We start from the raw sequence: 140,339 nt of genomic DNA, 5'->3' as shown, positions 1-140,339 counted from the left end.
TAGCCTCCAATGAAAATAAATAAATTAAAAAAATAAAAGCAAGTTATTGAAAAAAAAAAGAAAGCGTGATGAAAATAAGAAGTAAAGGTTTAAACTCTTCCAGCTGGTCTCAAAGATATTCTGCTGGTCAGTTCTGTCACCACCTGAAGTGAAATTATGCAAGGTAAAATGCAGAAGGAAGGATAGATAAAACTGTCTCTGCCATGGTCTTTGCATGGGCTGGAAAAAAATTTCCAGACACGAGACAGACTGAGAGGAGAATAGAGTTTATTAAGATGGTAGACACTCTTGGAACTGCGGGCCGGCTCAAGGGAGAGCTGACACTTTCCTGGGCTAGTAGCCAATTTTTACAGCCTCAAGGCAAAGAAAATTCCTGTGGAAGGATGTTATTAGGTGACTGGTTAGTATTTTTTACCTAATATGCTATCAGGGAGCTGGCCAGTTTAGATTAGGGGGGTTAATGGCAACAGTTGCTATGGGGTTCAGTAAGTTCTGGAGATGACCTTGGTGCCAGGCTCCTTGTCTGTGTGTGGCCTTGGTACAGGGCTTCTCACGTGTGACCTTGGTATAGGATTCCACAGTTTCCATTTGGGGATAGAAAGAAGACAGAAAGTTTGAGGGAAAATGAACATATTCTACTTGTGCCATCACCAAAGCATTCTATCCATAGGACTATTAGGAACACATACAAAGTACAGACACACTTTATATTTTTGTGCTTTTTGAATACTGCATTTTTTACAGGTTGAAGGTTTGTACCAACACTGTGTCAGAGATGGTGAGCATTTTTCAGCAAAAAAATATTTAAAAATTAAGCTATGTACATTTTTTCGATATAACTATTTCACACTTAGTAGGCTATAGTATCATATAAATATAAAGTTTATATGCACTGGAAAATCAAAACATTTGTGTGACTTGCTTTATGGAAATCTTAACTTTATTGTGGTGGTCTGAAACCAAAACCACAATATCATGGTTGAGTGAAATTTACTTTTGTTCCAAAGGAAGGTCAAGATATAAAATTTGACTCAAAATATAAAACATTTTCATTTCTTCAAAATGTCCCTTGATGTATCTTTGCAATTCATTTCCAACCCTGTGAAAGCATGCTAACCTCTTATTAATGGAGATAAATTTTGCTGGTTTTAGAATTTTGTATAAACGGAAACACACAGTATGCACTCTTTGTGAGTCTAGTGTCTTTTGCTTAGCATAAGGCTTTTGAGTTTCATCCATATGGTTGCATAGACAAATGGTTCATTCTTTATTATTGCTACATGGTATTTCATTGTGTGGATTTATAAAGCTTTGCTTATCATTAGCCCATTGAGTTGTTTCTGACTTTTTGCTACTATATGTAAAACTGGCATCAACATTTCTGTTAAAGTCTTTTTGTGAACATTTATTTTCTTATCTTTTGAGGAAGTACCTGGGAGTAGAACTGCCTGTTCAGATAGAAAATATGTATTTTTGTCTTTTCCCTCTCTTTTGTGATAAGAACACTCCAATTGTGATCTGGAAGGTGATGGGTATGTCTACCATCTTAGTTGTGCTGAAGTTATCATTGGCTTATGTCCACACTCTTCAGATTGCATGCATTAAATACAAACCTTTTGGTTATAAATTTTACCTCAAGCTGTTTTCTTGTTAGATGAAAATATGTTTAAAACAGCTTATAAACATATAACATTTTCCAAAGAAATTGTACTATGCCCATCATTAATGTAAAATGGTTCCAGTGACTTTACATCAATGGCGACTTTTGATATGGTCAGTCTTTTTAATTGCAATAATTCAGTGGTTTCTGTGATGCAATATGCCCAGTGTGGCTGACTGCAAGCTACCTTTGTGACATTACTGAATACCAGAATTTAATAGAGATGTGCAGTAGCAGATCTGTGTATAAATACACAGTATTTCTATTATATAGATATAATAGATATAAATAGCTTCATACTACTACTAATAATAAAAAAAACTGGTGACTTCTATGTTTTTATTCAGTTCAGTTCAGTCACTCAGTCATGTCTGACTCTTTGCGACCCCGTGGACTGTAGCACGCCAGGCTTCCCTGTCCATTATCAACTCCTGGAGCTTGCTCAAACTCATGTCCTTTGAATCAATGATGCCATCCAACCATCGCATCATCTGCCTTCCCCTTCTTCTTCTGCCTCCAAACTTTTCCAGCATCAGGATATTTCCTAATAAGTCAGTTCTTTGCATCAGGTGGCCAAAGTTTGGAGCTTCAGCATCAGTTCTTCCAATGAATCTTCAGGACTGATTTCCTTTATGATTGACAGGTTTGATCTCCTTGCAGTCCAAGGGACTCTCACGAGTATTCTCCAACACCACAGTTCTAAAGCATCAATTCTTTGGTGTTCAGCTTTCTTCATGGTCCAATTCTCACATCCATACATGACTGCTAGAAAAACCATAACTTTGAATTTTTATGCGTTTTTATTATCTTTGTTTTTTTTAAAAGAAGTTTATTGGAGCATAGTTAATTTACAACTTTGTGCTAATTCCTGTTGGAAACCAAAGTGAGTCAGCTATACATAAACACATAACCCCTCTTTTATGGATTTCCTTTCTATTTAGGTCACAACAGAACATTGAGTAGGGTTCCCTGGGCTATACAGTAGGTTCTCATTAGTTATTTATTTTATACATAGTAGTGTATATACTTTGCATTTAATATGAGTTATTTAAGTTTAGATAATGTAATTTTCAATAATGATTCTATTTAATGATTGGACTTCAATTATTGAAAGAGAAAGCAGGTTCTCAGAAGGAAGATCTCTTTAATACCATGACTCGTATAAATCCTAATAAATGTCCAGTATGCCCTCAAAGTGACTTTTGTTATGGCAACTTCTCAGACCACCATAAAAAATATGTGGTGGCTTAAACAATAGAAATTTATTTTCTCACAGTTCTGGAGACTGAAAATTCAAGATCAAGGTGCCAGAAGGTAAATGGCTGCTAAGATCTTTCTTCCTGGTTTACAGATAAATGGCACTGCGTCCTCATGTTACCTTTATTATTTTTTTCAGTGTGCAAGAAAAGAGAGCACTCTCTGGTGTCTCATCCCTTTTTAACAAGGGCACCAGTGTTATCAGATTAGGGTTCCACCCAGTGTCTTCATTCGACCTTAATTATCTCGATCAAGGCTCTATTTCCAAATACAGTCACATTTGAAGTTAGGGAGTCAATGTCTGAACTTTGAGGGACAAAACTTAGCCCATAATTTTCCATCTTCTGGCTCCCAAAAGTCATGTCTTTTTAACATGTTAAATACATCCAACCGAACAGCCTCAAGAGTCTCAACCCATCCATCAATTCCAAGTCCACAATCTCATCTAAATCAGAGATGGTGAGACTCCAGATATGATTCATCCCAAGGCAAAATGCCTCTGTAGCTGTGAAACCATCCAAGTTATGTGATTCTGTAATACAGGATCAGGCAGGCTCAAAGCAGATTCTTCCCCTCCAAAAGGGAGAAATCAGAAAGAATAAAGTAGTCATGGTTTCCATGCCAGTCCAAATCCTGGAGAGGCAAATTCCATTGGCCCTGAAGTTTCAAGAATTATCCTTTTTGACTGGATGTTCTGCTTTCTGGATTTACTGGAGCAGCAGTGTCAAGTCCAGGGTCTTAGGTGGAGGCCCTGCCTCCTCTGATCTGAGTGATGGTCTTGTCCCTGAGGTTCTGAATGGGGCAGCCTTGTCTGCTGAAGCTGAGGAGGTGGTCCCACATTCAGAAATCCAGGAGGAAACAGTCTTGTCACCATTCCTCACCCCACTTATTTCTGCATGCTCTAGGCTTATGTTGGGAGTGGTAACCCTGATGATCTCCAAATGGTCTTCAGGACCATCCTTCTCGAAGGATAAAGCATGCTCACAGCTGGATAGCTCCAGAAGTCTGAAAACTGTCTTTTATGTTAGCTTACCTCTGCCCCATTTATTTCAAACTTGCAATGTCTCTGCTGGTATATTTCTACCTTTATTCATGGCTTCTGATGATGGTGATGATGTGTGTTTGTGTGTGTGTGCTCAGTCATTCAGTTGTGTTTGACTCTTTTCTATCCCATGGACTCTAGCCCACAAGTCTCCTCTGTCCATGGAATTTCCCAGGCAAGAATGTTGGTGCAGGTTGACACTTCCTACTCCAGGGCATCTACCCATCCAGAATGGAACCCACGTCTCTTGCATTGGCAGGCAGATTCTTTACCACTGCGACCCCTAGTGGGCTGATGATATGGTTAATTAAAATTAGGCATAGTCTCTTTATGGAATGATTGTCTGACCACACTTTTGGTCTTTTCTTCAGAGCATGCCTTTTTACTTCCTCTATAGGGGTAGGCTGAGAATTTTCCAAATCTTCCATTTCTGGTTTATTTTTTTTCTTAATGATTCCTTAATTTATCTCTCTCCTCTCACATATTACTATAAATAGTCAGGACACCCTGGCAGAACCTTCAACACTTTGCTTAGACATCTCCTTAGCAAAATATTCAATTTTACTTTTCACAATTTTTACCTTCCACACACCAGAACATAATTCAGCCAAGTTATTTGTCTATTTATAACAAGGTAGTCGAAAAGAGTCAAACAAAATAGCCACTCTTACCTTCCAAATACAGAATTTTATCTAGAAATCAACATGTCTTTTCATTTTCATTCACCAACATATCCTGTGTGGTTTTAGATAGTCCTGCCAGAGTGAATTTTGATTATTTTTGGACTTCCTTTTAGCTTTTGGTATATCATGCTTAGGAGAAATATTCAAGGCTGAGGCTATTCTCTATTTTATTTTTCTTATTTTATGGGTAATATTATATGAAAACGTTTGAGGAAATGGAGAATGAAGATGGCTATATGATGCTGAAATTCAAGAATCGCTTTAAGTCAAGGAAAAAATCTAAAGGTAGGAATATTATTCCCCTTCATTTAGGCTCCAGTTTAAGATTGCATTATTCTCTTAGGAGCAAAATTATCCCTAATGTTTTAAAATTAACCATACTCTGGGATTTTCAAAGATGATCATGAATCATCTAAGATAAATTGTTCAGACTTCTATAAGCATCAACCATAAAAAGATGATTTTTGCAGCCATGGGTACAGAGAAATGCTAATAGGATAATGTACAATCCCTTCAAAGTAGCAATATGAGAATAAGAATGCAACTTTCAACTAAAAGGTCAAAAACAGTATTTTTACATAAATTATTTCTTTTACAAAACATAAGAAAGAGACACAATGATTTGGTTGTGTTATGTACATGAAGACATCTATTATACTTCAAAAGTAAAGAACTAGTAATGACGGTGGGAGTAGCAGTGGTATATAGTGTTTTACAGCCTTAAAGTCGTTTTTATACATACCTATTTTCAATGTTCACAAAAGATCCATGGAATTGGCAGAATAATCCATTGGGAATGAGAGTCAAATTGAGTCAAATTGACTGAATTAGACCCTAAGCCCCACAAAGTGCCTGACCTTTGACAATTTCGTTTTTTCTTTTAAATCTCAATCCTTTTATTTATACTAAAGCAAATATATATATTGTGATTTTTTTCTCTCTCTTTATAATGTTTATTTAAATATGTACTTTCATTTTATGCTCCCCTCTTTTTTATGGACATTTCTTCCTGTTATTTTATTTTATTTTTAATTTATTTTTTAGGCTGTGCCATGCAGCATGCAGGATATTAGTTCCCCAACCAGGGATCAAATCTGTTCCCCCTGAATTGGGAGTGTGAACCTCTGAACTGCCAGGGAAGTTTCTTTATTGTGATTTTTTTAATGTAGACATTACAGTAAATGAAACTAAATTATTAGCTATTTCTTCTCTAGTGTATAAACCACCTTATAATAGACAAGGGAGTAGAGACATATGAAATCTTAGTGTAGATACATAGAATATAAGATAGCATCCATTTAAATTATGAGTGAAAGATGAAAAGGACTGGCAACATATATTAAGTTTGTAATTCAGCAGAAATTACATATTAAGCATGTTTGTGTTTGATAAATTGGATTTTAAGCTTGCTTATTATTGATGAGTGAAAAGAAAACCTACCCATTGTTGACTCATACTGTAAAATAAAGTTACACTTATTGCATAAGTAAGTAAGTAAGCTAGTAAGCGTTAGCTGCTCAGCCGTGACCGATTCTTTGAGACTCCATGGACTGTAGCCCACCAGGCAAGGAAAATTTCCCAACATAAAGGAGATATGGTTAACACAACTAATAATCTTTCAGGAGTGATAATAATGGAATTCAAAGACCAGTTTCTAAATATTGAACCACTTAGGCTAATGGGAACCAGTTAAGTGGGTATAGAATGGACCAGTACAATGCACTTCAGGTACCTGGCTTGATACAGTATGTAAATTGTGGCTTATGCAAAAGAACATTGGCTTTCAATTGATACCTATAATAGTATTTGGCATTAAGCTTAAAATTTTCCTCTCTGGCAAGTATGGAACCTATTAACTGCAGATCTACGTGATCATAAAATTGAGAAAATGTATTATGAGGATTTTTGGTGAAGTAGAGGTCTTTGGGGCTTCGCTGGTAGCTCAGCTGGTAAAGAATCTGCCTGTAATGCAGGAGACCCCGGTTCAACTCCCGGATCAGGAAGATCCTCTGGAGAAGGGATAGGCTTCAGTATTCTTGGGCTTCCCTGGCGGGTCAGCTGGTAAAGAATCCACCTGCAATGCAGGAGACCTGGTTTCAATCCCTGGGTTGGGAAGATCCCCTGGAGAAGGGAAAGACTACCCACCGACTCCAGTACTCTGGCCTGGAGAATTCCATGGACTATATAGTCCACGGGGTTGCAAAGAGTCGGACACAACTTCACTTTCACTTTTTCAGAGGTCTTTCTACTTTTGTATGTGACCAAAAATAGATTAAAATTGAAAGAGGGTCTTAACGTAGTATCCCTATTTAAGGTATTTGGAAGTTCCATGTTTTCTCCTCTGTAAAAGGACCATTCCTGACAAATCTGAGCCAGAGGAGTACTATGGCATAAATTCTAGACAAGCTTCACTAATCAGAGATCTATGCTGTTTAAGCTGATGTTGATTTCTGTCCAAAATATCAAAGCCAGGAAAATACAGTATAGCATATGTAAAAGTGGAATAACATGGAAATATTTCTAGTACAGTGGCTGGTACATTAATAGAACTTCAATAAATGTACTTTTATTTGTTATAGTGAGTCATTAAAATAAATAATATACATGACAGTAGCTGATATATATATATTATTCTGCATGTAGAATATAAATTATATATTTTGTATTTTATATACTAATGCTTCATACCTTTAATATATTACTTTTGCATCTCCTATTTTATATTTTTTAATTTTTTAGTTAATTTTTTAAACTTTTTATTTTGTATTGGGGTATAGCTTATTAATAATGCTGTGATAGTTTCAGGTGAACAGCAAAGGGACTCAGCTGTACATAAACATTAATCCATTCTCCCTCAAACTCCTTAATATATTACTGCACATTATATACATGATATATTATTCATATATATATACATATATACATTATATTTATTCATGCAGAGATAATTTAATGTCATCAAAAGTCACCAAACAATCAGAGAAAGACAATTTCAGTATAACCCAACACATTCAATACCCGTAGCATCTCTTTGTTTTTGTATTGTATTTTAAAATTTCAGTTAATCATACTTTTTGTAATAATTTGGGTATAAATTAAAATTATAAACTGAAGATTAAATAAAAATAAAGTGAAAAGCTTATACATAAATTAATCATAGATTCTAATCCTGTATCTAAAATGAGCAGATTTTCTCTGTAATAAAAACAAAATAGAAAAATGTATACAAAGTAAATAGTCACAGACTTCTAAAATTTTTGAAAAAAAATTTCAATGTTTCAGATTTTGCCCTGTATCTACAGTGTTACTGTCTTATGCTAGTAATTGGATGCATTGGCATCCTTATTTTCACGATGGCAGTAATTGGCCTGAACTTTTGGGGTGAGTATGGAATTTTTTAATTTTTCCCTTTCAAAAATAATAGCTGATCTTTAATTTCTTTTACTATCAAGATAAGCTCCACACTGTAGCTCAATATTGGTAAGTTGACTAGTTATATATGTCATATTACAAAATTATTTTTAAATTAAGAAAAATTAGGAAACACTCAAGTATAAAATTAACACTTATTCCATATCTCTTCTTATGAAGAACCTCCAGTAAAAGATTGGCACCATTTTATTAAAAAATTAGTACTGTATTTTTGTTAAAAGTATGTACTCATTGGTATCACCTTGAGAGGACAGTGATTTAAAAGTATCTGCACACTTTTTTTTCTGAAGTAGTAGGTGATGTGTGTATTCTGTAGTTGTGTTTTTGAAGCAATCAGACTAATTCATGGTTTCTATAACTTTCTCTTGAAACTGTACTTCTTGAAAATATAGGAAAATATTAGTGGGGATAGTATTATTTACTATTTATATATATTTTAATAAATTAGTGACAATTTTAATATTGGTGTTTCTTTTAGATTTGTGCTTATACTTTGACCAGTTTAAAAATACTTTCCATGATTCTAGTTCAAAACAAAGTATTTACCATAAATATTTACTTACACTCTTTCCCAAGATTTTATATTAGAATAGTTAAAAAAATAAAAACAACAAAGTAGAATAACGAATAGAAACACAAAAGGGTAAATGAAGAAAATTGTAAAGAAAATGAAAGGTGGATGGGCTAATGCTATTGGATAAATCAAGGGAGGGAACCACAGTTCAGAAAACGGTTAATAGACGGCTTCAATCTAGATGAAGTGGTTCCTCACAGCAAAACCTGGAGAGGAGCCCATTTTCAGAGATAAGAGTGTAGAAGCAAAGTAATTAATGGGAAGACTTTACGGAATATTCTTTTAGGCTGGTGTCTTGACAGCCTCTTACTCTGCTTATAGTGGCATTTCCCATCATATCATATCAAAAACAAATAAAAATGCTCCTAAAGCAATTAGATAGACAGACAGAATAGATTCATTGTATTTCGGAACACCATAGACAGACATGACTCTAAATGTTTACATGCATAATTCATTTCCTCTCAAAGAAAAGACAAATTGGCCTCACATTTTCAAATGTACATAAAATGATACCACTGTAGCAATGTTCTAAAAATTATGAACAATCTTGTTTTTAATGTAAGTTTTTTATGCATTCTTTAGGAACAAATAAGGGGGTGAGGTTAATTTTAGATAGAGTAAAACTAGCCTGAGAATGTCATCAAAAGACCTTTTAGATTATCAGCTGTTCTGTGTTCTGGAAAGCAATTAATTCACTCTGTGTTAAAAAATTCATAGATAATGCAAATAAGAAGCTGAAGGAACTTGATAAGGTGAAAGGAGATTCTTGTGTGTATGCCTACAACAAGATGAAATAACATCAATTAAAAAGTTCAGTGAAAAAATTAATATACAAAAAAGTAAAAGGTATGAATTTTAAGAATGCACAGAATATTTGGAATTTTGATTAGTACTTAAAGCAGTAAAAGTAGATGTGGTAAAAAGTAGTTTTACCTCAGGACAGAGAGGAATAGAGGCATAGCAGAAGACAGATTTTGAATTTTTATTTGTATGCTTTTATTTTGTGCTAGCATGCTTATTTTCATATACCTAGACTTCTATCCTTTTTAAGTTTCTCTTTATATTTTTCCTTTTGCATTGAGTACAGATAGAGAAATGGATTTCCTTCAGAAAGTTAATATCACCAGCCTAGCAGGTAATTATCTGTCTGTAATGTGCTGTTCTGTTTGAATCAAAGATTTCAATCAACAGGTCACATGAATTTAGGAAAATTAAACATTAGTTTTGAAAACTTTCAAAGGAAGAATGTAATAACTAACATCATAGAACATTTAGTGTAGATTGAACCAATTATAACTGTTGAAATTACATGTGTGAACTTGGTTAGGCAGTGCACAATACCCAGATATTTGATCAAACACTTGTTTAAATGTTGCTGTGAAAGTACTTTTTAGGTAATGTTAATATGTAAGTTAATAGATTTTGAGTAAAGCAAATCACCTTCCAGAATGTGGGTGGGCTTCGCCCAATCAATAGAAAGCCCTAAGGGACAAATACTGAAGTTTTCAGGGGGAGAAGAAATTGAGCCTCTAGAATGCCTTCAGATTTGGGCTGCAACACCAACTCTTGCCTGGTTCTCCAACCTGCCAGCCTGAACATTTTAGACTTGCTACCCTTAATGATCACCTGACTCAGTTCCTTAAAATCTCTCTCTTCTTTCATTTTCAATTTTTCTCTCTTTAAACATGAACACGCAGACACAAAATTCTGTTAGTTCTATTTCTGTGAAGAACTCTAACATACCAATTAGCATAGGGCAGGGTGGCATGATTCAGTGATTAGTAACATGGGTTTTGGAACCAAAGTAACTGGGTTGAAACTTCAGCTTTAATATTCATCTGCTGTATGACTTTGGGAAAGTGATAATGTCTGTGTGACTCACTTTCTCATTTGTAAATTGAGCATAAAAATATCTGCTTCATAAGGTTTTGCTTTATTATATTCTTGTATTTCTATTACATTTCCCTGGTGGTTCAGTGGTAAGAACCCACCTGCCAATGCTGGAGACACAGGTTTGATCCCTGGGTCAGGAAGATCCCCTGGAGGAGGAAATGGCAACCCACTCCAGTATTCTTGCCTGGGAAATCCCATGGACAAAAGAGCCTGGTGGGCTACAGTCCAAGGGGTCGCAAATGAATTGGACACAGTTCAGTTCAGTTCAGTCGCTCAGTTGTGTCCAACTCTTTGCGACCGCATGAATCACAGCACGCCAGCCCTCCCTGTCCATCACCAACTCCCGGAGTTTACCCAGACTCATGTCCATCGAGTCAGTGATGCCATCCAGCCATCTCATCCTCTGTCATCCCCTTCTCCTCCTGCCCCAAATCCCTCCCAGCATCAGGGTCTTTTCCAATGAGTCAACTCTTCGAATGAGGTGGCCAAAGAATTGGAGTTTCCTTCAGCATCAGTCCTTCCAATGAACACCCAGGACTGATCTCCTTTAGGATGGACTGGTTGGATCTCCTTGCAGTCCAAGGGACTCTCAAGAGTCTTCTCCAACACCACAGTTCGAAAGCATCAATTCTTCGGCGATCAGCCTTTTTCACAGTCCAACTCTCACATCCATACATGACCACAACTTAGCACTAAACAACAGATTTGTATTATGCAAAATATAACTAAAAGTGGAAAGAATTATATAATAAATCTCCATGTGCCTTTCAATTGGTATCAGCAGTTATCAATATGTAATGAAGATTATCTCATCTATATCTCCACCTCCATCACACTCTCATGCTAAGTTTTATCAAAGCAATTACCAGCTATCATGCCATTTAATATTTACATATTTTAGTATGTGATTCTGACAGTTAAGTGTTTAACACAATCACAATGTCACTATAAGTCCTGTGTTTGTTTACAGTGTACATGGGTTGATTTAATGTACATATATTGCAAGATGATTTCTATTTCCATCACATCACATAGTTACCATTTCTTTCTTGAGGTGAGTGTAGGTGTGTTTTCATTTCATATATGGTAATGCCTAGGAGTAGAATTATTGAGTTACATAGCAATTCTTTGTTTGAATATTTGGAGGAACTGCCCCTGTTTTCCAAAGCAGCTGCACCATTTGATGTCTCCTTGGGCCCATTTTAGAATTCTACCACAATTCCTAAAACCAAGTTGGCAATAACCTCCTAATATCATCAACTATTCCATCAGCATTAGATTTTTTTTTCCATTTTATTTGTTAGAATCAGAGCAAAGACCAGTTACATCAGCTAAAACGTCTCTTGAGTCTCTAAATCTGTACATGCTCCTTACTTCCTTTTGTTGCCTACTTAGACATTTATTTAATGTTGAAAAAAATGGATTATTGTGTCTAATTTCTCATGTTCTGGATTTTACTGTGTCTATCTCTATTGCTTCATTGAATGTATTTCTCTATTTTATAAAGTTGTTTTAAAAAAATAAATATATGTTAAGTGCTTAGAAACCTGCCTGGCCCACAGTAATGGCATTTTTTTGTTAGTTATTATTATGCAAACCATCATTGAGACAGGAATTGACACAAAGTGTTGCTCAATAAGTATTTTTCTCCATCCTCATCCTCATGATATTTCTCCTTATTGTAGAATGTGGTACTTGAAACTGAATTAACTCTTATAACTCTTCTGAACAATAAGTGTCCACATTTTGCATTTTTTTGTGGTTTTAACATATTACATTGATCATTTGGAGTATTTTCAGTGTGTTTTGCAGCTCTCGACCTGCACTTTACTGACCAGTCTATCAGAATCCATGTAATAGAATTAATTTGTCCAAATGACTCCTTTTCACTAGTGAATAAATAGCATCTCTCCAATCATAAATTGAGAAGTATATTTAAGGTCACTTTAGCACATGACTATGTACCTGTACAGGCTTCCCAGGTGACCACGGTGGTAAAGAACCCACCTGCCACTGCAGGAGACATAAGAGACGTGAGTTCAATCCCTGGGTCAGGAAAGTCCCCTGGAGAAGGGAATGCCAACCCACTCCAGTATTCTTGCCTGGAGAATCCCATGGACAGAGGAACCAGGCAGGCTATATAGTCCATGGGGTTGCACAGACTCAGACACGACTGAAGTGACTTAGCACACAGGCACACATGTACTTGTATAGCTGAGATTAGAATCCAATCATGCTGAGTCATCACATATTTTTGGAAGATTATAATTATTCAGGATTGTCAACTCTTGCCCTAGTAGAAAGTAGTTAAAGTTATATTTGATGTTTTATATATTGAAAATTAGTCCATGATAGTCTTCTTCAAGTCATGTCTGCTGATGTAATTTTGTTTTCCCATCATAGCTAGACGTCTTAATTCAATTTCCTAAAATGAATTTTTTAAAAATTTAGGCTTATAGATGACAGACTAAAATATTAGCCATGAAAAGTATGACATGCTCTAACTTATGGATATTTAATTCAATTATTCAACAATCAACCTTCAGGCACTATATTTAAAGTGATGTATGATAGGAGATTCAGTGATGAATATGTCAGTTACCTGAAGAATCTTCCAATCAGATAAAAGTTATGGAGTCAGTCACAAGTGACAATGACTTGGACAATTCATCCTTAGTTAAGCGGCACCTGAGTGTTCTGATTCTTAGAGGTGGCAGAAATTATGACTGTTTAAAAACTTTGTTTCTGAGGTGAAAAATGATCTCAGAGAGATAGCAGTGAGCAGTCCTAAAGAGACATCTTAGTTCCCTCCTCAAGAACTGAACTTAGGTAGCCTCGATGACAATCAGGAATCCTAGCCTCCAGTCCACCAGGGGTTAGAGACTTGAAGAAGAGCAGCCCTGGCTTTTCCCCCCATTTGAAAGCAAAATGTTTCAAGGAAGCAAAAACTGTAAATACACGCACAAAGTTTATTATTAGAAACAGTGTAAAAAGTGGGAAAGCACACAGAGAAGCAGTTTGTTTATTTAAGACAGAAGCAAGGCAGAGATACACACCCAGAGAGGAAGTGTGTGGGCGTCCTTGCTAATGAGGCAGATTTACATCTCTAGTACAGGACAGTTCTTCTGGGTCTTTGTTTCAGTTCAGTTCAGTCGCTCAGTCGTGTCCGACTCAGCGACTCCATGAATCACAGCACGCCAGGCCTCCCTGTCCATCACCAACTCCTGGAGGGTCTGTGTTTACCTTTGGCCAATTATCTCAGTTCTTTTCCCACACTTGACTAGTCTTTGGACCCTCCCCAACATGGGTGAACAAACAACATTTTGCTGAGATGAATCCCACAGCAGAGTCCTGTGGGTGCCTGTCTACACTTATTATGGGATGGTGCTCCCTCTGTTTTTGACCCCCAAGGAGTCTTCCTGTATATATGCAGACAGGGGAGTTTTCCTTGACCTCAAAAGTGGTCTTCTTACCTCTTTACCTCAGCAGTGCTCAGCTTCTGCCACTAGCTTTGTCCTTGGAGGGTCTGGGTGAGAACAAAACTGCAATTTTACTCCACTTAACAAATAGCAGCTGTCTGGCTCAGGGGCCTATCTCCTACCTCAGAAATACAGTTGATCATTAAAAGATACACATAATTTAGAGGATGAAGAAGGAAGGGAAGGCTATTCAAGGCTAAGGAAACAATGCGATTGAAAAGCAATCAAAACGATAAGGTAAGAAACGATGATGAAAAGTAATCTCACAGGAAGGAAGTGCAGGTTGTAAGAACAACCTCAAGGAAAAGGGATTAGCAACAGATAGGGGAAAGAATCTAACAACAAGTTTTTAATTTTTTGATTAGTTATAAACACTTATTATAACTTAATAAGTGTTTAAACACTTATTAAACAAATATTATATATTTGTCTCCCCTAATTATGGGGTCAGAAATCATAAGCTTTGTTCTCTGCAACCCATAGCCCTGAACACGGCCTCCATTCCAGGAAACACACAGATTCTGAATTAATTTCATTCTCGTTCTGCTAATGAGGTACCTTTTAATCACAAAAAAAATGAGTTGGCAAAAATCTATTTTCCACTCAGTTACATTTGATACTATTCACACTGTCTCTAATGACTCTAGTTTAACCGATTTCTTCCCCCTGTATTTTCCTTCAGGAAATAATTATGTGTGCCCAAGTGACTGGCTACTGAATCAAGGAAAATGTTACAGGTTTTCAACTTTTTCTAAAACTTGGAATGAAAGTCAACGTGATTGTTTAAAGCTTCAGGCACATTTACCTGTGATTCAAAATTCAAAAGAGCTGGTGAGGAGTCAAAAACAGTTTTTAAGTGTTCAAAGATGAATCACTAGGTACAATTCAAAGTGTGGGTGGTTCATAGTCATTGCTTTTGAACATTCCTTAACCAGCATACTGTTCATGAGGTTCTCAAGGCAAGAATACTGAAGTGGTTTGCCACTCCCTTCTCCAGTGAACCACGTTTTGTCCAGCCCTAACTAGCAGGGACATGCCCTTCAGCTGCTCCACGTAGATGGATGACATGCCTGGTGCCCTGGCTGTCCCATTGCTGGTCCTCGTTGAGCCTGTAAACCTTCACTGGCCATTGGGTATCTGTCAATAAGCAGCCCGGGGTCAGGGAAAGGCCCTGCTGGAGTGACTGGGAAGGGTTCTGGAAGAGGCTGGAGCCAAATTTGGAGGACAGCCAGGAGTAGAGGGCAGCCAGGTCTCTCTGCTCCCTCTGGCCACCCGGGGGCCTACAATTACTATTGTTTATTTTTTAAAACCCTATTATTCTGAAAGAAATGGTTATTTACCATTTCATTAATGCCTGGCTCAGTGCCTTACTGTGTATAAGGCATCAAATTTTTTTGAGAGTTTGTTTGGAGGTTCTAGCAGGGGAGTACGGCTGCTTGTACACTCTTGATGGGAGGTTGGTCCTCCTCTATTGGGATGGTCGTCCTCTTTGATGGAACTCGCAACTTCTGGAGGGACGCACACGGAGTGGTGAGGGAGGGAGGGACACCCACCTAGCCAGCCAGATCAGCTGAATCAACCCTGGCGATCAATGTGGTGACAGATGTCACAATCCTATTGCCCTCACATCCCAAATTATTTTGAATGAATGAACGAACATACTATTTCTCCTACAGGAGTTCATACAGAAGAGTTTAAAATCTGGACAACCTAGTTGGCTTGGACTATGTATTACATCCCCAGGAAAACAATGGGTATGGATAAATGAACACCTTTTTGTGGAACAAGAGATGTAAGTACTTATTTGTGGGGGAGAGACGGTGGTGGTATTGATGTTTTATTTATAGAAAGGTATTTTTATTTAAACTTCTTTGCTTTCTGGTCTTTTTCTTCTTTCTCTCCTCATTTCTTTTGAAAAACTTTTTCTCTCCTTTTTTTCTTTCTTTCTTTTTTCTTCCTTCCTTTACTCTCTTTCTTTCCTTCCTCTCCTTCTCCTTATAACATTTACTGAAGAGAATAGAGGGGGTTTCCAGGTGGCTCATTGGTAAAGAATCAGCTTGCCAATGCAGGAGACACAGGTTTGATCCCTGGGTTGGGAAGACTCCGTTGAGGAGGAGGTGGCAACCCGCTCTAGTATTCTTGCTGGTAAAATCTGACGGACAGAGGAGCTTCGTAGGCTAGTCTGTGGGACTGCAAGGATTCAGAGATGGCTGAGTCACTGAACATGCAAAGGGAATAGAAAGTGTTCATTATGGAACCTGTGACTTATTAATTGCAAAAAATGATACTTATTTTTAAACTGTTAAACTGATTCAAATCTCCTTTAAAATATTACCAAGCAAATATTTTCTGTATACAAAATGCAAAGATAAATTTTACTCATAAATGAAAAACACCTGAAGTATATACAAACATCTCTTGAGCTGAAATCAGAAAGTGCAAATTTGCAATTTTGCCTTTAGAAAATTATTTCAATCTCATTGAAATAATTTTTTTTTTTTGCATGTAGGTAAAAAAAATTTTTTTTTGCATGTTTGAAAACCAAATGAAGCTTTTCTCACAATATTCTTGTGTGAACACTATAATGTAATACACGTAAGAAGGCTTTAAGATTCTTAGGTGTCACAGATGTTTGCATATTCTCTGTGCTTTGATTTTCTTAACATTCTAACCTCCTAGAGCACCTGAGATTTGGCAAGTTTGGGACAAAGACCATGAAATGTCAGTTCATTTCAGTCTGTTTATTCAATCCTAGATATTGCTATTCCCCACTCATTCTTGTCTTTCACAAACATTAAACTAAAGTATGAAGTAGTATTCGTTCTTTGGACCTGCTTTGATTGCAAACCTGACAAAATTTAGTTAGAAATAACTAGGCTCTTTTTTTGTTCTTTTATTTGGAAAGCAGAATATTGTTACGGCAGCATCTCCCTCTCTCTCTCTCTCTTTTAATCCTGTAGCCAAAAGAGAAGTTTATTGTAGAAGGAGAGTAGATAACTGAGTAACATATTTAGTTTTAAAAGTTTTCATTTAATTATTTAAGGAAAAATGATATCCAGATGGGGCTTCTCAGATGTCTCAGTGGTAAAGAATCCACTTGCCAATGCAGGAGCTGCAGGAGACGCCAGATCAATCCCTGGGTCAGGAAGATCCTCTGCAGAAGGGAATGGCAACCCATTCCAGTATTCTTGCCTGGAGAATCCCATTGACAGAGGAGCCTGTCGGGCTACAGTCGATGGGGTTGCAAAGAGTTGGACATGACTGAGTGACTAACAAACACACAATCAATGACTAGAAAAAATAGTTAAGGAGATAGCTCTCAAAAATTATTCTATTCACACCTATTCCTAACCCTATCATACCACTGAAGTTAATTGAAGAATTAGCAGTTATTTAAACAGTTTTAACTTAAAAATATCCCTAGTTTCCAACTTCGAAACTCCCACTGGTATGTAGAATATCTGTCACCACATAACCTTTATCAAAAACTTTCATTTTAGCATTTGGCTGTCTTGAAAGGACATTATTTATGCTGCTATGTGAAAAATGAGTAGATGGAAAGTGACACGGAAATGGACTTTCAATCACAAGGCTATGACCAGGGAGAAAGAGAGGTAATGGTAGCTTGGGAGAGAAGTAAATGGATGTCAGGACTCATCTGAAGATGGGATGCCCAGGACTTGCTGATACATGTAATTCGAGGGTTGAGAGGGCAGGAACAGTCAGGAATGCTCCCAGTCTTCAGACTTGCACTCCCACAGTACTGATACTCAGATAAGAACCTTCCTGGAAGGGAGGGCATGGAGGATAAACAAATCAAGAGTGCCTCACTGGCAACAAAAGAAGAGTCTGTTCTAAAATCTTTGGCTGTTGTTATTGTTGTTGTAACAATATAACAGATTTGTTAAAACACATCTGTTGTTGTTATTCTAAAATCTTTTGCTGTCCCTGGCAACGAAAGAAGAGTCTATTCTAAAATCTCTGCAACATTTTGACTGCTGAAAAAAAAAAAATTACCTGCACAAGTTGGCTGGGGGAAACTTTGAGAAGTATAACCATTATTTTAAGATAAATGCTCTAAAGTCTGCCTTGTGTCTTCTAGTTTCTCGGTGATTGGACCCATTGATAACATGAGCTGTGCTGTCGTAACAAGAAATCAGGTGTATTCCGAAGACTGTGACTCCAAATTTAATGGCATTTGCCAGAGAGATGCTGTCTGAACAACGGAAACAAATCTGTGCATTTAAATAATTGGGAGAGAAATATACGATGTTAACAGTGCCTATCTTTTTTTGGAATACAGACTTTATTTTTAATTTTAATTGGAGGCTAATTACTTTACAATATTGTATCGGTTTTGCCATACATTGACATGAATCTGCCTCGGGTGTACATGTGTTCCCCATCCTGAACCCCCCTCCCACCTCCCTCCCCATATCATCCCTCTGGGTCATCCCAGTGCACCAGCCCCGAGCATCCTGTATCATGCATCAAACCTGGACTGGCGATTCATTAATATACATGTTTCAATACAAATAAAAATTTTTCATGTATTCTGTACAGATACAACATTCCAAAATTTAAAAATGTTATAACTTATTTTTAAACTAGAAAACATAATTCCCTATTGTTTTTTTATAATGCTATTAGAGATTATTATTAATTACTTTTAGATGTGATAATTGTAGTTACGTGGTATAGACAGGGAAACATTCACATGATATTATGTCTAGAATTTGCTTAAATTATAAATGATACAAGATTGTTGTTGTTGTTCAGGCACCCAGTCGTGTCCGACTCTTCTCGACCCCGTGGACAGCACCATGCCAGGCCTCCCTGTCCCTCACTATCTCCTGGAGTTTCCCCAAGTTCATGTCCATTGCATCAGCGATGCCATCCAGCCATCACATCCTCTGACACGCTCTTCTCCTTTTGCCTTCAATCTTTCCTAGAATCAGGGTCTTTTTCAATGAGTCAGCTGTTCGCATCAGGTGACCAAAGTATTGGAGCTTCATCTTCAGCATTAGTTCTTCCAATGAGTATTCAGGGTTGATTTCCTTTAAGATTGACTGGTTACAAGATTGACAATGAGTTAATAACTGTTAAAACTGAATAATGAATAGATGCGACTTACTATATTATTTTCTTTGCTTTTAAATATGTTTGACAATTTCCTAACACAAAACAAAACATGTTTTGGTTGGGGAGGAATGTTGATTTCTGACTTCAGTTTTCAACATTCTTATTTATCCCTGTTGCTGCAGTGTCTAAAAAATATGAAATTTAATCTTCTTTTTTTGTGTGTGTGTCCAACTCTTTTTATTATTTTTATTTTTTAAAATTTATTTTAATTGGAGGCTAATTACTTTATTGTATTGGTTTTGCCATACATTGACATGAATTTGCCCCGGGTGTACATGTGTTCCCCATCTTGAACCCCCCTCCCACCTCCCTTCCCATCCCATCCCTCTGGTTCATCCCAGTACATCAGCCCCAAGCATCTTGTATCATGCATTAAATTTAATCTTCTGATCCTGCTTATTCTCTACTCCTTGGGTTCTAACTCTTCCTGTGCTTTTGATGAAATAATAGACCAGTGCATAGATGTGGTTATACAACATCTTTTTTTTCATGGTGGGCTTTGTCCTTAATTACTTTTAGTTTTTATTAAAAAGAAATCAAACTTTCAACTGGTAATGAAGTACTTAGCCATTGTAATTATGAATGTCTTTTTGAAGTAATATACAATCTTGTATTTAATTTGATTCTACAACTCATTGCCCTTTAATCAAATTTGCATTTAAGCATTGTTATATTGAGAATTGTCTTACTTCTTTAGTTTTCTAACTGGAATTTTATGCAAAGTACCTTATTTTTTCTATCATTTATCCAAAATAAACTAATATTTCAAAATAAATTCAACAGTTTGTGTCCCCTAAGTAGGTGAGGAGGTATGACATAATATCATCAAAAATTTCTCTGTAGTTCATGCTGAGCCAGGAATTGATTCACCCTGATAGGTGTGACTTAAAGGAAAACAAGGCGTGAATTACTTTAAATCATTAAGCAGTTAAAATTTGTAATCATGAACCAAAAGCAAAAACAAAACACATTATGAATCAAGCAAAATTTGAACTTAATCTGAGCCAAAATGTAATACATAAGTAATACTAAATTTCATATTTTCAAGTTTTCTTGGTGATGAATGATGAATAGATATAATATGCCTGTGCTTGCTCACATGCTGATATTTTCCAAGTATTTACATTCACATATAGTGCCAGGAACAACATTTATGGGTGGGACTCACAAGAATCTCCTTTTCATTTATCAGAAAGTTTCATCTGCAACTAATTTAGGAGTGAGCCTCCATTAAAGATATGGGAGAAAGACTGGTCTGTGTGTTTCTGTATGTTTATCCTGTAACCTAGATACTTTCTTTTTTTCCAGCTTCTCCATCCTAAGTGTCTATGTATTCTCCTACACCCTCATTCCTTCTTGTACTGAAAGGTTACAGTTACCTAGGCAGGAAGTTAACTCCAACTAATGTAACAAAAAAGGGCTTGATATAATTTTTCCCACACCCTACAGAGTTTGAATTTTATGACACATCCAGGGTTGCATCATAAGCCCATCCTATTTCCTTGTTCTTACTTGGAAAAGGGAAATATTTTTCAATAATCTATTCTCTATTCACTTTTAATGTTATTTTTCTAGTTCATATTCTATAATCTAAGCTTTGTAATTTTAATATAGAACTCTGATAATGTATCTGTATTTATTACTTATAGAGTTAGGATCCTTCCTAAAGATTTTTCCCTTATTTGTAAGATATTATTTAAGTACATGTTTGTTCATAGGTGATTCTATTGTAACATTTCTTTAAACCAAAGTTGCTATGGTTAGTGGTTTGTAATACTTAAACATATTAAGCACATATATTTCTCTAACTTTTCAGCAGTATGTCTTGGCTGACCTATCAATATAAATCCCTTTACATTTGTTCATCATAACTACTAATGCAGTAAATGTCATCTAATTGTATACTGTAACTTTGGTCCTATTTAACAGAAGTTTCCTGACTTGTGCTCATGATGGGCAGTTATGTGCCTTGAATTAATAAGATTCTATATATAATCATTCATTCATTCAACAATTTTTAGTTAATTCTTGCAAAAGTCTACTGTATGCCAGAAACTAACATTTGTAAATCAACTATACTTCAATTAAAAAAAACTTGCAAAATTCTTTATTCATTTCCTAATTTATTCTCTATTTTAGATATTGGTTTGCTGCAAATCCACTTGATATCAACAAATCCCCTGGAACTGTGGACTCCATCAGAATTCAAAAAAGCAAAGGGTCCATTCCCACTGATTTCAAACCTGAAAAGAAACAATAAAAATAAGTTTGGGACCACTTTCAGCTGTAATCAAAAATAAAATTAAGAATAAAGTGATTTGAAACATTTTATACAAAGCACTGAGCTTTACTCACCTATCACAATACTCTACCCCCCAAATATCTGTTTTTTTAAAGCAATGTAGGTATTTAATATTACTATTATTATTAGCATAATCTGTCAATTTATTTAGGGCAATAAGTAGAAAGACAGATATAAATAGACAAAGAGAAATAATAGATATAAATAAGAGCTTATCTCTATCTCCATTTATCTCACTATATCTATTTCTTTCAAGAGAGAGAAAGTGTTTCTAAATCGAGTGATATATGGAATTTTTAAAAAGCAGTTCCCTAGCATATTACCTGGTATATTTTTAGCCAATGTTCAGTTTTGAAAGAAAAAAACAAGATTTATATTCATTTGGCACTTTTGAAATATACTGATATGGAAACCAAAGAGACTAATTATAATAATTTTTATCAATTTGCACCACTGATTCAATGGACATGAACTTGGGCAAACTCCAAGAGACGGTAAGGGACAAGGAAGCCTGGCATGCTGCAGTTCATGGAGTCAAGAAGAGTCAGACATGACTTGGCAACTGAACAACAACAACAAAAGCAATATTATTTACTTATATAACTATTTCTTGAGGGAATGTTGTTTCCTGATTTTGTATCCATGTCTTCCTGCCTTAATATTATTAATTGTTAGATAGAAAAATGGAAACCAATTTAGAAATATGGGAAGACAAGAAAGATTATACTCATTGCATAAAAAGAAAAAGATTGATCATCAACTGAGCAAATTGATAAAAATTATTTACAATGATTTGGTTGTTTATATCAGATGGCCAAACTACTGGAATTTCAGCTCCAGCATCAGTCTTTCCAATGAGTATTCATGGTTGATTTCCTTTAAGACTGACTGGTTTGATCTCCTTGTTGTCCAAGGGACTCTCAAGAGTTTTCCCCAGCACCACAATTCGAAAGCATCAATTCTTCTGTGCTCTGCCTTCTTTATGGTCCAGTTATCATGTCCATACATGTCTACTGGAAAGATCATAGCCTTTACTATACAGATCTTTGTCAGCAAAGTGATGTCTTCTATTTTAACCACACTTTCTAGATTTGTCATAGTTTTCCTGCCAAGAGGCAATCGTCTTCCAATTTCATGGCTGCAGTCACCATCCACTGTGATTTTAGAGCCCAAGAAGAGGAAATCTGTCACTGCTCCCACCTTTTCCCGTTCTATTTGCCATGAAGTGATGGGACCTGATGCCATGATCTTAGGTTTTTTTAATACTGAGTTTTAAGCCAGCTTTTTCACTCTCCTCCTTCACCCTCAACAAGAGGTTCTTTAGTTCTTTGCTTTCTGCCATTAAAGTGGTATCATCCACATATCTGAGGTCGTTGATATTCTTCCCAGAAATCTTGGAAAGTTAAAGACTTTTAACTTGGAAATATGGTTATTTCCATATGGTCTCTAACACTTTAAAGAAAGAGATCTTAAAAAAATTTTAAAAGTACAATACACATGCTTTGACTTTGAATTTGGAGAATAGTTGAATTGAGTTAGCAATAGGAGGGTTTATTAGCAAGAGCTTGACAATAAAAATAAAATGAAATAAGGAACGAAAATAAAAATGGAAAATTTCACTGCATGCCATATAACAAAATAGAAGGAAGGTGGGTTGTTCTAGGGTATGTTTCAATCTGAGAAGACACATGTCACAGGGTAGAAACTGAGAAAGACAATTACACATAGAAAACAGGGAGACTTATTTACAATAATGCAACTCAAACTGATTTAAAGTTTTCATACAACACCAGAATTAGAACCTTTCCTAATAATTTGAAACTCACCCAGCATTGAATGTAGTGCCATTTGTCCATTTCCAAGACTCTCCTAGTTTTCTGCTTAATCCAATCCAGTACATAGAAGTTCCTGCATGCTTCTTCAAAAATTTCTTTCACACAAATCAGAGAAATCTCCATTACTCAATATTTTATAGCATACAGCTAACATACTTCTCACTGGAATATCCCATGTTTATGATTTACATCCTAATTTGTGTGCCCGAGAGTCCCTTGTACTGCAAGGAGATCCAACCAGTCCATTCTAAGGGAGATCGATCCTGGGTGTTCATTGGAAGGACTGATGCTAAAGCTGAAACTGCAATACTTTGGCCACCTCATGCGACGAGTTGACTCACTGGAAAAGACTGATGCTGCGAAAGGTTGGGGGCGGGAGGAGAAGGGGACGACCGAGAATGAGATGGCTGGATGGCATCACCGACTCTGTGGACATGAGTTTGAGTGAACTCCGGGATTTGGTGATGGACAGGGAGGCCTGGCGTGCTGTGATTCATGGGGTCGCGGAGAGTCGGACACGACTGAGCGACTGAACTGAACTGAACTGAACTGAATGCTTCCATAGCAACAAACAACACAGATGGTGATGTTCAAGTTAGCTTTATCAGAATAATTTTCACTTTGCTCTTTTACTTCTTAAATATGTCTAAGTAGTAGAGTGACTTCTAACAAGTCATCAAAGCTCTCTGAGCTACTATGTCTTGAATTACCATTAAGGGTAAGTTCTATCTCTCAAATGAGAAACTGATGAAAAAAATAATATTTGACTTCCTTTCCTACAAGTTCTACTGCATAAAACACCAGTATGTTTCTCAAAGAGAAAAGGACAAAGACTCTAAACTGATAGGATGTTATGTTTGGATGACAAATTCAGGAGCTGAGCATTTTTATAGGAACAGGCATATCATGTTTCTTAAGGGTGACAGAGAACTAACACTTATATCTTATTCTGTGCACAGATCTTCTGTCCCAAATTAGAGAGGTGAGGGTGTTTAAAGGAAAGTATAAGTACTGTGAAAATAGGAAAGCTCAGAAACTACTTTGAATAGATACCAGTGGATACTGTTGCTGAAGCTGAAGCTCCAATACTTTGGCTACTTGATGAAAAGAGCTAACTCATTGGAAAAGACTGATGCTGGGAAAGCTTGAAGGCAAAAGCAAAGGGGGCGGCAGAGGATGAGCAAACTCTGGGAGATAGTGGAGGACAGAGGAGCCTGGTGTGCAATAGTTCATGGAGTTGCAAAAAGTCGGACACAACTTAGTGACTGAAAAACAACAGATACCAGAATAATAATATCATTGCAAGAAGACAGAAACAGAGTCTCAGATACAGAGAACAAATAGGTGGTTGTCAGTGGAGAGATGGGTGGGGAGAGCAAAGAAATAGTTGAAAGAGCTTTGAACTTCCAGTTGCAAAATAATGAGTTATGGGTATGAAATGTACAAAGTGGGGAATATAATCTGTAACTGCTGCTGCTGCTGCTAAGTCACTTCAGTCGTGTCCAACTCTGTGCAACCCCATAGACGGCAGCCCACCAGGCTCCCCCATCCCTGCGATTCTCCAGGAAAGAATACTGAAGTGGGTAGCCATTTCCCTCTCCAATGCATGAGAGTGAAAACAGAAAGTGAAGTCGCTCAGTCGTACCCGACTCTTAGCTACCCCATGGACTGCAGCCCACCAGGCTCCTCCGTCCATGGGATTTTCCATCTATAACTACTTGATATCATCTGGTGATATATATCATATGGTGACATATCATAACTAGAATTATCCTAGTGGTCATTTTGAAAAGTATAGAAATATCAAATCACTATTTTGTGTAACAGGAGCTAACATGTTACAGGTCAATTAAACTTCAAAAACAAAAAAACTCATAGAAAAAGAGATGGGATCTGCGGTTACTAGAGGTGGGGTGGGAGGAGGGGGGACTGGATAAAGGTAGTCAAAAGGTAAAAACTTCCAGATACAAGTAAATGCTAGGAATGTCATATACAACATGATACAGGTAATTAACATATTGTATGATATTTATAGAATTTGTTAAAGAGAGATGCTCAGAGTTCTCATCAAAAGAAAAAAAATTTCTATTTCTTTAATTTTGTATCTACAGGAGATGATGGATTTTCACTAAATTTATTGTGATAATCATTTCATGATGGATGTATGTAAGTCAAATCATTATGCTCTACACCTTAAACTTATACAATTATATCTTAATAAAACTAGAAGAGATGATGTAATTTCCATTGCACATTGTCTCCTACAATCAGAAATCTAATTTCTAGGAGAATATGATTTCTTCCAATAAAATACATTGAGTGCCATCATTCCACAGTCTCTTCTACTGGTTCCTTGCTGCTGTTGCTGCTGTCACTTCAGTCATGTCCGACTCTGTGTGGCCCCATAGACGGAAGCCCACCAGGCTCCGCCGTCCCTGGGATTCTCCAGGCAAGAACACTGGAGTGGGTTGCCATTTCGTTCTCCAATGTGTGAAAGTGAAAAGTGAAAGTGAAGTCGCTCAGTCGTGTCCGACCCTTAGCGACCCCACGGACTGCAGCCTACCAGGCTCTTCCGTCCATGGGGTTTTCTAGGCAAGAGTACTGGAGTGGCTTGCCATTGCCTTCTCCGTAAGATTCCTTGCTACTGAACCACAAACCTATAGTTTTTATTCATAAATAAACAAATCTCTCCACCAAACATTCGCCTTTCAACATAGAGATCAAACATGGATACCAAGGTGGGAAGAGGTGATAAGGGATGAATTGGAAAATCAGGATTGACATATACACACTTTTGATAATATGTATATAATAGATAGCTTATGTGAACCTCAGAATCAGTGCTCTGTGGTGACCTAAATGGGAAGAAATTTTTTAAAAAAGAGGGGATATATGTATATATATAGCCGATTCAATTTGCTATACTGTAGAAACTAACACAACATTATAAAACAATTATACTCCAATAAAAGCTAATTAAAAATAAATAATTTGTATTTCCATCTCATGTGAATTGCTTTCTTTCACTTTGATGTTCCAAACCCTTACCCCTTTCTTCTTCTCTCAGATGACATATAAGCCTCAATTGCCTAACTTGTCCTTGGGAGTCATTTTCTTATAAAGCCCTCATATGTACATAATTAATTTGGTTTTCTCCTGTTAATCTGTCTCATGTCAGTTTAATTCTTAGATCAGCCAGAAGAACATAGAAAGGTAGAGGAATTTTTTCCCGTCTCTGACATAATCATGGAGTATTAGCTTTTATCATTTTTATTTTCTCTTTGTACAAAATTAAGCTTCGAAATAATTGAACACTTTTCCCTTTTCTTACCATATCCTCTGGTGTATCAATCTGAGCAAGTTCTGATCCCTGTAAACTGCAAAAACTTTTACTTGCTGTCCAGTTTCTAGTATCATCAGAAAAATAGAAGCACTTCCTTTGTACACCAATCCACTCCTCTGAACATTCCATAGCTTTGGTACTTTCTGAAGATATCAAATGTAATACGCTATAAGATAATACTGAAAAAAAAAAAAGAATAAAAACAGTTACAAAGTGTTTGTACTCATTCTGGTGAATCAATCATTTTTTACTGCCATGGTTTGAAACCTGAAAACTAGCTTCACTCATGGAATGATGGATGAATTCAATTCCTCTGTTGTCCATAAGGAAGACCATTTAGCGGTTGATAAGTCTAGACTTTATTTTCCTGGCTTCTATTTTGAGAAGTGGAACTGCAAACTTCTCATGGTCTATGTTGACATCCTACCAAAAATTATGCAGCAGATTTAGCAACCAAGGAAGAGACATAAATATAAATAGTGTCAAGGACCAATGTAAGAAATAAAGGCTTACTTTTACTTCAGAGAAATGGAAAGGTTAAGGACAGGAGAGGGCATATGAGCTAAGGAAGTGAAATTCACCATAAAGGACAATGAATCCTTGAAATCTGAATTAATCAAACATTGGTTCTATGTCACCAATATTTAGTGCCAAAGAAGCTGGAATAATGATGACTTTATTTCTCTGTATGTTGTTTTGAGAATTTACTGTTTCCAGATTTTGTGAGGTGCTGAGTAATTAGGTTAGATAAAGTCCTGGCCCTCCACATGTTTAAAGCTAATTAATGGGTACAGTGTCAAGTGAACATTTAAATGTAGAGCCAACTCCAAACTCCTGACTTTTCCTCTTCTGTAATACTCAGAATTGGATTCAGACTACCACAAACAAGTAATAAAATACATCGTTTCAATTTTACCTTTTTAGTGAATCAGTTCAGTTCAGTTCAGTCGCTCAGTCGTGTCCGACTCTCCGCGACCCCATGAATCACAGCACGCCAGGCCTCCCTGTCTATCACCAACTCCCGGAGTACACTCAAACTCATGTCCACAGAGTCGGTGATGCCATCCAGCCATCTCATGCTCTGTCGTCCCCTTCTCCTCCCGCCCCCAACCTTTCCCAGCATCAGAGTCTTTTCCAGTGAGTCAACTCGTCGCATGAGGTGGCCAAAGTATTGCAGTTTCAGCTTTAGCATCAGTCCCTCCAATGAACATCCAGAATTGACCTCCTTTAGAATGGACTGGTTGGATCTCCTTGCAGTATAAGGGACTCTCAAGAGTCTTCTCCAACACCACAGTTCAAAAGCATCGATTCTTCGGCGATCAGCTTTCTTCACAGTCCAACTCTCACATCCATACACGACCACGGGAAAAACCATTGCCTTGACTAGACGGACCTTGGTTGGCAAAGTAATGTCTCTGCTTTTTAATATACTATCAAGGTTGGTCATAACTTTCCTTCCAAGGAGCAAGCGTCTTTTAATTTCATGGCTGCAATCAGCATCTGCAGTGATTTTGGAGCCCAAAAAAATAAAGTCTGACACTGTTTCCACTGTTTTTCCATCTATTTCCCATGAAGTGATGGGACCAGATGCCATGATCTTCGTTTTCTGAATGTTGAGCTTCAAGCCAACCTTTTCACTCTCCTCTTTCACTTTCCTCAAGAGGCTTTTGAGTTCCTCTTCACTTTCTGCCATAAGGGTGGTGTCATCTGCATATCTGAGATTATTGATATTTCTCCCAGCAATCTTGATTCCAGCTTGTGCTTCTTCCAGCCCAGCATTCCTCATGATGTACTCTGCATATAAGTTAAATAAGCAAGGTGACAATATACAACCTTGACGTACACCTTTTCCTATTTGGAACCAGTCTGTTGTTCCATGTCCAGTTCTAACTGTTGCTTCCTGACCTGCATACAGGTTTCTCAAGAGGCAGGTCAGGTGGTCTGGTATTCCCATCTCTTTCAGAATGTTCCACAGTTTATTGTGATCCACACAGTCAAAGGCTTTGGCATAGTTAATGAAAATAAATGAATGTAAATATGTCTTAGAGAAACTCTTCCCTCTACTTAATTTCCAGATGTTTAAATATAATTAGTATTGTGTTCTCAGAACTTTATAATGACAGAAGAGGCTATAAGCAGGAATAATATCAGTACTTTTGTGAATGACAAAAAGAAAGAAAACGAGACTCAAGAATGTTAATTTAATTTCAGAGCTAAATTCAGCAAAACTTGCAGATGGAAAATCAAGTTCTGAAGACTATTAGGTCACAAGTCAGAAATTAAAATCTACCTTTGGATATTTTTCACAAAATAGACCCATAATATCCAGAAAAAATTTAAACATCTTCATCTTTGCAAATTTACTCCAACAGAGAAAATCTTGAAGTAAATCCCTGTTCCATATTTTCCTTTTTTCTTTTAACACAATAGAAATAAGCAAATACTTCATAGCGCAACTATTAGTCATATAACTCACTCTTGATCCAAGAGAAATTAAAGAAATACTGCAATTATGGAGACAGAGTTGTATGGTAGCTAAAATATCAGAAGTTAGAGAACTGGAATTTAGCCAACAGAAAAGAATCTCAATTCTGGTTGGCCCTGGAATTTATTATTTGTAAATAGTGACTAATTCACTCTGGTTGCTATTTCTTTGGGTGTGAATATTTCTTTGGGATTTCATAACCATCTCATAGTCTTGTGTGGATTAAATATAAAAAATATAATATTAAAGATAGTATATTTAACATTAGCTCTTTAGTTCACACAAAATATTCTCAATTAAACAGTTATTGCTGTTGCTATCTGAGGGTTATCTAAGAACTTATGATTATTTCATTCAAAGATCAAGAACTCTTATGAAGTCAAGAAGATGACTAAGTTCTGAGAGTATTTTTAAGAGAGGCAAGGAAGGTGTTACATGCATGCTCAGGCACCTCAGTCATGTCTGACTCTTTGTGACCCCAAAGAACCATACATAGTCAGCTTTCTCTGTTCATGGGGTTTTCCTGGCAAGAATACTGGAGTGGGCTGCCATGTCCTCCTCCAAGGGATCTTCCCGACACAGGGATCAAACCTGCATCTCCTGCATTGTAGGCAGACTCTTTACAGCTGAACTACCGGAAAGCCCCAGGGAAGGTGGCAAAAGCTGCCAAGTAGGAACCTGAGGTCAAGTCTCTACAGTCCTTTTATTACTGCAGAGTTGAGAGATTTGGGACTAAGCTTGAGGTATAAATGCATAGCCTGCTGCATAAAGAACCAAAGAAAATTCACAAGTCACCCACCTGTGACTATAAAAATCAGGGCAGGTATAAGAAATTTCTCCCACTGGCCTTTTTTCAACTTGCAAACTGTAAAATAAAAAAAAAAAATACTATAAAATTTCCAGAGAAAATTCTGACTGGGAACTGATTATTCATTTATTCCTCTGCCATAATAATCAATCAAGAAATTCTCACTAAAAGCATCTACATCCTAAATAATAAAGGATATATTGGCCTTACAAAGTACTAATACAAGGAAGATAAGTGCCAGTGATTGCTATAACTGCTCAGATTGGCAGTGGGGGGTGAGGAGATTACTTAGATTTGATGGAAGGAAGAAAGAAAAACAAGGTTATCCCTAAGGTGGAAATAGTGTGAATGAGAGATTAGAATCAAGAAAGCATCAGAATCAACAAAAGGGCTATAATCAAACACATGGCTATGAAAGAAATATGAATCAACCAAAACAAAGATAGGGAAGAAAAGAAAGTCATAAGTATGTATGACAGAAGAATTGAAATGTAAGATAAATTATTTTTTTAATTTGGTAAGCAATAGAGGGCAGAAGTACAATGCCTTTGAGCAAAAGCATGTTAAGCTAAAAGCAGTAATTTGTATTGAGCAGAATGAATTAGAAAGGAGAGGGAATTTAGCACTTGTGGAAATGTTAGAACATTAGGAACAAACACACATTATTCAGTTCAGTCATTCAGTCGTGTCTGACTCTGTGACCCCATGGACTGCAAGCTCTCCAGGCTTCCCTGTCCATCCATCACCAACCCCCAGAGCTTGCTCAAACTCATGTCCATTGGTTGGTGACTCCATCCAACCATTTCATCCTCTGTCATATCATTAGCAGATGTACAAACAATCTGGGAAGATCGTGTACACACATGAACACACGCATTTAATATCAGAAAAAGAAAAATTTGAAGAAAAAAATAAAAAAGATGTCACATACTCTGTCTCTTTTCAGAGCTGTACCACAGACTTAGTGATTGAAAATGAAGCTTTTAGGTTTTGTAGGGAAGGCAAAACTTTAACTATACTCATCTTGGGTTTTCAGCTGGCTTTTTTTTTTTTTTTAACGAAAAGACAGATTAATAAGAGAAAAACAGTTTATTAATGACTGTGATGCACACCACTTGGGAAAAACTTACATGAAGAGTAATTTAAAGCAATAGCTTAGAACCCCAGCTAACGGAGCATCTTCCACAAAGGACAATACATTTCTAGAAAAATTAGAGGACAGAAAAAGCAGTTTTTACTTTCAAGAGTGGCCAACTGTGAGAAGGCAAATATGTGGGGAGAAATCAATAGAGTAAGTGAGAGAATTTGTATCCTGTCTTTGGGCAGAAACAGGGGTAGGCACAATGAATTTTCCTTGCTGTTTACTGGTTTCTACATGCCTTCAACTCAAAGTAATTTTTATATCAAAAGGCAAATTTTGAGGTGATATATTCTGGTTTCCTTCAGTTTCATGATCACAATAAAAGGGAAAAGGATTCTAATGGAAGAGATGTATCTGCAATGATTTCAGACAGTATGATTACATAAAAAGAAACACCAACAGAATCAACTTTTATTTCCTTTAATTTTCTTGTATCACTAACGAAAGCTAGAGCTCTACTAGGTTGAAGGGTAGCAAGGAGTGAGCACCTTTTCTTGTTCTTAATCGTAAATCTATAACATTTCATTATTAAACATCATAAAAATGCTGCATAAATTTAACATATAAAAGAGAGATGGGTCAAGATGGCAGAGTAGGAACACCCTGAGGTCCACTCCACTCACAGGCACATCAAAATCACAGCTACTTGCTGAACAACCATCAGTGAAAAAGACAAACCTACCAGACAATATCTTCTATAACTAAGGATATAAAGAAAGAACCATAAAGAGATGGGAAAGAGGGGTGAACTCACAGTTTAGTCAAGTCCCATATGCCCTGTGCGGGTGATTCACAAACTGGAGAGTAATTACATTGCAGAGGTTTTCCCGCAGAAGTGAGAGTTCCTCAGGCCCCTCAGGGCCCTCAGCCCAGGGATCCTGCACCTGAAATATGGGCACACAGAGCATTCGGCTCTGAGGTTCAGCGGGGTTTAATTTTAGGAGTCTCACAGGACTGGGGAAATAGGGCCGTCACTCTTAAAGGGCACACACAGAATCTCACACACTTCAGGACCCAGGGCAAAAGCAGAAATTTGACAGGAGCCTGGGTCAGACCCACTTGCTTGTTTTGGAGTATCTCCTGTAGAGGCTGGGAGGGCCTGCAGCTCACCTTGGAGACATGGAGACTGGTGGAAGTGAATGGCTTCCACACTGGGAGCTTCTTCTGGCAGGTAAATTCTGGTGTAGGATGAAGTCATCCTGGAATCTTCCCTCTAGCTCTTTGGCACCAAGACCTGGCCCTGCTCAACAGAAAGTAGATGCCAGTAAAGGCAGGCTTCAGGTCCCACCCCTTTCTGGGTGGGGCCACCTAGCCCCACCCATAAGAAGACAGGCGATAGGCTGCATAAAGTTCTTCTGAGCCCACAGGAGCCTATGGCCATGGTTGGTCTTGCCCACAGGAGAGCCCCAGGACCCATTTCACCTACCAGTGATCTTGCTTTCCAAGGAGCCTACTCTGGACTCTGAGTCAGCCTTATCCACTAGGGTGCAAACACCAGAGGTGAGAAAACTACAGTCAGACAGCCTGTAAAACCAGCCTGTCCACAGCAGCCCAGACCATGCCCTGGGATCAGCTGAACCTCAGCCCTGACCACTAGCAGGCCAACACAAGCTTTAGGACACCTCAGGCCAGACTGTCTACCCAACCGTGACAGGAACCAGCACCCCCTCACCAGCAGCCTGACACCAGGTCTGGGATCCCTGGGCCCTGCAGCCAGACTCCAGGGCTGCTCCACCTGCAGGTAGTTCTGCACTAACCCCAGGACCTGGCTTCACCCACTAGTGGGCAGGCAACAACCTCAGGGTCTTCTGGATCTTGACACACAAAAAGACACAAGGACTTCCGTGGTGGCCCAGTGGTTAAGAATCGCCTTGCAATGCAGGGGACGTGGATTTGATTCCTGGTCAGGGAGCTAAGACCTCACGTGCCACGGAGCAACCAAGCTCACACTCCACAACTAGACAATTCGTGTACTACAAAGATCTTACGGAAGACAACAAGATTCTGCATGCTGCAACTAAGACCCGATGCAGACAAATAAATTCATTAATTTGAAAAAAGAAGCAGATTCACAGATAGGGAAGACATTATTGGTTGCCAGTGGTGAAAGGGAACCACTAATGATGTGAATGTAGACATATTAATAAAGCTTCTGATTCTCATTTTTTTTGCATTTATTACTGTAATCTATTTGTAACTTTCTATCTGTCATGTATATACCCACCTATCCATCCATCTGTTCATTCACACGCACACCCCAAAACACAGGTGTGTGTATATGTGTGTAGTTACCCTTTACCAAGAATTCAATATTTATCCGGCAATGAATGAAATGTTCTTCATAGATTCTGTCCTATTTATTCCTTATAACAATAGCTATAACACAGGATTAATTATCTTCATTTTATAAATGCAGAAACAAATGCTCAGAGAGATAATATTTAAGGTCATCTGATGCTAAAGCTGAAACTCCAATCCTTTGGCCACCTCATGCGATGAGCTGACTCACTGGAAAAGACTCTGATGCTGGAAGGAATTGGGGGTGGGAGGAGACGGGGACAACAGAGAATGAGATGGCTGGATGGCATCACCAGCTCGATGGACATGAGTTTGAGTGAACTCCGGGAGTTGGTGATGGACAGGGAGGCCTGGCGTGCTGTGATTCATGGGGTCTCAAAGAGTCGGATACGACTGAGCAACTGAACTGAACTGAACTGAACTGAAGGTTACTTTAAAATTATAAAAAACACTTATGTACACTCAACATTTTTTGTCCTTTTGCTCTCGAACTGTTTTCCTGTCCCACTTTTTTATTCTTCTCGTTTGAATTTATTTTCTGCTAGTTCATAGCTTAGAGAACCTTCAATGAGGGACTGCTGGAAACTCTTTTGGCGATCTAAGGCTACTCTATGTGTATGTGTAAGCATTTTAACCGCTTTTAAATGAATCATGAATGACATTATATCCATTCACTAAAGGAAGACACTTCTAGTTAAAATTTGTCTAAATTGAGATAGACAGCCTTGAAAGCCAGAAGTACTGTCATCATTGAAGATCTTTTAGGAAGATCTGCTAAGAATGTTGTAGTTGGGAATATCACATTAGACAAGAAGTTTTGTTAAGTGACTGCTGAAGTCTCTCTAACTTTTCACATGATCAGATTTATTTATGAGGAGAGTTATTGAGTAGCCAGCATTGGAATTTATATCAGTGGTTTCCATTGTTATCTGCAATTCATATCAAACTTTTACTTTTTTCCTTTCATGGTCTTTATCTTGGAAGGTTTATAGGTTGCCTATTCCAGTCCTTTGGCACACAATTTACTCATTTTGTCTAACATAAACCCTATGAATTGTTGTGCGTGGTGGGGTTTTGTTTTGTTCTGTTTTTGTGCCTTGTTGTTGTCACTTGTTTGTTCATATTTCAGGCACTAAAATACAGCTTTGTTAGGTTCAGTCAAACCTTATACTTCTTTAAAAACTCTTTTTGATCTCATTATTGGAGAAGGCAATGACCCCACACTCCAGTACTCTTGCCTGGAAAATCCCATGGCTGGAGGAGCCTGGTAGGCTGCAGTTCATGGGGTCGCAAAGAGTCGGACATGCACTTTCACTTTTCGCTTTCATGCATTGGAGAAGGAAACGGCAACCCACTCCAGTGTTCTTGCCTGGAGAATCCCAGGGACAGGGGAGCCTGGTGGGCTGCCGTCTATGGGGTCGCACAGAGTCGGACACAACCGAAGCGACTTAGCAGCAGCATGCATCCTTAAGCCACCTTCAGACCTTCTCTACTTCTAGTTCTTTTTTTTTTTAATTGGAATAAAATTGGAGCACAATGTTACATTAGTTTCTGCTGTACAATATCATGAATCATCCAAATATATACATATATTTCCCTCCCTCTTGAGACTCCCTCCTCCCCTCCTCCCCTCCTCTCTACTTCTGTTTCTATTTTCCATAACATTAAGGTGGTGTTGGGGAAACAATAGAATATGCTAGATGCTTAATGATTTTTTTTTTTTAAATTTATTTATTTTTTATTGGAGGCAAATTATTTTACAATATTATGTTGGTTGGTTTTGCCATACATTGACATGAATTCGCCCCGGGTATACATGAGTTCCCCCTCCTGAACCCCCCTCTCACCTCCCTCCTCCCTTTATCCTCCCTCTGGGTCATCCCCGCACACCAGCCCAGAGCATCCTGTAACATGCATCGACCCTGAACTGGTGATTCGTTTCACATATGACAACAGACATGTTTCAATGCCATTCTCCCAAATCATCCCTCTCCCACGGAGTCCCAAAGACTGTTCTATACATCTGTGTCTCTTTTGCTGTCTCGTATACAGGGTTATCATTTGCATCTTTCTAAATTCCATATACATGCGTTAGTATACTGTATTGGTGTTTTTCTTTCTGGCTTACTTCACTCTGTATAATAGGCTCCAGTTTCAAAGTCAACCAGAGTTAAGATTAGTCGTTTAAAAATATCTTCATTCACTTTGAGCGAGACATTAGCTATTTCTACCCATTCTCGGGCTGTGCCAGTTGAATCAGGGGGAAAAATATCTTGATTACAGGATGGGGCAAAACTGTAGTAAACAACCTCTGTCATTTCTGTAAAAGCACATTTCAAAAATCTTTTGTATTGGAATATAATACACATGCCACAAAATTCAACTCCGAATATCTTTATATGCACACAAGCTTATGTATGCCCTCTCTTGCAGATATAAAACTCTTCACATTCTCCCAAACCTTCTGCTACTTTGCAGCAGTACTTTCACCCCTAACATACCACCTCACTTCCTTTAGCAGTTTCCCTCCTTAAGTAAGGAAGTTAGCATTTTAAGGCTGTCTTGTATTTGATTTTTATTTCTCTTCCTTTTATTCTCATCTACTCTATGCAACTTACCTGTCACGTGTAACCAGCTGTCATGCCTGCCAATGTGTAGCTCCAGAATAATAATGGCAAAGGTGGTAATTAATCCAGATCAATAGGAGGAAACCAAGATCCTTCTATACATCACTTATAAAAAAACACTGAGCTTGACTAACAAGAAAGAATTGAAACAACTGATGATCAAAACAGGCTCTTGAAATCCAAATAAACTGGCGCTACTGGTTTAAATCAAATAAATGTAGACAAACTTGTTAGTTCAGAAAAGAAATCAGAAGATTGACTCATCCACAAGCTAGGAACATCATGAAGTTAGTGAAACCTTTTTTCTCTAACAAGAAAAACATCTTGAGTGGAGCACATAGAAAGTAGTATTTATGTTGTATAGCACTTCAGGCTATTTTGGAGTGGTTTCTCATTTCTCATTTTTATAGAAAACCTATAGACCAATCATTAATAATAATTATACACAGACATTAAGTCTGTATCAATTCAAACACATTTATTATTTGTGTAACTTCGAGCAAGTTACCTAAATGCTCTTGCTCAGTTCTCTGTTTTGTAAAGTTGAGAGAAAAATTGTACTAATCTTGTAGAAATGATACAACAATCAGATGAGACACTATAGGGACAGTGCTCATTATGTTCATACCTGGCATTTATGTCAAACATATTTCTATCTCTCTTATCTATCTGTGCGCATATATTCTGGTATGTTTTGTGTTACTTTGGAATCTGTTTATGAATCCCAGCATTTATGTGAGCTAAAATAAAGCTATTCTTTGTGAATGATTTTATGTATGGGGTTATATCATGCTTAAAGAATGTTACATGCTTATGTCCTTCATTAGATCACGCACTTTCATTGTTAGTCAGCATTACTCTCCGGGTTTTAATGTATTGAAATACATGCAATTATGACAACCAAAAATCTGTGCATACCTTTTGTTTGCTGTGTAGAGCCAGTACTCTGTTAATTTCTGTGGAATTGAGAAGCTTATATACAAGGACCAGTGACCATCCCCTAAGTTTTGCTCAATCTTGCTAGAGTCTTGGGTAGTTACAGTGTGGTTGGTCCATGTCTGGTGAATATTTGGAAGGATCCACTTATGGAATTGGATCGACCTGATTCTAATTTTGGGTTTATATTGCTTTTTTTTTTTACTTCTGGAAAGTTACATGAACTCTCTTAACTGGGTGTTCTTTCACTGCTCCTGTAGAAAAACATGCCTTTCCCAATTTAAACACATGACTTCAACATTCTGTTTGAAAAGTTATTAAATAAAATGACATTTAAAAATGTACACTGGCTGCAGAGTGGGCATATGAGCCTACAGTGATGCTAAAAGATGGTGCTGTGAAAGTGCTGCACTCAATATGCCAGCAAATTTGAAAAGCTCAGCAATGGCCACAGGACTGGAAAAGGTCAGTTTTCATTTCAATCCCAAAGAAAGGAAATGCCAAAGAATGCTCAAACTACCGCACAATTGCACTCATTTCATACGCTAGTAAAGTTGTGCTCAAAATTCTCCAAGCCAGGCTTCAACAATATGTGAATTGTGAACTTCCAAATGTTCAAGCTGGTTTTAGAAAAGGCAGAAGGCCAGAGATCAAATTGCCAACATCTGCTGGATCATGGAAAAAGCAAGAGAGTTTCAGAAAAACATCTATTTCTGCTTCATTGACTATGCCAAAGCCTTTGACTGTGTCGATCACAATAAACTGTGGAAAATTCTGAAAGAGATGGGATTACCAGACCACCTGACCTGCCTGTTGAGAAACCTGTATGCAGGTCAGGAAGCAACAGTTAGAACTGGACATGGAACAACAGACTGGTTCCAAATAGGAAAAGGAGTATGTCAAGGCTGTATATTGTCACCCTGCTTATTTAACTTATATACAGAGTACATCATGAGGAACGCTGGGCTGGAAGAAGAACAAACTGGAATCAAGATTGCCGGGAGAAATATCAATAACCTCACATATGCAGAAAAGTGAAAGAAGAAAGTGAAGAAGAACTAAAGAACCTCTTGATGAAAGTGAAAAAGGAGAGTGAAAAAGTTGGCTTAAAGCTCAACCCTAAGAAAATGAAGATCATGGCATCTGGTCCCATCACTTCATGGCAAATATATGGGAAAACAGCAGAAACAGTGGCTGACTTTATTTTTCTGGGCTCCAAAATCACTGCAGATGGTGATTGCAGCCATGAAATTAAAAGACGCTTACTTCTTGGAAGGAAAGTTATGACCAACCTAGATAGCATATTAAAAAAGAGAGACATTACCTTGTCAATAAAGGTCCGTCTAGTCAAGGATATGGTTTTTCCAGTGGTCATGTATGGATGTGAGAGTTGGACTGTGAAGAAAGCTGATCGCCGAAGAATTGATGTTTTTGAACTGTGGTGTTGGAGAAGACTCTTGAGAGTCCCTTGGACTGCAAGGAGATGCAACCAGTCCATCCTGAAGGAGATCAGTCCTGGGTGTTCATTGGAAGGACTGTTACTGAAGCTGAACCTCCAATACTTTGGCCACCTGATGCGAAGAGCTGACTCATTTGAGAAGACTCTGATGCTGGGAAAGATTGAGGGCAGGAGGAGAAGGGGACGACAGAGGATGAGATAGTTGGATGGCATCATAGACTCAATGGACATGGGTTTCGGTGGACTCTGAGAGTTGGTGATGGACAGGGAGGCCTGGCATGCTGCAGTTCATGGGGTCGCAAATAGTCGGACATGACTGAGCAACTGAACTGAACTCCCCTTATGTGTTCCCTCACAGTCTTACTTACATGTCTCTTAAATCCCCAACCTTTTAGGCAACAGGGACAGGTTTCCTGGAAGATAATTTTTTCATGAACGGGGGTGGAGGGTGGGGATTGGTTTCGAGATGATTCAAGAACATTACATGTATTGTGTACTTTTATTTCTATTGTTATTACATCAGCTCCACTTCACATCACCAGGCATTAGATCCTGGAGGTTGGGACTTGTATTAAAGCACCCCACATTTTGCCTTGCAATCACCATTGTTGTTTTTCTTAAACCTGACAGAGACAACAAAATATCAATATTACTAGGGCCTGGTAACTTGTCAGAATGTTGTCATTACCTAGTCACACTTTAAAAATACAGGTTATTTGATCCACTTCAGTTTCTGGGTTGACATCAAACTAGTGACTCTACTTTTCCACCTGGGGTGTATGGATATGGGATATCCAGAAACAAAGATGGTGAGGCTGTGTTCTACATTACAGATTCTCAGGAAGTGTTGATTTCACACCTATGTCTAAACTTCTTTCAGTTCAGTTCAGTTCAGTTGCTCAGTCGTGTCTGACTCTTTGCGACCCCATGAATCACAGCACTCCAGACCTCCCTGTCCATTACCAACTCCCGGAGTTTTAGAGCTACATTATTTTTCTTCAATAATTCACACCCAGTTTTCTTTAACCTGTATCTTCTAGAGAATTTAAATATATTTAGCCTATTTGGGGGTCTTCTGGTTGACCTTGAGGGTTCCTGTTCTGTACTTTATTATTGGTTAGTGAATAATCCCATGCCATACTCTCTGGATTGGCTTATATTGGAATGGCAACTTCCAACCTTTCACAATACAAAATGCAACAAAAGAAAGACTGCTGTTTACTTATAGGGTATCTAAAAGACTGGTCATTTGTTTTGCCTTAAAAAAAGAATTCTCAAAATATTTGTTAATGTAATAAAGGGTGTTTAAAATAAATCTTCTTACTAAGAAATTAAAGGATGAAGTTATATTACTGTTTGTACAAATTCATTTACATTTATCTTTGCACACATCTGCAAGTATATCTAGAGGACTAAATCTTACAAGTGGAGTCAAAGACTATGCATGTAAATTGTGATGGATCTGGCTAAACTGCTTTCCAAAGAGATTATACAAATTTATATTTCCACCAAAAATGTGACATCTAATAAAATTTAATAAAATGATTATTTTTGTCTACTATTTGCTTAATTTCTATGGGGATCTATGTTAACGTGTTGAATTGGATGTTTCAGAGGTGGTTCATGTGTAGGTTACAAGTTGATTTCAGATTGCTTTGAATTTCGTGGCTTATAAAAAACCCTGCAGGTGGATAATTTTTAAGGATGTTTTGTTGGGGAGCTTTCTTTTCTTGGGACAGTTCTTAACTGATTTCAAATATGATAGTTACCAATAACCAGAAACAGTTAGTCAGTGATCTACAATTTACAAAGCTCTTTTATCTGCATTATTATACTTATATTACAAAATTATAATTATGCAACAGGTATTAGAAATGTTGATAACAAAATTAAGATTCAGAAAAATCAAGCGATTGGCCTAAGATCATTCAACAAAGTAAATATAGATATGTTGGGGTTGGAACCCATATCTTCTGGTACCTCCTCTCTGTTTTCTCTGTTTGCCTTCTTGTATAAATCACGTTTTTTCTGCACTACTTTAACAAGAAAGAAACAAGGATATTTCTGAGGAAACCTGATAGAAAGAAGATTTCTGAGGAAAACTTGACAGGAAAAAATGTGATATCTGAGGGAAACATGACAGAAAAGATATTTCTGAGGAAACCATGAGAGAAAAAAGATTTCTAAGAGAAACCTGAAAGAAGGCTATATCAGAGGAAAACAGATGGAGTAAAGGTAATTTTGAAGGGAATTCTGACAAAAGAAGATGATTTCTAAGAGAATTCTGAAAGAAAGGTTATGTGAGAGGAAAACTTAAGAGAAAGAGGGCAATCATGAGAAAATTCTGTCAGAAATAAGGAGAGTTACTAAGGGAAACATGGGCTTCCTTGGTGGCTCATATGATAAAGAAACTCCCCCAACGCGGGTGACTGAATCCCTGAATCCAGAAGATCCCCTGGAGAAAGGAATGGCCATCCACTCCAGTATTCTTGCCTGAAGAATCCCATGGACAGAGGAGCCTGGCGGGCTACAGTCAATGAGGTCGTAGAGTCTGACACCACTGAGTGACTAACATTTTCATTTCAAGGGAAACATAAAACAAATAAGAAAATTTCTGAAAGAAATTTGAAAAAATGAGGGAGATTACTGAGGGATGCCAGAAGAAAGAAGGAGACATCTGAAGAAGGCCTGACAAAAAGACGATTTTTAAAGGGAAACTTGACAGAAAGAGATTACTGAGGGAATACTGACAGAGGAAGGAAATTTCAGAGAATATTCTGAAGGGAGGAGGCTCTGATGTAAAATTTGACAGAAAGGAGGAAGTGCTGACATTAAACTTGACAGAAAGATAGAGATTTCTGTGGATACCTGATAGAAAGAAGGAGATGTCTAAGGGAATTTTCATATATGAAGTAGACTAGTGAAGTAATTCTAACAGAAAGAAGGTTTCTGAAGGATTTCTGATAGAAAGATTTCAGGATGTATCTAATGTTAAGAAGGACATATCTGAGGGAAACATGACCAAAAGAAAGATATTTCTCAGGAATATCTGACAGAAAGATGATGATTCCTAAAAGAATTTTGACAAAATGAATGCGGTTACTCAGGCAATTCTCACAGTCAGCTGCAGTTCCTTCTTGGGTCCATTCTCCAAACTCTTCTTTCTAGCACCTAGTCTCCCTTTGCACCAAAGACCTGCATCTCTATCATGCACTGTCTGGGGCATGGAACTTGCACATAGGTCCTACCCCTCCTGCTCTCCACAGACCTGTTGCTGCATTCCACTCAGGTCCCCTGAAGATTTCTCCCTTCCCCAGCGAGTACCCCTAGCTATGAGTGGGCTTTTCTGAGTGAAGGAACCTCTCCTCTTTTTCAACTATTCTCTGGGGTCCTGTCCCTTCCTGTTTCCTCTTCTTTTTCTTCCTTTCTTTTGTCCAACCCAGTTGTGTGAGGACTTTTTCTTGTCTTTTTATGTGTTCAAAGTCCTTTAATAGTGTTCAACAGTTGTTCTTTGAAAATTGCTCCATTTATAAATGCACTGCTTTAAATATATATATGTATTTGGCAGCATGTGGGGTCTAGTTTTCTGACCAGGTATTGAACCTGGACCCCCTGCATTGGGAGTGCAAAGTCTTAGTCACTGGACTACCAGGGTAGTCCCTGTAGTTCCATTCTTGATGTATTTGTGGGGAGAGGCAAATTCCACATTCTACTAATCCACCACCTTGACTCCTCAGATAAATATTTAAATGAAGATAAACATGATTTAATATTTCATCAGTGAACTTTAAAAAAAGGTATGTCTGATGGAAAAGAAAATGCAGAAACATCAATTTATAAAGTACAAAAGATAAATTTTCCTTTAATCACTTTATTTCCTGTAAGGGAAAAGCTCTTTATCTAAGGACAAAACCCTTTTCTGCTGCATGTGTACTTTCTTGCATCACTACAATTGGCACTACTTATGCCTTTCTGAAACATGCAGGCACACTCTCCACTTCCATCAATACTGAACCTAGAACAAAACAAAAAGATTCACTCTTTATTGACTGAACTTCATGAGAAACAATAAAACACAACCTAAAATATGCAGTGCAAACTCTGGTGACTATGTTTCAACATGTGAGATGTGGAAGGAATAGAGGAAGTGAATAAGCTGCATTTCTTTTTTTATCCAATTTTTACCTCCAAACATTACCTGTCATGGTGAGAAGAAAGGGTTATGAAGGCAGTAAACACTATAACAAAGGTCCATCTAGTCAAGGCTATGGGTTTTCCAGTGGTCATGTATGGATGGGAGAGTTGGACTATTAAGAAAGCTGATCGCCAAAGAAATTGATGCTTTTGCACTGTGGTGTTGGAGAAGACTCTTGAGAGTCCCTTGTACTGCAAGGAGATCCAACCAGTCCATTCTAAAGGAGATCAATCCTGGGTGTTCATTGGAAGGACTGATGTTGAAGCTGAACCTCCAATACTTTGGCCACCTGATACAAAGAGCTGACTCATTTGAAGAGACCCTGATGCTGGGAAAGATTGAGGGCAGGAGGAGAAGGGGACGACAGAGGATGAGATAGTTGGATGGCATCACCGACTTGACGGACATGGGTTTGGGTGGACTCCGGGAGTTGGTGATGAACAGGGAGGCCTGGCGTGCTGCAGTTCATTGGATCGCAGAGTCAGACACGGCTGATTGACTGAACTGAACTGAAACACTATAAATCATTTTATAAAGGATGGAATTCTTCCTTTTATACTTCAAAATCGGGCATGTTCAGTCACTAAGTCACGGTCTCTTTGTGACTCCGTGGGCTGTAGGCCTGCCAGGCTACTCTGTCCATGGGATTTTCCAGGCAAGTATACTGGGGTGGGTTGTCATCTCCTCCTCCAGGGGATCTTCCCTACCCTGGGATCGATCCCATGTCTACTGTGTTTCCTGAACTGGCAAGTGGGTTCTTTACCACTGAGCCACCTGAGAAGCAATATACTTCAGAATAAAAATGATCAAATAAATTTCTTTTGCCATTTAAAGATTATATAAAGGGAGAGATTATAACTGACATTAAATTGACCATCCTTCACTTGTTAAAAAAAAATCAGACTATCTTAAGGCTGAAAGAGATGTTCACTCATCTACTCTTGCAACTGTTGTCATGGTGAAGTAGGTATTTCTTGATGGATAGGTTATGACACACATAAATAATTATAAATATCTTGAAAGGATTTACTAAATTCCTATTTTGGGGCATATATAAAGAGAGGAAGTTGAGAGTTCAAAATAAGGAAAAGAAAAATAGAATGGAGAGTTATGATGATTCCTAGTATATAATTTCTGTTTATTAAAATGCTTTCAGCAACTGGGGAGTTACTTTGTGGCACTGGTGTCACTTCTAACTTCTAGTGTAACTTGAAATTTTTTTCTGCCTGTTTTCAAAATATAAGCGATTTCTTTTCCTATGCATTCTTTGGTGTTGAGAGCTCGATAATTGTCATAGGCTGAATTATGTACCCTCCTCTTCAAATTTATATATTGAGGACCTCACCGCTCACAGCTCAGAATGCAATTATCTTAGGAGATGAAATGTTTTAAAATGTTGGTTAAGTTAAAAAGAGTTCTTTTCAGGGTACCCCACTCCAATATGGCTGATCTCCTCATAAGAAGAAATCTGGGTACAGATAGGCAAGTGCACAGAGGGAAGACCATGTGAAGACACAGAGGAGGAGACGGCTGAGGAGAGAGGCCTCAGAAGAAATCAACTCTGCCAAACCTTTATATGAGACTTCTAGTCTCTGCAACTATTGTTTATGCCACCAAGTCTGTGGTATTTATTACAGTAGCCTTAGCAAACTATTGCACCAATTTTAACCAACTTACTTTTACTTCTTTCTCATCTTCTTTTTTTGAAGTGGAGCTATATATAATACATAATATCTTCTCTCAAGAAAATTCGATAATTGTTAAGTTTGGTAGTCAGAAAGTATATGATGTTATACATCATCATATATTTTTCAAAGTTGAAAACATAATGATTGGCTATATTATTGGGCTCAAATCATTGCATGTGTGTTTTCACCCCAAATTGGATAGAAACACAGTGATGACAGAAATTCCTCTAAATTTAGCAACTCCTATTACTATGTTACGTCATACACATTCTAATGTGTCTAGCACCAAATGCCACTGAACTGAGACAGCATCTGTCTGTGGTAGGTGCTCAATAAATTGCAGCTAGTGCCCCCTCTCTATGGGGAAATCAGTATCTTTCCAATTCCTTTCTCCTCCATGAAGTTGGAAAAGATCTTAAATATTTCAAGAACAGAAGTGAAGTCTACAGGTACAATCAGTTCTTCAAGCTTAGGAACACAGAGAAAGTCTAGATTTTAAGTGAAGGTCAATGGAAGCAAACATTTTGGCTTTATCACTTAATTTTCTTCCATTTCAGGCCACCAGTGGGTGTAGTAAGTGTAGGTTTGAGTAAACTTTCTAAGACTCCCATGCCAATGAGAATTCGAAGCAATAGTAAACAAACAAACCAAAGGCAAAGCCCTGAGAAGAATAAGGCAAGGTTCATACACATTGGATTTTCATTTCGTCTAGAATGAAAGAAATCTTTGTGGCGCACGAGTGGTATAGTCCATCTCAATGTATAAAAATAAATATTGGTATCTGACCTTCGCCCAAGACCATATGTTTGGCTGAAGCTTCTCTTTGGCATTTAATTTGTTGAGGGGCCTTTTTGGGAGATGGTGTGGAGGAAATTATGGAGGTGGCTAATCATAAGTTTCTGCTTCCCTGATAGCTCAGTGGTAAAGAATCTGTCTGTAATGCAGGAAATCCAGGTTTGATCCCTGGGTTGGGAAAATCCCCTGGAGAAGGAAATGGTGACCCCCTCTAATATTCTTGCCTGGGAAATCCCATGTGCAGAGAAGCCTGTCAGGCTGCAGTCCATGGGGTCGCAAAAGAGTCAGGCATAACTAAACAAGCAAGAACAATTATAGATTCAGAGTTCTTACCATCCTTAAAACATTTATGAACAAATACACGCTATTAATGCTTACCAGTTGCTGAATACATCTCCATTTGTCCATATCCAGAGTTTGTTTGTGCTGTCCATTTTCAATCCAATCCAATAGCAAGAGGGTCCCAGATAGGGCATCAAAGATCCCTTTCACAAATAAAGAGTGCTCTCCTAGTTTTCTCATTCTCATTACCTCTAATGCTATGGTCATTTTGAGCCCACTACCCTCTTGCTAGAGTTATTGCAACAGCCTAATTACATACACTCTGCTTTTATATTTGTAATTCATGGGCACATTACATTTAAAAGAAAATGATTATTTTAAAACTTAAGTCAAACCATGTTATACTCTTTATTTTTCATTTTCTGCAATATCTCATAATTCTAATTTAAACAAGCCTACAAGACCTAGATGATCCATACTCTCACTCACATTCTCATGTCAGGTACATTGACTGGCTGCCTTTTTTCTGTTCACTGAATTTTCCAGGCAAGTACCTACCTTAAGATTCATGTTCTAGCTATTTACTTTTCTGGGAGTTTGTCCCCCAGATATTCCCTTGACCAGCTAACTCCCTTATCTACATTACATTTTTGCTCAAGTGTTATAACTGAGTTGACTATCTTACTTGCTGTGTTACCCACTGAAAACACTCATAAAATCCTCTCAACTTACAATTTTTTTTGCATAAAATTTGCTATCTTGCAACATACTATATAATTTATATGTTTATTATGATTATTTTTTATTCTTTATCTCTTCCCATGTGATTTAACCTCTATAAAGACAAAGATATTTGACTGTCTCATTGACTGATCTATCACACCCTTGAAGTATACTTGTTACAGAGTAGCTACTCAGTAAATTAAATGGAATATATACTGTGAAGGAGACATCTAACCACGTCATTCTTGGAGTTGAATATGGCCAGAGATCCAGAGTGAGCCGTGCATTTTGTCTGGCCATCCATCCAAGTTTTTTCACGTTCAGATTGAAAGAAGCAATTATTATTGATTCGGCTCCAGCTTTGTGGACATACAATTGCATTCTCAGAGCATGTCTTGATGTGGAAGATCACTGGATTTTTAGCTAAAATTAACACAGTAATTGAGGGGGGAAAATGAAGAAAGTGTAAGAAAATGAAAGAGTTTCACCTTCACTGTAAAAGATTCTGATATATTTCAGACTGAGAAAACATGTTATTTCTGTGTCCAAATGATTTAACTGATATAATTCAGGAAAATTAAAGATCAAGAACAGAGCATAAAGCAAATCACCACTGAAGAATGCAGATCTATGCATAATTTAAAGTGGTAATAATAAACAAACTTTCAGAAACTCAATCTTCTTTAGACATTTTTTTTCATACTACTGGTATTTTCTTTATTTACCAGTTTTCTTCCCTGTAATTTACTATGGTGGCTGGGACACATCTCATGATAAATAAGGTATTTCTCTCTGTTAATCTCAGACACTTGGCTCCCTATTGCTGACTTAAGTGAGACTAGATTGTCTTTCAAAAACAGCACCTCTCATTAAAATTGTTCCTTTATCCTCAAACTCAAAACAATGGAGAAGAAAAAATGTTGACATCTTACTAACATCCACTTTTTACTCTCCAACTTACTGCTACTAGGTAGATAAAATTACTCATGAAAGTGTAACAACCTTCGGAGAAACCAGGTTTAATAAAAAGGACACCTCTAACCCCAGCTGAAAGAAATGACTGGCTCACACTCAATACTCTGAATTTGAAGACCCTCAAACTGTATAATAAACCAGCAGTGTGGAACTATACATATGAGTCCTGGTATAAAAGTCAAGTGGAAAAACTCAGGTCACCAATATTAATTTGAAAATGATTTTAAAATGTCAAGTTCAAATAAACACCTTGTTCAAAAAATCAAGTACTTGACTCAGAACTTGGGTCACCAGAAAGCCATGTTTTCTAATTCACTCACTAATTTTTTCATTCATTCATTCAATAATTATCATTTGAGCTTCCACCATGTGCCAGATACTTTTGTAGCTTTAGAAGCACAACTCTTTAAATAAGATACAAAAATCCTTCTCCTTAATGGGACTTACACGTCTAGTAAACTATACTAGTTTGTCATAAAATGCATCAAAGGAAAGGGGATTGGGATTGTTGGTGGAAAGAGGTGCAATTTTAATGCGATAGTCCAGACAGTGTTCCATGAGACATTTATTAAAAACTTGAAGGAGGCAGCTGGGAGCGGGGTAGGGCATATTCACATATAGGGGAAGAGCTTCCCAAACAAAAAGAAGACCTAGGACAAAAGACAAAGATGAATGTGTCTTCCTTCTTCACAAAATAGTAAGGATGCTAGAGGACCGGAGAAAAATGAAGCAGTAAGAGATGAGATCACAGAGATAATTGAATGACCAGATCCAATAGAGCCTTATGGCCATTAGTAGAATTTTGGCATCGCTCCAACAGAATAAAAGACCTCTGCAGCATTTTGCACAGATCTGACTTGTCTCAAAAAATTGTTAAAAATATACTCTACAACTGTACTGCCTGAAATGGCAGCCATAGCTAGGTGTGACTATTGAGCACCTGTAATATTGCTAGTCCAAATCCAGGTGTCTTGTAAGTATAAAATGCACACTGAATATCAAACATTTACTACAAAAAATAATATGATCTCAATAATGTTTCATAGCTACATGATGAAATGATAATACATTGACTATGTTTGAATTAAAATGCAATTAAAACTGTTGCAATTTTTCTTTAATTTCAATGTGGCTGTTAAAATTTAAATGACATTTGTGACTCACATTATATTTTCACTAGGCATGTTGCTCGGAGAAGGCAATGGCAAGCCACTCCAGTACTATTGCCTAGAAAATCCCATGGATGGAGGAGCCTGGTAGGCTGCAGTCCGTGGGGTGGCTTAGGGTCGGACACGACTGAGCCACTTCACTTTCACTTTTCACTTTCCACTTTCACACATTGGAGAAGGAAATGGCAACCCACTCCAGTGTTCTTGCCTGGAGAATCCCAGGGACGGGAGAGCCTGGTGGGCTTCCGTCTATGGGGTCACACAAAGTTGGACACGACTGAAGTGACTTAGCAGCAGCAGGCATGTTGCTCTAGAAAGTCAAGAGTGGAAGAGAGAAGATTTAGAAGATAGAAGATAGAAAATGTGGATTGGAAACGATCAAGGGTAGAAATGATGAAAAGTTCTGATTATGGTCATATTTTGAAAGGCCAGGCAGAATTTGCTGATTATATTTGGGGCTTGAGAGTGGGGAAAAGATTCAAAAAAGGACTATAAAGTTTTTGCCTTGGAAACTGGAAAGATAAAGTTGCTATTTCCTGAGATGAGGAAAACCATAGATAGAAGGGGCTATAGGAGATAGAAGTTTATCTATCACATTTTCTTTTGTCAGCTTGGACAATGCTAGGTGTGAGATGTTTGTCAGAGAGTCAAGTAGGTGGATTTAACAATTTGGAATTCAGTGAGAAGAACCAGACTGGAGATATATATTTGGAAATCATCAGTATTAATGTAAAAGTTTTAAGTCTGGTTCAGGTCACCAACAGTACAAAGGCAGATGAAGACAGGATCTTCTCTAGGATTAACCCAGGGAAAAGGTAAGAGGTCAGGGAGAAAAGAAGGAACAAATGCAAGAAACCTGTAAATAAGCAACAGATTAGGTAGGAAGCAAGGCATGAGAGAATGCTGTTTCAGAAGTCAAACGAACAAATCATTTCCAAGGAGAGAGACAGTGCTGACTACTGCACAAATCAAGTTCGATAAAGACTAAGAACTGATCTGGAAGTTACTAACGGACTTGTAAGGTAAATTTGGTAGAAAAAGAAATGGGAATCTGAGCAAAGTAGATTTAATAGAAAATAGCAAAACAGACATTAGGAAAAGCTAGCAAAGACTTTTCAAGGAGGCTACTGTACACAGGAGAAAACAAATTGGTAGATGAAGGAAGAGTAAAGTCTAGAGAGTTTTGTGGGTTTTTTTTGGTGGGGGGAGTAGGAGAGATATCACTATATCATGTTGCCCATGAGGATGTTTCAATTGAGCATGAAAAGGCTGATGACAGAGAAGAGAGACAAGATTTACTAGAGTAATACTAATCAGGTAAGAGGCTATAGGATCTAGCATAGAACATGAACACTCCATCTATATAGTACCAAGAATCTGGATAGAGTTTATGGGTAGAGATAGAGATAATATAATAGGTGTGGTGATGAGAGTTATTTAGAAGTTTTCTACTAATTGCCATAAAAATGCCAGGCTGGATGAAGCACAAGTTGGAATGAAGGTTGCCGAGAGAGATATCAATCACATCAGATATATAGATTATACCACCCTTATGGCAGACAGTGAAGAGGAACTGAAGAGGCTCTTGATGAAGGTGACAGAGGAGAGTAAAAAAGCTGGCTTAAAACTCAACATTCAAAAAACAAAGATCATGGCATCTGGTCCCATCACTTCATGGCAAATCAATGCGGAAGCAATGGAAACAGTGACAGACTTTATTTTCTTGGGCTCCAAAATCACTGCAGATGGCAACTGCAGCCATGAAATTAAAAGACGCTTGCTCCTTGTAAGAAAAGTTATGACCAACCTAGATAGCATATTAAAAAGCAGAGACATTACTTTGCCAGTGAAAGTCTGTCTAGTCAAAGCTATAGTTTTTCCAGTGGTCACATATGGATGTGAGAGTTGGGCCATAAAGAAGGCTGAGCACCAAAGAATCGATGCTTTTGAACTGTGGTGTTGGAGAAGACTCGAGAGTCCCTTGGATTGCAAGGAGATCCAACCAGTCAATCCTAAAGAAATCAATCCTGAATATTCATTGGAAGGACTGATGCTGAAGCTGAAGCTCCAATATTTTGGCCACCTGATGCAAAGAACTGACTCCTTGGAAAAGACCCTGATGCTGGGGAAGATTGAAGGTGGGAGAAGAAGGGGATGACAGAGGATAAGATGGTTGGATGGCATCACTGACTCGATGGACACAAGTTTGAGCAAGCTCCAGGAGCTGGTGATGGACAGGGAGGCCTGGCATGCTACAGTCCATGGGGTCGTAAAGAATCAGATATGACTGAGTGACTGAACTGAACTAAACTGTAAGATTGGAAGCAAAGATATAGACTAGACAGTGAAGATGTGGAAAGACTCCCTAAAGGTTTGGAGAGAAAGGATAAAGTATAAAATAATTATCTATGGAAGTGAGAGAATTAATGCACTAGGGGAATGTAATATAATTGCTAGACCCCAACCCACTTCTTTTTAACTCTATCCTAATTACACCTGGTATGATTCTCTGATGCTCATGTTCTTTTTCTCCTCAAAGGCAAGCTCACTGATAAATGCCTACTTGATCTCCTGATTCAGCACAAATACTCCTCCCATCACAAAGTCTCACTTTATTAGTGAAATGAAGTGAAAATCACTCAGTAATATCTCACTCTTTGCAACCCCGTGGACTATAAAGTCAATGGAATTCTCTAGGCCAGAATACTGGAGTGGGTAGCCATTCCCTTCTCCAGGGGATCTTCCCAACCCAGGTATTGAACCCAGGTGTCCCAAATTGCAGGCAGATTCTTTACCAGCTGGGCCAAAAGGGAAGCCCAAGAATACTGGAGTGGGTAGTCTATCCCTTCGCCAGCGGATCTTCCTGACCCAGGAATTGAACCGGGATTTCCTGCACTGCAGGCAGATTCTTTACCAACTGAGCTATCAGGGAAGCCCAACTATGAGAGGTAGACTTATAATCTCTTCTTCTGCTTCAAACTGAATGTACTTCTATTTAGAAGTTATTCTATCATGGCTCAGGCAGTAAAGAATCTGCCTGCCAATGCAGGAGACCCAGGTTCGATCCCTGGGTCAGGAAGACTCCCTGGAGAAGGAAATGGCAACCCACTCCAGTATGCTTACCTAGAAAATTCCATGGATAGAGGAGCCTGGTGGGCTCCAGTCCATGGGGTCGTAAGAGTCAGACACAACTGAGCAACTGACACTTTTTTCTTATCATGTTGACATGCTTTTTTCTTCAGTTAATAATGAATTCCTTTCAGGGCAGAAAAATCTACTTTTTTTTTTTCTTCATTTTGGTATCATCATATGCCTGAAGTTCAAGAGATATTTATTAAAAGAATGGTCATTCTAGAAGACAAAGCAGAGTAACTAATTTTGAAGAAAAACTAGATGGCTCTGGTAGGAATATTTTATGAGTCCAGTTGTTCAGTGAAGGGGAAGGAAAAGGTAGTCACTGGTATAACCAAATCAATATTAATACAATCTATATTTTTAGCAGAAATGTTTTACTCACATTTTTGAGGAAATCTTAACACTGCCCAGAGAAGAAAGGCGATACCTCCACAAATCATACTTGACATGATTAGCATTTTCTTTGTTACTATACCTGTGGAAAACGTGTCACAGTTTATCTTGTAAAGAAAAGCAAACAAGTAAAGAAACAAAAGGCCCAAATAACTTTTCCCCTCTGTCTTCTCCACATGCTATAGTTCACAACCCAGTAATTAACACTTAGGAAAATGAGGAAAGGCACAAAGATCTAATTTGCAGCAGCAGCAGTCTCAAAAGTGCTTTGGCTCCACTTTTCGGTGCCATTTCTGAGAATTATGTTACTCAATCTTCATTCTGGATTCCAGAACAGAAAAACACGTTTCTCCTGGTGCTTTTTAATGAAATACTGCCTTTTCCAGGAGATGGGGGTTAATCCGGTGAAGAAGGGTAGATCCACAATTTCTCTGACGTCTTTGCTTTATAAAGAAGATAGTTTTTACATAAGGGTCAGATTATGTATGATATTAACCAAAATTCTGAGGATGCAAGGTGGAATCAAGTAGGATGCTCAGTTCCTGTATCCGAGGACAACTTCTGTCTTCCCTCTTACCTGGTCTTTTGATCCTCTGCTCTACAACATTCCTATTCTCAATCCTTTCACTCTCCATCTCAGACGCTCTTGGAGAAGGCTTTTTGACAGTCACAGCTGATGGAATAATCCTGGGGATGAACTGATAATTATATCTGATCCTCGCTGAAGGAAAACAAGATGCCAGTTTTCTCCTGAGAGCGGGCGGAAGCAAGATTCAACTGGAAATAGTGCAGCAATCTAGCATCCTCCACTCAATCTCGGGACCGGACTTCAGGCAGATGCCCTCTTGGCTGGCGCATATCATGTGTGCTTTTCTTTTACGTTTTCATGAACCTGGGTAGTAACGGCTACCAGGCAATTACCAACCGGTACCCTAGCTGCAGGGTCGGTGGATCAGCAGCCTGGGATTGGCTGGAGCACAGTGACAACTCTAAGAATTTAATATCTGATTGGCTCCGTACCTCTCACGCGCTGACTACTCAAAGCAGAGCCCGGAAAGGCCTCTGTGCTCCAGTTTGGGCTTCTTTATATAGTCTCCTGAAAATCTCAAATCTGAGACAATTTTACATGGTAGGCTTACAGTCCTTGGGGTCATAAAGAGTCAGACAGGACTGAAGCGACTGAGTACGCACGCACGCACGCACTTCAGAAGGAGTGTTTAAAAATTTCAGACACAAAGAAGAAAAGGTTAAAACATGAGGTTTGTCATGAATATTACAAATAGATACAATGACAGATATGTGGGTGGAGGGATGGGGTCGGGTGGTCAGGAAACAGCTTCCTTCGGTTTAAAATAAAATTTTCTGCCTATACAAATTTGTCTTCATTTTTCTAGCTGACCCTTTCCAATGCAGTTATGTGCAGACTGACCAGATTTAGCAAATTAAAACCTAGAGTTTCCACTTAAATTTGAATTTCAGATCAACAATACGTATTACAAATAAATAGAAATATTGCATGAGGCATACTTACTTGAAAAACATATTATTTTTTAATCTAAATTTACAATTATCTTATTCAGTTATTTCAAAATACAAGATGTATTTTACCTGACACCTCTACTTAGATTGCGATATTTTTTAAATCTTTTAAATTGTTAGGTGTTCCAGGGTTTGGTTGGGGGTTTTCCTCGATTCTCTGTTTACATTTCTCTGTGAATCTTAGCTTGTGATGCAGCCCAGGGACTGAGAACAGGAAAGGAGAAGGGATTGCTGTCCCTTTAAAGGTGGAAAGAAACTAGAGAAAAAGATGGAAAGAAACTAGAGTAAAAGGTGGAAAGAAACTAGAGAAAATTCAGTTGTGCCCAACTCTTTGTGACCCCATGGACTGCAGCCCACCGGATACCTTTGTCCATGAGAATTTCCAGGCAAGGATACTGGAGTGGGTTGCCATTTCCTTCTCCAGGGGATCTTCCCAACCCAGGGATCGAACCCAGGTCTCTTGCACTGCCGGCAGATTCTTTACCGAGTGAGCTACAAGGGAAGCTTAAAGGTGGAAAGAAACTACAGAAAACGGAATTAGAAAAAGAGGACATGAAGTGCTGAGAATCAGATATGGAGGACTCTAGTGCAGGCAGTTTATTTTGAAAGTGAGAGAAACAGTGAAGGAACAAGAGAACTGAAACAGGAGGCCTGTCAAGCAAGTCACCACTGTGGATATCTGGAGGTTCATTTAGCAGAGGAATTCTAGCAGCCATGGTTAACACCATCAGCCTGTTCCCTCTCTGTCATTTTCAGCTGTAATGAGCTTCTCTTGAGCCTAAGAAGGAGAGCTTGCTGTTTTGCCTTCAGTGGCAGAAGGCTCTTGTTCCCTAGGGGAGAAATTTTAGGCTATGTGTCTTTTCAACAATGACTGTTCTTCATCTCCCCACACCTGAAACATAAGGGAAATTTGCCGACATGTTGTGACCTGCTTTCAAACTTACAGCATCCGGTGCAGTTTGTAAAGTACCTTCAGATGTCTGTGATTTACCTTTCTGTCCCCAGTTCTCAGGGTGTCTGTGCTCTCAAGCAAAACCACATCTGCCTTTAGCAATTTGTTAAGCATTTTGGCTGAATTCTTTATAACAGCTTCTATGAATTGAGTATTTTCCCCAGGTGAGCAAGATTGCATGCCCTATCTTTCTTTGAAGATACCCATCTTTTTCAGATTTCAGCTTAGCTGACTGCCCCATAACCTCAGAGCTCTGATAGGTTTAAGCAAAGTTATGAATTTGTGGATGATGCAACTCTATTTTAAATTGTAAAGGCGGGAATGATCAACTTCCCACCCTACCCTCAGAGCGTCACTGTTTCTTCCCTTCCAGGGGCTCTGTTCCAGGGACCCAGCCTTGCAGCCCTTACAGGCTGATGTGTTTGCTCAGTTGCAGTGGGATAATCTTCCGCCACTTGCTGTCAAGCTTGCCGTCAAGACCTGAAGGAATTAATGGATACTGATGCTTCAGGGTAAGTCTTGTAACTCTCCAAAGTAACCAGCTGCAGTGCTTAAGACAACCATTTGATTCATTGCATTACAGTTCAGGTGACAGGTTTTGACACATCCTGCAGTTACAGACATGAGGATGGGGTCTGGTGGTTTCTGTGGTTAAATGCTTAGGCAGCAGAATGTGGGAGAAGCGAGGCTTTCCCATGCAATAGTGCTGTGACCAAACCACTTAGAACTCAGCCCTTGAACACACTAGCAAGGAAGTACTAAGCTCCTAGTCAGGCACCTAAAACCCACTTGCAGCATCAGAATCTCCTTCCTGGAATCTGACATGCAGACCTGCCTGATTACTGTGCATAACCCCATATTGTGAAAAAGGAGAGGGGGGCTAAGCAACTGCTATGCTTTCTGTATGTGTGATACTGTTCCCTAATAAATGTACTGTTGGGAATGCATTGTTTGACCTTTAGCTTTTAAATATGTATGTGCCTGGTAGGTGTTGTGTAATCAAAGAAGGGAGATCTCCCTGTTCTGACAACAAAACTGTGGCTTGTATCACATAAAACCTCCTACCAAAAATTATTATCCAAGTTGAATAGAATTTGTAAAACAACTGAGAAGGCAAATTCAAGGGACTTTTTATATTCTACATGCCTTACATGTAGAATATAAGGGACTTATATTCTACATGCCTGCTAAAAAACAAACAAATAAAAACCTCTCTTTGCAGAAAAATATCATTCATAATTTTTACTATTTATATACATGTGTATGTGCTAAGTCGCTTCAGCTGTTTCCAACTCTTTGCTACTGTGTGGACTGTAACCCGCCAGACTCCTCTGTCCATGGGATTCTGGAGTGGGTTGCTATGCCCTCCTCTAGGGGGTCTTCCCAACCCAGGGATAAAACCCAGGTGTCTTGTGTACATGGCTGGCATTTAATGAAAAATTGTGAAGCATCCTAAAAAAAAACAAAAACAAAAACAAACCAGACTAAATGACAAAACATTAATTGACAAGTCAAGTAATAAAAGCTAACCTATAGATGCTTCAGATATCGATGATATCAGATAGGAAAGTTGAAATAAAAATGATCAGTGTGTTCAAGTAGAGAGAAAAGTGTAAAGAATTTCCATAGCATAGAAATAATTCAGGAGTCAAATGAAAACTCCAGAACCTAAATGAGTTAGAAATGAAATTTAAAATAATTTAATTAAGGATTAAATGAGGGCAAAGGGGATTCAAGAGATAAAAGTGTTTAGCCACTGGCATCAGAATTCCACTTTTAATATTTGTACTTGCTTTTCTCTTTGGAACCTGTCTGTGGGTCTCTTTTTTGAAACTGAATATGCCACTATGACTGTGGTCTCTGTATTCTGGAATGAAGTTACCCTTCTCCGGAAAAGAGTCACATGTTACTTCTCTCAGGATCCAGGACTTTATAAATTTTGACCCGTTAATCCATGAATAAAGGTTGAAATTTTTTGAAAACACAGATGATCACAACCTGGGCTGCGAGATTTTCAAAGGGCTTGTTTCCTTGTTTCAATCTTACAGTAAAGGTAGAATTATTTGAGTCCCTATTTCGTAGTATTTAGAAAAGGCAGAGGAACCAGAGATCATGGATTTAGAAAAGGGAGAGGAACCAGAGATCAAATTGCCAACATCTGTTGGATCATCGAAAAAGCAAGAGAATTCCAGAAAAGCATCTACTTCTGCTTTATTGATTACACCAGTCTTTGTGTAGATCACAACAAACTATGGAAAATTCTTCAAGAGATGGGAATACCAGACCACCTTACCTGCCTCCTGGGAAATCTGTGTGCAGATCAAGAAGCAACAATTAGAACTGGACAGCAAACAACAGTCTGGTTCCAAATTGGGAAAGGAATACATCAAGGCTGTATATTGTCACCCTGCTTATTTAACTTACATGCAGAGTACATCATGTGAAATGCCAGGCTGGATGAAGCACAAGTTGGAATCAAGATTGCTGGGAGAAATATCAATAACCTCAGATATGCAGATGACACCACCCTTATGGCAGAAAGTGAAGAGCAACTGAAGAGGCTCTTGATGAAAGTGAAAGGGGAGAGTGAAAAAGCTGGCTTAAAACTCAACATTCAAACAACAAAGATCATGGCATCCAGTCCCATCACTTCATGGAAATTAGATGGGGAAACAATGCAAACAGTGACAAACTTTATTTTCTTGGACTCCAAAATCACTGCAGATGGTGACTGCAGCCCTGAAATTAAAAGACACTTGCTCCTTGGAAGAAAAGATATGACCAACCTAGATAGCATATTAAAAAACAGAAACATTACTTTGCCAACAAAGGTCAGTCTAGTCAGAGCTATGGTTTTTCCAGTAGTCATGTATGGATGTGAGAGTTGGACCATTAAAGAAATCTCAGCACTGAAGAATTGATGCTTTTGAACTGTGGTGTTGGAGAAGACTCTTGAGAATCTGTTGGACTGCAAGGAGATCAAACCAGTCGATCCTAAAGGAAATCAGTCCTGAATCATTGGAAAGACTGATGCTGAAGCTGAAACTTCAATACTTTGGCCACCTGATGAGAAGAGGGGACTCATTGGAAAAAACCCTGATGTTGGGAAATATTGTAGGCAGGAGGAGAAGGGAATGACAGAGAATGAGAGGGTTTGATGGCATCACCGACTAGAGATGGACATGAGTTTGAGCAAGCTCCAGGAGTTGGCGATGGACAGGAAAGCCTGATGCTGCAGTCCATGGGGTCACAAAGAGAGAGACACAACTGAGCGACTGAACTGAACTGAGCTCATAGTATGGAGATGAATTTGTTCTAATTTCCATTTCTCCAAGACCCAATGTAGTGTTAGTCTCTCAGCTGTGTCCAACTCTCTGCAACCCCATGGACTGTAGCCCACTAGGCTTCTCTGTCAGTGGGATTCTCCAGGCAAGAAAATTGGAGTGGGTTGCTCTTTCCTCCTGCAGGGGATCTTCCCAACCCAGGAATTCAACCTGGGTCTCCCAGGTTGCAGGCAGACTCTTTACCAACTGAACCATCAAGGAAGACCTCCAGGACCCAGGATCTGTCTAAATTAAAGTTCAAATTTGTGTGAAAATGCAAGCATCTTCTCAGAAAAAATGGGCTTAATGACTAAATTAGTTCTCTGAGCTCCTGTTTTCTCGTGTTTTGGCCTGGTTACTTCTTAGCTTTAATGAATGACTAAGGAGATATTCTTTTTTTAAATATGCTATCTAGGTTGGCCATATCTTTTCTTCCAAGGAGCAAGTGTCTTTTAATTTCAGGGCTGCAGTCACCATCTGCACCGCGCAGGCAGCCATGGAGCGAGCCTAGGGCCCTGCAGGTTTTGTTTCAATTGAAGACTCCCAATTGAAGATGAAAAAGAATATTATACTACTGTAGGCGGTCGTGGCGGAGAAGGCAATGGCAACCCACTCCAGTACTCTTGCCTGGAAAATCCCATGGACAGAGGAGCCTGGTAGGCTGCAGTCCATGAGGTCGCTAAGAGTTGGGCATGACTGAGCGACTTCACTTTCCCTTTTCACTCTCATGCATTGGAGAAGGAAATGGCAACCCACTCCAGTATTCTTGCCTGGAGAATCCCAGGGACAAAGGAGCCTAGTGGGCTGCTGTCTAGGGGGTCGCACAGAGTCAGACACGACTGAAGCAACTTAGCAGCAGCAGCAAGGATATTTTAGTCTAGGGCGTCCCTTGTACCTGAGTCGGTTAAGATTCTGCCTGTAATGCAGGAAATCCTGTTTCAATCCCTGGGTTGGAAAGATCCCTGGAGAAGGAAATGGCAACCCACTCCAGTATTCTTGCCTGAGAATCCCATGGACAGAGGAGCCTGTCAGGCTATAGTCCGTGGGGTCACAAGAGTCGAACACGACTTAGTGACTAAACCACCACCACCAAAGATATTTTAACATAAAAGAGAGGATTAGTGCTAGATTACATATTCCTTAAGAATCAGCTTTGTTGTCTTGAGAATCCTTCACAGATTTCCTGTTGATAAATATATGTAATAATCTTGAGAAAAAGAATGATATTATCATAAAAAGGAGCACACCTCAGATGTTTGTTTTAATTTATTATTTGAACTTTGAAAGCTATCAGAAATTATTTTACATGATTCTCACAAGTGCAAATTTCAGAGATTATGATTCACCTAAACATCAGTCTCCCACCTACAGCATTCAGTTTTCATTTACCAGAGTGTATTAACTCTGAGTAATCACACGAAGTACAAATTTTGTTGCTATGCAAACAACAGATACTCAATCTTGTCATTAAAAAAAAAAATTCTCCAGGGTTGGTCACTGAGACTCTCTTATTCACTTCAGATATAGATAGTAATGCATACTGTTCCTTTTTCTCTTTGTGTCCATGTTTTTGAGATACTGTCAGCAAAATAGTTTTTAGAGCACTTCCACTCAGATAATGCTCTAGGTCATGCCAATTCTCTTAGGGGCTTGAGTGAACTTATGAAAATTTGCTGTTTATCATTAAATGCAGAATCATTAATCCAGTCAAGGGGTCAAGGAATTATCTCGTCTTTTAAGATCTTTTATGTTTGATGGACAATTGGACAGACTATTGATAATATAATCATAATGCAATCAAAAACTCTCTAGCTGAGTTTTAGAAATCTGACATAAAGCATCTAGCTGAAAATACTCAAATATCATGTCAGAAGCAGTGAATAACATGTTTATAGCATAACATGAGTTTGAGTGTACTCCGGGAGTTGGTGATGGACAGGGAGGCCTGGTGTGCTGTGATTCATGGGGTCGTGGAGAGTCAGACACGACTGAGCGACTGAACTGAACTGAACTGAACTGAGCATGACAGGAAATTTTACCACATTGCACAAATAATAATCTAAATACAGTTATGAAAGAAATCACTCACTGTGGGAATATTGACTCTACCATCATTTTAGAGTCTCAATATGCAGTCAGAGGAACTTAGTGAAGAAAGTTTATTAACAAAAGTAGTTGCATGAAGAAAATGATGCTGACGCTGTCTAGGGGAAGTGATGCCAGCAAAAAAAAAAAAAAAAAAAACAACTTCACAATTAAAGGAACTGTTGGAAATATTTCACGTCTTTGAGCACAGAAAGGATAAAACAATAAAAGCTTATCCCAACTTAGAAAGGAGTGTAAATTTCTTCAGTATAGAAAAGATGTTCCATCTGCGTAATAAGGTGTATTGCAAGAAGTTGTAGCCCTGTTTATACTACAAACAAAATAAACCACTTTAATTCTCAATATTTCTAATATTTCAAATTAAATTTGGACCAGATAATATCAATTTTATTAAAAAAAAACTTTTCCCGTATAATTATAATCAACTGAAGATGAGTTTTTAATGTTTCTACAAAAAGTTTTAAAGGTCAAAAACCAATCAAATTTACCCCATTTGTTTCTGAGATTGTTTTTGCATAGTTTCAGCTTACACAGTCATTTCTATATCCTAAACTATTATAAGTGCTTGCATTTACATAAGGTTGAGAATTTGGTACATCTACTTTGTTTTCACAGGTATAATAACTACTAGAGTCACTAGATTTTCCAGTTATTAAATTTCCATTGAACACTGCATGCTTCACTGTTTTGGCACTTGAAATACTTATGGAGGTACCAAACCTGGAACAGAAAGATAAATAAAAATGAGTCCTGTGCTTTATCTTGAAAAACAATTACCTTATAAATATAAACTCTTACTTCCAAAACTTATTCTTTTCTTGTTAAATCATTTTAGTTAAAAGAGGAGAAAGCGACAGTAGCTCTGGTGATTCTTTATACTATTGTTAGAATTCTCTACTGCCCTCAACTTTCTTTGACTCAAAACTTCCTCTGGTCTATCTATTACCACTTTTTATTTTTTATCATCATCTGCTGCTAAAATTTTTTAAATTATTTTTTATTGAAATATAATTGCTCCACAGGGCTTCCCAGGTGGCGCTAGTAGTAAAGAACCCGCTTGCCAATGCAAAAGACATAAGACACATGGGTTTGATCCCTGGGTTGAAAGATCCCTGGAGAAGGAAATGGCAACCCACTCCAGTACTCTTGCCTGGAGAATCCCATGGACGAAGGAGTCTGGTGGGCTACAGTCTATAGGGTCATAGAGTCTGATACAACTGAAGTGACTTAGTATAGCATAATTGCTTTACAATGATGTGTTAATTTCTAGTGTATTTGGATATTGGGATTGATTCCCTTATACTATGTATAAAATAGATAATTAATGAGAACCTATTATACAGCACTGGGAACTACTCAGTGCTCAGTGAAGAACTAAATGGGAAGAGAATCCAAAAAAAGAGGGGATATATGTGTCTGTTACTAATTTTACCCAAGAGGTCATTGAGTAACCTTGGCTTTCCCAGGACACTGTTGATTTATGCCTGGTACAATTGGTATATTTATCTTGGTATAATTATCAATAGTGCCTCATTTGACTCTCAAAATCGTATGGTCAATAAATCAATCATATGACCAATAAATCATATAGTCATCTGGATTGTAGCTCACTTAAAATATTGTCATAATCTTCCTTTAGTAAAGTATATGCTGCTGCTGCTGCTAAGTCGCTTCAGTCCTGTCCGACTCTGTGAGACCCCATAGACGGCAGCCGACCAGGCTCTGCTGTCCCTGCGATTCTCCAGGCAAGAACACTGGAGTGGGTTGCCATTTCCTTCTCCAATGTGTGAAAGTGAAAAGTGAAAGTGAAGTCGCTGAGTCGTGTCCGACTAGTAGCGACCCCATGGACTGCAGCCCACCAGGCTCCCCTGTCCATACGATTTTCTAGGCAAGAGTACTGGAGTGGCTTGCCATTGCCTTCTCCGAGTAAAGTATATAAGCTCATATTATTTACTTTAACAATGTAAAGTACTAGAAACAAAGCAGAATTTCTTGGCTCCAAGGAGATAATTTATTTTTTATTGCACCGGATAATATCCTTGACCCTGGCTCGACTTTGTCCTTATAGCTTGTCTCCATTCCTTAGTGTTCTAGGAAAGCATGAAGCAGTCACGTGAAATAAAGGCAGGGAAGTATAGCAACACTTCTGAATTTCTTCCCCCAGTGCTCTCAATTCCAAGGAATTTCTGTATAGAATAGATTTTTTTTTTCTTTTCTTTTTTTCAAAAAAAAAAAAAAAGAATTGCCTAAGTTACAGAGAAAAGCTTCCAGGATATCTTTCCTTCCCTTCATACATCTTTGACCATGTATGGAGGGTGACTGTCAGAGAAACATCAACAAAATTAGGACACCAGATATTCCTTTATTATTGACAAAAAAAGGGAAGAAACAGGTTAACTCACAAGTCAAAATGGAAATATCTGAAATATTCCTTGCTGTCTGATTTGTGTTGTTGGGAACAGAATTCAGAAGTGTCTGGAAGGTATATAATGGACGACATCTAATGAACATCTGTAAACAAAGGAAACGTCAGTTAGTTTGAATGGCTTGGAGCTAACTCAGGTACAACACAAACAAGTTCACATCATCAAAATTCCATTCAACATTCATGTTACTGCTCCTTTGTTCATTGTCCCGTTACCTGCAGTGGGATTTGAAGACCTTCTCTATTCTTCTCAAGTGTCCTGTTTAACACCATTACTGCACTCTTAACAGTTAGCAGGTGATAGGTAAAAACAAGTCATCAGGTAACCCACCATGTAGACATCTGCAGAGGTTCTCATTTTCTGTATTCACCATGGAATAGGTTCACATTCATTCAACCTTTCCCATGAGACCTCCCAATTCTTTTCCAATTTACCTGTCTTTATGTGCTCTTTTTTTTTCTCTCTCTTTTTTAAGTTCTGAAAGTATGATAGCACATTCACATGAGACTTGGAAAACACAGAACAAATTTACATATAGTTCCACTGTGTGTGTGCATGTATGTGCTCTCAATTGTGTTGGACCCTTTACAAGCTCATGGACTGCAACCCGCCAGGCTCCTCTGTCCATGGGATTTCCCAGACAAAAATACTGGAGTGGGTTACCATTTCCTCCTTCAGGGGATCTTCCCCACCCAAGGAGAGAGTCCATGTCTCTTGCATCTGCTGCATTGGCAGGCAGATTCTTTACCAACTGAGCTACCAGGGAAGCCCTTAGTTCCACTATATATTACAATTATTACTTTAAAAAAACATGTATATTACCATATGTAAAATAGATAAACCAGTGTGAGTTTGATGCATGAAGCAGGGCACCCAAAGCCAGTGCTCTGGGACAACCCAGAGGAATAGGGTGGGGAGGGAGGAGGGAGCAGGGTTCAGGATGGGGGGACACATGTATACCTGTGGCTGATTCACATTGATGTATGGCCAAAAAATAAAAATATTGTTAAGTAATTATTCTCCAATTAAAATAAGTTAATTTAAAAAATCCTGAAAATTTTTAGACATTAAAAATACAATTATTTTTTAAGTAGATAAATTAAGATTTTTAGTTGGAGTTTCAATATCAAACTCTCAAAAATTAATAGAATGAATATATAGAAAAGTCAAAGGATATAGTGGACCTGAAAAGTACCATGAACCAATTCAACATAATTAAGAGTCATACAATTTTCACTCAACAGTAGTCTATCCTACTCTTTTAATTTTTCCCTCCTCACTGGGCCCTATGCTGAGCTAAGTCACGGTGTCTTTAAAACTTTTCCTGGCATCATGAATTTTCTCTTGAGATATAAAGGGTATTTTGTCTTGCATTAACTCCCAAGATTCTTAAGAGGAAATCTGGAGTTTAAGCTTTGTTTTCATGCTTCGTTCTCATTCAGATTTCAAGTGGTCTCTAACTATCCTCTTTGAGGTCTGACAAGTACTACAACATGGCTGAGCCTTGAGGACATTATGCTGAGTGAAATAAGCCAGTCACAGAAAAACAAATATTATACGATTCATTCAAATGTAAAATTAAATGTAAAATTCATTTATTGACTATTACCCTAGTCGGACTGATGCTAAAGCGGAAACTCCAATTCTTTGGCTACCTCATGCGACGAGTTGACTCACTGGAAAAGACTCTGATGCTGGGAAAGGTTGGGGGCAGGAGGAGAAGGAGACGACAGAGAATGAGATGGCTGGATGGCATCACCGACTCTGTGGACATGAGTTTGAGTGAACTCCGGGAGTTGGTGATGGACAGGGAGGCCTGGCGTGCTGTGATTCATGGGGTCACGGAGAGTCAGACACGACTGAGCGACTGAACTGAACTGAACTGAACCCTAGTCAAATTCACAGAAATAAAGAGTGGAATCGGGCTTGCCAGGAGGCAGAGGAAGGAGAAATCGAGGAGTTGTTTACTGAGTATGGTGTTTCAGTTTTGCAACATGAAAAGAGTTCCAGAGATTGGTGGCACAGCATTGGGAATGTACTGTGCACTTAAAATTGGTTAAGCCAGGAGATATAACGTTGTTTATTGCTGTTTAGTTGCTAAGTTGTGTCCAATTCTTTGTGGCTCCGTAGACTGTAGCCCTCCAGGCTCCTCTGTCCATGGGATGTCCCAGGCAAGAATACTGGAGTGGGTTACCATTTCTTCTCCAAATGTTATGCATATTTTACCACAGTTAAAATTCTTTTTTAATTGGATGAGAGGAGTATAGCCAAGGTAACCCTAATAGTGAAAATCTCTGGAAGCCCAAAACTTTGAAACTTCCTTCTTTGAGGAAGAACCAGCTGGGAAGAATGATCTCTGACAAAAAGTAAATAGCAGGCAGATAAGGTAATTTCTGAAAAGACCTCAAGATCACTCAGTAAGGAAGCCATTAATGGCACACATCTATTGTTTTCTTCCAATCTGAAAGCTATACTTTTCATTTTTCATAAATGCAACATCATAATTGCAGTTAGATAATCATTTGCATAATTTTTGATTTATTATTCCAATCCACCTTAGTTTAAAAGCTTTATTACATGTATCACTCATATTACCAGCATTCAGTCCACAATGCAGAACTTAGTAAACACTTAAGAAGTACTTGTATGAACTATTATCAATATTTCACCCAAATTACCTATTGCATGAAAAATACCCTTGTCAGAGTCATCTTTAAATTGTCAACTAATTATTTTTAGACATACTTCAGTTTTTGGAGATAAGCAGACTAGGTTTTGAGCTTTCTTTCTGCTTCTTATTGCTCATGTGACCTTAAGAAATTTGTTTATCCTCTATGAATTTCAAACCTCAAATTTTCAATTTTTTGAACCTCAAATTTAGGAATAATGTATAGAACCTGTTTGGAGGTTAAGTAAAACGTCAGCTAGAAGGCATGATGCCATGGGAACTAACAAAGAAAGAGTTTCAAGAATAATGCAGTTAACAGTGAAAAACCTCAAAAAGGTTAAATAATGCATTAAGAATAGTGACAAAAACTATTTACTATATGCCTATAATGAACCACATACTGGAAACCTGAGTTGGATTAATCAAGTTCAAAAGAGATAGAATAATAATCCAGGTAGTAAAACCAGAAAGGACGAAAGTCACTGAGACATTTAACCACATTCAGGTTAATGCTGAGGACAAAATCTTTTGGATTGGAGCTTGCTGTGTGTTATAAGAAAATGAACAAGTAGATTGTTCTGGATAGTAGGGGTTGGGGCATTCTACAGTTGGGAGTTTGGTATTTTTGCTACAGTCAAATATTAAGAAAAGCAACAAGAGCAAAATAATCATGAGCATAACTTGATCTGATTTTTCTGTGTTTTAACTTAAGTAAGATCAAGTAGGGCTGTAATATGTGAGGATAAGATAGATAATTTACATGATTGTACCAAGTGGCTTATAGTCCAGAGGATGACTTTTTATCAGTGGACAACAATTCTAAGGGGGAAGAGAATCCTGTAATTTAATCTGCAGCAGTGATTATTTAAAATATACCTCATAACTGGAAATAAATAATTGCCCTCTCCTTCCTGACTCTATAAAAAACAAACAAAAAAACCCCAGAAATCATGGGGAACAAGAAATAACAAAGAAATAGACTTCCATAGCTTACCATATGAACCAGCAACTCTAATCACTGTAGATCCTTGCTTTCTGAACCTATGATACAGGAATCTTCCAATGTCTCCACTCAGATGGAGAGAGCAAAAGTGAAGGGCATGAAAGCTATTTATCAGGAACGGCCAAGTATTAATGTTCTTAGCCAAATTCTCCTTCCCTGTACTTTAACAATACCGAGAAATAGCTGCAGACATACCACAAATCATACCACAAACCTTGGTTCTATTCCTCTTTTCCCCATCATCCATATTCATCAGGGAGGAGTGATTCTTCTCACAGTCACTGTCGCACATATTACAAATTATTTCGGTAGAAAAGTTATAGCAGTTACTTCCATACTGTATCCATATCTCTGAACATAAGTGAAGTCCCGGGTCTGAATAAGGAAGGTCTATAAAGATATGATACATACACACATATGCATGACAGGTATGCACAGATATAGTACAAATTAGCATATACATCAGAATTTCTAAATATTTGCATTATACATTCAAATGATTAACAGGAGTTATATTTTGAAAGAGATGACTGCTTAAAATATGAGAGAAGGAAAAGAACACAGCCTGAGATGAAACAAGATTTGGATTTGGATCAATCTGAAGATTGAAGAAAAATCATGGCTATAGAGGGAAAACAAAATGAAGGGATTATTCAAAGCACTCAGAGAAAACTTCAGAATGTTTTGTTTGCTGCAAAAAAAAAGCAAGACCTTATTCCATATCTATTCTGCTATTGACCACCTCAATGTTTTCAGTGATATTTCTATAAGACTCTTCTTTAAATGAGTCAAATAGATTTCAGGTTGAAATCCAACTTCTTCCCATTATTTATAGGAACCTTCATGGTACTCCAGTTTTCTCTCTTAATCCACTTAGTGTCCTGTCATCCATTTATCTTGAAAATCTTGAATTTTTCTTGAGAATGTCTTGCTATCTCATTACTTTTATGGAAACATGCATCCAGTCCTTGCCTTAAATAGTGTACCCCATTCAGTCTGAACTGTTTCCTCCAACTATATGGTTTCTTGCACTATGTGTTCATGTTTGTGAACACTTATTACACTGAATTATAATTTTTCTGTTTACTTGTCTGCTTCTCCTGTCACACTCAAGATGAGAAATTGTTGTAACTGTTATACCAAGAAAATGTATATTCTCTAGCTTTCCCAGTTGCTTGACATATGGTGCACAGTGCACTTTTTTGATGAAAAAAGATAAGAAGTTAAGAGAGGGAGGAAGAAAATCGGTGATATTTATACAATTTTCAGGAGAGGAAAGGATATAGTTAATCTCTAAAAATATTGAATGAGCTATCTGGCAAAGCCTTGGTTTCTACTATCATTGTTGACACCATACTTCATATCCAACTTAATCTGAACAGGAAAGTTGCCTGTTCATCACTCCTCCCTGGTCTTCCATCCTTAAAATATATGTATAAATATAGCTGATTCACTTTGTAAAAATTCAACATTGTAAAACAATTATAGTACAATAAAAATTTTAAGAAATAAAGTAGAGGGCCAAAAAAAGAAAAGTATTCAGATAGAGTTCTCACTTCTAGAGAGATCTAATGGAAAAACTATCTTCTTTATTTTTTATCCTCTTTAAAAAAACAATAGAGGCAATCCACACTAGCCATCACTTCCTTTCTTGAGTATCAACAGAGAAGCAAAAATCCTAGGGTATATAGGAGCACCGGCACATGAAAGGAGAAGGCAGTGGCACCCCACTCCAGCACTCTTGCCTGGAAAATCCCATGGACGGAGGAGACTGGTAGGCTGCAGTCCATGGGGTTGCTAGTTAATCTCTAAAAATGTTGAATGAGCTATCTGGCAAGGCCTTGGTTTCTACTATCATTTCTGACACCATACTTTATATCCAACTTAATTTGAACAGGAAAGTTGCCTGTTCATCATTCCTCCCTGGTCTTCCACCCTTCCACACGACTGAGTGCATTTGCTTTCACTTTTCACTTTCATGCATTGGAGAAGGCAATGGCACCCCACTCCAGTGTTCTTGCCTGGAGAATCCCATGGACGGAGGAGCCTGGTGGGCTACAGTCCATGGGGTCGCCAAGAGTCAGACATGACTGAGCGACTTCACTTTCACTTTTCACTTTCATGCATTGAGAAGGAAATGGCAACCCACTCCAGTGTTCTTGCCTGGAGACTCCCAGGGACTGGGGAGCCTTGTGGGCTGCCATCTATGGGGTTGCACAGAGTCGGACACAACTGAAGCGACTTAGCAGCAGCAATAGCAGCAGCAGCACATGAAAGAGAATTCTCATGATTAAAGAAAAAGAAAAAACTGCCTTCCTCCTCAAAATGACTTCAAAAAAACAGACTGATATTTTAAAATGTATCTCTAATCAATTTACTAAGATGTCTCCAAAAGATAGTATATACATAAGGTAAGAATAGGATGTCACCAAAAAAAAAACCCCAACAAACTCTTAAGAATCATTCAAAAATATGATAGCCAAAAAATAATCAATAGATTAAAAAGTAAAATTTAAGAAATCTTCCAGAATCTAATGCTAAAATAAATAGAAAATACAAAGGAAAGATGATAATCTGTAAATCTGAACATCTGAAAGAGAGAAGTCATGGAAAAAAGAGAGGAAATTAAGTGAAGTAAAAAATAAACTATAAGGAATAGCATGTATATTCCCTAAATTTGAAAGCCCTAAACTTTCAGATTGAGAAGAGTGCAGCATGCCAGGCTCCCTTGTCCTTCACTGTCTCCTGGAGTTTGTTCAAATTCATGTCCACTGAGTTGGTGATTTTATCTAACCAGCTTATCCTCTGCAGCCCTTTCCTCCTTTTGCCACCAATCTTTCCCAGCAAAAGAATCTTTTCCAATAAGTCTGCTCTTCGCATCAGATTGGTCAAAGTATTGCAGTGTCAGCATTAGTTCTTCCAAAATACTCATACCCAAGAAAAACCCAAAATGTCAGGACCCCAGCAGCTAAAGTTAGGTCATTTTTATAGAATGAAAATTATACTGGGGACAGACTTATTAACAACATCGTTTTCCAGAGACAATGAAGTAACTCCCTCAATATTCTCTAAGAAGTGAATTTTTAGCCACAAAATTTATAGCTAGCCAAGTTAAAGAATTATTTCAGACATATGAGAATACAGAATATTTATCTTCCATATCACCCAGCTAAACACCATCACAGCTAAACTCCATTAAAATGTTTCAATGTCAGTGCTAAAGAAGGAAGAAAGAAGGGGTGTAAGAAAACCTAGTCTAAGGAGAGAGAAGGCAATTCATTTGAAAAAAAAATAATTAAACATATAAAGAAAATAAGTACAGAAAGATGAAAATGTTTATTTAATAGAAGAATCTATACATATTTACCATATTTTTATGGTTTTTCTTTAATTTTGTAAATATTTCAGGACTTTGAACACAATATAAAAGAAGAGAGAAAATTGGGGAAAACTATGTTACTGATAACTCTGAAACAGAAAGATCTTTCACTTTTATTTTCCTTCTGTTTTAACTCTTCAAAGTACTTGGAAGTAAAGTTACTCAACACTTTAGTGTGTATTCTAACATATTAAAATGATGTGCTCACCTGAGACAGTTGTAGGCATATCTGTGGGTAATGTGGTTGGTTTCACACGTTCTGTTACATTCAGTTGTACATCATAAACTGTCTTGCTATTAAAAATGAGCTTGTAGTAATCTATAATTCATAGGAGGAGATTAATAACTTTCACATAGAATCTTCCAATAAATTATACTACTAACACATCAGTTATTTAAAAATGTAATAGAAAGCACATTTTAAAATGATAGCTACATAAGAGTAGAATATCAACTTTACATACTTTTTAAGATTAACATTTATTTGAAATAATAATGCTTGATGTTACTCAAGAGAGTACTAGTTCTTATATAAGGAAATGCCCAAATAAGTTAAAAAATACAGAACAAAAAGTGTGTTATGCAGAGATTTTAAAAAAAAAAGACTGTAATTCAATAGTTAGTTTTTAAAAATGCAAACCATACTTTTGAGACCAGGAGTCACCAGAATACATTAGTGAGGCTACGTGTTGTAACTTTGAGTTTCTTGGACAGAAATAACCATATTTTATGGATATAGAATTAGTAAACACTAACTCGCTTCAGAATTAAAATAATAAGAATTTCAGAAAACAGAAATAATGAATCTAAGAATATCAGGAGATTCAAAAAACGTAACACCTCCATTTTGTGGATTATTAAACAAAGTCCATCTTTTCTACAAGACTGATATTAGTTTACTTGTCAGCCCTTAATCCTAATAGAATCTTTAAGTTTTATCAGAATTAAATGAGAAACAATCACAAAGAATGGACACAAAGAAACAATTATTGCCGTAATCATCCTCTATTTCCTTAGAATGCCTTTGTACCCACTCTTGTAGGAGGATAGGGAAAGGGAATAAGCGTTTCTCAATGTCATCCAGAATTGAGAAGAGATACTTCAAAAATGTCATGAAAATGAAGAATTTATTTCTAATAAATAGACTTCTCATGAAAACTCTGTGTATAAATGAGTTATGTTTCTGTTGCATTAATTTTATAACTTTTAGAAACATAGGATTTACATTACTCTCTTCAGCATTGGTTGCACTGAAGGAATCTGATATTAAAATAGCCTAAAAAGAATGACTAGTGTTACCTGGTCATACAGAAATGAAACCTGTTTTCCTCTGTTTAGCTGGAAGTTTTATATGGATATGTCTCAGGATTTGGATTCATTTGCAATATGCCTAAGAAAAGTAATGGCAACCCACTCCAGGCAAGAACTTGCCTGGAGAATCCCAGGGACGGGGGAGCCTGGTGGGCTGCCGTCTATGGGGTCGCACAGAGTCAGACACGACTGAAACGACTTAGCAGCAGCAGCAAGAAAAGTAAGGGACAGCCTCAGAGAAAAGTGAACACTTACGCATTAAGCCCAGGGCTGCCAGTCCAGCCAGCACCACCAGGTTCAACAACAGTGAAACAAAAGCAATAGGGTACCACACCTTTGATGGAGCGCTGTGTCCTGTGAGACGAATGACAAGAAGTCAAGCATTTTATGTTACTTCCTCTTTCCTTAATTCCTTCCAACTCCTGCTCTTCTATACATAGTGGTATCAGACTTCTAACATTTAATTTAAAAAATTGCTTGCAAAGTCAATGAGACTTCATTTATATTCAGCCAACATAAATACACCTGTACATTCACATCTGACACTAAAAACACAGAATTTTATATAAATGTGATCATATGACATTCTGGATATTTTAGGAACACTCTCACTTATATTTTAGTAGTAGTTTTCCCTCACTAACTTCTTTTTTCTAAATTTATTTATTTTAATTGGAGGCTAATTACTTTACATTATTGTATTGGTTTTGCCATACATTGACATGAATCTTCCCCAGGTGTACATGTGTTCCCCATCTTGAACCCCCCTCCCACCTTCCTCCCCATCCCATCCCTCTGGTTCATCCCAGTACACCAGCCCCGAGCATCCTGTATCATGCATCGAGCCTGGACTGGTGATTCATTTCACATATGAGTCTTTTTCTCATTGGTCTACCTTCCTATCTCCAGAATGTTGACCACCTGCTGGGTGTTCTTCCTTATGTTTTCCAGGCTAGTTTTTTGTCTGCTTTTATTATTAATTTTTTTGAATTTTTAATTGGCCTATAGTTGCTTTATAATGTTGTAATGGTTTCTGCTATACAACAACCTGAATCAATCATGAGTATACATATATCCTCTCCCTCTTAAACTTCCCTTCCAGCCCACCCCCACCCCCCTCTAGTTCATCACAGAGCTCTGGGCTGAGTCCAGGATAGTTTTGAAATATGCTATTTAATATAATTGCTAACCTTTTCTCTGATGATTGATTTTTTTCAAGTGATCTATTTAATATATGTTATCATGGCATCTGGTCCCATCACTTCATGGGAAATAGATGGGGAAACAGTGGAAACAGTGTCAGACTTTATTTTTTTGGGCTCCAAAATCACTTCGGATGCTGATTGCAGCCATGAAATTAAAAGACGCTTACTCCTTGAAAGGAAAGTTATGACCGACCTAGACAGCATATTAAAAAACAGAGACGTTACTTTGCCAACCAAGGTCCATCTAGTCAAGGCTATGGTTTTTCCCGTGGTCATGTATGGATGTGAGAGTTGGACTGTGAAGAAAGCTGATCACCGTAGAATTGATGCTTTTGGACTGTGGTGCTGGAGAAGACTCCTGAGAGTCCCTTGGACTGCAAGGAGACCAAACCAGTCCATTCTAAAGGAGATCAATCCTGGGTGTTCATTGGAAGGACTGATGCTAAAGCTGAAACTCCAATCCTTTGGCCACCTCATGCAACGAGTTGACTCACTGGAAAAGACTCTGATGCTGGGAGGGATTGGGGGCGGGAGGAGAAGGGGACAACAGAGAATGAGATGGCTGGATGGCATCACCGACTCGATGGACATGAGTTTGAGTGAACTCCGGGAGTTGGTGATGGACAGGGAGGCCTGGCGTGCTGTGATTCATGGGGTCGAAAAGAGTCGGACACGACTGAGCGATTGAACTGAACTGAACTGAACTGAACAGTAGAAAAATCCATTCTCCAACCCAAACTTTTATAATGCTTTCATTCCCTCACTGCTTCTCTCCCTAACTCTAGGTTGTACTGTGAGAGTTTATTAAAAATGATTATAGACTATGATAAACTTTCTCTTACAGTATATCTGTTTCATTGAAAGATTGTTTAGCCCTTTTATTATTGCAATTTTCATAATCATGCCATTATCAGCTATTGCTTTTGTATACACCTCTAAATGTCCCCTTAAACTCTAATTAATTAATCATGGGACTGAATATTTTCTTGAGTATTTCTCAAATGGAGTATATAATGATTTTTAAATTTTGCTAAAATGGATAAATTGTATCTTTTCTGATTTTAGATTAAATGAATGGCAGATATTTTCTTTCCATATCTACTCAATACTAAATAGTAACTAGTTACTTTAATTATTTCCTTGTTTATATCTATTCTTTTTATTGTTTATGGAACCTTATTATTTACATTTTAGATTACTTGATTTTATTATCAAAGTCCATATGATTTTCATATCTCTTTATTTTTTGCTGTATGATCTTCTAGGACCTGCAACTGGGCCTTAATGATCATTCATTCTTTCTATGAAAGTCATGTTGTTTCAAACTGTAAGATTTTAGTGCCACAATTTAATATCATAAATTAATTTGATTATCTTCCTCTTGTAGGGATTCTGTTTTACTAGGATCTGCTTATCTGGTTTTTTCTTTCCTCATCCAGATTCTGGGTTCCAGAAAATTAGCAACTTTTATTTGTTTTCCCTTGGCTTTACTGACTTTTAAGATTTGATACCAAGCTTTTGAGTACTTTGTGTGTGTGAAGTCACTCAGTCATGTCTGACTCTTTGCGACCCCATAGATTGTAGCCTACCAGGCTTCTCCATGCATGGGATTTTCCAGGCAAGAGTACTGGAGGGAGTTGCCATTTCCTTCTCCAGAGGATCTTCCCCACCCAGGAATCGAACCTGGTCTCCCACATTGCAGGCAGGTGCTTTACCATCTGAGCCACCAGGGAAGTTACTTTGAGTACTTTGAGAGGCATCAAATCTATGTGTGATGGAATGCACAGGTGTTTCTTTCACTAAGTGCCAATGAAATGCCAGAAAACAAGTTCTTCATTTTATAGCCCATAATAGAAGAAACCTGGTCCATTGTCTTCTCAGATGCAAAGTCTGAGGCTTTCTATAATTTAGGATTATAGAAGACCTTTTCTGCATTCTTATTTAGTTTCCACACTAACCCTCAGAGGCCAAAAAGATAAGCAAGTCCTCCCAGGACCACATAAGAAAGTTGGCACCATCTTTTTTCTATGGAGTCTAATAAATCTCAAGAGACTGAATCCTTCCTAGGCACCAGAGAGACCTGAATCTAAGCCTTTTATTTGTGAATCTTCAGACTCTTAATGAGGGCAGTGGTACACAATCTTTTCTTCATTGGCACCCCATAAGAGTTTGGAGTACATACCATCAATCTGCTGTCTGGTTGTTAGCCCCAATAGTAGCTCCTTACATGGGCTTAGGTATTTGCCAGTAGGAAATGGGAAAAAAAAGGCAGAATGAAAGTACATTTGAGCTGACTGAAACGCTAATTAAAATCAGTCTGAAATGAACAGTTATAGATGCATCATCCCTTTACCTTGATTTTCTCTTAAAACTCCAATAAAATATAGAAAGCAGTTAAAGAAGGCATATAGATTCACAATAACAAAGAAAGGAAACCACAGAAATGGCCTTTGGGAAGGTGGGTAACAGATACAAAAGCTATTGCTAACTTTGTAGGCACTTAGAAACTGAAACAAAGTCAGTAGTGAGGAAACAAAAGTGAGCTGACTCTCACATAAGAACCTCAAAGGCTCCTGGTATTTTATCTTTTCAAGTGGAGGTATGGGTGAGTTTGAAAACTGGGAAAATGCCTGAAAGATGACGTAAGGTTTAGGTATTCCCTCCTATGTATTTTTCTCTCCACTTTGTACAACAGTTACCCTCTCCTACCCGTTATAACAGAAGAATGCCCAGAGCAGAGTACTGGAAGATTCATTCAACTCCAGAATAGTCAACTGGCTCAAGAAGGGGCGAAAAAAATTCAAATATCAAAAACTGGGTTTCTCAGTGAATTGCTCCAGTTCATGAATGCTACTTCAGTTCATCACTTCATGGCAAATAAATGGGGAAACAATGGAATCAGTGGCAGAGTTTATTTCTTGGGCTCCAAAATCACTGCAGATGGTGACTGCAGCCATGAAATTAAAAGATGCTTGCTCTTTGGAAGAAAAGCTATGACCACCTAGAAAACATATTAAAAAGCAGAGACATTACTTTGCTGACAAAGGTCCAACTAGTCAAAGCTATGGTTTTTCCAGTTGTCATGTGTGGATGTGAGAGTTGGACTATAAAGAAAGCTGAGCACCTAAGATTTGATGCTCTTGAACTGTGGTGTTGGAGAAGACTCTTGCTGCAGGGAGATCCAACGAGTCAATCCTAAGGAAATCAGTCCTGAATATTCATTGGAAGAACTGATGCTTAAACTCCAATACTTTGGCTATCTGATGTGAAGAACTGACTCACTGGAAAAGACCCTGATGCTGGGAAAAATTGAAGGCAGGAAGAGAAAGGGATGACAGAGGATGAGATGGTTGGATGGTATCACTGACTCAATGGACATGAGTTTGAGCAAGCTCCAGGAGTTGGTGATGTACAGGGAAGTATGGCATACTGAAGTCCATGGGGTCACAAAGAGTCACACATGACTGAGCAACTGAACTGAACTGACTGATGCTGCTAAGTCGCTTCAGTCGTGTCCGACTCTGTGCGACCCCATAGATGGAAGCCCACCAGGCTCCCCAGTCCCTGGGATTCTCCAGGCAAGAACACTGGAGTGGGTTGCTATTTCCTTCTCCAATTGAACACTTTCATTTAGCAAGCCCATCTCACCTACACAAGCTCTCATTGAATCAGTTTAGTACTACACACTTAAGTGAGTATAGACAACCAAGGATCATTTGATATTTGAAGAAAGCAGCCAATATAAGGCTGAAGAAACAGAAAACACAGACAACAAGAATTTAGGGGAAGCAGAAATAATGCAATGAGAAAGTTCAAAAACTCTGTAAATAAACAGACTCTCTTGTATGACTGTGTTAGTCATTCAGTCATGTCTGACTCTTTGCGATCCCATGGATTTTCTAGGTTCCTCTGTCCATGGAATTCCCCAGGCAAGAATACAGGAGTGGGTTGCCATTTCCTTCTCCAGGGGATCTTCCTGACCTAGGGATCAAACCCAGGTGTCCCTCATTGCACGGGGATTCTTTACCATTTGAGCCACCAGGGAAGACCTTATAAGGCTGATGGAGGTATATAAATGTAGAAAACAATTTTGTCAGTTTCTTATACAGTAAACATATGCCATCCAACCCAGGGCTTCTACTCTCAGTTATTTTCCTTCAAAAATTTCTACAAATAGGTCTCTACAAAGACTTGTATGTCTATCAGCTTTATTCATACTAGCTCCAAACTGGAAGCAACTGAAATGTTCATCTACAGATAAGTGAGCTAACATGGTATGGTGTAGTTACACACTGGAATATTGTTCACCATGGAAAGAAATTCACTGCCAATGCATAGAACACAGCTGAATGTCAAAAACATTATGTGTACTGAAAGAAGCCAGTCATAGAAGAAGTCACAGTCAATCATTACATATTATTTGAAACTATTTGCATAAAACCTCTTCCTTGGTGGCTCAGATGGTAAAGAATTTGCCTGCAATGTGGGAAACCAGGTTCAATACCTAGGGTTGGGAAGATCCTCTGGAGAAAGAAATGGTAATCCACTCCAGTATTCCTGCCTGGAGAATCCCACGGATAGAGGAGCCTGGCAGGCTAGAGTCCGTGGGGTTCACAAAGAGTCAGACACAACTGAGCAACTACACTGCTATAACTACAAAAAACCTTTAGACAATGGAATAGTCTAGAATGACAGAAAGTAAAGCATTCTGATGAGCTGGGGCTAAAACAGACTGGTGGTGAGGATAAGATGGAGACACATAGGTTGTCTTCTTGTGGTGAAAGAAATATTGTAAATCTTAATTTTGGTTGGTTGTATGAGTATATATATTTTAAGTCCAGTCAACCATATGCTTAAGTGGGCATATTATTTTGTAGTTAAATTATAACATTGACTTGAAAGTACAATTTTTAAAACCATCAGAGAAGATGATTTTGCATCCACATATAAGAATAGGATGCCATAGAAGGAGCCTTTAGAAAACAATAGCAGAAGTTCATTGAAAATAAAATAATACCAGAAATGTTTTTAATGGAAAAAGATAATTTAAGAAAATCATCCATGAAATATAATAAATGATAAAATGATGAAAAATGGGAGGGAAAAGTCATTGAGGTTTAATATTATAAAAATTGGAAAGATTCAGAAAAGTACATGAATACTCTGGGGGGATGGATGGAGAAAGTAATTTAAAAGAGCTGATTCTCCATAATTAAAGGTCATGAGTTTATCACCTTTGGTTTGTCTTCCTTCTTTTCTCAAAAAATTTCTGTCTTTTATTTTTTGTTGAAGTATAGTTGATTTACAATGCTGTGTCAGTTTCTGGTTATATATATGTGTGTGTGTGTATATATATATAAATATATATACATGTGTATATACGCGTGTATATAGATATTAAGATTTTTTCCATTATAAGTTATTACAAGATATTGAGTAGAATTCCCTGTGCTATACAGTGGTTCTTGTTGGTTATCTATTTTATATCCAGTAGTGTACATATGTCAATCTTAAGTTCCAAATTTATTCTTTCCTCCCTTTCCCCTTTGGTAGCCATAAGTTTCTTTTCCACGGCTGTGAGTCTGTTTCTGTTTTGTAATGAGTTCCTTTTGTATCATTTTTCAGATTCCACCATAGGTGGTATCATACGGTATATGTCTTTGTCTGACTTTATACTTCACTTAGTATTATAATCTCTAGGTCCATCCATTTTGCTGCAAATGGCAATATTTTATTCTTTTTATGGCTTAATAGTATTCCATTATATATATATATATATATATATATATATATATATATATATATATATATACACCATATTTTCTTTATCTATCTTTCAGTAGACATTTAGGTTGCTAATATGTCTTGACTATTGTAAATGTTGCTATGAATATTGGGGTTACATGTATCTTTTTGAATTATGGTTTTCTCCAGATATATGTCCAGGAGTGGGATTGCTGGATCAAATGGTAGCCCTGTTTTTAGTGTTTAAGGAACTGCCATACCATTTTTCATAGTGGCTGCATCAATTTACATTCCCACCCACAGTTAGTAGACTTCCCTTTCTTCCACGACCTCTACAGAAAATATCTTTTGTTTTCCAAGGAAATCTTTATTTTTCTGCTGCGACGGCTCCCACTAGGTCCCTCTTACTCTTCTCCCTGCTCCAGTAGGTCTCACCTCTCAGAGCTCTGCCCTCAGTCGCCTCAGCTGCGCCCTCGATGCTCCCTGCTCCAGTTGCAGCTTCACCGCCCAGCTCCAAGTCAGGGGTTTCACGGCTATCTTTTTCAGGAAAGATAAACAGTGACAATGTTTTAAGAAAATCAGTCTTTTCTCTATAATCTTTTTTTGCCTTCTAATTATCCAGGTAGTCCTGTGTTCGTGGCTTGATTCTGATTCTGATGATAGATTTTTCCAACAGACAAACATGATGTGACCTTTTATAAAAATAAAATTGAAACAGTTTCAGTTCAGTTCAGTCACTCAGTCATGTCCGACTCTTTGCGACCCCATGGACTGCAGTATGCCAGGCTTACCTGTTCACCACCAACTCCCAGAGCTTACTCAAACTCATGTCCATCGAGTCGGTGATGCCATCCAACCATCTCATCCTGTGTTTACTCAGATATATAGAAAAGGATAAAGTTCTTACATAAGGAAATACACATTAGAAAATATGTAGCAGAACATAAGGGCTTCCCAGGTGGCACTAATGGTAAAATACCCATCTGCCAATGCAGAAGACATAAGAGAAGTGGGTTCGATCCCTGAGTTGGGAAGATCACTTGAAGGAGGGCATGTCAACGCTCTTCAGTTCTCTTGCCTGGAAAATCCCACAAACAGAGGAGCCTGGCACGCTACAGTCCATAGGGTTGCAAAGAGTCAGACACACTGAAGCGACTTAGCACAGCACTGCAGAACATAAATTGCATCTCCAGTTTTATAGGTACCTTGAGTCAGTGGTCTATGGTGTTAGTTGTATGATGAAGATGTAGTATTTTCCCCAAATACATGCAGTTCTTTCATCAGATGTTATAGAGACAGAGAAAATGACTCTTTGGAGGGAAACTAGTCCCTAACACATGATCCACTAACCTGATGCCTCTAATCAGAGATTTGTTCACATAGAGGGTTTTACTTCATTATTTAAATATAAAATATCTCATAGCAATGAAGACATTTCAGTGAATATGACTTTCATGTTTTGAAAAAACATCTTCCTACTGCTTCATTGTTATTAACTGTCTGGGAATTAAATTGCTGGATAAAGAAGACTGCAATTCTATTATGCTGAGATAAGGAGCCTTCAGTCTTATTCCTTCTCAGAAAGAAATAAATGTTTAATGCATAATCACTGACTGGGTGTCCCATGATCCTATGAAACTCATAGCATATACCTATTTCTTATCTTATAGCAATTAAATAAAAATATTGGATAGCTGTGTTCACACTATTGCTATCTTTTTCTTCCTCTAATAGCCTGTATGTAAAATCATCCTAAAATGTTTAAAAAATACAAGAAATGTTATTTTGGTGGCAACAGCAATCTGAATTTCCAGAGGTTTAGACCACAGTCTTTTTTCACACACTATGATGAACTTTGTTGTTGTCGTTGTTTATTCATTAAACCAAGTTTGACTCTTATGTGACCCCATGGTCTATAGCCCAGCAGGCTCCTCTGTCCTTGGGATTTCCCAGGGAATAACAATGGAGTGGGTTGCCATTTCCTTCGCCGGGGGATTTTTCCAATGCAGAGATCAAACCCATGTCTCCTGAGTCTCCTGCTTTGGTAGACTGATTCTGTACCATTGAGCCATCAGGAAGCCCCAGTGATGATCTTTCAGACTAAATAAGAGACATATCTAGGCTCTGGCATAGTGACTGATCTATGGACTAGTTCTCCAGAGTTTAAATCTCAGAAGGGACTAACAGCCTTGAATTGAAGACAGGAGAGCCCACCAGTATAGCTGAATAACCTCTTCTCTGGTTTTTTTGATCCTCAAGGAGAATCTTACCTGTTCTCTTGAGACTGTGGCTTTCCTGGGGTTCCTTTGTCTTAGGATTTGAAAATTTGAGAGTTGCGTAGGTCACTTCTTCAGGCATATTGACCAAAGCACAGTTCAGTCACCCAGTGTGCCGTGTGTATCACCTTGAACTCACAGAAGCCACTCTTAGATGGCTTGTGCATGCAGGGACTAGTTGACTGATCTCTCTTTGTAAAGACCAAGCAAAAGAAGTGGTGTCAGAAAGCAGAACTGTTCCACTGAGAATTTCATAACTGCACTATTCTCACCTCTGTACATCCCTCTTATCTCACTTTTTCTAACTTCCTCCACTAACACACCAAATTGAAGAAATGACTAAGAGAAAAATGTGGGTTTTAAATATAAACAATCTTTTATTTTTCAACTAGAGGGGAAACATCTGGATCTCCAGACTCAACACTACCCTATGGAAATACAAATAAACATGTATTTATTTCTGCACATATAATCAATTCTTAGAAAGCACGTGCCTGTGAGAACTCTGTTAGAATTGCATGAAGTACATAACCCATTGCTGACTCCCAGAAAACCACAGGTGAGTTAATTCTAATCAAACATTTTTTCCTTCCATTTTTTATGTGATTTTTTATGGATTGCAGATTCCTGAGAACTTAAAAGCAAAATATTAATGGATCAAAACAAAAATCAAGAAGAAAGGGACTACAATGAACTACACTAAATATTGTACCCCGTTCTCCTTTTAATTTACTTTCAAGAAATATTGGAGCATTGTGCAATAAACAGAAGATACCTTCCACAGAATTTAAAAGAAGAAAGAAAAAAAGAACAGTAAGGGGTAAATTTAGAAAGTTGTTCTGAAAACTGACTCAAGGAAAAAGGAAATTTCTTTAACCTATAGAGTTTGAAACGTTTTTAAAGACAGAGTGGTTCAGATCCAACCAGAAATGTTCAGAACTCATTGCAATCAGGATGAATACAGTAAATTTTTCTTCATGATAGACGGGAGAAACTCCACCAGGAGTTGGGGTGGAGACAGGGGTGGGGAGGGAATATGTAGGTAGCATGAGCTTTAGTGTTTTATTTAATATTAAGTAAATTAGGGAAGTCTCTAGGTCTCATTTCTCTCATTTATTAAAAACTCAACATTCAGAAAACTAAAATCATGGCATCCGGTCCCATCACTTTATGGCAAAGAGGTGGGGAAACAGTGGAAACAGTGGCTGACTTTATTTTTCTGGGCTCCAAAATCACTGCAGATGATGATGCAGCCATGAAATTAAAAGACGCTTACTCCTTGGAAGGAAAGTTATGACCAAGCTAGACAGCGTATTAAAAAGCAGAGACATTACTTTGCCAACAAAGGTCCCTCTAGTCAAGGCTATGGTTTTTCCAGTTGTCATGTATGGATGTGAGAGTTGGACTGTAAAGAAAGCTGAGCGCCAAAGAATTGATGTTTTTGAACTGTGGTGTTGGAGAAGGCTCTTGACAGTCCCTTGGATTGCAAGGAGATCCTAAAGGAGATCAGTCCTGGGTGTTCATTGGAAGGACTGATGTTGAAGCTGAAACTCCAATACTTTGACCACCTGATGCGAAGAGCTGATTCATTTGAAAAGACCCTGATGCTGGGAAAGATTGAGAGCAGGAGGAGAAGGGGATGACAGAGGATGAGATGGTTGGACGGCATCACTGACTCAATGGACATGGGTTTGGGTGAACTCCAGGAGTTGGTAATGGACAGGGAGGCCTGGCATGCTGCGGTTCATGGGGTCGCAAAGAGTTGGACACTACTGAGCGACTGAACTGAGCTGAACTGAACTGAACAGATGAACCTAAACTTTTTAACTGTTTTTATAAATGCATATGATGTTCTTATTCTACCTCTCCTTCCAAAAGTGAATATAATGCTTCTCTAAGATCTTAAAACATACATTTGCTTTGAGGCAGTATTCTCATTGTTTAGACGATGCAGAGATTAGACAACGATCTATGCACTTGCATGCTCATCATGTTGTCAGTTTATACATGTGAGAAATGATCTAAGAGTTAAATATTGGACAAAATGAAAAGTTGACATTCTTGACCATTTAGATAATGAGATCAGAAGCCAAGTTGATGTTTTGCACCTCTCTTCTTAACAGAAAACATGTTTAAGGAGTATGATGTCTGGGGTAGATAAAAACACTATAAAGGTAGAAGTTAAGGAATATTTCATGTGTTGGTGAGAAAGACAATATTTGCACATGTACTTATATATGGAAGTGTATATATGAAAACCGTGTTCTGATATGTAAACCTTGATATAAAGGGAAAGCCCCAAATCTCTTATCCTGAAGCCCAGCATTTTCGCTGGCTTGAATTCACTCTGGAGTAATAGGTGTTTCCACCATCCTCCTAAATGTACATTCTCAAGTATAGTCAAAGCTGTGGTTTTTTCAGTAGTCATGTATGGATGTGAGAGTTGGACCATAAAGAAGGCTGAGTGCTGAAGAATCAATGCTTTCTAATTGTGATGTTGGAGAAGACTCTTGAGAGTCCCTTGGACAGCAAGGACATAAAACCAGTCAATCCTAAAGGAAATCAACCCTGAATATCCATTGGAAGGACTGATGCTGAAGCTGAAACTCCAATACTTTGGCCACCTGATGCGAAGACCCAGCTTACTGGAAAAGATCCTGATGCTGGGAAAGATTGAGGGTAAGAGAAAAAGGAGGTGACAAAGGATGAGATGGTTGGATGGCATCATTGATTCAAAGGACATGAGTTTGAGCAAACTCCAGGAGATAGTGAAAGATAGGGAAGCCTGGTGTGCTGCAATCCGTGGGGTCTCAAAGAGTCAGACAGCTGAGCAATGAATAAGAACAAAGATTGCTGAGAAAAACTCATTCACTATTCTAATTGACTGAAAACTTGAGTAGTAGTTGACTTCCTAAATTTTCAAAGGATCAAATCTCTTCTCCCAGATAAAGATATTCATCCTAGTCTAATCATATCATAATAAACTTTCTCTCCATAAATACAAATGCAATGTACTTTATTTCATAAGTGGGTTCTGCTGATTCCCAGGTGACTCAATGGTAAAAAAACCCACCTGCCATGTAGAAGACATGAATTTGATCCATGGATTAGGAAGACCTCCTGGAGGAGGAAATGGCAACCTACTTCAGTAAGCTTGCCTGGGAATTCCCATGGACAGAGCAGCTACTGTCTATAGGGTTGCAAAGAGTCAGGCACAACTTAGAGACTAAACAAGATCTTCCTATATAACTTTGAAAAATTTAATAAATATTTTTCCTTGGGGATTCAGAAATATGTGTTTATTTATCCATTTTTTCTTTCCTTAACAGCCTGAGTATCCACTGTATGCTAAGCAATACTCCAGAGCATCTGATAGAAACATCTTTTCCTTAAGATAGTTTACATTCTATGCTTCATGTATTTATTTGTAAATATATAGCTTATATTGATATTTTATATAGTATCCATGGATAAGCAATATAATATAAGGTAGTGAAAATACTAGAATAGAAATAAAGTAGGGTAGAAGAAAGTGTGACAGAGAAAGGAGAGGAGGCTTATGCTAAATAGAGGATTTATGGAAGACTTCTCTGTGGGGTTGTCATTTAAAACAACCAGAGAATAACAATGACAAAAATATAATCCTATGAAAACATGCTAATTTAATACTGTAATACCTACTAACTTTTTCAGTTTCTGAAATCTAAAAGTCAGAGGTTACTTACTCTTCAATTTCAAAGGTTTCAGTTCCTTTTAAATTTCCGCTTTCTTTTCAATTTCTTCATAATATGTTCCTCATTTTCAACTTCTGATTCCCTTGACAAATTTGACAATGAGAAGTATGTCAAATATTTGGTTTTCATCTGACCTGAATAAGAATAATTTCATGTTCTCAGTTTCTGATCCATTGATCCAGTCCCAGAAATTTGAAGCACATTGACTTTTGGGTGTGTTTCATGACCAAAGATTCTTTATCTTGATAGCCTGAATCAGATCTCCTTCATTACCAGATATATCCACAATGACTGATTCGCAAATATAGTACTATCTGAAAAATAACAAGCCAGCAAAAGAAAGCAGTGACTAAAACCTGACAAATGGAATCTGGCTAACAGTGCACAATCCTCCCAAGAGCAGTACCGTGTTCCAGACTGATTATTGCAACAGTTTTTGCAAAATGCTAGTGCCAAATGAGTTCGGAGGACTAGGAACCCTGAGAAGGAGGTCAGTGAGAGAACAGGACACACCACAGAATATGCAATAAGACAAGCCAAAAATATGGAGGTTATGATATTTTTAAAAATAAGGAAAGAAGAACGGGAACTAGACAATCAAGAGCAAAAGCAAATACAGGAATACCTTTTTCAAATGTGGGGCAAACACAAATTTGGCATGACTGAACAATTAGTGAGACATATAATAATGTCATGTAAGTAATCTGAAATTTATGCTGAGAATGTTGTCTTTTGAATTGCTTATGGAGATGCAGAGAAAGATTTGCAGTCACTTCACTGAAATTAATCATTATGCAATAATAATGTGATAAATAAATGCATTTTAAAAATTCACTCTTAAAATCAACCAGTAATAAAATCATGAAATAATTATGTCTATGGTGCATAGGCATGCTATTCAGAATATTGAAATATTAGCAGGATAAAAGGAAAGGATCAAATTACAGAGATTAAGAGACAGGGGGATGGAAGACAAGAAATAGGAGGAAGTGAAGAATTTTGAGATACATGGTTATAAGGACCTACTGTATAGCACAGGGAACTCTGCTGAATGCTATTGGCAGCCTGGATGGGAGAGAAGTTTGGAGGAAAATGGATACATGTATATGTATGGCTGAGTCCCTTTGTGGACCACCTAAAACCATCACACCATTGTTAATTGGCTACACTCCAATACAAAATTAAACGTTTTTGTTTTTTTTTTAAGATACATGGCTGTGACAATAAGAAATAAAGGTTTGTATGAGGGGGTTTCCCTGGTGGCTCAGCTGGTAAAGAATCTGCCTGCAAAGCAGGAGACCCAGGTTCATTCCCTGGGTGGGGAAGATCTCCTAGAGAAGGAAATGGCTAACCACTTTAGTATTCTTGCCTGGAGAATTCCATGGACAGAGGAGCCTGGTGGGCTACAATTCATGGGGTCACAAATAGTCGGACATGACTGAGTGACTTTCACTCATGTGAGGGGGTCAGGGAAAAGAATTGAAAGAGTGAATTCTTGAAATAAAAGAATTCATTTATCAAAACCAAAAGCCAGTAGACAATTTCTAAAGTTATAAATCTATATAGAATAGTACAAATATTAAAGCTACAATCACCATAAAAAATAAAGACAAATTATTAAAAACAATTGCCATTGAGGAGCAAAATAGTCATTTGAGGGGAGATGTTTTCATTGGCTAATCAGCTGTTCTGGTCTATTTTGTTTTAAACATATTCCTTTGAAAAAATGAAAATAATAGCAGTTGTGTATATTCACATCTATTAAGCAAGGCTGTCTCCATTTCATAATTTGCCTTCATTCTGACCTTGTCCCAGTAGATTTCATTACTGTAGATTCTGCCCTCAATTTAAAATACACTGATTAGCATATTAAACTTTCTGCAGTAATATATAGATAGAAATGAATTTTATATTTGTTTTATTCCTGTATATATCAATTTAATCTCTAAGAATTAAACTTTGCAATTAAAATAATCAGTAGATATTTATAAAAACAATATAAATGTATTCAGTTCAGTTCAGTCACTCAGCCGCGTCCGACTCTTTGCGACCCCATGGACTTCAGCATGCCAGGCCTCCCTGTCCATCACCAACTCCCGGAGTTTTACTCAAACTCATTGAGTCAGTGATGCCATTCAATCTTTTCCAGCATCAGGGTCTTTTCAAATGAGTCAGTTCTTCACATCAGGTGACCAAATAATTGAAGTTTCAGCTTCAACATCAGTCCTAATGTATATTCATTCAGAACTGATTTCCTTTAGGATGGACTGTTCGGATCTCCTTGCAGTCCAAGGGACTCTCAAGAGTCTTCTCCAACACCATAGTTCAAAAACATCAATTCTTTGGCACTCAGCTTGCTTTAGAGTCCAACTCTCACATCCATACATGACTACTGGAAAAACCATAGCTTTGACTAGATGGACCTTTGTTGGCAATGTCTCAGCTTTTTAATATGCTGTCTAGGTTGGTCATAGCTTTTCTTCCAAGGAGCAAGCACCTTTTAATTTCATGGCTGCAGTCACCACCTGCAGTGATTTTGGAGCCAAAAAATAAATAAATAAATAAAGTCAGCCACTGTTTCCACTGTTTCCTCATCTATTTGCCATGAAGTGATGGGACCAGATGCCACGATCTTAGTTTTCTGATTGTTGAGTTTTAAGCCAAATTTTTCACTCTCCTCTTTCACTTTCATCAAGAGGCTCTTTAGTTCTTCACTTTCTGCCATAAGGGTGGTGTCATCTGCATAATCTGAGGTTATTGATATTTCTCCTGGCAATATTGATCCCAACTTGTGCTTCCTCCACCCCAGGGTTTCTCATGATGTACTCTGCATATAAGTTAAATAAACAGGGTGACAATATACAGCCTTGGTGTACTTCTTTCCCAATTTGTAAATTGGAATAAATGTATTACTCATTTCAATAACGTTTGAACACAAATATAATATTGTTTAGAAATGTTTTCTTTAAAGACACTAGTACATTCTATAATTTGTTCAGGTACGTTGACATAATATTGATTGAGATAATTTTCATCAGTTTCTATTATTATTTATAAATATATAAACTAAGAAGATTCTTGTTCATAAAACTAAAAAGATGAAATAGAATGAAATAGATTCATTCTAACAATGCCACTCAACTATTTGGATTTCTTCTGAATTACCTTCTAAGGTTACATAATGTTTAATTTCAATAATCACTTAATTACCCAATAAGTTGATTAAATCTCCCAATTTTGGTGAAAGAATTAGAAACCATGAGAACTGCAAAAATAGTTTGCTTCCTACTTTTGTTTAAAAAGTAGCATATCAGATACTAGATTCAGTTTGTAGTTATATCAGAAGGTAACTTAGAAAAGTACCTTACAATATATAACTTACTCTGTGGGAACATTGTGTTAAAAATTAACTTCTTAAAAATCATTATAATTGTAGTATAGTTAGCCCTCAGTATCCTCACCTTCAACATCCAAAAATTCAACCAAATGGGATAAAAACGTTCAGGGAAAAAAAAATTCCAGGAAATTCCAGAAAGGAGCACAAATTTGCTGCATCAGTAACTATTTACCTAACATTTACTTTGTACCAAGGATTATATGTAATCTAGAAATTAATTGGGCTTCCCTCATAGCTCATTTGGTAAAGAATCTGCCTGCAATGCAGGAGACCTCGGTTCAATTGCTGGGTAGGGAAGATCCCCTGGAGAAGGAAATGGCAACCCCCTTCAGTAGTCTTGCCTGGAGAATCCCGTGGATAGAGGAGCCTGGGCTACAGTCCATGGGGTCACAAGAGTTGGACATGACTTAATGACTAAAGAAAGAGAGAGCCATTTTCTCAAGTTTGGGGGGAAAGTACTATATAAAGTTTAAAATTTATCTCTATAACAACTCTAACACATTTTTTTTACTTAGAGACTACTTCTTTAACCCAATATACACATAATATGTTGAAATATCAAAACCCTATTAATTTCCCTATACTCCATGAACATATTTTTAAAACAAAATGTTTTTATTGTATTAAGTATGTCTGTGTCAATAAAGGATAGACACATGGTGCAATGAATTTATGAAAAATATTTTTTATAATCCTATTGGCAAAATCAGTAACCATTATCAAATCATCCAATCTGACTTCAGTTCAGTTCAGTTCAGTTCAGTCGCTCAGTCGTGTCCGACTCTCCGCGACCCCATGAATCACAGCACGCCAGGCCTCCCTGTCCATCACCAACTCCCGGAGTACACTCAAACTCATGTCCACAGAGTCGGTGATGCCATCCAGCCATCTGACTTACTCAGTGTCAAAAAATACCTTATTCTTAGTCATGTTAACAGCTAATGCACATTTTTAAGAAATTCATTAAAACCACTAAAAATATATGAGCTACATTTGTGACATCAAAGCAGTTAAATCACATTTAAAATAATGTAGACCTAATAAAATTAATTTATACACTTTTATGTTATAAAGCCAAAGTAATCAATCAATATGCTATTCTCATTGCTTTTTATTTTAATCATACAAGGCATAATGTTGATAAGATTCCAAGATATAAAGAAGTGAAGTGAAAGTCACTTAGTCATGTCTGACTCTTTGTGACCCCATGGACTATACAGTCCATGGAATTCTCCAGGCCAGAATACTGGAGTGGGTAGCCTTTCCTTTCTCCAGGGGATCTTCCCAACCCAAGGATCGAACCCAGGTCTCCCACATTGCAGGCAGATTCTTTACCAACTGAGCTCTCAGGGAAGCCCAGATACAAACGAGGTACAGTATAAAGCAAAAGGCACTGAATTTTATCAAATAGTTGTGTGCGTGTTTACATATATGTGTATACACATGCAAGAATCAAGTTCATGGTCAAATTTTCCAACATATACGATGAAATTGCCAAAAAATATATATAGTCTTATTGTAATATACTCTATTAAAAAACCAGCATATAATATCTCTATTAATGGAAGTTAAAAATTATTAAATAGTTTATAAAACAAAATGAGGTTTGGCTATACTTGGAAAAGATAGATTATGATACAAGTTGACTCATATTTTTTACAGACAAGTTATTTTTAAAAATCAAATGAAAGTTTAGCCTTGAGTTTTATTAATTGACTTTAAAATTTGGCAAATATGGAAAACGCTTCAGTCAACAGAAAGCGAATCATTAATTACTGACCATTAATCATTAATTCAGTTCAGTTCAGTTCAGTTCAGTCGCTCAGTCGTGTCCGACTCTCCGCGACCCCATGAATCACAGCACGCCAGGCCTCCCTGTCCATCACCAACTCCCGGAGTACACTCAAACTCATGTCCACAGAGTCGGTGATGCCATCCAGCCATCTCATTCTCCGTCGTCCCCTTCTCCTCCCGCCCCCAACCTTTCCCAGCATCAGAGTCTTTTCCAGTGAGTCAACTCGTCTCATGAGGTGGCCAAAGTATTGCTGATCATTAATTACAAGTTTTGGATATTCAGAGGTGATTTTCCAAACTTACAACATATCCTTGGGACAGGAATTCAGAGTAGCTAAAATATCCTGTTAACATTGCTGTAGTAAAATTAAACATTTTATTGCTTAATTTTAGCTTTACTCTCTTGGAACTTTTCCTTGAGGAAATGGTATAATTAAGCACAATTTGGCATTATTCCTAACTCACTATCACGTGTCTCATTTCAGAATAGCCCACAAGTGTCAAGAGATTTCATAAATAAACAAAGCTTCACTTTGCTGTTTGGGCAAAAGCAAAAGTCATTCCTTGGTTACTTTCCATGTAGCAATATGTACTTTATCTTAGGGGGAAAAACTGGGGCAAACAGTTTCAAAAAAATTGGCAAACAATTCCCACCAAAACCCAGTATCTCAAAACTTGGGACATTCTTTCCCAGGTGAAAATGAAGCACATCCCTTTCCTGTGCAAAAACTTTTAATTTTAATTAAGTCCCATTTGTTTATTTTTGCTTTTATTTCCAATATTCTGGGAGGTGGGTCATGGAGGATCCTGCTGTGATTTATGTTGGAGAGTGTTTTGCCTATGTTCTCCTCTAGGAGTTTTATAGTTTCTGGTCTTACATTTAGATCTTTAATCCATTTTGAGTTTATTTTTGTGTATGGTGTTAGGGAGTGTTCTAGTTTCATTCTTTTACAAGTGGCTGACCAGTTTTCCCGGCACCACTTGTTAAAGAGATTGTCTTTTCTCCATTGAATATTCTTGCCTCCTTTGTCAAAGATAAGGTGTCCCTAGGTGCGTGGATTTATCTCTGGGCTTTCTATTTTGTTCCATTGATCTATATTTCTGTCTTTATGCCAGTACCATACCGTCTTGGTGACTGTGGCTTTGTAGTAGAGTCTGAAGTCCGGCAAGCTGATTCCCCTGGTTCCATTTTTCTTTCTCAAGATTGCTTTGGCTATTCGAGGTTTTTTGTATTTCCATACAGATTGTGAAATTATTTGTTCTAGCTATGTGAAAAATACCATTGGTAGCTTGATAGGGATTGCATTGAACCTATAAATTACATTGGGTAATATACTGATTTTCACAATATTGATTCTTCCAATCCAAGAACACGGTATATTATTCCATCTATTACTGTCCTCTCTGATTTCTTTCACCAGTGTTTTATAATTTTCTATATATAGATCTTTTGTTTTTTAGATAGATATAAGCAAGGTGAAAAGACAGCCTTCAGAATGGGAGAAAATAATAGCAAATGAAGCAACTGACAAAGAATTAATCTCAAAAATATACAAGCAACTCCTGCAAGCTCAATTCCAGAAAAATAATGACCCAATCAAAAAATAGGCCAAAAAACTAAACAGACATTTCTCCAAAGAAGACATACAGATGGCTAAAAAACACATGAAAAGATGCTCAACATCACTCATAATCAGAGAAATGCAAATCAAAGCCACAATGAGGTACCATTTCACACCAGTCAGAATGACTGCTATCCAAAAGTCTACAAGCAATAAATGCTGGAGAGGGTGTAGAGGAAAGGGAGCCCTCTTACACTGTGGGTGGGAATACAAACTAGTACAGCCACTATGGAGAACAGAGATTCCTTGAAAAACTGGAAATAGAACTGCCATTCAGTTCAGTTCATTCAGTTCAGTCGCTCAGTCATGTCCGACTCTTTGCGACCCCATGAATCACAGCACGCCAGGCCTCCCTGTCCATCACCAACTCCCAGAGTTCACTCAAACTCATGTCCATCGAGCTGGTGATGCCATCCAGCCATCTCATTCTCTGTCGTCCCCTTCTCCTCCCGCCCCCAATCCCTCCCAGCATCAGAGTCTTTTCCAGTGAGTCCACTCGTCGCATGAGGTGGGCAAAGTATTGGAGTTTCAGCTTTAGCATCAGTCCTTCCAATGAACACCCAGGACTGATCTCCTTTAGAATGGACTGGTTGGATCTCCTTGCAGTCCAAGGGACTCTCAAGAGTCTTCTCCAGCACCACAGCTCAAAAGCATCAATTCTTCGTCCATACAACCCAGCGATCCCACTCCTGGGCATACGTACCGAGGAAACCAGAATTGAAAGAAACACATGTACTCCAATGTTCATCTCAGCACTGTTTATAACAGCCAGGATATGGAAGCAACCTAGATGTTCATCTGTAGACGAATGGATAAGAAAGCTGTGGTGTATATGCACAATGGAGTATTACTCAGCAATCAAAAAGAATACATTAGAAGCAGTGCTAATGAGGTGGATGAAACTGGAGTTTATTATACAGAGTGAAGTAAGCCAGAAAGAAAAATACCAATACAGTATACTAACACATATATATGGAATTTAGAAAGATGGCAATGATAACCCTCTATACGAGACAGCAAAAGAGACACAGATGTAAAGAACAGTCTTTTGGACTCTGTGGGAGAGGGCGAGGGTGGGATGATTTGGGAGAATGGCATTGAAACATGTATATTATCATATGTGAAACGAATCGCCAGTCCAGGTTCGATGCATGATACAGGATGCTCGGGGCTGGTGTACTGGGATGAACCAGAGGGATGGGATTGGGAGGGAGGTGGGAGGGGGGTTCAAGATGGGGAACACATGTACACCTGGGGTGGATTCATGTCAATGTATGGCAAAACCAATACAATATTTTAAAGTAAAAAAATTAATAAATTAAATAAATAAGACTTAAAAATGAAATGAAGCACATTAATTTGACAGTATATAGTATAGCTGAGCAAATCTATCAACTAATTTGGCCTGATTGACCTTCTATAGCACCAATGATAAATAGTCAAATGTATTGAAACATAATGAAAAACGTATTGAAAAAGACAAGTTGGAAAACTTAACCTCTACCTGACTTAAAAAAACTATCATATGTAAGACAGTGTGATGTTATTGTCAAATAAATAATTCAGTGAAAAATACTGAAGTCCAAAATAGATTGTTGTGTATGTGGCTGACTATTTTCACTAAGATACGAAGGTGATTCAGTGGAGACAGCATATTAATTTCTAAAGCTGGCTATCCCTATGAAAAAAAGAAAAAAGAATTTTTTCCATACTTTGCAACATAGAAAATAGCTAACAAAAAAAACAGCCCCACAACAAAATCTCACAATTGGCCACAGACCTAAAGGTAAAATCTGAAGTGATGAAACCTCAAAAACATAAAGGAGAAGATCTTTACAATTTGCTGGTGAGAAAGATTTTCTAGCTACAACAACAATGTGAAGTGAAAGTGTGGTCATTCAGTCATGTCTGACACTTTGTGAGTCCATGAACTGTAGCCCACCAGGCTCCTCTGTCCTTGGAATTCTCTAGGCAAGAATACTGGAGTGGATTACCATTCCCTTCTCCAGGGGATCTTCCCAACCCAGGGGTCAAACACAGGTCTCCTGCATTACAGGCAGATTCTTTACCATCTGAGTCACCAGGGAAGCCCACAACAGCAAAAGCATGATCCAAAAACAACAAAATAAATAAAAAGCTAGACAATGAAAATGAAGAACTTCCACTTTTTGAAAAAGAACTAAGGACTTGGACAAGCAAATCAAACACTAGGAGAAAAATATTTGTCATTCACATAATTGATATAACATGTCTGATATTCAGACTATATCTCTCAACAAGAACTCTCAACACTAAAAATAAAGTATTACAAAACGGGCAAAAGATTGGCACTGACACTTCAAAGAAGTTATACAAATGTCAAATAAGCACAAGAAAAGATAGCCAACAAGGGACACCCCTACATAGCTATTAGAATGTAAAAAAACAACAACAGAAAGACATATATCAGTCTTGCTGAAGATATCAAACAAACAAAACTCTTTTTTCCCCAATTTTATTAGGATATAATTGACACATGGCATTGTGGAAGCTTAAGGTATACAGTATAATGATTTGACTTACATATATTATGAAATGATTACTGCAATAAATTTAGTTATCCATCATCTCATATAGATACGAAAAAAGGAAAACAATTTCTTGTGATGAGGACTCTTGGAATTTGCTCTATCAACAACTTTCAACTGTACCACACAGCAGTATTACCTATAGTCTTTCTGTTGTACATTAGATCCCCAGGACAATATCTATATTGTATACCTGGAAGTTTTTACTTTCTGACCACCTCATTCCATATCCTCTCTTCTTGGACTCTTGATCTGGGCTTGTGAATGTAAAACTATCCTGGTATCAAGTCAAAACTGTTTTTATTATTGTGGCTTTACAGTAAGTCTTGTTATTGAAGACTGTAATTTCTGCAAATATTCTTCTTTTTCAATATTATGTTGGCTATTCTAAGTCTTTTTTTAATTTTTTTTATTTTTATTTTTTATTTCTTTTTTGTAATTATATTTTTATTGGAGGCAAACAATATTATATTGGTTGGTTTTGTCATACATTGATATGAATTTGCCCCAGGTTTACATAAGTTCCCCCTCCTGAACCCCCCTCCCACCTCCCTCCTCCCTTTATCCTCCCTCTGGGTCATCCCCGCATGCCAGCCCCGAGCATCCTATAACATGCATTGACCCTGAACTAGTGATTCGTTTCACATATGACAACATACGTGTTTCAATGCCATTCTCCCAAATCATCCCACCCTCACCCTCTCCCATAGAGTCCCAAAGACTGTTCTATACATCTGTGTCTCTTTTGCTGTCTCGTATACAGGGTTATCATTTACATCTTTCTAAATTCCATATATATGTGTTAGTATACTGTATTGGTGTTTTTCTTTCTGGCTTGCTTCACTCTGTATAATAAGCTCCAGTTTCATCCACCTCATTAGAACTGATTCAAATGTATTCTTTTTAATGGCTGAATAATACTCCATTGTGTATATGTACCAAAGCTTTCTTATCCATTCGTCTGCAGATGGACATCTAGGTTGCTTCCATGTCCTGGCTATTATAAACAGTGCTGCAATGAACATTGGAGTACACGTGTCTCTTTCAATTCTGGTTTCCTCGGTGTGTATGCCCAGGAGTGCGATTGCTGGATCATATGGCAGTTCTATTTCCAATTTTTTGAGGAATCTCCACACTGTTCTCCATAGTGGCTGTACTAGTTTGCATTCCCACCAACAGTGTAAGAGGGTTCCTTTCTCTCCACATCCTCTCCAGCATTTATTGCATGTAGACTTTTGGATAGCAGCCATTCTGACTGGTGTGAAATGGTATCTCATTGTGGTTTTGATTTGCATCTCTCTGATTATGAGGGATGTTGAGCATTTTTTCATGTGTTTGTTAGCCATCTTTATGTCTTCTTTGGAGAAATTTCTGTTTAGTTCTTTGGCCCATTTTTTGATTGGGTCATTTATTTTTCTGGAATTGAGCTGCAGGAGCTGCTTGTATATTTTGGAGATTAATTCTTTATCAGTTGCTTCATTTGCTATTATTTTCTCCCATTCTGAAGGCTGTCTTTTCACCTTACTTATAGTTTCCTTTGCTGTGCAGAAGCTTTTGATTTTAATTAGGTCCCATTTGTTTATTTTTGCTTTTATTTCCAATATTCTGGGAGGTGGGTCATGGAGGATCCTGCTGTGATTTATGTCGGAGAGTGTTTTGCCTACGTTCTCCTCTAGGAGTTTTATAGTTTCTGGTCTTACATTTAGCTCTCTAATCCATTTTGAGTTTATTTTTGTGTATGGTGTTAGGAAGTGTTCTAGTTTCATTCTTTTACAAGTGGCTGACCAGTTTTCCCAGCACCACTTGTTAAAGAGACTGTCTTTTCTCCATTTTATATTCTTGCCTCCTTTGTCAAAGATGAGGTATCCATAGATGCGTGGATTTATCTCTGGGCTTTCTATTTTGTTCCATTGATCTATATTTCTGTCTTTATGCCAGTACCATACTGTCTTGATGACTGTGGCTTTGTAGTAGAGCCTGAAGTCCGGCAGGTTGATTCCCCCAGTTCCATTTTTCTTCCTCAAGATTGCTTTGGCTATTCGAGGTTTTTTGTATTTCCATACAAATTGTGAGATTATTTGTTCTAGTTCTGTGAAAAATATCTTTGGTAGCTTGATAGGGATTGCATTGAATGTATAAATTATTTTGGGTAGTATACTCATTTTTACAATATTTATTCTTCCAATCCATGAACATGGTATATTTCTCCATCTATTAGTGTCCTCTTTGATTGCTTTCAGTAGTGTTTTATAGTTTTCTATGTACAAGTCTTTTGTTTCCTTAGGTAGATATATTCCTAAGTATTTAATTCTTTTCGTTGCAACAGTGAATGGAATAGTTTCCTTAATTTCTCTTTCTATTTTCTCATTATTAGTGTATAGGAATACAAGGGATTTCTGTGTGTTGATTTTATATCCTGCAACGTTACTGTAATCATTGATTAGCTCTAGTAGTTTTCTGGTAGAGTCTCTAGGGTTTTCTGTGTAGAGGATCATGTCATCAGCGAACAGTGAAAGTTTTACTTCTTCTTTTCCAATTTGGATTCCTTTTATGTCTTTTTCTGCTCTGATTGCTGTGGCCAAAACTTCCAGAACTATGTTGAATAGTAGTGGTGAGAGTGGGCACCCTTGTCTTGTTCCTGACTTTAGGGGAAATGCTTTCAGTTTTTCACCATTGAGGATAATGTTTGCTGTGGGTTTGTCATATATAGCTTTTATTATGTTGAGGTATGTCCCTTCTATTCCCACTTTCTGGAGGGTTTTTATCAAAAATGGATGTTGAATTTTGTCGAAGGCTTTCTCTGCATCTATTGAGATAATCATATGATTTTTATTTTTCAGTTTGTTAATGTGGTGTATTACGTTGACTGATTTGTGGATATTGAAGAATCCTTGCATTCCTGGGATAAAGCCCACTTGGTCATGATGTATGATCTTCTTAATATGCTGTTGGATTCTGATTGCTAGAATTTTGTTAAGGATTTTTGCATCTATGTTCATCAGTGATATTGGCCTGTAGTTTTCTTTTTTTGTGGGGTCTTTACCAGGTTTTGGGATTAGGGTGATGGTGGCCTCATAGAATGAGTTTGGAAGTTTCCCTTCCTCAGCAATTTTCTGGAAGAGTTTGAGTAGAATAGGTGTTAGCTCTTCTCTAAATTTTTGGTAGAATTCAGCTGTGAAGCCGTCTGGACCTGGGCTTTTGTTTGCTGGGAGATTTTTGATTACAGTTTCAATTTCCGTGCTTGTGATGGGTCTGTTCAGATTTTCTATTTCTTCCTGGTTCAGTTTTGGAAAGTTGTATTTTTCTAGGAATTTGTCCATTTCTTCCAGGTTATTCATTTTATTGCCATATAATTCCTGATAGTATTCTCTAATAATCCTTTGTATTTCTGTGTTGTCAGTTGTGATCTCTCCATTTTCATTTCTAATTTTATTGGTTTGGTTCTTCTCCCTTTGTTTCTTGATAAGTCTGGCTAGTGGTTTGTCAATTTTATTTACCTTCTCAAAGAACCAGCTTTTGGCTTTGTTGATTTTTGCTATAGTCTCTTTTGTTTCTTTTGCATTTATCTCTGCCCTAATTTTTACGATTTCTTTCCTTCTACTGACCCTGGGGTTCTTCATTTCTTCCTTTTCTAGTTGCTTTAGATGTAGAGTTAGGTTATTTAGTTGACTTTTTTCTTGTTTCTTGAGGTGTGCCTGTACTGCTATGAACTTCCCCCTTAGCACTGCTTTTACAGTGTCCCAGAGGTTTTGGGTTGTTGTGTTTTCATTTTCATTCATTTCTATGCATATTTTGATTTCTCTTTTGATTTCTTCTATGATTTGTTCGTTGTTCAGCAGCGTGTTGTTCAGCCTCCATATGTTGGCATGTTTAATAGTTTTTCTCCCATAATTGAGATCTAATTTTACTGCATTGTGGTCAGAAAAGATGCATGGAATGATTTCAACTTTTTTGAATTTACCAAGGCTAGATTTATGGCCCAGGATGTGATCTATCCTGGAAAAGGTTCCATGTGCACTTGAGAAAAAGGTGAAATTCATTGTTTTGGGGTGAAATGTTCTATAGATATCAATTAGGTCTAACTGGTCTATTGTATCATTTAAAGATTGTGTTTCCTTGTTAATTTTCTGTTTAGTTGATCTATCCATAGATGTAAGTGGGGTATTAAAATCTCCCACTATTATTGCATTGTTGTTAATTTCCCCTTTCATACTTGTTAGTAATTGTCTTACATATTGCAGTGCTCCTATGTTGGGTGCATAAATATTTATAATTGTTATATCTTCATCTTGGATTGATCCTTTGATCATTATGTAGTTTCCTTCTTTGTCTCTTTTCACAGCCTTTGTTTTAAAGTCTATTTTATCTGATATGAGTATTGCTACTCCTGCTTTCTTTTGGTCTCTATTTGCATGGAATATCTTTTTCCAGCCCTTCACTTTCAGTCTGTATGTGTCCCTCGTTTTCAGGTGGGTCTCTTGCAGACAACATATATGGGGGTCTTGTTTTTGTATCCATTCAGCCAGCCTTTGTCTTTTGGTTGGGGCATTCAACCCATTTATGTTTAAGGTAATTATTGATAAGTACGATCCCGTAGCCATTTTCTTTATTGCTTTGGGTTCGAGTTTATACACCCTTTCTGTGTTTCCTGTCTAGAAAAGATCCTTTAGCATTTGTTGGAGAGTTGGTTTGGTAATGCTGAATTCTCTCAGCTTTTGCTTGTCTGTAAAGCTTTTGATTTCTCCTTCATATTTGAATGAGATCCTTGCTGGGTACAGTAGTCTGGGCTGTAGGTTATTTTCTTTCATCACTTGAAGTATGTCTTGCCATTCCCTCCTGGCCTGAAGAGTTTCTGTTGAAAGATCAGCTGTTATCCTTATGGGAATCCCCTTGTGTGTTATTTGCTGTTTTTCCCTTGCTGCTTTTAATATTTGTTCTTTGTGTTTGATCTTTGTTAATTTGATTAATATGTGTCTAGGAGTATTTCGCCTTGGGTTTATCCTGTTGGGGACTCTCTGGGTTTCTTGGACTTGGGTGATTATTTCTTTCCCTATTTTAGGGAAGTTTTCAACTATTATCTCCTCAAGTATTCTCTCATGGTCTTTCTTTTTGTCTTCTTCTTCTGGGATTCCTATGATTCGAATGTTGGAGCGTTTAACATTGTCCCAGAGGTCTCTAATATTGTTCTCATTTCTTTTCATTTGTTTTTCTTTTTTCCTCTCTGTTTCATTTATTTCTACAATTCTATCTTCTAGCTCGCTTATCCTGTCTTCTGCCTCTGTTATTCTACTGTTTGTTCCCTCCAGAGTGTTTCTGATCTCATCTATTGTATTATTCATTGTATATTGACTCTTTTTTATTTCCTCTAAGTCCTTATTAAACCTTTCTTCCATCTTCTCAATCCTTTTCTCCAGGTTATTTATCTGTAACTCCATTTTGCTTTCAAGATTTTGAATCATTTTCACCACCAAAATTCGAAATTCTTTTTCATGTAGATTCCCTATATCTTCCTCTTTTGTTTGTGTTGGTGGGCATTTATCTTGTTCCTTTACTTGCTGGGTATTTCTCTGCTTCTTCATCTTGCTTATAATGCTTTGCTTGGGGTGGCCTTTCCCTCTTCTGGCCGTTTGTGGAGTTCTCTTTATTATGTAGTTTCCTTGCTGTGTGTGGGGTTGGACAGGTGACTTGTCAAGGTTCCCTGGTTATGGAAGCCTGTGTCGGTGTTCTGGTGGGTGGAGCTGGATTTTTTCTCTCTGGAGTGCAATGAAGTGTCCAGTAATGAGTTATGAGATGTCAGTGGGTTTGGAGTGACTTTGGGCAGCCTGTATATTGAAGCTCAGGGCTAGTTTCCTGTGTTACTGGAGAATTTGCGTGGTATGTCTTGCTCTGGAACTTGTTGATCCTTGGGTTTAGCGTAGGTATGGAGACGTTTGATGAGCTCCTATCGATTAATGTTCCCTGGAGTCAGGACTTCTCTGGTGTTCTCAGGATTCGGGCTTAAGCCTCTTGCCTCTGGTTTTTGGTCTTATTCTTGGAGTAGTCTCTAGACGTCTCTATCTGTCATTTCCAAGGTGGTTCCCTCTGTTTTAGCTTCTGTCTGCTGGTCTCTTCAGTGTCTAATTTCCTCCCTGATACTAGGGGGTGGGTGGACACTTTTTAAGGCTCAGTTGTTCAGTCCTGTTCTGGGAAGGGAGGAACGCTGCAGTCGATTATCTCTGGCGTCTGTGGGGAGTGCTCGCAGCGTCTCGGCCACACTGGGTTTGCCCCCGCTCACAGCACGTATGCTGTCCCAGTCTACACTGCACAGGCTCTAGGTTGCTCTGCCGGGAACTGTCCGAGGCCGGCACCGGGTTGAAGGACTTCCCAGGTCTGAGCGGCTCAAGTTCAGGTTCTCAGGTACTCCACAAAGGTGCAGACTTGGTTGGGCCTGCGTTTTGTGCCTTCCCCAGTCCGAGCAGCTCAGGGGACCAGGTGTTTGGCGAGCGCGGTCTCTGCGACTTATCGCCTCCCCAGTCCCCGCCACTCAGTTTTCTGGGTGTACAACCGGCGCACCTTCTCAGGGGGATATCGACCAGCCCGAGCTCAAGAAGTCCTGAATAGCAACAAGCCTGCCTGCAGTTTGTATCGGATGCCTTTCTGGGGCCGCCGTTGCCCGCTCCGGCTCTGGCTGCGCTCCCTGCCTCTCTCGGCGGGGAATGGGGGATGGGCCGACCGCAGCCGGCTCGCTCTGCTCAGTCCTTTGTTCTGTGAGCGGGGCTGGCCGAGTCATAGGTTAGAGCTTTCCGCCTTTTCGTGGGGAAGCTATCCCACAGTCTGCTTTGCTCTCCCCAGTTCTCTCTAATTGTTCTCGCGGCATTCAAGCCCAGTCCTCTCTCTAAGCAGTTCAGCCGGCTCCTCCCTGCCCAGCCCCCGCTTGCTAATGGCGTATGCAGGCGTCTGCGCTGCTTCTCCGCTGGGAGTTACCGTTTGGCGGGTAGTCTGTGGGTTTTAAAAAAATCTTAAAAAAAAAAGAGGGTTATGTGGCCCTCTGAGCTTCTAAGGCTCGCCACAGATTCGCCAATGAGAATGTTTCCTGGTGTTTGGAAACTTCTCTCTTTTTAAAGCCTCCCTTCCCGGGACGGAGCTCCGTCCTTACTTCTTTTGTTTCGCTTTTTATCTTTTATGTTTTTTCCTACCTCCTTTTGAAGACAATGGGCTGCTTTTCTGGGTGCCTGACGTCCTCTGCCAGCATTCAGAAGTTGTTTTATGGACTTTACTCGCGTTCAAAAGTTCTTTTGATGAATTTGTGGAGGAGAGAGTGGTCTCGCCGTCCTATTCCTCCGCCATCTTGTTCCTCCCCTCCTCGGCTATTCTAAGTCTTATGCATTTATGTATTAATCTTACTATTAGCACATCACTTAAAAAAATCCCTCTGAAAAATTCAGAGATTGTATTGAATCTAGAGGCAAATTTGGGAAAGTTGACATCCCCCAAATATGAACTTTTCTAATCCAAGTATGTAGTTATCTCTCCACTTATTGAGGTATTCTTTAATTTTGTCAGCAACACCTATAGTCTTGATTTCCAGGGAAGCAGATTCTGAAGTCAAGATTAGTATGATGAAGATTTATCAGGGACATCCTTGGTGTGTCCACTTGTGGAAAGGAACAGAAGGAAGCAGAATTGGGGAAAGGGCAGTTGGAGCTCTGAAGCTGGAATAGACCTTCAGAGTTTTCCCCGATTAAGCCAAGGCATCCAGGCCTTCATATACCTACATCATAGAAACGAGCTGCCCTGGGAAGGGAACATAACCTTGATTGAGTTCATTCCCTTCAACAGAGGCAAGGGCTCACGCTTGATAGCTGGATGCTGATAGCTCTCCCAGCAACTAGGAAAATAAGCCCTTTAGTCCTGAAGAGGAATCTGTATATCACATCATAGCGTCCAGTACAATTTAACTTTCTTCAGCCTAGATGTATTTCTTCATGGAAATGAAGCAAGTCGAGGTTAAAGGTATGTCTCTTCTCTTGGAATAAACTTGTAAGTGGAAGGTGTGTGGCATTAATTCTAACCCCCGACCCTGCAGCTGAGTTCAGAGTCACAACTGAATTCATTGTCTCTCTCTCCTATTAAAAAAATTTTTTTTTCAACTTTTTATTTTATATTGGAGTATAGCTGATTAACAATGTTATGATAGTTTCAGGTGAATAGCAAAGGGACTTGGCTACTCTTCTCACTCTTCACACATCTGCTGATCTTAGTCACCTTTACCTACCAGGGGTTTGAGCCCATCATACCATTCTCAAGCTGAGACTGCAGAATTTGCCTTTATACCATCAAAATAGAGGATGGATTATAAAGATGTCCTCAAGTGGCATAACTGGATGCCAAACGTCTTTCTTCCTGTCCCCCTATGGTGTAAAAACAGCACCCTCTTCTGTTGGTCAGAGTAAATAGCTCATCCCGATTCATCTAAAGAGATGTGCCCCCCGGTGGAAGCTTTTGTTCTTTACAGTCAAGATTTTCTTAAACCCAGAGTTACTCTGACAGAAGGCTGCATCTCCCAAGTTGATTACTGGAAGTGATGGTAAGAAGGGTCACTCCTGCCTCTCTCTTTGGTTTCCAGACCCATGTATTCTATCTGTTGAAGACACAGCACCATATAAAGGTTATTGGTTTAAAGTATACACTATAACTTGGAAGATGGCATCATGTTGTAGTTTTAACTCTTGAGGTGGATCTCCAACTATGCTTTCAATGGACCTTTAGCCTTCCATTGCTCTGTCTGACTTGCAGCTGTGTGTTGATTCTGTTTTTATGTAACTAGTGGATCCCATGGTCAATCCTCCACTCCCTTATCTGAATGCTAGAAACATCAGACATGATGTTATGTAAGGTCCTATTCCAGTTTGTGGATATTGCTTCTGGGTGAACCCTATGGACAGGACAAGAATTCCATACCCAAATATGCATCTATTCCTGTCAAAGCTCTTTCCATTGTGGAATGGGTATATATTAGCTAATTTGCCAGCAAACAGCTTATAGTTTTCTTTGAAGCATGACAATGGAGTCCTGGCCCTTGCTATGCTGTTATTACCAGTTGCTGGATTTACAGATCTTCAGAAGGAGATGTAACTTTAGGTGAGGTATTAGGATCACATTGCATATAATATTTACATATAGAGATTTTCCACATTTTAATCTTTATATTTATTATTACTATGTTTATGGATGCTATTATTAATGGTATTGCTTTTGTAAATTTTATTTTGCACTACTTATTGCTAATATATAGAAATATGATTGATGTGCATACATTGAGAATATACTATATATAACTTATCACTGAGCTTGATAAATTAATAGTTTATAAATTATATTGGTTTATGTAAATAATTAATCATCTACAAATAAAATCTTATTTCTGTCTCTTTTTTTAATATTTTTAATCTCTTTTTTGCCTTATTTCACTTTTAGGACCTCCAATGGACAGTAGAGGTTGTTGAATAAAATAACTGATAAAGATAATTTCTATATTCTTCCAGTGTTCAAAAGAAAAACTTTCGCTCTTTTACTAGAAATATGTTATGCTTAGGGGTCTGTGTTGCTGCTTTTGTTAGTTTTTTTTTTTCCTTTCCTCTTTTTAATGTTAACATTCTTTACCAGATTAGAGATATCTTGTGCTTCTAGTTATCTAAGAGATTTTGGTGTTGAGCTTTATCTAACATTTTTTCTATATCTATTGAAATGGCACTGTATTCTCTATTTTATTTTCCCAAAAAGTAAGTAAATCAACCTGTATTGTCCTAATTGGTCATGATGGTATTATCTTCTTTATATATTACAAGATTTCATTTTCTTTGATTTTCTATAAAGTTAATATTTACCTTATTTCTGGAAAAGCAAGAAAAATTAGCTTCTGTTTTCTGTGTGTGCTCAGTTGTGTCTGACTTTTTGTGACCCCATGGACTGCAGCCCACCAGGCTCCTCTGTCCACTTGAATTATCCAGGCAAGAATATTGGAGTGGGTTGCCATTTCCTCCATCAGTTTTCTGTATTCTCACCCAAAATACTGTATTTATGTTCAGCAGTATCTGGATTGAGTGAATGAAACATAAAGTATAACTATGATGTTAGACTCCATTCACTCAGCAAATGAAGAGAAAGAAGAAAGTTTGAAAATGTAAATTGTTAGGAGGGAGTCAGCAATGTAGTCTTACTGCATCTTTATTCTATTGGTGTGGTCAACAAGATGTGTGGTCCCCAAAGTGTCCTTTAACTGCAGGATAATACTTGGGACAAAATGATTGCACTAACTACTTTCTTCCATCCAGTACTTCACTCATTAGTACACTCTCAATCTTCACTGATTGGGCAAGCTTCTCACATATAAAATTTTTAGTATCAGTGCACTTAGTATAAGAAAAGGATATATAATATATATATCCACAATACATTGTATCATTTATGACACTTGTATTTCTTGTAAACCTGAAAGAGAAAATATAGAATTACATTTGGCAAGTCAAACATTTGAAACACAGTCCCAGAAAAAAAAATCACTTTCCCAACATATCACTGCTCCTATGGTCTGTGTTATCTAAAATAAAATTTAATTATTATTTAGAATGGCAAGTGTCCAAGTTACTTATTTTTATGGACAAATATGCAGTGTCACACACTGCCTGATTTCTCTCAGGCTTTTCTAGTTTCTCACAGCTGGAGTATTTGTTGTCCTTTTCTTCCAGACAAAGCACCTCCCTTCCACAGTACCTAGTATGAGTAAAGCAATGCAATTCCATTAGATTCTCTGGGAAAACTGGACAAGTAATAGATTTTGAGGCTGTCCTCCTCAAATATTTTTCATAATCATCAAAATCAGAAATTAACCTCATCTGTGATACCTTAAGCTCAGCATCATCTCCAAGTGACATTTCCCTCAGCCATTTTCCAGAAATTTTATGACTAAGCCCTGAATGATTGCCAACTCCTAACATAAGATGACTGATGAGGGACTATAGGTTAAAGACAAACTTATAAACTGAATATATTATCTTTGAGAAAAAAATGTAGTGTCAACACTTGGATCAGTAACTAATGATTATTAATAATTAAGTTCCTCAAATAACTTTAATTTTCTATTTGAAGTAGCATAACATAGATTATACTAATCCCAGCTCATTTCCAGGGACAAATCCCAAAATAACATCAAAGATTAAAAAAAAGGAATTACATATATTATACATACATGATATATATAAAAGTGTATTATATACATATACTAGGATATATTTCTCTTTCTATATTATTTCTTGTGATTTGAAATAGCTACTATATTTTCCATCCCATTATAGTTTACCTTCCCATTAGCAATAATTACAAATAAACACAGGGAAACTCTATTTTTTGAAACAAGATTCCATCTATACTGTCCCTTTATGCTCAAACTACCTTTACTTCTAGAACTTCACTCCAAATGAGATCTTTAGAATATATATCTTTCTCTCCTTTGTACAGATCCTATCCCTTGTTTGGGGGAGGGCATGGCAACCCACTCCAGTATTCTTGCCTTAAGAATTCCCATGGATGAAGGAGCCTGTTGGGCTACAGTCCATGGGGTCGCAAAGAGCTGGACAGAACTGAGCAACTACGCACATCCCCTATTCTGTGCTATCCTTGCAGACTGACAAAGATAGATCTGCAGAATCTTTATGACCCATATTCCTACACACACTATTTCTATCTGATGTAAAAAACAAGCAGGACACAACAAAACAATAATCAAAACACAACAAAAGATTCTTTTTGCTGCTTGCCCAACGTCATGAATTTGGAGGAATCTCGGGGTTTAGATTCAGAGTGGTAGCACCCCAGCACATATATATTGAGCTCACTCCAGCTTCATGTGTCCTCAACAAACAAATCTGTACAAGCTTGTGAGATTGTAAGGGCATCCAGCGGGCTTCCCCGATGGCTCAGCGATAAAGAATCCACCTGCAATGCAGGTGACCTGAATTCAATCCCTGAGTCGGGAAGATCCCCTGGAGTAGTGCATGGCAACCCACTCCAGTATCCTTGCCTGGGAAATCCCAAGGAAAGAGGAGCCTGGCAGGCTATAGTCCATGGGGTCACAAAGAGTTGGACACAACTTAATGACTAAACAACATCTAGAAGTTTAAGGTTGTTGTTTCTTTCTTTAGTTGAATCCTGTCTGCCTCCTAAATTTAAGGAATTATAAAACACAAATGAATTTTGGCATTTTTTTAATATATGCCTTTCTCCCACCGCATTATAAGCAGAACAAATACAACATATGAGTCCATTTATATTGGCATATTTATAACCAATTTCTTACTATGTTGTGCAAAAAATATTCTTTATATCATGCCCATGTTCATTTTATTCTCTTTACCAGAAATGCTCTTCTAGTCAGTCTCTGAAATTTTATTAAAAAATGTCCACTTCAGATTTCAGTTATAACATAAATTTCAAAGATAAAATCTATTTTTTGTTATTCTGTGTATTCTTACTGAAGCATTTATCACATTTTATTCTTTTTATCTGCTGAATTAATTTGTCGGTGCATCCAATCAATGGTTAAGTAACAAAAGGAAGAATCAATCTTTTGCTTGTTTTAGAACCCTGACATTGCACAATTTTAAGTACATATTCAAGCCCAGTGAATTGTGTTGGCTTCTACAGTTTTCTTAGATAAAAGCATTATTCACAGAAATCCTCCCTTATTTGGCTTGTAGTTGTCAAGATAATGGGAAGACATTTGCAATAATTTTCTCATTATTAAACACATCACAGAAGTCTGATGGAAAAGGGGTCTTTGAGGATGCAATTTCAGTAGAAGCTACAGTGCCCCTGTGAAAATCCACCTTTACTGAAACCAGCTATTAAATTCAACAAGAATAAACTTACCAGTCAAAGGGGTTAATTGTATCCAAGTTCCCGTATTTTGTGTTATCTTTCCTGGGAGATAATCCAAACCAATAGTTATATAACCTCAGAGATTTTATAAATTCCTATAGGAAACAGAGGTGGCTTGTTAAAATAGTTGTCTCCCTTTTCTGTAATTTACCTCACAGTGTAATTTCTTACAAATTACTATGTCAAGGTGACATCTTTGACACTTTTCTATTTTCTATGCCATTAAAAGAAATTGAGACAGGGTGCCCCTTACTGCGAGAGGTCTTTCAACATTTATATCTCAGTTACTATCTGGGGGTAAAGAGATGGTTCATCGTCAAAAACCCAAGTTAAGAGAAACATGAGTATGAGTAAAATGTAATAAGGTTAGAGGAGAATGGTTATGGAATAGAATTCAGACCCAGTTCAGAGATTTGTAGCCAAAGTAATAGTGTTTTTCTTTTTCTTTTCTTATATGCCAGTCATTTGTTAAGCAAATAACTATGAATGGATCATTTGAGAATAACAAGACTAGGCAGAAACTAGATTGATTTCCCCCCTTTTATAAAGAAGACAAAGAATTCTGACAGTAAGGAAGCTGAGACTTTTGAAAAAATATATTTTTGTTTTACAATAAATATAGGATTACTATCTGAAAACCCACAAATGCCAATGAATAAGTAAACTACAGAGAGTTGTGACTGTTTAGTTGCTAAGTCATGCCCAACACTTTTGCGACTCCACGGACTGTAGCCCACCAGATTCCCCTGTCCATGGAGTTCTCCAGGCAAGAATGAATACTGGAGTGGATTGCCATTTCCTACTCTAGGGGATCTTTTCCACCCAGGGGTCAAACCCACATCTCCTGCATTGGCAGGTGGAGTCTTTGCCGCTGAGCCACCAGGGAAGCCCAAAATACATGTGTGTGTGTGTTAGTCGCTCAGCCGTGTACAGCTCTTTGTGACCCCATGAACTATAGCCCACCAGGCTCCTCTTTCCATGGGATTCTTTATATTCTCCAAAATATAGAGGTATAATTTAAAATTAGAATAAAATAAGATAAATAAATAACTAAATCTTTCAGAGAATTTACTTTTCCTGGGACCCAAGAACTCAGTACAATATATGTGCTTGGCACTTGCCTTTGCCATCTCTCTTTTATTTACTTATTTGGCCCTGATGTGCCACACAACTTGTGGAACCTTAGTTCCCCGACCAAGGATTGAACCTGGGTCCATAGCAGTGAAAGAGCCAAGTCTTTAAACTGCTGGACCTCCAGGGGATTCCCATTTGCCACCTAATCTTAATTCTTTTGTTCAGTTGTTCAGTCACGTCTGACTCTTTGTGACCCTATGGACTGCAGCATTCCAGGCTTTCCTGTCCTTTGCCATCTCCCAGAGTTTGCTCAAACTCATATCCATCAAGTCGGTGATGCCATCCAACCATGTCATTCTGTCTTTCCCTTCTTCTCCTGCCTTCAATCTTTCCCAGCATCAGGGTCTTTTCCAATGAGTTGACTCTGCATCAGGTGGCCGAAGTATTGGAGCTTCAACTTCAGCATCAGTCCTTCCAATGAATATTCATTGGTTGAATGAATATTCATCCTCAAGGGTTGGTTTCCTTGAGGATTGACTTGTTGGATCACCTTGTAGTCCAAGTGACTCTCAAGAGTCTTCAACACCACAGTTCGAAACCATCATTATTCTAGTATATGTAACCTTTTCCTCTTAGTTAAAAATTGCAAATGCAAAAGGGTGGAAACAGTGAGCCTCCTTCTGTGTGATTTTACAGAATCGGTAAGACTCAGGAATAGTTACAGATCTTCTGTTTTTAGATAAATGCTCAAACCTATGTCTTGAGAATTGATTCTAAAGTTCTAGTTTGGAAATATTCATAGACCTAAAGATTCTGGGGGCTCTACATCTACCATCTGCTCATCAGCCTCTGAGAACCCACTGATGCTAAGGTGCTAAGCTAAAGTTTCACATGGCCTGTCTTGACTCGGTATCCCAATATGAGTATACTAAGTTCCATTCACCTCATACCCCAACTAAAATAAGCCAGATTTGTATCTGGACTAGTACAAATCTTCTCCAACATGTCTCCCCCCTCTATTCTATGTTGGGGAAAGTGACTTCTTCCCTTACAGGCAAAGATCCATGCAATCTTACCAGCACACTGTTGCTTTTAATCGTCAGCAGGCTGGCATTGTAGTCAGAACAAATCTCATCACTCTTTTGCCACGTTTTCTGACTTAGGTAGGTAGATAGTAGGTAGCAGCTGCTGTCATGCCACATCCACTCCTCTGGACAAGGTTTACATTTGTGCTCTGGAAGAAGAGCATGCTTTCATTTGGTTGAGTAGATATCTTCATAATTCTTATTATTCCCATTGTTCTCCCAGTTTTAAAAAATAAAGCATATTCACTTGTCTTTCTTCTTCTAACACCAAAAGTGAAGAAAATAAATCTTGTATTCCAGGCTCCCATATACAACCAGAATGTGTCCAAAACATAATTTGAACACATTTGAAATTAAACACTTGGATTTCCGTCTATTTTCCAGTCTCAGGAGCCCTGATTAGCAATTAATTAATCTCCTTCTTTCCCTTTGTCATTTTGTGTAGTTCTACATGACAATAAAGGCCAATCACAAGATATACTGCCGTTTCCAACAAGAGCATTTCCAGCTCTTTGACTTCTTGAATATTCGGGAGACTTCTTAAGATGACAATATGTTTTAGCTAAAGTAACTATAGAAACTGTTAGAGATATTAAAAGACTAGTTCCTCCCAATTCCAAAGGTAAGACTAAACTTGAATTTTTTTTCTATTAACTCTTATCAAACATTGAGTGAAATTTAAGAACAAGGTCATCTATAAGAAGGTGATATATCTTCTATTGCTCTTCTTTTAAAAAACATAAAAAGGTGATCTGAATTCCCTGGTGGTCCAGTGTTTAAGAATCCAACTTCAAATGCTGGAGACATGGGTTCAATTCCTTGTCCTGGAAGATTCCATATGCCATGGAGCAGCTAAGCCCATGCACCACAACTACTGAAGCCCAGGCTCCACAATAAGAGAAGCGACTGCAATGAGAAGCCTATGCACCGCAACGAGAGTGTAGCCCCTGTTCGTCACAACTAGAGAAAGACTGCACAGCAGCAAAGGCTCAGTGTCGCCAAAAATCTTATAGTGCTCAGATGTGACTTATGCGTGCTCAGCTGTGACTTATGCGTGCTCAGCTGTGTCTGCCTTTTTGCAACGCCATGGATTGTAGCCTGCCAGGCTCTTCTCTCCATGGGATTTTCCCCACAAGAATGCTGGAGTGGGTTGCCATTTTCTCTTCAGGGGATCTTCTCTACCCAGGGATCGAATTCACACTTCCTGCATTGCAGGTGGATTCTTTGCCACTGAACCCCACAGGAAAATAAATTAAAGAGGTGATCTAGCCTTTCCTCCCTATATTCTATTGACTTCAGTGCCCAAAGTAGTAGTGGTAAATGTCAGATTACAGAAACTGCAGACTGTCTTATATTTTAGTAAGTATCATCTCCTGATAATTTGGGAATTATAGTTATTTTTCTGTTTTTCTTCTAACTGCACAGAAACATCAATGGGTCTTCAATCAACCACATTTAATTCTTTCTTCCAAATAATAGTTTCCTGGGAAAGGCTGCTAGCTTTTGATGAAGTGATCAAGTGACTCCAAGGTTTAGTTCATTGTCTAATAAATAACTCAGAAAGAAATAAAGGATTACCTTTGTTTTTTATATATAACTCACGACATAATTTGGTGGCTATTTCTTCAAGTTTGATAGAAAGGCTCCTGATTTTCTGGGAACTATTTGTGTTCTGCATGAGTTGTAGAGACACATTTCTTTGAAGTTCTTCTTTGAAATTTTGTAGCCTATTCAATTTTTCCATGCCTGTCTTCAAAGTTATGTGAATGCCAGATTTTAAAAAAAGAGAAATGATGAAAAAAATTGTAGTCCCTCAGTACAACCATCATCTCCTTTCTGCTGAATTAAGAATATTAAATGTCTAGGAAAGCAGTTATTTCAGAGAAGTAAGGGAAAGAGACTGAGTACATATGACCCTATTTAGAGGACAAGAATAGAGGCACAGACATAGAGAACAGACTTGTGGACACACCTGGGGAAGGAAAGGGCGGGATGAATTGAGAGAGTAGCATTGAAACATACACATTCAGTTCAGTTCAGTTCAGTCGCTCAGTAGTGTCCGACTCTCCACGACCCAATGAATCACAGCACGCAGGCCTCCCTGTCCACCACAAACTCCCGGAGTTCACTCAAACTCATGTCCACAGAGTCGGTGATGCCATCCAGCCATCTCATTCTCAGTCATCCCCTTCTCCTCCCACCCCCAACCCTTCCCAGCATCAGAGTCTTTTCCAGTGAGTCAACTCGTCGCATGACACATTACTGTATGCAAAATAAACAGGTATTTACATATAAGTGCTATATATAACGTAGGGAACTCAACCAATGCTCTGTGCTAACCTAGAGGGGAGGGATGAGGCGGTGGAAGGGAGGGGATATATGCATACATATAGCTGATTCACCCTGTTGTACAGTAGAAACCAACATAACACTGTAAAACAATTATCCTCCAATTAAAAATAAAATTTTACATTTAAAAGATTTTTAACTTTAAAATTTTAAAAAGAGTCTAAGTGCCATGTTGTAACTGCCTAGTTTTAAGTCCCTTTGTGGACATATCACCTATTCCAAAGCTTTGATTCAAAGAGCAAAACTCACTTCTAAGTGTTTTCCCTGGCAGTAAAAACATAGGGAATACATACATATGCCTCCTAAGACTCCCAGGCCAATCAGCAGCAGAAGGCACAGAAGAGTCAGAGCCAAGGCTCTTTGACGCCATACGTGGGAAGGAATAGGTGGTTCTGTGGGAAGCAAAATTAGTAAAGACGGTTAGAATGGTGTAGATTTTAATTCGATTCATGTGTTCATTTATGTTGTCTTTATTTCTTTCCTCATAGGTCTGTGGTAAAGGAATGTGTTCTGCTAGAAACTCAAGGACATTTAAAAATAACTTTTTAAAGACCAAGTAAGTCAAGAAGTCAAAAACGTTTTGTTAATTGTCTTGCATGCAAACTGGTTTTCAAAGCAGAAGTTTGGGATTGATAGGCTGATTCAAGAAACGAAATGGGGCTGAAAAACAAGTGAGAATGTGCTGAACTAAAGGGGAAAGAAAGGGCTTCCAGGTGGCTCAGTGGTAAAATCTCTGCCGAGCAGGAGATGCGATTCAATCCCTGGGTCGAGACGATCCCGTGGAGAAGGAGATGGCAGCCCACTCCAGTATTCTTGCCTGGGAAATACCATGGACAGAGGAGCCTGGTGGCTGCAGTCCATGGGCTCAAACAAGAGTCAGACACGACTGAGTGACTAAACAGCAACAGAGGGAAAGGAAATCCAAAAAAGAAGGACCATGTGTGTGTATGTACTGCTGACTCACTTTGCTGTACACCTGAAACTAACAGGGGAAGCAGTTTCACTCCAGTAAAAATAAATAATGAACCTATGAACAAGAGAAAGCAAAAGAAGTGAGAAGACCACTTAATCCGAAAAAGATGTATCTTGGCTGTACAAAATTGGGGAAACTGAGCAGCAAGCAGCTAACAGCAAGGTCAATTTAAGTGTTCCCTTCTTGAATTGACAAATGTGGGGTGTCAGAAAAAGCAATTTCCTTTGTCTATGTTTTCCCCAGAAAATACTCAGAGTTTGGCTGTGGAACATACATGAGAAAGTGCCCCTGTAATGTCTCTGGGTATTCTCCCATCTGCCAGTTCTTAGGTTAGACCGAATAGTTTCCTCAGAATTTTTTCATGCTTTGAGCAGCAAACTTTGATTGCTTCAGACAGATCATTTCCCTACTTAAAAAAAAAAAACCTCAAGAAATTATAAACTTTACATTATAGATTAATTGCTATTAAATTACTGTGATTTAAATAATCATTACTTATATAAATGGATACTAGAATATTTCTTGAAAATATAATTCAGAGATAACATAACCTTGCAATACTTACTATACTGTACCTATGTCCTTCATATCACAGTTGGTGATACTATGATACTGTGAAATACAGAGAATTGAAAATGAAATGTGAAACAATGTTTTTAGACCTTGGACAATAGTTAACAGTGAAAGAATTACATAGTCAAGATCATTTCTAAGGTCAGAAGCATGACTTCAAGTGCTATTATTTTTACAGACTTTTTCTAATTTATTTATGCATTCAGTTAATCAAAAGTTATTGCATATCTCTGTACACTGGACACTAGTCTGGATGCTAACAATACAGAAGTGTGCAAGACATATCAGTCCCTGCTTTCACAGAAGACAAATTTTAATTATGAGAGAGCTGAGAGATATCTCTAATCGTTAAATGGTATGCAGAGGTTTGAAACTGAGCTATATAATAAAGAGCATATAGTTCAGTTCAGAACTTATGGCCACTGGGAATGAAAAATCAGTGCAAAGAAATTGGAGATAGCAAGGACACCTAATTCAAAGACTCTAATTTGGAGAAAAGTTTTGCCTGTTTGAAAAAAAACAGAAAAGATTCAGAGTGGCTAAAGAATTGTGGCCAAGGTGAAAAATGATATTAGAAGTGGTCAAAGGAGAAGTCAGGAGACAGATTAGAGCAGAGATGTGACCGTCACAACGGGTCAGGGAGGAGGTCATCCATGACCGAAACAAAGATAATCCCCATGGAACACTGAGAGCAGGAACCTAGTAGAGTTAGATAAGAAGAGAGAGAGATGGATAACTAGGAGTCTGTGACCAAAGATAATGGGTTCAACAAGTTGAGTTGTGGAAAGAGACGAAGAAATGGAGGAAAAATGAAGAGACTTAAGTGGTCAAGTGAGGATTATTTTTTGTTAAAATAGGAGTAGGATATGACAACCCACTCCAGTATTCTTGTCTGGACAATCCCATGGACAGAGGAGCCAGATGGACTACAGTCCAGGGGTAGCAAAGAGTTGGAAACAGCGTAGTGACTAAACCTCCATGGCCACCAAAAAGTATGTCACTGCCCCAGAAAGGGGTAATGAACTAAAGGAGGGAGAGAGAATAATAAAGCAAGAGAGGAAGTTGGAAATTGTTGAAGAAATGTCTTTGAGAAGGATCCCTGGATTGAAATTTATAACCAAATGAGACGATCTGGCTTTTGATGAGTAAAACAAGATATTGTAAATATCATCTAGAAGTGAGGCAGTCAAAATAAAACAGGATAGCAATTTTGGTAGTAGAGAGAAAAGGGGTAGAATGAAATAGAAGCAAAGCTTGTCAAATGAAACGGACTTCCCCAGTGGCTCAGCGATAAAGAAATGCAGGAGACATGGGAGATATGGGTTCAACTCCTAGGTCAGGAAGATTCCCTGGAGAAGGAAATGGCAACCCACTCCACTCTTCTTGCCTGGGAAAGTCCCATGGACAGAGGAGCCTGGTGGGTTACAGCCCATAGCGTTGCACAGAGGCTACAGAGTTGGACACTACTGAACACACATATACATATATTGGCAAATGAGAGTAACCTGGGTTTGAAAGTTTGTGCGTTTTTTACGTGGCAATGTTCAGCTGCTCAGGTGGGGCACAAAGTGGGTAGATATTTAAGAATCGGAATTTTTCAAGGAAAAAGCACAGGGAGGGAGCATATGAGACTAAGGGGTAGATACAATACAATTAAACCATACAAAGTTTGTATTATACAATAAAAACCTTAAGCTGAATAATGAGAAAATTAGGCAAAATTAAGAAAGCCAACAAGACATGGATTCAAGATTTTTTTAGAGTCAAAGAATTTCTGAAGTGGAAATTTAGAATAAGGACAATTAGTAGGATAGAAAATAAGATAGAATGTGATGGGGTATGTTAAGAGCAATTATGGTATATTAAGTTCATGATATGTTCTGTTCCTCTCAAACCATATAAAAGGAGAAATACCAACAAGGAAGTTGACAGAAAGTATTGTAAAATCCTTAACTTCCAGTCCTTGAAAAAAAAAGTTTGTATTAGAGGAAAAGGCCACAGAATTAAGCTGTTATCCTTTCTCAGGATTTACAATGCTGGTGATAAATGGACCCAAGATTCAACAATGAAAATGCTGTTCACAATAAAGTTAGAACTTCAAAGAATGCTACATTTTGGGAAGAGGGAGAACACTTAACGACTACATGAGAATTTTTCTATTAGCTCCCTCTCCTAATTTCACTGCTTCTACCAACTTTTTATGTTATCCATATCTACCGTTTAATTTATGCACACTGATTTTAAGTTTGTATATTCTGGGAGAGATTTCATCCAAAAGACTAAAAACCAGGAGGTAGAAGCTACATACAATTGGGAAAATACAGGATTATGAATAAAATGGAAATTACAGTATAGAAAGTAAACACAAGTAGTCCATTTATCTCAGAAATAAATTAGGATTAAAAACTATCAAACTTCCTGGCACAGGATGGATTTGAATGTGTCTCTTCTAATATTTCTTTATCTCTTTTCTTCTTTTAATACTTGATGTATCTTTTCATTTAATTTAACCTCTTCTATATTTTAGTAAATTGGGAAAAGATCTCCAAAAAAAGTAGAAAAATTTTTAGAGTTAAATATAGGCTCAGTTTGTTAAAAAAAATTCAAATGAAATCCTCTAAAGTTCGTCTCTCTCTCTCTCTCTCTGTCTCTCTGGTATCTTGTGCACCACACACACACACACACATTTATTTAGAAAAAAGAAGGCACAAAGCCTTGACTTTCTTGGACAGCGCATGTTCATTGTTCCATGGCTTCCTTTCATGGGGGAAAAATGTTTCACAATCCAGTCATATGAAAATATTATCCTATCATAATTATCTTGATTGTGATATGAAGAAAACCCAGACAATTTGTAAAAGATTAAGTGTCCAGTACATTGATCATTGCCTTAAAAAAAAACTTTACAGTCATTTTGTATGGACATTTTTGGTAGTTTGGGTAAAATTAAGATGCTTAATTAAAAATTCAAATAGAGAGATCATTGCCAGTTCACTAACATCTTTTAGAACCTACTTTTAACACTTCTGCCACTTTGTACACCCTGACCTCCTTACAACACATATATAGCTCAAAATCTTACCTTCTTTTTCAAATTTGTCAAACTTCTGGATATTTTCTGTCTGACTGGAGTCCTGGAATTTTAGATCTGCATAAGTAACTTCTTCAGACATTGATGTTATGCAAAGAAAGCCCAACAAACTGGAAAAAAAGAGAGAACAAAGTAATGGATGATAAACAGCTGTGATTTGAATGTCTGTTCATAAGCCAAAGTTTAAACATATCTTTAAACTTCTGTTTTCTAAATCCCCAGTACCAGTCACTCACAGCTCCGGAAATGAGCTGCTATACATGACCTCAGAGAAGAACAAAGAGCATCTTTCTTCCTCTTATCTCTTCCCTTTCTCATTTCTCTGAATCTACGGACCACAGAAAGTAGTTTTTAAAATTGTGTCTGGGTATTATTAGCATTGTGAAAAGGGGCACAAATCAACACAGTGCAAATGTATCATGGAGTTTCTTGGAGAAAAACTCTCAAGGAAAAACATAACAGAAAGGACACGGCCCTCAAACTCTCACTAGTGTGCAGCAGTGACTTGGCATAGATATTCTGTATGCATCTTGGCAAAGGTCTTGACGGAGAGATTTTCTTAGCTGGGAGATCACACATGTACAGAGAGAGGGAGGGCAAAAGCCCCACCCCAGGACTTCCCTGGTGGTCCAGGGGTTAAGAATCCACCTTCCAACACAGGGGACATGGGTTCAATACCTGGTTGGAGAACTAAAATCCCACATTTGTTTAGTCGCCAAAGTCACGTCTGACTCTTTTGCAACCCCATGAACTGTAGCCTGCCAGGTTCCTCTGTCCGTGGGAGTTTCCCAGGCAGGAATATTGAAGTGGATTGCCATTTCCTCCTCCAGGGGCTCTAACCTACATCTCCTGTATTGCAGGTGGATTCTTTACCATTGAGCCACATGCTGCAGAGCAGTTAAGCCCACGCACCACAACTACTGAACCTGCATGCTCTGGAGCCAGGCGCCATAACTAGAGAGAAGCCCACATGCCATAACTATAGAGAGCCTGTGCACTGCCAGGAAAGATTCCGCATGATATAATGAAGGTCCCATGTGAGGTGACTGAGAGCCCATACAAATAGATAAATAATTTCTTTTAAAAAAAGGAAAGCCCCACCTCTACACCCTGATACACAGGTACAGGATAGCCTAAAAGGGCCAAAGAACACCTAGTTTCTCTAGTAACAAAAAATATACTAAGGGATATAGAATAAAACCATACCAAGGAGTATGCATATTGATGGCTATGGTCAGTATACCAAAAGTCCCAGAAATAGTTTTGCAGGTCAGGAGATTAGCAGACACTGGATCCTTGCCAAAAGGTCCGTGAGACATTTGGTCCATGCCAAAAGCTTTTTGACATTTTTCTCCTATCCAAAATGTCCATGACCATATTTGTGCTGTGCTGTGCTTAGTCATGTCCAACTCTTGGTGACCCCATGTGTAGCCCACCAGGCTCCTCTGTCTTTTTGGAGTCTCCAGACAAGAACACTGGAGTGGATTTCCATGCCCTCCTCCAGGGGATCTTCCTAACCCAGGGATCAAACCCAGGTCTCCCATATTGTGGGTGGATCCTTTACCAGGAAAACCCATGAATACTGGAGTGGGTAGATTAACCCTACTCCAGAGGAACTTCTAGACCCAGGAATGGAACCGAGGTCTCTTGCACTGCAAATGGATTCTTTACCAGCTGAGCTACCCAAGAAGCCCATGAACATATTTGGTTCATGCCAAATGGTTCTAGACAAGACCAAATATGACCAGGTATCAAAGACCTTTCAGTATGACCAAGTATCAAAAGACCAAGTATCAGAGACCTTTCAGTATGGGTCTTATGGACGTTTTGGACAGGACCAAATGCCTGGTAAGGGGGAATTCTGCCAGCTGATCTATTCCAATTGTGCATTCTGGAAATGGAAAATAACCACAGAATGGGTTTGGGGAAACACTGGGCCCACAATGAGATGGACCTAAACTAAACTCCACTGATCACCTAACCTCCCTAAGCTCTTACTCTGTCTGGGTCACAATGACGTTATGGGTCTCCTGGAATTAGCACAGGTTCAGAGCCAGAGACTAGTATTTTTTGAAAAGTCTGATTGTTTCCTTTTCTGAAATGCATGATTATGCTAGTAAAAGGGGAATTTGTGCTTATGGCCTCACCATTTTGGGATCTGTCAGAAGCCCTGGTTTCCTGAGTGCGAACTCTTTTCTCAGGCAACATGGTGAGAATCTCATTAAATTTTAAGCTATGTCTGCTCCTCTGGACTTCTTATGCCAGGAGCCCAGCAGGAAAGAAAATGAGTCACAGTCCTAACAGGGCTCATTAAACCTGATTATAAGGAGAATGTAGGGCTATTGCATGTAGGAAGTGAAGCATGTATTTGACCCCAAGCTGATCCACTAGATATCTCTTGATAGTCCCCTGTTAAATTTTGACAGCAAATAGGTAAGTTCAGTAGAAATGGGGTATTATATCCAGGGGCTTAGACCCCTTGGTGATGAGTACCTTGGTCACTCTACCAGGTGAAATGTTTAGTCTAGTTCAAGGTGTTGTCAAGGGTCATGCAACTAGAATTATAGTGGGATAAGAAGGTGATGAATATTAGTTGCAGTTTCAGCGCAGATTGTAACAATTGGGAGTGCAGTTTGTCCCACTAATTTTTTGTGAGTTTCATCAAGAAAAGAGACTGGATAGAACACTAGAGGGGCTGGTAAAGGAAAGTCACATACTAATCAAGCAAATCAAGTAGTGAGTACAGCAAGTACTCTGGTTTGCTACCCAGATTCTCCCATCAGGACTGATGTACTTACTTCCCAAGCTACTGAGAATGTTGGCAACTGAATTTTCTGCTGAGTCTTTTTCTGGGACTTGCTGTCTGCGAAAGGGAGTCACCCTTCATCAAATGAGTGGACAGGGTAATAGGCGAGGGGTATGAAGGTTCAGCCTCTGGCCTCCAGAGACGCAAATATGAAGGACCAGCGTAGCTCCAGAGTTCCCTATAGGATTGCTGCTGCTGCTGCTAAGTCCCTTCAGTCTTGTCTGATTCTGTGCGACCCCATAGACAGCAGCCCACCAGGCTCCGCCATCCCTGGGATTCTTCAGGCAAGAATTCTGGAGTGGGTTGCCATTTTCTTCTCCAATGCATGAAAGTGAAAAGTGAAAGTGAGGTCGCTCAGTCATGTCCGACTCTTTGCGACCCCATGGACTGCAGCCTACCAGGCTCCTCCGTCCATGGGATTTTCCAGGCAAGAGTACTGGAGTGGGGTGCCATAGCCTTCTCCTCCTTATAGGATTCAGTTCAGTTCAGTCGCTGAGTCGTGTCTGACTCTTTGCAACCCCATGAATTACAGCACGCCAGGTCTCCTTATCCATCACTAAATCAAACTCATGTCCATCTAGTCGGTGATGCCATCCAGCCATCTCATTCTCTGTTATCCCCTTCTCCTCCTGCCCTCAATCTTTCCCAGCATCAGGGTCTTTTCAACTGAGTCAGCTCTTCGCCTGAGGTGGCCAAAGTACTGGAATTTCAGCTTCAACATCAGTCCTTCCAATGAACACCCAGGACTGATCTTTAGAATGGACTGGTTGGATCTCCTTGTAGTCCAAGGGACTCTCAAGAGTCTTCTCCAACACCACAGTTCAAAAGCATCAATTCTTCGGCGATCAGCTTTCTTCACAGTCCAACTCTCACATCCATACATGACCACTGGAAAAACCATAGCCTTGACTAGACGGACCTTTGTTGGCAAAGTAATGTCTCTGCTTTTCAATATGGTATCTAGGTTGGTCATAACCTTCCTTCCAAGGAGTAAGCGTATTTTAATTTCATGGCTGCAATCAGCATCTGCAGTGAATTTGGAGCCCAAAAAAATAAAGTCTGACACTGTTTCCACTGTTTTCTCCATCTATTTCTCATGAAGTGATGGGCCATGATCTTATTTTTCTGAATGTTGAGCTTTAAGCCAACTTTTTCACTCTCCTCTTTCACTTTCATCAAGAGGCTTTTTAATTCCTCTTCCTGGTGGCTCAGATGGTAAAGCATCTGACTGCAAAGTGGGAGACCTGGGTTCGATCCCTGGGTTGGGAAGATCTCCCGGAGAAGGAAATGGCAACCCACTCCAGAACTCTTGCCTGGAGAATCCCACGGACGGAGGAGCCTGGTAGGCTACAGTTCATGGGGTCGCAAAGAGTCGGACACGACTGAGCTACTTCACTTTCACTTTCTTTTCACTTTCTGCCATAAGAGTTGTGTCATCTGCATATCTGAGGTTACTGATATTTCTTCTGGCAATCTTGATTCCAGCTTGTGCTTCTTTCAGCCCAGCGTTCCTCATGATGTACTCTGCTGCTGCTGCTGCTAAGTCACTTCAGTCGTGTCTGACTCTGTGTGACCCCATAGACGGAAGCCCACCAGGCTCCCCCATCCCTGGGATTCTCCAGGCAAGAACACAAGAGCGGGCTGCCATTTCCTTCTCCAATGCATGAAAGTGAAAAGTGAAAGTGAAGTCGCTCAGTCGTGTCTGACCCTTAGCGACCCCACGGACTACAGCCTACCAGGCTCCTCCATCCATGGGATTTTCTAGGCAAGAGTACTGGAGTGGCTGCATATACGTTAAATTAACAGGGTAACAATATACAGCCTCGATGTACTCCTTTTCCTATTTGGAACCAGTCTGTTGTTCCATGTCCAGTTCTAACTGTTGCTTCCTGACCTGCATACACGTTTCTCAAGAGGCAGGTCAGGTGGCCTGGTATTCCCATCTCTTTCAGAATTTTCCAGTTTATTGTGATCCACACAATCAAAGGCTCTGGCATAGTCAATAAAGCAGAAATAGATGTTTTTCTGGAACTCTCTTGCTTTTTCCATGATCCAGCAGATATTGGCAATTTGATCTCTGGTTCCTCCGCCTTTTCTAAAACCAACTTGAACATCTGGAAGTTCACGGATCATGTATTGCTGAAGCCTGGCTTGGAGAATTTTGAGCATAACTTTACTAGCATGTGAGATGAGTGTAAACAGGAGATGGCAAGAGTGAACGTCGACATTCTAGGAATCAGTGAACTAAAGTGGACTGGAATTGGTGAATTTAACTCAGATGACTATTATATCTACTACTGTGGGCAGGAATCCCTTAGAAGAAATGGAGTAGCCATCATGGTCAACAAAAGAGTCCGAAATGCAGTACTTGGATGCAATCTCAAAAACGACAGAATGATCTCTGTTCGTTTCCAAGGCAAACCATTCAATATTACGGTAATCCAAACCTATGCCCCAACCAGTAACACTGAAGAGCCGAAGTTGAATGGTTCTATGAAGACCTACAAGACCTTTTAGAACTAACACCCAAGAAAGATGTCTTTTCATTATAGGGGACTGGAATGCAAAAGTAGGAAGTCAAGAAATGCCTGGAGTAACAGGCAAATTTGACCTTGGAGCACAGAATGAAGCAGGGCAAAGGCTAATAGAGTTTTGCCAAGAGAATGGACTGGTCATGGCAAACACCCTCTTTCAATAACAGAAGAGAAGACTCTATACATGGACATCACCAGATGGTCAACACCAAAATCAGATTGATCATATTCTTTGCAGCCAAAGATGGAGAAGTGCTATACAGTTAGCGAAAACAAGACCAGTAGCTGACTGTGGCTCAGATCATGAACACCTTATTGCCAAATTCAGACTTAAATTGAAGAAAGTAGGAAAACCACTAGACCATTCAGATATGACCTAAATCAAATCCCTTATGATTATACAGTGGAAGTGAGAAATAGATATAAGGGACTAGATCTGATAGATAAAGTGCCTGATGAACTATGGACAGAGGTTCGTGACATCTTACAGGAGACAGGGATCAAGACCATTCCCATGAAAAAGAAATGCAATAAAGCAAAATGGCTGTCTGGGGAGGCCTTACAAATAGCTGTGAAAAGAAGAGAAGTGAAAAGCAAAGGAGAAAATGAAAGATATAAGCATCTGAATGCAGAGTTCCAAAGAATAGCAAGGAGAGATAAGAGAGCCTTCCTCAGGGATCAGTGCAAAGAAATAGAGGGAAACAACAGAATAGGAAAGACTAGAGATCTCTTCAAGAAAAGTAAAGATACCAAGGGAATATTTCATGCAAAGATGGGCTCAATAAAGGATACAAATGGTATGGACCTAACAGAAGCAGAAGATATACAGAAAAACTATACAAAAAAGATTTTCACGACCCAGATAATCATGATGGTGTGATCATTTGAAGTCAAGTAGGCCTTAGAGAGCATCACTACGAACAAAGCTAGTGGAGGTGATGGAATTCCAGTTGAGCTATTTGAAATCCCTATAGGATTAGCTGAGGCTTTCAAACTGTGGTGCTGGAGAAGACTCTTGAGAGTCCCTTGGATTGCAAGGAGATCCAACCAGTGCATTCTAGAGGAGATCAATCCTGGGTGTTCATTGGAAGGACTGACGCTAAAACTGAAACTCCAATACTTTGGCTACCTCATGCGACTAGTTGACTCACTGGAAAAGACTCTGATGCTGGGAGGGATTGGGGGCGGGAGAAGACGGGGACGACAAGGAATGAGACGGCTGGATGGCATCACTAGCTCGATGGACATGAGTTTGAGTGAACTCCGGGAGTTGGTGATGGAAAGGGAGGCCTGGCGTGCTGTGATTCATGGGGTCGCAAAGAGTCAGACACAACTGAGTGACTGAACTGAACTGAATCTTCAACTATGTTGTATGGATGAACTTTTACCTTTATCCAGTGTTGCTTGTCTTACCCTCTAAGTTCTTATTCTCAAGAACATATAGCATTAAATTTTCTACATAGAAATCTCAGAATTTTAGAGACTATTTGCTAGGGAATCCTACATATTTAAAAAAGAAAAAAAAGCTAAAGTGATTATTTTCTGGATTTATTTTATATTTTTAAGGGAATAAAAACATGGTGTCATATATGACTCCAGTTGCTTTTTTTACTTAACTCTTACTGTGTTCACTTATTTACTCATCATCCATCCGGTCAGTCAATGAGCATACTCTAATCACAGAAACTGTAGTTGTTCAGTCGCTCAGTTATGTCCACCTCTTTGCAACCCCATGGACTGTAACATACGAGGCACCTCTGTCCTTCATTCTTTCCCAGAATTTGCACAATTTGATGTTCACTGAGTCAGTGATGCAATCTAACCATCTCATCCTCTGCTGCTCACTTCTCCTTTTGCCTTTATCTTTCAAGATTACACAATAAATGGCGTATTTGTGGTTTTTAGTCTGACATATAAGGAGTCTGGACATGATCATGCCCATTCACACAAAAAGTTTTTAAAAAAAACTAAAAATAAGCAACCCTTCTTATATCCATCAGAGAATTGAGGTCACAGGGCAAACCACCACACCATAAAATTGAAGAGACAGATAAGTAGAATCATAGCTTCCTGGAACAGAGGCCCAGGAGTAGAAAAATACATGAGCTGCTACCAGAGCAGGAAAACCTAAACTGTAATTAACAGAATTATGGGGAAAATGTTAAAGGAAAGTTCTGCAAAGATAATGACAGCTCATCCAAACAAGATCAATGAATAGACTAAGCTATGTCAAACGTTTTCCATAAAACAATTTCTGCATGGGATACTTCCTTCACTGATTTGTTGTGATTTAGTCACTAAGTTGTGTCTGACTCTTCTTCAATCCCATGGACTGTAGCCCATCAGGCTCCTCTGTCTATGGATTTCCCCATGCAAAAATACTGGAGTGGATTGCCATTGCCATCTTCAGGGGATCTTCCAGACCCAGGGATCAAACCCACATCTCCTGTGTTGGCAGACAAGTTCTTTACCGCTAGTGCCACCCAGGAAGCCTTGGGGTTACTGTGAGAAACAAATAAATCAATAAATGTAAAGTTTTAAGGGTACTCTCCACATAAATCTGATGTGAAGACAGGTTTGGAAATCATGTAATTATTCAATGAGGAAAGAGTTATCCAAAATAAATACAAAACTGGGCTCTCCCCAGGCAGTGTGTGTGTGTGTGTGTGTGTGTGTGTGTGTGTGTGTGTGTGTGTGTGTGTGTGTGTGTGTGCATTACCTCCCAGGAGTTCTAACCAGGGCAGGAGGAAGAGAGATTGTAGACAGAGAGAGAGAAACTGGTTGAGATTCTTGAAATACACTGTCTCATATGCCAAGCTATCATAAAAAGCAATGAGGGATAAACTATTCTGACACCAGAAGCTAATATACTCTTAAGAAGACCTTTGAATTTACTCCTCCGCTGTAGAGGCTGCCAGGGATAACATGATGATAGCAGGGCAGCAGGGAGAGGACTATAAGCAATAGAATCTGATCAAATTTCAGAGTCCCTCCAAGGTCAGAAACAAAAACAGTCATTTTTAGTGACTAAGAAAGAGATCCATGAAATAAGAATTAAAAGACACAAGATTTCAAGGAAAAGAACTGTAACCTCTTTTTGCGAACAAAGATATCAAAATTATTAATAGCAGATATTTGTCTGGAGAGGAACAATAGAAGAAACTAGCTTTCCCATGAGAATAAAGAAAAACCCAGTGTATGGGAGTCAAGTGCAGAGTTTTTGACCTTTGATGAATAATTTTATCTTTCTGGGAATGACAGTGACAGGCTACTTTTAAAAAGAAATAATAAAGTTGCTTTTTAAATCTGTGTATTCGAGACTTCCATTTCAGTCCTATATGAGAATTAGTAAACCTGTTTACCTGAACTATGACGCAAGAATACTGGACTGGATTGCCATTTCCTTCTCCAGGGAATCTTTCCAACCCAGGGATCAAACCTGTGTCTCCTGCATTGGCAGCTGGATTCTTTACCACTGAGCCACCTAGGAAGCCCATGTACCCCTTCTCCAGGATCCTCCAGATTTCTGCGTGATCCAGCAACTGTCACAGCAGGGTTTCCTGGACATTGTTCCCCTGCTGTGGCCTGTCTCAGTTTTGGCTGTTAAATATTTACAAATCACCCCTGTTTCACTCGGGCATATTTAACAACAAAGCAAGAAAAGTCTGTTATTTGAGAGAAAGGAAATGCAGTGAAATGAGTCTGAGATTTAAGATGGTCGTAGTACAGCTATTCTGGTGGTTTCCAGTTACCTTGAGACGAAATAACAAGAACATCAGATCAGAAGGCATCAGACAATGACGTGGAATGTGTTCTGTGTAGCAAGTTTATTTGCTTGTTGCCTGATGGTTTAAATATACAGATAGTCACTATTTAATCTGTTTTTTTCCCTTTAATAGTAAAGTTTTTCCTTCCTCATATCACCTTAATCATAAGTCCCTTACATCTTGGAGGAAGCATATTAATCCAAGTCTTCAATCTTCACTAATGCAGCTGTCTTCTCGCAAATCCAAGAAATTTCAGCACTGCAGCGGGATATATAAATATTCCCATTTTGAAAATAAGCACATCCCTTGGATTCATTGATCTGAGCATATTCATTAGCACTAAATCTGAAAAATAATCAATTTTAAATTAATTACAAATATCACATTTGAAACAATCACAATTCAGTGTTTTCAGCTTCCCTGACAATGAAACACCATGCATGCGAATGTTGAAAGACTTCTGCAGCCAGCAACCATCAAAATCCCTAAAGCTTGCATATTTGAGTTTTTTAAAATTTCCAATTACTCATGATCTCAGATAGAATTATTTAAGAAGGAAGCTTAAATCGGGAGTTGAGAATTTCTATTCTCTCTATAACATGATAGAAACTACCCAATACAGATTATATATTAAAAAAACTAGGATTCTTTACTCTGGAACTTTCTGAAGAAAAACAGAAAAAATAAAATCACATTCTGTATAAGAATATGTTACCTTTTACTATGAACAAATATAATTTTGTATATATATATGTGGGGCGTGAAAAGAGAATAAAACAGAGGTTAGAGGAAATGAATGACAGCACAGATGTAGTTCTGATGTTGATTCCTAGTTCTTCTGCTAAAGAATTGATGACTCTTAAGTAATGTCATCAGAAAATGATGTTCATGTCTAAATCTTCCATGTACCCTGGACTGCTTTTATTCAAATGATCTGCACCACACTATAATATTCTTTTCTCGCTTCAAGGCTTAGCTCACTGAATCTTACTTGCAATGTATACACTTGTGTTTACTCTCTATGACAATTTTTTAATCTATAAAATAGGAATATAACAGTGCTTTTATCATAGAGATAATAATATTTTGATCATCATGAATATTACTAGTGTTGGTTAAATAGAGAACTAAGCTTAAACGAATAGTTGGAATTCAGTGTCCTGTCATGAGTTTATCTCACACATGAAATGAGGTCCTCCTCATTTCCATCTCTATTAATGAAGCTCTCTTTTCTTTGGAGGTTGTACTATTTTGTATCTAGATGTATAATTCTTATGATTCACATTTATTTTCTTAATATTCCATTTTATAATATCTTTCACTTGTTTCTTTCTCCAATAATGAGACTTACAAGGATGGAGAGGGTCTAGAGCTATCCTCCCAAAGCCAACTTCTGCCAGATGGGTCCCAAGATAGTCCCAACCAGAAAAAAAGAAACTTGGTTAATGGTTGTGACCTCAGAAAGTCCTGAAAGAGAAAACAGGAAAAAGTTCCGTGAGGGGCACTTTCCTGTTTGCTGGAGTAAGAGAGATGGGACCATTCATCGAATTCATGTGAAAAGTGAAAGTCACTTAGTCGTATCCCTCTTTGAGGCCTTCAGTTGTGTCTGACTCTTTTGTGACCTGGAATTCTCCAGGCCAGAATACTGGAGTGGGTTGCCATTCCCTTCTCCAGGGAATCTTCCCAACCCAGGAATCAACTGGGGGTCTCCTGCATTGCAGGCATATTCTTTACCAGCTGAGCTACCAGGGAAGCCCAATTCTTACTCAAAATGCACTGAATTCCTACAATGTGACTCAGAAATTCTATTTACTTTCAAATACATGAATAATTTCTCTAACCAGGGAAGGAGATGCAAACTGACCTTTTCTTCTAGGCTGTCTATCTTCATCAGCGTGGAGTTCTTGTCCATGCAGTTTTTTCTACTGTTAGGCCAGGTTTTTTCCTCATTTATTGCAAAATAATAGCAGCTGGTTTGGTACCATTTCCAGGTCTTAGGACAAGGATTGCATTTGTGGTCTGAAAAAGAAATTACACCCGATAGCACAAACTCAACAACTCTGGAGAGACCAGGACCTGGAAAATAAATCATTCAAATTGACAATAGGGCTTCAAAGCCATCACCCTTCAAACAAACCACTTTAGGAGCCCCCAGAAATAAAGTCACCCAAGATTATGTGTTGGGACAATGGTGACTGAAATACTCTTTTCAGGGCTCAGTCTTCTGGCCTCAGAAATACCAGCTATATTTTTTAACTCCTTATAACAACAGTTCAGTTCAGTTCACCTAAAAATAGTTCATAAAATGAGGAGCTGAAATATCCAGATTGATATCATCCCAAGATGTTTTCCAAATTCATCTCCATGTTAAAAAAAAAAAAAAAAAGAAAACTTTGTATCTTCCCTGGTCTTCTGTAAATTTATGGCAGCGTCATTAGAAGTCATTGGTAACACCCTCTCATATTCTGATGTGGTGCGTATCATCAACCTAAACCACAGCAACAGCTTTGATCTGACTGGTCAGCAAGTCCTGATTACCTGAAGTGTGAATGATTAGCTCTTGGCAGAGTTTGATGGCCATTTGTCCCTGCCGCTTTAATAGACTGGAGATTTGTGATTTGAGAAATTCCTCCTTCACAGTAAAGTTCCTGTATTCGCTCAGTTGCTGGGATAAGTTGTCCTGCTGTTGGTGGATGATTTTCTGGAGTTGAGTCAGTTTGTCTGAATCTGAGTTAATTTCACTGGACATCTGCAAAACTCCAAGACAGAAGACAAACTCATATATAGCCTTCCATTCTTTATGACAGCTGTAGATAATCCTCTTAACACAGAAATATTGCTTAGGTTTAACATTTATTGGTAGTCTCTGATATTCCAGGTATCATGGAAAAAACAAACCTCATGCCTTTTCATTTCAACTCTTTGGAAAAAAAGTAGAAAAATAAAAATCATCTTTGTAGTCTAGTTTGTCAAGAGAAAACCATGTATTCAGGGCAAAATCCTCGTAACAATGAAGTACATCTTTTTCAGGTTTATCTTGGAGACATAGATAATGAAAGGCAGCTGAAGTGTCAGAAAGTATTAGAGGGTTTATGATGCTAGCACCCATCATATTAATATAATCTAACATAAATTTATATAGTTTACAACTATATTTCCTAATCCCCTGCCCTGAGTTTGATGCAAGCACACTTACACATAATTCCCAAGGTCACCAGTCCAATCAGCAGCATCAGACAAAGAGTTAGCAGACCCAGGGCAGCCTGACGCCATATGGAGGATGGAGCTGGATACCCTGAAAAAAGCCAACACAAAGATTAGCAATCAGAACTGCCCTGTGGTTATTACACATTGAGTTGTTTACTTATCCTATTTAACAACCATCCAGATATTAAAATTTATCTCTTGCTTCTTCAAATCTTCCATCTCCAAAATATCTAAAATGATACAAAACAAGGGCCCTACCACAGTTCTTCTCCATTTTTTCTTTTCTCCACCATCCTCTGTTGCTTTAAGAGTCTCCTAATTTTCAGGTTTTTGTTTTATATCACCGCACATCTTTCTTCTTCAAGATGATTGAATTCGTGAATGAGATATTGTGGAAAATTCTCTGGATGATCTCGACAATGGAAGAAACCCTTAGAACCGGAAACCTCCACAAGGCAGGTGTTTCGTGAACTCTGCTTATATCTACTATGTATACTATTTTTCACCCAGTAAATAATGAATTGATACTGAACGAGAGAATGAATGAATATACAAGATAACTTACCAACAGCCGAACAGACCACAAAGCCAGAGGATGACTCTTCAAAATGTAATATCTTACTTATATATATGTATGCATATATATGTATATGTATGTATATGTATTGTATATATATAGTTTTTATACTTACCTCACCTTCCTATTCCTTAATTCTGGGTCTAGGGGCATCTAGCTTAGTGTCTCAGACAGGTTAATGCAATCTCCAGGTCCTCTGACATATGCACCATATTCACCACTCCTTTTTTCTCAAGTATTAGATTTTTTTTAACAACAAAACAGAAATGTATAACCACCTTTATTAGACACATGTAAAGTCTATCCTATCATCTTTTGGTATCTCATCTCCAAAACCACACATACACGTATATACACGTACATGCTTAAAATAAAAACAAATCTAAAAAGCAGTAGAACGTTGTAGATGACTCAGGACAACAAACTGTTCTAAACTATCAGCAGATTCCTGAAGGTAAAGGATGTAGTCTGATTCATTAAATTGGATTCCTGACCACAGAAACAGCGATTTCTTTCAATTTGGTACAAGAGAATGAGCGGAGGATAAGAACTAAGTCTCAACTCTACCACGTAACAATTGCATGAATTTGGTTAAGTCATTTAATACTTTTCGGCTCAGTTTTCTTATTAATACTTCAGAGAAAGTACTACTATTGTTCCATTTCTTTCAAAATTTTAGCTTGATGAAGGCACAATATCATGTATATAAAATACTATATGCATGTCAATATTGATTCAGCATGACTAATTATACTGGGAATTTCAACTTCCCTTTGAAAACTTTGCAAGTACTTATAAGACTGAAGGAAGCTCTTGTCTATTTTTACCTCACTCACCCTCCAGTTTATCTCTTCAGATAAAGTTCAGATAATCCTACCAAAAAAAAAAAAATTCCCTCCGACTTCTCTAGTTTAGAAGCTTCCAAACTGGCCTCTAAGAGGATATTCCCCTTGGCATCTCTCACAGGTATAAATATCAAGGACTACATTTATAAAAAGGAATCTCAATCCCCAGACTCAACCTCTGGCATCTTCAGCTGAAATAATTCACTGTAACACAGAGCTTGGTGACACACAGTGATATCTTCCAATGTTAAAAAGTCCTAGAAGCCACATATTTCCTCTTCAATGTAGAGCACGCCACTCTACCAAAAATTTCTCCAACTTTGTCTCCATTTTGGAAATTCCACAGCAGACCTCTCAAACAGCATCATTGTTAAAGCCAGCACCTCAGGGTATCTAACACCTGTCCATCCCCCCAGATCACATCTTGCCATCTCTGAACCCTTACCTCTTTTCTTTAGGTTATTTCTATCCTGATTATTTCCTGCTGCAACAGAATCCTGAAACGTGAGTGTTGCGTAGGTCACGTCTTCAGACATTGTAGAAGAAAGCTCTACTCTATGGGTAATTAATGTTTCAATATCATCAGACCCAGGAACACAATGTTCTTTTCAAGGCTGGGAGTTCTTATGTCCACACCCAACTGACCCAAGACACATCCCACCATCCCCTCATCAGGACAGAATGAAGATCAGTTTTTCTGCAGAAAAAGTGAGAGAAAGCAACTGTTGCCTTTAGCAATCAAAATACTATATATCTCAACTGACTGTCCGCTCCTTCAGCATTGTTTCTTGCTGAAGCAAAGAAGGGATATCTGGAAGTGTAGCAGGGATGATGGCTTTGTGGGGAAGTTCCCATGATTCTCAGCTCAGAGGCTGGGGACTGAGTGTTCCCAGTTCAGGCTGCTCTGAGTGTCTTAATAATGACACAGGTTGTCCTCTTCATCTGTATCGAAGGTCAGCTAATCCTGTGAATCTGGTTTACTTGCTCTTTAAAAAAATATTTTGGAGGTGCTTTGTGCACACTGATCTCTAAAGGAGCTCAGTCCTGGGTGTTCATTGAAAGGACTGATGCTAAAGCTGAAACTCCAATACTTTGGCCACCTCATGCAAAGAGTTGACTCATTGGAAAATGAGTCACTCTGATGCTGGGAGGGATTGGGGGCAGGAGGAGAAGGGGACGACAGAGAATGAGATGGCTGGATGGCATCACCAACTCGATAGACATGAGTTTGAGTGAACTCTGGGTGTTGGTGATGAACAGGGAGGCCTGGCGTGCTGCGATTCACGGGGTCGCAAAGAGTCGGACACAACTGAGTGACTGAACTGAACTGAACTGAATTTGTGCATATGAGATCTTAGTTCCCTGACCAGGAATTGAATCCATGTCCCCCTGCAGTAGAAGTGCAGAGTCTTGACCACTAAACCATCAGGGAAGTTCTGGATCTTGGTTTACACTCACTCATATGGGGTATCAAGGAGACCCACATAAGACAGCAAGAGCTCTGTAGTTACACATACCGAGACAGGAAGAGCTGTACAGTTGAAAACCACCCACATATGGCTGCTGATTAAAAAAAGAAGAAATGTTGGTGAGAGACAGACCAACAACTGGTGTTGGCAATGGGCTCAAAGAAATGAACAGTTATTGAAATGGGACATTATGGGAGTTTCCTTCCTACATGACTATGTTCTTAACAGAATAATGCTCCTTTAGATAACAGTTTGGTAAACTCCGGAGTTTACCGGATAGGGAGGCCTGGCATGCTGCAGTTCATGGGGTCACAAAAAGTTGGACATGACTGAGCCACTGAACTGAACTGAACACTTAGAACAAGATTTTAAAAATGATTGCTTGATGTTTAGGAGAGTGAAAAAAGCAGGCAGGTTAGGGAAAGAATGAGGCTGGCACGTGGGAAAGTGCTTTTGTTTCTGTTTTTAATGTGTTTGCTTGCTTGGCTTTTAGCCCAATGGCAGCCCACAGTCATTGTTGAGGGATAGGTGAAATTCCTATAGAAAACATGTGGTCTTCTAGATATGAAAAATCAGAAGATAGAGTTTGGGGAAACCACAGGGATGGATGGTGCTGGATATTCATAAGGAACACTGATAATGGGGAAATGGTCGGTGTGTTTTTATGTCTCTCCAGGGTTTCTCTTTCAGCTACAATTTACTTACATTTCATTAAAAAAAAAACAAAAAACTTGATGAAATAACCAACCTCTGTCTTTTCTTAGGCCTAAAAATGCTCTGAAAAGGTGTTTCCAATAAAACTAAAAAAAAAAAAAAAACCCACTGCATAAAAACTGAAGTTAACCCACAGCTGGGACTATAGGTTTCAGCAATACCTCAATGAGCAATAAAGAGCTGACAATTTATATAGAAAGTGTTCTGGCTGTTTTTTGGGGTGAATATGAGAAAAAATAGCACACCGCATGTGTGGTTTGTCATTTAGTTGCAACAAGCATCAGACTTAACAGTTCTTAGAGGACTGCATCTACTTCCAATCCCATCATACTTTTAAAAGCATTCTCATTTATACAAGAAAGTAAATTGTTGTTAAGAACCTGTGGAAGGCAGAAGAAAAGCCCCCAAAAGATGTCTGTGTCCTAGTCCGCAGAACCTTTGAATAGAGTAGTTTACATGGCAAAAAGGACATTTCAAATGTGATTAAGATAACGAATTTTTGAGAGAGGAAATTATCCTGTATTATCTGGGTGGTCCTAATTTAAACTTTTTATTTTGTATTAGGGAATAGCTGATTGGGCTTCCCTGGTGGCTCCGACAGTAAAGAATCTCCTGCAATGCAAGAGACCCAGGTTCAATTCCTGGGTTAGGAAGATGCCCTGGAGAAGGGAATGGCAACCCTCACCAGTTCAGCCTGGAGAATTCCGACCCCACCCCCTACCCCCCCAGTGGCTCATCAGTAAAGAATCTGTCTGCAGTGCAGGAGCCTCAGGAGACATGGGTTCGATCCATGGATCTGTAAGATCCCTTGGAAGAGGGCATGGCAATCCACTCCAGCGTTCTTACCTGGAGAATCCCATGGACAGAGGAGTCTGGTGGGCTACAGTCCATAGGGTCACAAAGAGTCAGATATGACTGAAGCAACTTAGCATGTGCGCATAGACAATTAACAATGCTGTGACAGTTTCAGGTGGTCATTGAAGAGACTCAGCCATATATATATATATATATATATATACACTCTCCATTCTCCCCTAAACTCTCCTCCAGGCTGCCATTTAACATTGAGCAGAGTTCCATGTGCTACACAGTAGGTCTTTGTTGGTTATCCGTTTTGAATATAGTAGTGTGTACAGGCAACTCTAAGTTCATTCTCTGTGAATCTCTTTCTGTTTAGTAAGTTTACTTGTATTATTTCTTTTCAGATTCTGCATTAAGGATGCCACGTGATATTTCTCCTTCTCTGTCTGACTTACTTCACTCAGTATGACAATGTCTAAGTCCAACCATGTTGCTGAAAATAGCATTATTTAATTCTTTTTAATGGCTGAGAAAAAGGATTATGCTGTGAAAGTGCTGTACTCAATATGTCAGCAAATTTGGAAATCTCAGCAGTGGCCACAGGACTGGAAAAGATCAGTTTTCATTCCAGTCCCAAAGAAAGGCAATACCAAAGAATGCTCAAACTACCACACAATTGCACTCATCCTACACGCTAGTAAAGTAATGCTCAAAATTCTCCAAGCCAGGCTTCAGCAATACGTGAACCGTGAACTTCCATATGTTCAAGCTGGTTTTAGAAAAGGCAGAGGAACCAGAGATCAAATTGTCAATATTCTCTGGATCATCGAAAAAGCAAAAGAGTTCCAGAAAAACATCTAATTCTGCTTTCTTGACTATGCCAAAGCCTTTGATTGTGTGGATCACAATAAACTGTGGAAAATTCTGAAAGAGATGGGAATACCAGACCATCTGACCTGCCTCTTGAGAAACCTGTATGCAGGTCAGGAAGCAACAGTTAGAACTGGACATGGAACAACAGACTGGTTCCAAATAGGAAAAGGAGTACATCAAGGATGTATATTGTCACCCTGCTTATTTAACTTATATGCAGAGTACATCATGAGAAATGCTGGGCTGGAAGAAGCACAAGCTGGAATCAAGATTGCTGGGAGAAATATCAATAACCTCAGATATGCAGATAACACCACCCTTAGGGCAGAAAATGAAGAAGAACTAAAGGGCCTTGTGATGAAAGTGAAAGAGGAGAGTGAAAAAGTTGGCTTAAAACTCAACATTCAGAAATCTAAGATCATGGCATCCGGTCCCATCACTTCATGGCAAATAGATGGGGAAACAGTGGAAACAGTGGCTGACTTTATTCTTTTGGGCTCCAAAATCACTGCGGATGCTGATCGCAGCCATGAAATTAAAAGACGTTTCCTCCTTAGAAGGAAAGTTATGACCAACCTAGATAGCATATTAAAAAGCAGAGACATTACTTTGTCAACAAAGGTCCATCTAGTCAAGGCTATGGTTTTTCCAGTAATCATGTATGGATTTGAGAGTTGGACTATAAAGAAAACCGAGCACCGGAGAATTGATGCTCTTGCACTGTAGTGTTGGAGAAGACTCTTGACAGTCCCTGGGACTGCACGGAGATCTAACCCGTCCATCCTAAAAGAGATCAGTCCTGGGTGTTCATTGGAAGGACTGACGTTGAAGCTGAAACTCCAATACTTTGGCCACCTGATGCAAAGAACTGACTCATTTGAGAAGACCCTGATGCTGGGAAAGATTGAGGGCAGGAAGAGAAGGTGACAACAGATGATGAGATGGTTGAACAGTATCGCCGACTCAATGGACATGGGTTTGGGTAAACTCCGGGAATTGGTGATGAACAGGGAGGCCTGATGTGCTGCGGTTCATGGGGCCACAAAGAGTTGGACAAGACTGAACGACTGAACTGAATTGAATATTCCATTATATAAATGTATCACATCTTCTTTAACCATTCCTCTGTTGATAGACATTTAGGTTGCTTCCACGTCTTGACTATTGTAAACGGTGCTGCAATGAACATTGGGGTGCATGGATCCTTTCAGATCATGTTTTTTTCTGGATACATCCTCAGGAGGAGGATTGCAGAGTCATATGATAGCTCTGTTTTTAGTTTTTTAAGGAACCTCTATACTGTTCTCCATAGTGGCTGCACCAGTTTATGTTCTGAGTGGTCCCAATTTAATCCTAGGAAAGTGGGGAACCATTTCTCGATGTGATCAGAGAGACATGAGAACCAAAGAAGGGTCAGAGAGATATAACGTTTCTGGGTGAAGACAGAGAAAAGGGACCAGGAGCCAAGGAATACAAAGAAGCTAAAGGATGAAAAGTCGAGGAAATGGATTCTTCCCACAGAACATTCAGAAGGAGCACAGTTCAGCCTTGACTTTACCGAGATCTGGGTTGGCCTTCTAACCTACAGAGCTGTGAGACAATAAACTTGTATTGTTTAAGCTGTTGTTTCTGTGTAATTTGGTAAAGCAGCAAATACAAAACTCTACAAATATTTGGAGACTATACATGAGGAAGGAAACAAAGAAATCATTTCTAAAGTCTTCCTTTGGGGTAAGGAGGAGATTAGGTAACTGTACTTAGGAAGAGAATGTGGGTTAGGTTTTTGTTTTCAGATGACTGGGGAAGTGATTTGAAAGCTCTCAAGGTTCACCTCTGTGTGAAGATTAGCTTAGCCAAAGGTTTCCTGAATGAATTGCAACCAATTTAGGGGTGTGAATTAATATCCAGCAGGCTGCAGAAATGCAACCAATTATTCTTCAGTAACACTTTGGCATGATCTCTAAATACATAAATGTACATATATTTCTTATTTTTTTTTTCAAACTTATGGAATGCTCAGTCCAAAGCAAGCTAACAAACTAAAAAGCATGGGGCAGCTCTGAATCCCACTGCCAAGAATGTGGAAATGAATAATAAATCTACATTCATGTTCTGTTCTAGGTAAATTAGGTGAAGGCACAGACCATTAATATGAGCAAAAGTTAAATAACTGATTACAAAAATGAGAACTTGAGCATTCCCTAATGGTCCAGTGGTTAAAACTTGGAACTTTCATTGCCATGGACCTGGGTTCCATCTTTGGTTGGGGAACTGAAATCCTGGGAAATAAAATTCTGCAAGCTGCATTGCCATAAATAAATAAAAAATAATAAATATTAGCTGACTAATTGAAAAAAAAAAGAACTCAAGGTTGTTTTTCTTTGTTTTGGATTTTCACTAAATTTTGCAAAGATGGAGTTCTTGTTTTCATTTCCCTAATTCTTTCATATGCCTTAAAGTTCCCTTAAAAAGTATTTAATTTTTTACTATCTTCTATGAAACAATACTTTGGTAAAACAGTGATGAAGAATCTCACCTGGTTCTGAATTATTTCTATAATGAAGATTGATCCTACATACTTTCCACTATTATGATCCTTAAATGTACATCATCTATTATTCGTTGATTTTAGAAATTACTGTCTATATTTTTCTCCTTTAAAAATTTCCAGCATCTCTGCCTTCCCTGGTGGCTCAGTGGTAAAGAATACACCTGCCAACGAAGGAGAATGGGTTATATCCCATGTTTAAGAAGATCCCACATGTCCTAAACCCGTGGGCCACAACTATTGAGTCTGCGCTCTAGAGCCCAGGAGCCAAAACCACTGAGCCCATGTCCTGCAACTACTGAAGCCCTCATGCCCTAGAGCCTGTGTTCCGCAAGAAAAGAAGCCGCTGTATTGAGAAACCTGTGCACTGCAACTAGAGAGTTGACCCCACTCACCATGACTAGGGAAAAGCCTATGCAGCAACGAAGAACCAGTACAGCCAAAAATAAGTAAATAAAATAACTACGATGTTTTTTAAAAAAATTCCTGCCTCTCAATAGCACTTTGTGCCAGATTATACTAGCAAATAACACTGCTTGTTGCAATCATCTACAATTTCTAGGACATTTCTCCTCATTTCTTTACCATTTTTCGACTGTCTTAAATCTCCTCGTTCACCTCTATTCCCGTCATGATTATCAGTAATTTCAGTGCTCTTGTAGGTGAAATTCCAATACCCTGTGTGCTCAGATCATGGATTTACCTCCAATAACCTTTACCACACCCACAAATTAGTCACTCATTATGGTGATCATATATTAAAGCTACGCTTTCCTTTACTGTAATTAATATCCACATATGACAGTTTAAACTTCTATGAATTAGAATTAAAAACTCATTTCCTCAGTCATTCTAGTCATAATTCAAATAGAATTTTCAGACTGAACACATAAAAAAAATGAACAGCCCTTTTCCAGCTGTTTCATTGTACTTCTCCATTTCAGTAAATGAAAACTTCACACTTAACAGTTTCTCAGCCAAAAACTAAAAATCACCTTTGACTTCCCCTGCTGCTTTCAGATGAATTAAACCCATGAGAAAATACTGTTCACTGCAGAAAATTGTTCACTGCAGAAAATAAGGAAACATAGGCATTAAACACAGAAGTATTGTTCACTTGGGATACATTGAAAGAAATAATGAGTTTACATGACAGAAAATTGTGTACTTGTTTCATTCTTCCATGATCATTCCATTCCCATATATTATTCTTATTTCAGAGTACACTTTTAAAGAGGTACCTATATTGGATAGTGCCCAGAGAATGAGAAGAATAGGAATGAATTCAAAATTATTTACAAAAAGGAGTCGACAAAAGTGAAAATTAAACCGGAGGTATCAGACCTAAAGAAAAGATCAAAGCAAAAGCAACAGTAACAAAAAATGACCACTGGGTGGAGCCAAAGGATGAATATGGGAAAGAATTTTTTTTAATGTATATTTATCCAATCAAGGTAATAAAATATTTTGTTTAAACTAAAGAGCTATGAAGACAGACTGATTGAGTCAAATCCAGAACATCTGATCAACATTTACAAAAGTCCTGTGACTTTTGGCAAGTCCCTTAATCTCTGTGCTTTATTTTTCTTATTAGTAAAATTGGTGTAAAATCTACCACAAGGGTAATTAACAAAAGCAAATAGGAGTAATAACAAATGGTATCACTATTATACCAGAATTAACCTTAAATTATTCTGAATGCTCTTAAAAGTGGAAGCTTTTGCATAACAAAGAAAACCAGTGACAAAACAAAAAGACAGGCTACTAAGTGGGAGAAAATACTTGAGAAATATTGATGATGGATAAGGGGTTAATATGCAAAGTATATAAAGAGCTCATACAACTCAATATTTAATAAGAGGCAACTTGGTTAAAAATTGACAGAAGAGACCTGAATAGACATTTTTCCAAAGCAGATACACTGATGGGCAACAAGCACATGAAAAATGCTCAACATATCTAGTCATCAGGGGAAATACAAATCAAAACCACGATGAGATATCACCTCACACCTGTCAGAATGGCTATCATCAAAGAGACCACAAACAGGAAATTCTGGTGAGGATGTGGAGAGAAATGAATCCTCCTATGCTGTGGTGGGAATGTAAATTGGTGAAGCCACTACAAAAAACAGTACAGAGGTTTCTCAGAAAACTAAAAAATAGAACTACCATATGATCCAACAATTCCACTCGGGTATATATTGAAGAAATCAAAAGCACTAAGTTGAAAATATATAGAACTCCAATGTTTATAGCAGTCCTATTTACAATAGCCAAGATATAGAAGCAACCTAAGAGTCAATCAACAGATGAATAGATAAAGATGCGGTGCAAGCATGTGCTAAGTCGCTTCCGTTCCGTTCCGTAGCTCAGTCGTGTCCGACTCTTGCGACCCCGTGAACTGTAGCCTACCAGGCTTCTCCGTCCATGGGATTCTCCAGGCAAGAATACTGGAGTGGGTTACCGTTTCCTTCTCCAGGGCATCTTCCCTACTCAGGGATCGAACCCGGGTCTCCCGCATTGGATGCAGACGCTTTAACCTCTGAGCCACCAGGGAAGCCCGCTAAGTCGTCTCAGTCATGTCCAGCTCTTTGCAATCCCATAGTCAGTAGCCCACCAGGCTTCTCTGTCCATGTGATTCCCCAGGCAAGAATACTGGAGGGGATTGCTGTTTCCTTCTCTAGAGGATCTTCCCAACCCAGGGATTGAACCCGTGCCTCTCAAGGCTCCAGCACTGCAGGTGGATTCTTTACCGCTAAGCCTCCAGGGAAGCCCAAAGATGTGTGTACGTATATATATATATTCCAATTTATGTACATATGTAGTATATATATATATATATATACCATATTATATATACATGTGTATATATACACACAAAATGGTCTACAGCCATAAAAAAGAACAAAATTTTGCCATTTTCAACACTGGATGGACTTGGAAATTTTTATGCTTAGTGAAATAAATCAGACAGAGAGAGACCAATATCAAAATATATCACTTGTATGTGCAATCTAAAAGTTAAAATGAATATGTATAATGAAATAGAAACACATCTGCAGATATAGAGAACAAACTAACGGTTATGAGTAGGGAGGGGGCAGGGAGGAGAGGCACATTAGAGATATGGGACTAAGAGATACAAACTGCTATGTATAAGATAGATGAATCACAAGGGTATATTGTACAGCATAGGAAAATATAGACATCAATTTGTAATAACTTTATTACAAGTATAATCTATAAAAACATTGAATTTCCATTTTGTACACCTTAAAGTAATATTGTAAATCAACTGAACTTCAGTTTAAAAAAGGAAAAAGTTGTGCAATTCGCCAGCCCCCTTCTAGTCAAGTTTAAACAAATCAGTTCAAATGAACACAACCAGAGTTTGCCAGAAACCTCTCCCTTTAAGGCTCTATTATAAGACTTTTTTCATAGCCCTTATGATATCTCAAATAGTCTAGCTCTTTCCTTTCTTTGCTTCTTTACTATCTGCATTCAACACCCTCCACTAAAACATAACCTCAATAAGAGCACAATTCTCATATGTTTCTTTCACCACTTGATCCCCCAGAAAATAGAACAGTGCTTAAGACATACACGCAGTGATCAGTGGATGCACATTCAACTGACTGGTTAACTGTCCGTGAAATGTAAGTTTTACAGTGATTTTAATGGGATGCCTTGTATCCCAATATACTATGACATGAATTCTCAGTTCAAATATGCTTGATCAGTTCACATCCCTCAATCACACAACACAGCATACTACTTCAAACTTCACTAGCTTTGTTTCAGATGTGTGCCCCCCTCGGATAAACATTCCCCTTTCCTTCTCTTTTCTTATGCAACCTGTGCCTTTTCTTCAAATCTTATCCATTCCATTTGATAAGACGCGGAGGAAGGCATGCCACGTGGCGTGCCACATGCCACTGATGGGCTACAGTCCACGGGGTCACAGAGAGTTGGACATGACTGAAGTGACTTAGCATGCACATTCCATTTGATGGTTATCTAACTTTTTTACTTACGGGGATTTTGCACACACGTGCATCATGAACGTCTCAGTCAGCGTCGTGAAGGTGGTCTAATACACTTTCCCCCTTTCATTTTCTCTCCTGTGTGTAACCAAAATTGTTACAGTTGTCACCTGATAATTATGCATTACTTAACTTACTCACTTTAAATAATGCTCCACTTTTCTGACTCCCTCTTCTCCTTTTGGCTTCTCCTTCTTTCTTTTTTACACATCCTCTATCCAGCATTACCAAAACAAACCAGAAGCAATATTGTAACAAATTCAATAAAGACTTCTGAAAAAGAGGTAATTTCCATCTCTAAAATATTAAACAAAGGTTTTTATTCCAAATGCAAATTCATCAGGCTATGTGGAATAAAAACTTCTTCAGTTGTACTTTCCTAAGCCAAGAGAAGAAGGACCATTATGCAAGTAGAAAAGAATTTGAAAAAGATATGAAAAAAGTTATGGAATATACACTATTATGTATAAAATAGGTAAACAAGAGCCTACTGAAAAAAAATATGCAAGTAGAAACAAAATGTCAGTGGCAGGCCTTGTCGGGTGACTGAGAGACATTTGCAAACTTCTGGATTTTGGAGAAGGGAAAAGAAAAGCATTTATCTACCACTTTTTCCTGCAGTTCTCCACTTAATTTTTGCTGAGTAATTCAGTTTGCATTTATGGGGTGTGTAGAAAGAGGAAGCAGAATTAAAACTCATGTTATCAGGCCTCCTTTGACCCTGAGAGTCTCTGCACTCACTCAGCATATTTCTAACACCACAAAGCCACACTTGACAGATATAAATAAAGGCAAATATATTCTCATGGAACATAGATCCAAGCAAGAGACGCTCAGCCTGTGCTTAAAGTTATCATTCCTGGCAATTTAAAGTGAAAGTGTGACAGTCTCTCAGTCGTGTCCAACTCTTTGAGACCCCGTGGTCTGTCCATGGAATTCTCTAGGCAAGAATACTGGAGTGGGTTGCCATTCTGCTCTCCTGGGTATCTTCCCAACCCAGGGAATCAAACCAGGGTCTCCAGCACTGCAGGTAGATTTTTTTTTCACCATCTGAGCTACCAGGGAAGCCCAGTTTAAAGTGAAAACATTTCTAAAAGACAATATATCAATTTTGTTTTATCTCACTGTATTAGATTGTTTTCCTTTGATGCATAAACCTAACCCATATAAATCCTGCCTCATGTAGATTTCTCGATTTTTTAAAACTTTGATTTGCAAAAGATGCAATAATTCAGAAGAATTCTAGGCCATAATTAGACCTTCTAACACAAGACCATGGAACATCAAATATA

General features: G+C 38.3%; 6 protein-coding genes across 8 annotated transcripts; 1 reads left to right on the top strand and 5 right to left on the bottom strand.

Annotated features, from left to right (window-relative positions):
* Positions 1-4,777: 4,777 nt before the first annotated feature.
* Positions 4,778-18,257, top strand: KLRF2 (killer cell lectin like receptor F2). Its single transcript, XM_055396024.2, has 6 exons — positions 4,778-4,927; positions 7,925-8,023; positions 9,739-9,786; positions 14,706-14,854; positions 15,700-15,815; positions 18,126-18,257. The coding sequence occupies exons 1-6, from the start codon at positions 4,840-4,842 to the stop codon at positions 18,241-18,243; spliced, it is 618 nt and encodes a 205-aa protein (XP_055251999.1). The 5' UTR covers positions 4,778-4,839; the 3' UTR covers positions 18,244-18,257.
* Positions 18,258-21,149: 2,892 nt separating this feature from the next.
* LOC129536812 (C-type lectin domain family 2 member A-like) lies at positions 21,150-32,429 on the bottom strand. Of its 3 annotated transcripts, none has more exons than XM_055395933.2 (5): positions 32,139-32,378; positions 29,930-29,995; positions 26,634-26,824; positions 23,294-23,397; positions 21,150-21,408 (listed from the first exon to the last, which is right to left on the bottom strand). In XM_055395933.2, the coding sequence occupies exons 1-5, from the start codon at positions 32,275-32,277 to the stop codon at positions 21,273-21,275; spliced, it is 636 nt and encodes a 211-aa protein (XP_055251908.2). In that variant the 5' UTR covers positions 32,278-32,378; the 3' UTR covers positions 21,150-21,272. The 3 variants fall into 3 exon arrangements, with proteins under 3 accessions (XP_055251908.2, XP_055251909.1, XP_055251911.2); XM_055395934.2 differs by having other exon boundaries at positions 32,190-32,377; XM_055395936.2 differs by lacking the exon at positions 23,294-23,397 and having other exon boundaries at positions 21,286-21,408; positions 32,139-32,429.
* Positions 32,430-42,299: 9,870 nt separating this feature from the next.
* LOC148777708 (C-type lectin domain family 2 member B-like) lies at positions 42,300-52,419 on the bottom strand. Its single transcript, XM_088836745.1, has 5 exons — positions 52,332-52,419; positions 51,744-51,836; positions 46,318-46,505; positions 45,456-45,562; positions 42,300-42,414 (listed from the first exon to the last, which is right to left on the bottom strand). Exons 1-5 carry the CDS (start codon positions 52,387-52,389, stop codon positions 42,300-42,302), a joined length of 561 nt encoding a protein of 186 aa, XP_088692871.1. The 5' UTR covers positions 52,390-52,419.
* Positions 52,420-59,978: 7,559 nt separating this feature from the next.
* Positions 59,979-102,802, bottom strand: LOC129536568 (uncharacterized). The gene is made up of 9 exons (XM_055395570.2): positions 102,668-102,802; positions 83,413-83,735; positions 79,682-79,878; positions 77,847-77,948; positions 70,717-70,815; positions 69,359-69,469; positions 65,986-66,161; positions 62,077-62,185; positions 59,979-60,394 (listed from the first exon to the last, which is right to left on the bottom strand). Exons 3-9 carry the CDS (start codon positions 79,767-79,769, stop codon positions 60,378-60,380), a joined length of 702 nt encoding a protein of 233 aa, XP_055251545.2. The 5' UTR covers positions 79,770-79,878; positions 83,413-83,735; positions 102,668-102,802; the 3' UTR covers positions 59,979-60,377.
* A 189-nt stretch (positions 102,803-102,991) lies between these two features.
* CLEC12A (C-type lectin domain family 12 member A) lies at positions 102,992-115,076 on the bottom strand. Its single transcript, XM_055395915.2, has 6 exons — positions 114,853-115,076; positions 110,518-110,616; positions 109,454-109,621; positions 107,867-108,024; positions 105,708-105,811; positions 102,992-103,271 (listed from the first exon to the last, which is right to left on the bottom strand). Exons 1-6 carry the CDS (start codon positions 114,941-114,943, stop codon positions 103,097-103,099), a joined length of 795 nt encoding a protein of 264 aa, XP_055251890.2. The 5' UTR covers positions 114,944-115,076; the 3' UTR covers positions 102,992-103,096.
* An 8,933-nt stretch (positions 115,077-124,009) lies between these two features.
* On the bottom strand, positions 124,010-129,685 carry CLEC12B (C-type lectin domain family 12 member B). The gene is made up of 6 exons (XM_055394393.2): positions 129,043-129,685; positions 127,165-127,263; positions 126,507-126,725; positions 125,833-125,987; positions 125,320-125,435; positions 124,010-124,313 (listed from the first exon to the last, which is right to left on the bottom strand). The coding sequence occupies exons 1-6, from the start codon at positions 129,131-129,133 to the stop codon at positions 124,163-124,165; spliced, it is 831 nt and encodes a 276-aa protein (XP_055250368.2). The 5' UTR covers positions 129,134-129,685; the 3' UTR covers positions 124,010-124,162.
* Positions 129,686-140,339: the final 10,654 nt, after the last annotated feature.

Source organism: Moschus berezovskii, chromosome 6, assembly GCF_049115385.1.
Source record: "Moschus berezovskii isolate FMDL1 chromosome 6, NW_MosBer_1.0, whole genome shotgun sequence".
In the NCBI taxonomy this organism is placed as follows: domain Eukaryota; kingdom Metazoa; phylum Chordata; class Mammalia; order Artiodactyla; family Moschidae; genus Moschus; species Moschus berezovskii.
The sequence above is the reverse complement of the archived record's forward strand: the minus strand, read 5'-3'. Positions and strand labels throughout refer to the sequence as shown.

Excerpts from the sequence above, each read along its gene's own strand:
- KLRF2 (XM_055396024.2), top strand. The coding sequence starts at position 4,840 with ATGAAAACGTTTGAGGAAATGGAGAATGAAGATGGCTATATGATGCTG. Across the intron at positions 4,928-7,924 it reads GTCAAGGAAAAAATCTAAAG|ATTTTGCCCTGTATCTACAG; the intron begins GTAGGAATATTA and ends TCAATGTTTCAG. Across the intron at positions 14,855-15,699 it reads TTCAAAATTCAAAAGAGCTG|GAGTTCATACAGAAGAGTTT; the intron begins GTGAGGAGTCAA and ends TTTCTCCTACAG.
- LOC129536812 (XM_055395933.2), bottom strand. The coding sequence starts at position 32,277 with ATGACTTCATCCTACACCAGAATTTACCTGCCAGAAGAAGCTCCCAGT. Across the intron at positions 23,398-26,633 it reads TTGATACACCAGAGGATATG|AAATTTTTGAAGAAGCATGC; the intron begins GTAAGAAAAGGG and ends TTTGTGTGAAAG. Across the intron at positions 21,409-23,293 it reads GGCACTACATTCAATGCTGG|GTTTGAAATCAGTGGGAATG; the intron begins GTGAGTTTCAAA and ends GTTTCTTTTCAG.
- LOC148777708 (XM_088836745.1), bottom strand. The coding sequence starts at position 52,389 with ATGGAGAGTGAAAGGATTGAGAATAGGAATGTTGTAGAGCAGAGGATC. Across the intron at positions 46,506-51,743 it reads GTTAAGATTTCCTCAAAAAT|CTAAAAATCCAGTGATCTTC; the intron begins GTGAGTAAAACA and ends TGTTAATTTTAG. Across the intron at positions 42,415-45,455 it reads GGAGATGTATTCAGCAACTG|GTTCAGTATTGATGGAAGTG; the intron begins GTAAGCATTAAT and ends GTTTTGTTCTAG.
- LOC129536568 (XM_055395570.2), bottom strand. The coding sequence starts at position 79,769 with ATGCCTGAAGAAGTGACCTACGCAACTCTCAAATTTTCAAATCCTAAG. Across the intron at positions 77,949-79,681 it reads CCACAGTCTCAAGAGAACAG|ATAGCCGTGAAACCCCTGAC; the intron begins GTAAGATTCTCC and ends TTCCTGAAAAAG. Across the intron at positions 66,162-69,358 it reads TATGCCTACAACTGTCTCAG|ACCTTCCTTATTCAGACCCG; the intron begins GTGAGCACATCA and ends ATATCTTTATAG.
- CLEC12A (XM_055395915.2), bottom strand. The coding sequence starts at position 114,943 with ATGTCTGAAGAAGTTACTTATGCAGATCTAAAATTCCAGGACTCCAGT. Across the intron at positions 109,622-110,517 it reads GGGAGTCTTAGGAGGCATAT|GCATGGAAAAATTGAATAGG; the intron begins GTATGTATTCCC and ends CTTTGAAGACAG. Across the intron at positions 105,812-107,866 it reads TTAAAAGCAACAGTGTGCTG|GAATTTATAAAATCTCTGAG; the intron begins GTAAGATTGCAT and ends TGTTTCCTATAG.
- CLEC12B (XM_055394393.2), bottom strand. The coding sequence starts at position 129,133 with ATGTCTGAAGACGTGACCTACGCAACACTCACGTTTCAGGATTCTGTT. Across the intron at positions 127,264-129,042 it reads AAATAACCTAAAGAAAAGAG|GGTATCCAGCTCCATCCTCC; the intron begins GTAAGGGTTCAG and ends GGCTTTTTTCAG. Across the intron at positions 126,726-127,164 it reads GGTGACCTTGGGAATTATGT|TTTTGCAGATGTCCAGTGAA; the intron begins GTAAGTGTGCTT and ends TCTGTCTTGGAG.